Source organism: Pinus tabuliformis, chromosome 6, assembly GCF_031772625.1.
Source record: "Pinus tabuliformis cultivar Carrire ecotype Pingquan chromosome 6, CPIR1, whole genome shotgun sequence".
Classification (NCBI taxonomy): Eukaryota; Viridiplantae; Streptophyta; class Pinopsida; order Pinales; family Pinaceae; genus Pinus; species Pinus tabuliformis.
This window is the reverse complement of record NC_142292.1, coordinates 1,815,618,459-1,815,762,637: the sequence shown is the minus strand read 5'-3', so window position 1 is coordinate 1,815,762,637 and position 144,179 is coordinate 1,815,618,459. Positions and strand designations below refer to the sequence as shown.

Sequence of the window (144,179 nt, the reverse complement as noted above, 5' to 3'; positions counted from 1 at the left end):
GACAACGAAGGGGTGAAAATAATGAAGACAATATCAGGACTAGCTCCTAGGAACCCAGGAAGGAAAAGAGGTAGGAAAAAATAGAATGAGCTATTGATAGAGTGTGGAAAACTCATGATCGATTCAGGTAAGATGAAAGACCTAACCAGTTACTCATTTACAAATCTTTCTTAATGAAGCTCACAACATGGAATATTAGGGGTCTAGGGAGTAAAATGAAACAAGGGAATCTTAGCAATAGAATGAAGGAGGAAAAACCAGATATGATTTTTATCCAGGAAAAAAAACATTCAGTAGAAAAAATAAGAGAAATACACAACAAATGGCTAACTAAATATGAATATCTAGAAGTTAAAGCAGAAAAAATAGCAGGAGGAATTCTCTCACTTTGGAAGCCTCAGAAATTAGGAATCGTAGATGCTATTATCAGTGGTGATTCAACCTTTGGGGGACAAGGAAGTTTATTTAATCACAAATATTTATGGTCCACAGAAGTCTGAAGACAAACTAAGACTTTTTACTTCACTAGAGGATCTAAGATACAAAAATTCGGGCATCCCCTGAATTTTGGGAGGGGACTTTAATATGATAAGGTCCCTGTCAGAAATAAAAAGGTGGAACTAGATCAATAGGTAGAGACTCCATAGCATTTCAGAATTTTATAAACAATATGAGGCTAGTAGACACAGAGACAAGTAATGGCATCTTTACCTGGAATAAAAAAAGGGGAGGAGAGTCATAGGTGGCCTCAAAACTAGACAAATTTATTATCTCAGAGGACCTTATCCTAACAGGCTTTGACTTGTCAGTGATGATACTCCCTTTTGGCAGCTCAGATCATTGGCTTGTTCAACTTGAAGCCCTTTATAGGAACTCCAAGAAACAGACCTTTCAGGTTTGAAAACATTTGGCTTACCAATCTGGACTTTATCAGCAATATTGAAAAATGGTGGATAGAGGATATGCAAGTTCAGGGCACTAAAATGTTCCTCCTTCATAAAATATTCAAACATATCAAAATCAAGCTTAAATATTGGAATAAGAATGAGTTTGGAAACATTTTGAAGAAAAAAAAGTGGCAGAATGGAAGCTACATGAAATTAACCAGATCCTCATTACAGAAGACTTCAATGGGGGAAGAAGCAACAAGCTGACTACCATCAACAGGAATGGAAAGAATTATGCAAGCAAGAGGAAATATTCTGGAAATAGAAATCAAGGGTACAATGGTTAAAAGAAGGAGAAAGTAACACAAGGTTTTTTCACAAATCTACCATGGATCGCAGGTCTCATAACAGAATATCAAAAATCAAAGATTCTTAAGGAAATCAACTCAAAACTCCCACAGAAATAGAATTTGAGCTAGTTCAACATTTCCATGGCATAGCAGAGTAACCTCTCTTAGACAGATCACAATTCATGAATGACTTTACAAAGCACATTCCTAAGCTTGTGACAAGAGAAGACACTTATAATCTAAATAGGCCTGTGAATGAAGAGGAGATCAGCGAAGTCATCAAAGAAATGCAAAATGGGAAGGCACCAGGTCTGGATGCTTTTAATGTTGACTTCTTTAAAACATGTCGGGGAATAATCAAGTAGGATATCCTCAATGTGGTGGAGGACTCTAGGAAAAATAGAACTGTTTTGAAGGCGCTCAATACCTCTTTCATATCCTTAATTCCAAAACAGGATAATGCTATGATACTAGATAGATTTAGACCAATAACATTATGTAATGTGGTGTACAAAGTAATTCCAAAATAATAGCCAACATGCTTAAACCCCTTCTTACAACTCTTGTATCTAAGGAACAAACGATTCAGCTTCCCCTTGGGCCCAAATTTGGAAATAGAAATATGCAAACAATTTCCAAGACAGGGATCACATTAGAATGTCTGGGATCATCAAAGGCTCCCACATTTGGAGCAAAGCTTGGGAGAATAGAGCCATTGTTCAGAAATACAGTTTCTGGGAAATTACAGATGGAAACCTTGCATGGTTTTAGGAGTATAAGTGGCAACAGGAACCCAAATTGTTAAGAGAAGAATTTGCAAATCTCAAGAACGATACTGACAACAAAAGGTTACTCAGAGTAAATGACTTCTGGGATCAAGAAAAAATCGAAGGAAAATGGAGGATATGGAAGAACCTGGTATACAATGATGACTCCCCCTTGAAGGCACAGGCAGAAGCTCTAACAACTATCCTAGAATAGAGAAAGATTCTGATATCAGCAGATTCAGACCAACTGAGATGGGGCAATAACAATGAAGGCACGTTTAACCTCAAAGAGGTCAAGTGCATAGCCCCTGAGCTTGACTTTCAAAACCCTAATTGGGTATGGAAGGACCTATGGCAGAACCAAAGATGGATGAAGATCAAACTGTTCATGTGGTTAGTGCAACATAAAAAAATTCTAACCTAGGAAAACCTTAGGAAAAGAGGGGTAGCAAGTCCATCTAAATGCCAGCTATGTGAATTACAAGAAGAAACTATGGATCACCTTCCCAACCTCTGCCCTTTCACATCCACATTGTGGAATTTGATTGCTTCAATATTTAAAGAAACAGACAGGGACATGGGTAACATTACTAGCACCTTAAAGAAGTGGAGGAAAAATTTCTCTGATAATGAAATAGTCAACAAAGCTTGGGCTTTAGCTCCAAGCTTTCTAATATGGGATGTCTAGAAAGAACGCAACAACAGAATATTCAAAAACAGGAAAGGTTCTTCCCGGAGCATCATGGCACAGATTTTAAGACAACTCAATGAGATAGTAGGAACCCTCATTAAAAACCCCCCGGAGATCCTACCTAAAGATTCTGATGTGCAGATACTAATACAGTTGGGTCTGCAGTGGCTCACCAAAAAAGTGTAAAAGAAAAAATGCAAATCATATAATTGCTGATAAGGATTTCTGGCAACCTCCCCCTCAAGGTTTTATGAAATGCAATATTGATGGGGCCTTAAAAGGAAACCCGGGCAGGGCTGCTTATGGAGGAGTGATAAGGGATGAAAAGGGTTGTATAAAAATCATCTTTCATAGTAATTTGGGGAAAGCACCAAACAATATGGCAGAGCTCATGGCCCTGGAGTGATGCTTAGAAATCCTGAGGGACGCAAATATTCATAACATTATAGTTGAAGCCGATTCCTAATTGATTATCATTTTGGTTAAGAAAATTTGCTATGGCTCAGCTTCGGAAAAAGTTTCGAGACATTGGAGGCTTCTTCAAGTCTATCAAAGGATTCAATCCCACTTGCAGAACATGAGAACCTTGAGTTTCACTCATGTGCATCGTACAACCAATAAATTACTAGACATCTTAGCTAATGAAGGCGTACTCTATGCTAAAAGAAACAATAAATATAAATGGATAGATATCCCCCATGGTAGATTGAGGGAAGAGTGTCTCAGACAGCCGAATGTAGACAAGGAGCTCTATCAAAGTAGGGGATACTAGTAGGTTGTAGACTTCTGGAAATAGTTGAATTTTAGTCCACATGAAACAACAATTCAGGGAGATAAACAAAAAGAATGGCTGGTCCTTAGGCCAGAATATGTGCCTAGAATTCTACAATCCCAAGGTTCTCGAGTGGGTTTCAATTAAAAACACAAGTATTTACATGAATTTGAATTATACTACAGATCACCTTTTAATTGGCTATGCAGGGAGCTTGGTTAAAGTGCGAGCAAGTAGGAGAAAGAGAAGCAATCTTATCAATTCTGCGTGGCAAAGAGCAAGGTGGTTACCAAGCCAACTAGACCCAAAGTAAACTTTAACAGTATCTTTATCAAGCTTCGGGTCCGAAAGAAGTGTTAAACAGTGAGCAAGTTACTCAAACTAGCGAGAATCGCATGCATCTGGTGGATTTCGGGCGGAATACATGCATAAGGGTTATCAGCCAAAACGGACTCGAAATTTTTATATTGTTGGACACAAATTGTTAATGATGTCAATATGGCAATATTCAAGGAAGGAGATAGAGCCAAAGAAGAGGAGCACACAGAGCCATTGGAGCCAAGAGGAGCCAAGAGGAGCAGAGGTGGTTAAGCGTTGTATGAAGTTGCTGGTGAACGCTAGTGAACGCTGCTGCAGCTGTTGAACACTATTGAAACATTTGGAGAAAATTTGCTGAAACACCAATTTCTCCATTGCTGAAACACCAATATTTTCTGCAGCTGTTGAACACTTGTGAAAAATTTGTCGTTGCACCAATTTCGGCGTTGCTGAAACACCAATTGCGGCATTGTTGAAATACCGATTTATCTGCGACGACATTATATTTTCAGCACATCAATCGAAGGTAAACATGACGAAGCTAAAGTGAATGGAGGAGAGAAGGCAGAAGGTCGAGAGAGTATTAAGGAAGCCGAAGCTCAAGCAAGCGAGGAGGAAGCCAAAGAGCCATTGAGTAAGCGAAAATGAATGGACAAAGGCATGAGAATATACAAAATAGTAAAAACAGAGAACTGTTGTTGTTGTTAGTGTGGTGAAGAACCAGAGTGTGAGGTAGTAGAAGCAACAGAGGTTGTAGAGGCAGTAGAAGCAGCAGAGGTAGGAGAGGAGGAGTGAGACAATCTCAGCTGAATAGTGTACAACAGCATACCTGTTTATACCAAGGTTGGGTTGGAGCCTCAGAACTGAAAAGGACTGAAGTCATTGGGGGTAGGTGCTCTTAAGTGCAGAACCACTGCAAAATAGAGTTGGTGCTCTAGAGGTTGGAGCCTCACTGAAGTCCAAGTTGGATCTTGGAAAGTATTGACAATCAGATTTATAATTATATTGTATTTATTTTATTTCACTGTCTTGAGTTTTAATAAAACCATTAATTTCAATTGTTTATTTCTGTGTTCTGTGTATACATACACATATCTATATATGTTGTTGGAAATCACTAGAACAATTAAAAAATAAATAATTAAATAATAAGAAATACTGATTCAGCCCCCTCTTAGTATTTCCAACAATTGGTATCAAAGAAGGCTTCTTCATACTAGCCTAACAGCTTGAAGAAGGATCCTCAACCATGATGATAAATCACGAAGCATCAGGAAGACCTCCTTTGTTCGATGGCACTAACTTTGGTTTCTAGAAGAAAAGAATGACCTACTACTTAATGTCCCTTGGACCCGAAGTCTGGCATTTTGTTCTAAATGAATACAAAACGACTACCACTCTTCCAATAGACCAAGACGAGAGGAAAGCCTACATCGCAAATGCAAAGGCCATGAACTCCATCACTTGTGGAATCACTGATTCTGAGTTTACAAAAATCATGCACTGTACATCTGCCAAAGAAATGTGGGAGAAGCTATTCAGCTTGTATGATGGAGACTCAAAAGTAAAAAAGGCAAAGCTTCAAACTCACTGAAGACAATTTGAAAGTTTGAGGATGGAAGGTGAAGAAGACATTGCAGCATACCTCCTCCTAGTAGCTGAAGTGGTAAATTCCCTGAAAGGATTGGATGAAAAATTTGAAGAAAGTACCATTGTTCAAAAGGTATTAAGGTCTCTTACAGACAGATTTGACTCCAAATAAGCACTATAGAAGAAGCAAAGGATCTAGATACCCTCAAAATGGATGAACTCCATGGAATTCTCACTGCCTATGAAATGAGGAAAGGTGGCCCGAGCTCCAAAGATGCAGCATTCAAGGCCTCAAAGTCAAAGAAGGAGAAGAAAGGAATGACTGTAGTGATGAGTCTGATGTGGAATCTGAATTGGCTCAATTTGTACGAAAGCTTAAGAGAGGATGTAAGCTTAAAGGCAAGTATCCTCTTATCTGTTTTAAATGTGGTCAAATAGGTCATTATGCAGCAAAATGTCCTCATAAACATGATAGTGATGATGAAGGAAATTCTAAAAGAATGACACATAAAAAGAAAGGGTTCAATAAGAAAAACTTCTTCTCCAAGCAAGATGAGTCTAATGAGGATGAGTTTATGGTCATCAAAAAGAAATCAGATGAGGGAAGTGATCATGATGAAAGCCAAGAAGCATTATTCATGGCACTCGTAGATGATGATGACTCAGGGCTGGAAGGAAATGTAGATGAACTGTTAATAAGCACCATTGAAGAAAATGAGAAACTACGGAACAAAATCATTTCTCTCAAAGTGGAAAACGAGGAAATAAGAAGGAGAGAAGACCTCTTGGAAGCAAAGCTTAAAGAAAAAGAAGAGACTTGTGAAGAACGCGAGGCTGAAATAGTGTCTCTGAGAAAGGAGTTGGAGCAAATTAAAAAGGGTTGTAAAAGCTCTCAAATACTTGAGAGTATTTTGAAAAATCAAAAACCTCAACATGAAAAGTCTAGAATAGGTTTCATATATGATTTTGTGCTATGCATATCACATTAAAAAAATTAAATTAAAACAAATTATAAAATATATCAAAGAAAATATCATTTTTATTATATCTATATAACTATATGTATTATAAAAATTTTAATAAAATAAAAAGTATATATATATAAATAGATAGATAGATAGATAGAGATGTTAAATTTATATGTAATAAAAATAATATTTCTAAGATTTATCATATATCTATTTTATATGATATATACTTTATATGTAATATAAAGTGTTGACATTTAATGAATTTATGGAAAATATGAAGAACAGCGGCGAGAGGATGGGCCACTTGGCCGATGGCGCCCCTCCCCATACCACCATGAATCGATCTCTTGACAGATTGCATGATGGATTTAATGTAGGCTCGAAACGAGAAAGAGCTATTAACTTCTCAGAAATGGATTCCCCTCGGCTCATTGTCTCTCCCTCTCCCCTGCTCCACTGTAATTTCCCACTCCAAGCTTATGAGCCCAGCTCCCGCACAGTTACTGGGCGTCGCTATTGGTTAACTTGCTGCATCGATTTTGGAAATGGGCATCACCATTCCCATTCCAATTTTTACCATTTAACCATCACTCAACCTGACTCTGCTCCCCTTTTCAATCCCACTGTCATTGTTCCCTCTAAACACTTAGCTAGAAATTCTGAAATGGTGTGACATCAAATGAGAAGTCAAATAGGAGGAACTCAGGGAGGTAGTTCCCATCGTCAGACTGAGCCAAATCCTGAGCAAGTTGCCTCCTCTCCTTCCCCTGAACTGTATCACCCCCAGAGCCATGATTTGGGAAGATATCCCAGTACTCATAGCGAACGGGGTCATGCTCTGTCTCCTGGTGCAAGTCACAGAGATTTTGTGGTTCACTCAGTTAGTTTTCCTTTCCCCCTCATCCCGCTACCCACTCAACCTAATTTAGATTTCATGGCACCCTGAACAGGCCAGTAATTACTACTGCAATCACCATCCCTTTCACCTAAGACAATGAGCAGCTTGCTACCTAGGAGGATAATTCTGAAGTGCGGCAAGAGGAGGTTCCCAATTGCAGAAATGGCAGAGACACAGGAAAGAATTTGTTGGACGAAGGTAATTTTTCTCTGCATGGCAAGAGCATTGGTGGTAGTCAGCAGGCTGAGGGTGGTAGCTCTGGTGCCACGCGCTCCCCAGGTGGAACCGGAAATGAAAGGTTTGCTCCGATGGTGGCGGCTGGCAGCCATGGCAACGTCCATCCAGCTGATGGGCCACATGGTGGAGGAAGTGGGCCACACGGCAGAGCGTCGATGCTGGAGGAAAATGAATGGGTGTGTCCAATTGTTGAGGAACCCATCCCAGACGAATTCGAATGATTTGACGTGGTTGCCAGGTGTCTTCTGTCTGGTCTTTTTTGTTATGTTAGTTCTATTGGAAACTGTCTGGATCTTTTTGTCATGGTAAAACTTCACTGGTTTTTGTTGTTTCTAGGCTTAAGGACTGATATCCCATCTGGTTTTTGTCTCTGCAGACTGGTTTCCCCAATAGTGGGGCAGTCTAGATATAATCTGAAACACTATGTTATAGTCTGCTGAGGCTTGGTCCTCTCTGTACATTTTTGTTTTATATTAATAGATTAAACTAACTTAGAAAAAGAAATATAAAGTGTTGAGGGGTAAAATTTATAAATGTGTAATATTTCTCAAGTTATATACTAAAAAGGAGGGGATCAAATTTCTAAGTGTAAACATTTCTTAAGTTATATACTCAAGAAGAGGTTTACATCATTAGTGATTTTATTTCCTTTCATACTTGGTTTATTTATAATTAAAATGGATTTTTGTTGGTTTGGAAATTAATTTAGATCCATTTTAATCCTAGATATATGAAACTTGAAAAAGAATCAAATATCTTGTCAAAATATTTTCTCAAATTTTACACCCAAAAAATTATTTATACTTTCACAAATATCACTTTAAATGTCTAATAAATTTAACTTTAAAATAAATATAAATTAAATATATAGCTTTTCAATTTAAATCTTTAAACAAATACTCTTTTTTATTACAACTCTCTTTTTTTTCTCTCTTTGATAATAATATAATATCTCCTAAAAATATTAAAAACTTCATTATTTATAATTTTATTTTTAATAATATATATATATATATATATATATATATATATATATATATATATATATATATATATATATATATATATATATATATATATATATATATATATATATATATATATATATATATATATATATTCTTTACTATTAAAAATATTATAATAAACTAATAAACATTATATTTTTAATGTATAAAAAATAAAAATAAAACTCCAATCCGGAAAAAGTATAAACCTCTTAAAATTTATATACCCACTAGCAGGGAAAAAGCATTTATTTATCCTTTTATTCCTCTAACCAAGTCATTACAGTAAACATCGTTTCCCTCTGATCCCCTCCATGGAAACCCTTAGCTTCTGCAGTTAATTTGTTGCCATGCGCCCTCTGTTGCACCTAAATCTGCCTTAGGCTGAAGGAAGGAAAAATTCAGGGTAACCACAAACCACGCTCAGTCTGGTAGCTAGCCCTACCAGAATAGGAGAGGGCTCTCTCCGAGTCACGCTCAGCGAATAAGTAAATGGAATGGTCTGAGATGACTAATAGCGAAATATTGATCTTAGGCTAGTAAGTAAATATGGTTACAAGAAGCAATTTTTTATGAATGACTGAGTTTTTGGGATGGTATGGGACCAATGGACAGCAATGAGCAGAGAATTTAATACAAAGGCATAGATTACTTCGTGAGGCAAGACATGTGGAAAGTCTAGCAATTTAGTTTGAAACAATGAGGAATGGAGGAATTGCTTAGGAGGGTTGTTACACAAAATATTGTCACCATGACTATTTGCAGTCAGTATGGGTCTATCATCATTCATACTGTCCTCGTAAGCAAGTCTCAAACCTCAGCTCTTCATGTCAAGCTTTGAAGATGAGAGAAAGACCTTAAAAATCAATAAAGCTCTGGTTCCACACTTTCTCTCACTGTTGCCTGTGGTCCCGCACCCCCTGTTCATGTTACCTACGGACCTGCCCACTTTGTCTCTAAAGGAGTGGGTGCGAACCCCTGTGAAAGTCAAAAAGGCGCAAGTTTATTCTTAAAAACTCACTCTGGGTTAATTCTAGATGATTCTAGAAGGAATCTTGACGTGGATGGTTCGCTCCTAGGTGGTTCATGCATATCAAAAGTGAAGGAGCTAATCCCTTGATGAGAGGAGCTTATCTGTTTGAAGGAGGGCTTTATCCCTTTGAAGGTGGACCTAGTAATTTCCCTCCATTGCACTATAAATTAAGGCATTAGGTTGGTTGCTAGGGAGGTTAGAAGCTGAACATTTTTGAGGGTAAATGTTGTTGGAATTGAGACTTCCTAGTTAAGCTTGAGAGGAGAGATCACATACCTTTTGGCTTCATTGGGAAGAGAGTGAAATTTGTCAAAGTAGAGGAGACTTCTTGCTGGACCCTGGGAGGAGCTTGTACTACATCAAGGCATAAGGTTGTAAAGTTCTTCTTTGATTTAAGTTAATACAATCAGATTCATTTTTCTCAACAAATTGTCTTATGTGATTTGCTTCATGAATTCCTTGATCATCATGATAAGTATGTTTTATTATATTGGCTTTTCAGGTGCTATTTAATTTGTGTGCTTGTTTGTGTTTGCAGATTCTCTACAAGGGAGCTCATTTGGATCAACGGAGCGAGGCTTCCGAAAACTTGCATTGGACGCAAGGTAGGCCTAAATCACTTGTTTGCCTTTATTTATAAATTGCATATTTAGAGAAAGATAGAATTTGTTTGGTTTTCTTGTCGCTAGATATCATTAGATACTAGGGAGGTCGGTCTTATCCGCAAGAACGACTTATCCGGCCGACAAGATGGCGACTCCACTGGGGACTTGAATTTTGATTTGCTTTTACTTTGACTTGAGAAACTGTGTTTTTGTTTTTTTTTTTGGCTTGATGTGTGTGGGATTGGGTAGGTTTAGTAGATCTTGAATTATTTTTTGTTTTTCATACTTTTGGGAGAGGACCGCACCCTCTGCTTGTAACACAGTGCAGACCTATCCGCACTTTTGCTTTACACACAGAGAGGTCCCGCACCTGTGTGAATTGCGGGCTTGCGGGCCCTGTCAAAATTTTGAAAAACTTAAGATTTTCTCTTTCAGTCAGCTTAGGATTTGTTTAGGTGCTTTTAGCCTCTGCCCAGATCTGCACATGACTTGTCAAGAACTTTTCTTAGGTTAATTCCATTTGCATTAGGGTTTTAGGTGAAATTCCTAGAAGTTTTGGTTGTCGGGCTTGGTTTTCATTTTGATCTTGTAGTAGCTCAGAGCTTAGAAGCCTTAGAAGCCTCAGATCACCTTGGTTTTTACTGGCCTTCTTATGAGTCTGATCATTTGCAAAATCTGCCTTTGTTGAGGAATCCATCTTGTGTTTCTCTTTGCGAAACTTCGAAAGGACTTGTGTTAAAAGTTTTGGATTTCATTTTTAGAAAAGAAGACAAAAATTGGTTGTTTTTTTGACTGATTTGTTATCCTGGACAAATTAGTCCTTAGTTTTCTTATAGCTAAGTAAAACATCCTTGAAAAGACATCTTGTAAGCTTTTACTTCAAATAGTTTTAGAATTTATAGATCTCAAGATTAGATTTTTCCATAGTTTTGAGTGTTTTATAAAAATAAAAAAAAATCTCTTTTGGAAAAAGTTTGTTTTAGTAGTATTTGAGTGTTTGAAAAGAAAGGGAAATTTTCATGAGCATAACTAGTTGTCTTGTTTTTGAGTGTATTGGAAAATACAAAAAGCTCTTCTTTTGATTTGTTTGCTAAGGAAAGATTTGTTTTTGTAAGCATTTTCATTCTCAACTCTTTCCTAGCTAGAAATTCATTGAAGGGAAAAGATTCCTTATCATCTTAAGTACATTTTTTAGTGATTTGGAGTCGAGTCTTCACACCATAAGTTTCATCTTCGCACCTTTTGACTTAAGAAAAAACCAATAAAAATAATGCTTAAAGTAAAATCTATCTAGTAATCCTTTATTTCTAGGGCTCTATATCACCAACATAGCTTAGGCTAGTATCTTGGAGTAGGGAGTAATTAACTCTCCAAGATAGTAAAACAATCAAGTGGCTGTATCTTGCGGTAGGAGATAAAATCCAATTGTTACATCTATGCTCTGGGAAAGCTCCTCTTAAAGGAGAAGCACGAGATCATATCTGAACCAGTGTGGGAATCAATCCTTCCTCATTGGGAATGATAGAAGATATTCACGTATTAGAAACGGTAAACCTTGGATTAACCATTGTTGAGGAGCCTGGGGTCACTTGTTGGTAAACCTTGGATTATGTCAAGGAGCCTTCAAGGGGATTGAGCTTGTTACTCTGCCCTTGCATGCGTATCGGATCGTAGACTGTTCCCCCAGGTATATTTGTTTCCGTTGATAACCTTAGTGACCATATTCTATAGGATTCTTTCCTAAGGTGATGGTGGAGAGAAGATCCCACTGTACATGGAGCAGATGTCGGCTAGACTCACTTGGATTTTCTGGGGGGTTCTCTTAACTTGAGATGGTTTAGTGGAGATACTTGTGCCAGTATATTCATTAAGCAAGTTGTCGGGGTAACTGTTCCAACTGCCATTTCTGTATTGAATTCTGTGACGTTGGATTTCATCACCAACTAGTGTTTTCAGTACGAAAAGTTACTGTTTGTGTGTGGTTTGATCTCCTAGATTCTTTAGGCGTGTGATTCAAAATTGTTTGTTCCTTTAGAGGCTTTAGGTGGTTTTCATTGAGATTTTTCTTTGTTTGCGTGTGATGTAGTTAAAATATTTAATCGTGGCTGAATTACCGAGGAAGTCCCATAGACTTCGGGGCCAACCTCCTGAGTTTTCACCGAGCCAGCCTGGAGGGCTACGAGCGCTTGTAACTCCTAGAGACAGTAGAGTTGGGTCACCTGAAGAAGGAGAGTCTTCATTAGTTGTATACCCTGATTATCAAGCTCTAGTAACATATTATAATCTGCAATCTATTTCATTTTCCGAAATTACTAGTAGTTTTTCATCTACTAGTGATTTAGGTGAGGAACCTGAAATATCTGAACCTGAAACTGAATTTGCCACTACTCCAACATCGGGATTTGCCTCTCCAACTTCTAGTGGTCCTGGTTCATCCAGGGTAGAAAAAGTAATTACCCAAAATCTTCCTTCTGGACTTATAGCTATCGAAGAACTTGCTACTCCGGAAGAAGGTATCCCTATCCCTGAAAATCAATCAGCTATAGAACTTAGGGAGTGTGAATCGATCTTTTACAATCCACCTAGGAGCAACGCTTGGTATCTTTTATTGACCAATTTTTTGGAAAACGCGGGACTAAGTTTTTCACCACCTCGCATTCCTTTTCACCCAACACCTAGAGGTTATTATCCTCCGTTAAATATGTCAAGACAGTCGTCCATGTTTTCTTAATCTCCATAAACCCTTTTGTACGGCGGTCCTTCTGTTCCCTCTAGGTATCAGTCACTTACTGGTACTTTTTCGGGAGCATCTCCTCAACCTATTGAACAAGGGTTATTAATTGGTAATAACGGAACTAAGCCGTTGAGTGTAGAAGATATTCTTATGATGTCAGGTACTATTCCTAACCCGCAACCTCAAGGTGGCCAATTACTGCCTGGGGGGCAGCTTCAAAGTCCTCAATTATCGCCTGGGGGGAAACCTCAAGGTACCCAATTTCCACCTAGGGGGCAACCTCAAGGACAGTACATACCTATGGGAGAGTACGTTCCTCAAGGTCAACCCAGACTCAGTATGTACCTCAAGGTCAACCCCAGTATCAATATGTACATGAAGGTCAACCCCAGTATCAGTATGTGCCTCAAGGTTATCAACCTCAACGTCAGTATGCAACCCAAGGTTTCCAAACACCTTCCGGTCAATCATTTGTCCAAGGAGCTGGAAATGTACCTTTGAATTATCAACCCTACCCTCAACCCGGTTATCGTCCTCAACATTCTCAACCTGCTATGGGTCCGTACCCCGGAATGAACTTAGTTTGGGATCTATCTCAATCTCAACAGATCTTGCAACCGAATGTGTAGTTGTCATCTCAATCTGGACAACCCTTGGTTTCTGGTCACCCCAGCAACCTGTCCAGTCTACTATTCAAACTTCTGCACCTTCTGTAGTCTCTCAGCCTGGGCCTAGTACGCCTCGTAATCCACCTCAAACGACTACTGCAACTGCTGCAACATCTGTTCAATCTACCCCACCTACTTTCGGAGTATCGATAGCTCTGGTTTCTACTGTTCCTGTATCAACTCCTCAGACATCTTTACCTCAGTCTGGATCCACAATTCAGACCTCAGTTCAAATGCCTATAGGACAACCTGGCCCAAGTACGGTTGTCACAAGTCAACCTCAATTTACTTATCAACTGTACCAGGGACAGTACCAATTCGGTCCTGCTGTGCAATAGCCAGTCTATCAGTATCAACCGTACCCTAGATATACATATCAGCAACCTCAACAACCCCAGTACGGTCTGGTTAATCCTGGTTTTCTAGGAGGATATAATATCCCAAATGCAATTCCAATTCCTAGTTATCTTGGATATCCTCCTCCTGGGGCTGGTCTCATGACCCAGGGTTTTAGGGACCCTAATCGTTAGTTACCATTCATTGCAACTTTGGACTTGCCTGACTTGTCGCGCCTTATGAACGATCCATTTAACTATCTTCTGTTTTAGCTACCAATGCCGAATAAGTTGCCTAGTGATATTCCTAAGTTTGAAGGCAAATCAGGAGAGGACCCGTCGAACCATGTGATGACTTATCACCTCTGGTGTGTGTCTAACTCCATTTTAGATGATTCAATATGTTTAACACTTTTCCAGCACACTCTAATTTGTCTTGCGGCCAAGTGGTACATTGAGTTACCGCGAGCCACTTTTTATAACTTTAGTCAGTTAGCTACTTCGTTTTTAACTAATTTTCAGTTGCCAGTTAGATATGACAATGGCACAGAATTATTAGCTTCATTAAAGCAGTCAACGTCCACTTACATTTCAGACCATATTCATGAATGGAGAGGTCTACGACGTTTAGTGAAGGTTTTTATTCCGGATCAGATCTTAGCTGAATGGTTTGTCAAATCTTTATTACCGAAGATCACTGAGGATGTAGCTAAGGCAGGAGTCGTTACTGAGGAGAAAGTAATTGCTCAAGCTCAGTACCTTGACTTAGTTTATACGCAGTCAGGTACGTTACACGAGAAAATCCCTGAGCTTCTGAAACAAAATCAAATAACTGCAGCTCCTTCAGGGTCTCATGCCACTGATGGTATGATTGGTACGGTTAATACCAAGAGTAAGAAGAAGTCTTCAAAGAATTCTTCTCCTATCATAACTTTACCAGATTCCTGACAGGAGATTCTTCCTTGGAAATTTCCACCAATATTCATGTTGTAGAGTCATCTACATCCAAATCAAAATCTAGTGGTAAGAAGAAAGGGAAGAAGAAAAATAAAACAGATAAAAATTCGAAAGAGAAACGAGAAAAAACGGAATCAGCTGATGAGAAACGCCAAACCTCGTTATCCTTGTCTCATTTGTGATGAAGAGCATTTTACAAGAGACTGCCCTCATCACGCAGAGGTTGCGAAAATCGTCAAAGGTTCCCAAACGCCTGCTATTTTGAAGGATCATTTTCCTAGTCAAGATAGTAAGATGATAGGTTCTTCCTCAAATGCCTCTGAAGAACCCATAATGATGATGTCCCATGTTAGGATTGTGACTCGATCGCAAGATTATGGAAGTAAAAGTCCTGTTGATGGTAAGGAAGCAGAATCTTCTCATTCGAACCCATCAACTTCAACTCCCGGTTCCGATCCACTACAGATCGAGAAACCTAACCCAGACTTAGTAATCAAACCGCCCGCCAAGGGTATACTTCGAAAGTCAGCTTTCAATCCACATGCGAGAGTGGCTCAGAACTATAACATTGTTGAAGATTTGGCTATTTCACCTTCAGCAATGTCGGCTTTGGAAGTGCTGTAATCATGTCCAGCACAACGTAATTTGCTATTGTCGACTATAGGAGTTGTAGATGTTCAGGACTTGAACCTTATAATTTTCGATCTAGAAAATAGTACACTGCGATTACCTCATCAAATGGCTTTCCAGATTCCAGTGTTAGTAAAAAATAGACCTTGTTATAGGACTGTGATTGATGAGGGAGCCTCAACGTGTATTATGTCGATCCAGTGTTGGAGATCGCTTGGTTCTCCTACGCTTAATCAATCCCTGACGATTCTAAAGGTCTTTGATGGCTGTGGGTTCCATCCTTTTGGCATTATACAGGATTTGCCTATAGAGGTTGAAGGAAAAACTGTTAATGTAGATGTGGAGGTGGTTGATGCCCCTCTAGATTACAACCTTCTCTTGGGTCGTATTTGGTCTTACACTATGACAGCTATTGTTTCATCGGTCTTTCGGCTTATAAAGTTCCCTCATAATGGAAAGATCATAACTATAGACCAGCTGACTTTATTTTCATCCGACCTAGCCTCTTCTGAAAGTATTCAGCATGTCGGGAAAACAACTATCCCGTATAAGGATGTTGGAGTAGGACTAGTTAAAGATTCTGGTTTACAAGGAACCTTTCATTTTCCTCCTATCAACGCATCATCTTCTACTTCAACCATTCATATGATTTTGTCAGACACTATTGTTTATGATGATCCTTGGATCGTACCCTCCGAATTTGAGATAGATTCATTTGGTGATGTTATGCCTTTGAGTCCATATGAAATTGCGTATCAGGCTGTGCAGTCGTTTTCTGACCCTTCTTCAACCAAAATTGACTTAATGAATGTGGTCCATGAGGAATCATTTTCAACATCAAACTCAGATTCAACGACGTTTTCCGAACTTGTCCACACTGATGAGCAAATTCGTGAAATCCTATGTGTTGATGATTTACCATGGGAAGATCTTCATCATAAATCTTCGTTTTTACCTGAGATTGATGGCTTTGAAAATGATTTTTCAACTATTTTTACGACTGAATATGTCAAGGAACCTCAGAATCCAATGAAAAATCCTGATTCTGAGTTAAATTTGGGAAACATTTCTCGAACCATTCCTATTGATATTTCGGTTCAGCCTGGAATTCTTGAAAACATTCATATAGGTGCCTCTTGTATGGAAAATGAAACTCAAACATATAAGGCCCTATTTCAAGAATTCCGTGACGTGTTTGCCTGGTCATATGAGGAAATGCCAGGAATTGACCCAGCTGTTGTTCATGAAATCAAAACTTACCCGAATGTTAAACCCGTCCGGCAACGTTTGCGTCAGATCCACCCGCGAAAAGCTGCAGCCATTAAAGGAGAAGTTGAAAAATTACTCAAAGCAAGTTTCATTTATCCAATTCTGTTAACGGATTGGGTATCGAATATTGTTCCTGTTAACAAAAAGCAAGGGACAATAAGAATATGTATCGATTATAGGGATATTAATTGAGCCTGTCCAAAAGACAATTACCCAACTCCCTATATCGATCAAATTATTGATGATTGTGCCGGCAGTGAAATATTCTCCTTCATGGATGGCTTTTCCGGATACACTCAAATAAATATTCTACCTGCTGATCAACCAAAAACGGCTTTCATTTGTCCATGGGGGACATTTTCTTATTGCAAATTACCTTTTGGGCTTAAGAACGTTGGGGCAACTTTTCAAAGAGCCATGTCTTACGCGTTTCATGACATCAAGCACATTGTGCAACCCTATCTCGATGATTTACCTGCACATTCATTACATCGAGCTAATCATGTCATCCATTTACGAGCAATCTTTATGAGGTGTAGGCATTATCAAATTAGGTTGAATCCACACAAGTGTGTTTTCTGCATAGAAATGGGTCGGTTACTAGGGTTTGTTGTTTTGAAAGTGACATTTGAGTCGATCCCTCGAAGGTTGAAGCTATTGTCAAATTGCCTCCTCCTTCGAGTCTTCGCCAACTCCAAAGTTTGCAAGGGAAAGCAAACTTTTTACGTCGATTCATTCCTAACTACGTCAAGATCACAAAGGGTTTTACCCGGTTGTTGAAATAGAATACTCCATTCTTTTGGGATGAGATAGTTGATAAATCTTTTGATGCACTAAAACACGCGTTGACCCATGCACTGTTATTGCATCCTCCCAACTACAACCAGGACTACTTCTTATATCTCGCCACCTCCCATTCCACCATCGGAATGGTGTTAGTTCAGGAAGATGAATTCGGTAGTGAACATGTCATATATTACCTTAGTCGAACTTTAAATCCAACTGAGCTAAAATATTCACATGTGGAGAAATTGGCATTGGCAGCTGTTCAAGTTGTCTAACGTTTTCGTCATTACATTTTACTATGAAAAACTACAGTAATTTCTGATTGCAACCCTATGGTCTATATTTTGACCAAACAATTTCTATGGGGCAAGTACTCGAAATGGATTGTGATCCTGCAGGAGTTCGACTTGGAATTTGAAAAGTCTAAGTCAAAGAAATCTTTAGTTTTTGCGGAGTTGATGTGTGACTTCCCACGTACTGACATGGAAACTGTGGCAGAGGAGCCCATTGCGAACGAATCCTTATTTCTAATCATCACTTTAGATCCATGGTATGGGGATATCATAATTTTTCTCCAAACCCAATCCTTTCGGCCAGAAATTTCAAGATCAGAGCGTCGAAAAATACGATTCTAGTCCCAACAATTCAAAATTATTGGAGATACACTATCATTGTGGGGCGGACTCCGTTTTCCAACGTTGTTTAACTCATGAGGAAGCTAAAAGGGTTCTAAATGTCTGTCACTCTGGAGCGTGTGGCGGTCATATGTCTGGGTTTGCCACAGCACAAAAGATATTGCGCGTTGACTATTTCTGGCCGTCTTTATTTAAATATTGTATTAACGCGGCCTGAAAATGCCACAACTGCCAAATTTTTGATCGAAAGATGCGTGCTCCACCTGCTCCTCTCCACCCTATAATTGCCGTCAGACCTTTTGCGAAATGGGGTATCGATTTTATTACATGTAACCCTCACTCGACCGGGGGGCATGCGTATATCATCCTTGCGGTAGATTATTTTACCAAGTGGGCCGAGGCGATGCCTACATTTGAGGCAGATGGCAAAACTGCTGTGATTTTCATGTTCAATCATATAATTGCTAGGTTTTGTGTTCCACAAGCGATTATCACTGATCATGGGTATCATTTTCAAAACATTATGATGACTACACTTACAGACCAACTTGGCTTGCGTCATGATAGTTCAACTCCATATTATCCACAGGCTAATGGTCTGGTTGAAGCCATCAACAAAGTTCTAGTCATCATGATCCGACGAATCATTGAGATTCATAGGTCGAATTGGCATAACATGCTATTTTCAGCGCTTTGGGCGTATCGAACCTCAGTAAAAACATCAACCGGTTTCACTCCTTTCCAACTAGTTTATGGTCTGGAAGCTGTGTTATCCATTGAATGCGAAATCCTGTCATTGAAAATGGCCATCGAATTACTTCCAGCCACTTCCGAAGAGGAAAAACGTTTGTTATACTTGGCTCAGCTACATGAGAATCGACGTGATGCTGCATTAGCAATCGAAACTCATGCCAAACGTATCAAAGCTTAGTATGATCGAAATGTTACCCCTTGAAATTTTTCGGAAGGAGACCTAGTCTTATTGTACGATCAAGCAAATGATAAATTAGGCGCTAGAAAATTCGTACCCATGTGGCATGGTCCTTATGTTGTTAAGCGAAAGCTGGCCAAAGGGGCCTATGAATTGGTAGACTTTGATGGGGTCTCTTTATGTAAACCCAGAAATGGTCTTTACTTGAAGAGGTATTATGCTTAAATCTTGGTGTGGATATTTTTAATTAGGTTTAGTTTTCTTTCTAGCTAGTATGTTTTAGATTAAAAAGTGTGTTTAGCTTAGAGAGTGTTTTTTGTCATTATTCCTGCTTATCTTGATTTTTCTCTTGATATTGCAAATGTCGACGCCTCTCCAAACATACATTGGTTTTGCTGATGGTGCTTTTCGTAATACATGGAACATTTCTTCCACAGCTTGGGTTATCTATTCTCCCTCTGACGAGTTGGTATCTATGCATGGGGTAAGCCTCGGTCAAACAACGAACAACATTGCCGAGTATAGTGCAGTGATTGAGTTATTATATGAATCTATTTCATTTGGGATTCGGAGTTTGATAGTGAGGTTAGATTCTGAACTCGTTGTATTACAGCTTAATAGAGTATATGCCATTAGAAATCCAGTGTTATTGAGATTATTTTTGAGAGTTCGTCTCTTGGAACGTGAATTTGACTATATTGAATATCAACATATTCCAAGATATTTAAATACATTAGTAGACATAATTGCTTCTCGAATGTTAAGTAGACATTTGCAATAATCATACAAGTAAATTTAAAAACATTCCATAACATGTTTTACAAGACAAGCCGGTAATAGTGATATAGTATAGCATAGAAGTGTGTCAAATATACATCGTATTCGATCATAGGTTGAAAAACACCTTATGATTGGCAAAAATGATAGTACAAAAAGCAAAAAGGTCATATGTGTCTACAATAGGCGATCATCCTATCACTGGTGATGATCACGATAAGAAACCACTGTACGAGCCACCTTACAAAGGAACCTCCTCAAAGGTCCTGGGACCCCAATCACATAGCGCTGTAGCCTAAGAGGAATGTCATCTATGCTGGTCTCCGGAATGTCTACTATCAAATGCTCTAGATGGCTCTCCAATTCAGCCAAGGTCTCTGTGGATTCGTCCTGTGGGGCTAGTGCTGCTGCAGCTGGTTGTTTCCTCGCATAGGGCCGGAGAGTGGCTGGTCGCCGTGGACCTACATCTGCATTTAAAACTTTTACTATCAATTTTGGGACGAGATAAAAACAAAAAAAAAATTAAATTAGAAAATGTTGAAAATGATTTTACTTGAGTCATCCCATTGCTCTCCTGGTGGAAGAGCCATGTCTAGGTCACCACGCTAATCTACCCCAGCATAAGGAAAGTCCTAAATAACAAAAATTTGGTTCTCCAACCAATGAAAATACTCAGGAGTGAATTGAATGACTTCTGTCCCCTCCTCAGGATGACGGGCCATAACTGCAACCCAACGCATCAGTTTGGGCTCTCGGGGAAGCCCAGCTCTAACAGTGAGATGATGTGGGACCAACATTGGGACCCTCTCCAGACCAAAGCTCATGACTAAAGCACCATATCCAAAGGTCTTCAGTTGTCTGTTCTTTGCTCTAGTCAGTTGGCCTTTTATATTAGGCAACATAGCATCACACCAGTTGAAGATGGTGCCTCGAAAGCAGTCTACTGCCATCCGCATTTGGGATCCAGTGGCTATATGTAGTGTTGCGCTTCCGCAGAGCCTGGTAACAGTAAACACAATCACTTTCAGTTCAGGAAGGGTTATGGTTTTGATATCTATCCCTTTGTCTCTAGTCTGGTCGTTGCAAAACTGTAGCCGGAGGCTATCGACAGACTGGCCACCTGGCCTGGTCCCGAATAGAGTCAAGTGTTCACCTCTCTTAGGCAAACCATTCAAGAAGTAAATGTCTTCCAGCTCCATTTCGAGCTGGTGACCACCAATGAAGAAGCACTGGTCCTGTATGTTCCACCTGTCTACCAGCCACTGCAAAAGTCCACCCGGCCCTCATGCTAGGTATGGCCCAGAATTTGTATAAGCCGCATGCCTTCAATGCATCAATAGAAGGTTGATGATTTATCGCGGTGAGATCTACATCCTCGTGCTCCCATTCTCACCAATCAAGCATGATGTATACCCTACATTCAACAAGAAGGTGAATTAGAATATCTAAAAGCAAAATTTTTGGGTGAAATTTGAGAAATTTAAGTTTGAAAACCTTTGCTATGGGGACCGCACCCTCTCTGTTAGAGACAATGCATGGGTCCACACTTTGCCTTCATGGCAGGTGTGGACCCTTGACTTTTTTCCTTTTACGAAAAAGTCGGGGTCCGCAGGTTACTGTTATAGACAATTTTGTGCCTTACAGCAACAGGCATGAATTGTCAATAATCCAAGGGATCCAAAGTTCCCTAAACATGATGTTCTTACCCCTAGAGGAACAAGGTCAACAAACCAACAGCTCTCAGATCAGTTCTCCACCTGAAAATACTCAAAAACAAGCAATCCTGAAATCAAAGCAGGTGCTCCACTAGGCTTCTGCGCTGAAACACAACTCCTCCATGGTGTACCTGCATTGCAAAGCAGGTAGAACAAAGGCCACCTGCGTTGAGCGAGTTTGGACATGTGGCACACTGAGTCATTGCTCTGGAATCTTCCAAAAATGACACCTGGATCAGGGATTTCGCCTTGTGATGAGTCAAAGGCTCTATTTCTCCAAGTGGAAGCAAAGTTCTCCAAGTGGACTCAAGAACTGAAGATCAACTGAAGAGAGAGAGGACACAAGGTAGCTACACATCAGTTGCAAGCTGACTCATCCTTTCTCAATTCATCTATATATTGAGCTCTCTCCTATGAGCTCTTGAGGCTGGAATTTTGTGCAAAGTAATGATATGCTGTTGGTTTCACTATAGAGCTATTGGGTGATTGTTTGAGAGAGGTGAAGAGGAGAAATTCTTTCTGCTGGGAGGTGTTGCTGGATTGGAGCCTTCAATGGTTGTAATACTCCCAGAACCTTTACTTCTTCATTAATAAAAGCTATTGAGGTTCTTCTATGTGCTCTTGTTTCAATAATATATTGTGATAATTGCATGTTTGGTTTACACTAATCCTTGAATCAGTTATGATTGCATGCTTCTTGTAGTTTCCTTCTTTGTTATTTTACAGGATCTCATTGTAGTTGGGCCAGTAAAAGAGCAAGGAGCTGGGAGCAAGCAAGCAAAGAGAAGAGTTTGGATTCAACATTAAGTGCAAGGCAACGGTTAGTGCATTTCTTCATTCTCTCTTGCTTTCATAAAGAAGTAAACCTTAAGTAGTTTTCTTTACAGTTGTTGCTGAGGTACTATCACCCTTAGAGTGGGATAGGGTCATCCGAATCGGATACTTTTCCCTACAACAAACTGGCGACTCCACTGGGGATCGTATCCGTTTGATTGTGTTTGTAGTATTTTGCTATTCATTTCCTGAACAAAAGAGTACCAAATCGAAAAGCTTTTGACTATATCAAAAGCGAAGTAGAGGGCAGCTACTCTAGCTCATTTCTGAGCAAGTTCATGATTTGAAGAGCTGATCTACAAAGATCCTTGTAAGCTCTTAGTGATATCTTTTCACCTTCCTTATCATCCCTTTGAGTGTGCTTGACTGATTGCTTTTGATTTGAGCAAAAACTGTGCATTTTTGAGAAAATTATGACCCGGAAACTGTGAAAACGCAACTTTCGTTTTCCAAAGCAGGTAGTACACAGGCTACCTGCTTTGCAACGCAGGTCCCGAAGGGGCTACCTACGCTGAGAGCCAGACTGGCTGTGCAGCACCTGCGTTGGCCCAATTTTGCCTAGTGCTGTTGGGGTTTCCTCCTTTTCTCTTGCCTGTTTTCACTATTGATTTGGCTGCCAGTTACCAGTCTTGCACCTGTTCTGAAACCAATATTACTTGCCATCATTCTGCCTCCGTTATATAATGAAATTGTACCTGTTCTTTGTATTTCTTACTCATTTACAATTTCCCATAACGAAGAGTAAACTAGTCTTGCTTTTGGCCTCTTAGATCTGAACCTGTGTTAGGAATTTTGCTGGTCTAAAGAGTTAGCTTGTTTGCTGTCCATAGCTGATTAGTCTTTTTACTTTCATCATTATGGTTTGATTTCATGTATTTCCAGTGATTAAACAAGTAAATCTTAAGGTGTCTTTTGATTTTGGACAAACTTGTTTGTTTTCGCTTTAAATCGAAATCAAAGTTATATAACAACTTTCTTTTTGTAATACATCAACATTAAGAAAGGGAAAAGAAAATACATGCATTGTGCATTTTGCATTTGAAAAAGTTTGCATGATGATTTAGGGGAAAGTGCATTAGTTTGTACTGTATGAACTGTGTGAAAAGATTTGCCTTTCTTCTCCCTCAGTAGTTAAGATTTTCATCAGTCAAAAAGATTTGAAAAAGCTTGCTTCTCATTTTAGGCTGCATTTAGGAATTTGTCACATACATCTCGTGGTGAACCTTGAAAGGCAAACTTTAAAAAGATCAACTTAAAATATACTGAATGAACCTAACAACGCTTTGAAACATAACGCAAACACATAGAGGTCTAAGCTAGAGACGTGTTCCGGCGTCGTTAAACGTAGTGACTGTCGATCTCGAAGAAGGTGGGTGATTCCTCCTGAGAGTCGGTGGCACTAATACGGACTTGTGCTCCCACGTACCGTCGAGTATATATTGGGAGACCCCTATAGGCATATATCCTTTATCCTTAGGAAGCCGTGTCGACCGCCCTACTGATCGCAATGCAGTGAACACAGCATTCACGAAGATTGACCACACGTACTGTAAAACGTATTCCATGGTTTTGCGAAAAGTTTGGCACACCCTCTGCCTAGATCTCCAGAGCAGTTTCTTTTGGCCTTTTTCAAACTCTATAACTGAAAAAGTCCATCCAAGCATTTGTCACTTCGGGCTCGTTAAAACATCGAAGGAGACTAGAGTCATCTTTAGCTTTTTCTCGACTCTTTAAAACTGAAAAAGCAAGTTGTGTCTAAAGCGTCGTTATAAAATTTATTTTAAGCGGAATAATCATCACCTTTCCCTCTTTGATCTTCGAAGTTAGTCCACCACAAGTGGAAGTTCCTGAAGAATCGCTAAGAAATCTTTTGGATAGACTAGATATGTCTGAACAACCATCGACATCTAGGACTGTGTCGTCCGACACAGCAGCAGCAGAGCCTCCTGCTGCTACTCCAACGATGTTCGCTGGTATACCATCTGTCCCGGCAAATTATCAACAACAAGCCGGAGTCCAATCAGGGACAACGACATGGTTAGTTCCTATTTCTTCATCCAGATTATCATCTGGTATTTCTTATGTTGAAACTCGCCAAATTGATCCATTTGGAGGTCAATCTGGGAAATCAATCCCCTTGAGTTCCGGATTGATACCGTATGGGGGGCAGTATGCCCTTTCATTACCTCCTCCAGGAGGATACCCATACGTGAGTTCACAACAAAGTTCAGGTCAAACTGGAATTACATCCAGCGGTTGGGTACCAATACTGCCTCAGCAACCAGGGGTTGTATATTCAATGCAACCAGTACACCCTGTGTCGAATATTCCCACCATACCTGCTATAATGAATGTGTCGCAAGTCTCAACGACTCAATCACAATCTCAGGGTAGTGCCTCCTTATCTGGAGCGACTCAGGCTCAAACAAGTACTATGACTCCTCATCCTGGTCAATCATCTAGTATTGGTCAACAGCAAATGGTCCAACAACCAGAGCTGGTTCAATCTCAACAACCGCCATTCCAGCAATCATATCAAGGACCTGAGCAACAAGTCTTTGTAAGTAATGGGCAACCATGCTATAATGGTTATGCCCATCAACCTTGTCAAAGTTGTCAGCATTATGCTGGTCTGCAAAGACCCATTGCTCAGGCGATACCATCTTATCCTGGATATGCTTCGCCTAACCTGAACCAACAGTTGCCCTTTGTAGCAACTCTAGAACTACCAGATCTAAACCGGCTGACGAATGATCCAATTGCTTATGCCCCTTGGTGGCCAGCGATTCCGCATAAACTTCCGTCAGACATTCCTAAATTTAATGGAAATCCGGGTGAAGATCCATCGAATCATGTGATGACATTCCATCTATGGTGTTCATCAAACACCCTGAATGATGATTCGATACGTCTTCGCCTCTTTCAGAGGACGTTAACGGGTCCGGCGGCAAAATGGTACATTGAATTGCCTAGAGCTTCGTTCGACAACTTCAGTACCTTAGCCACAACCTTTTTAACCCATTTTCAATTACCGATAAGGTATGAAACAGGAACAGAACTCCTTACCAACTTCAAACAGACGACTGCCACCCATATATCTGATCATATACATGAGTGGCGACGTCGTCGTATGATGGTAAAAACATACGTTCCCGATCAGCTATTAGCTGAATGGTTTATCAAGTCATTACTTCCTGCCATCACGGAAGATGTGGAAAAGGGGGAAGTCGTAACGGAAGAGCAAGTTATCGCTCGTGCGCAATATCTGGACTTAGTTTATACTCAGTCCGGCACGCTCTACGACAAAATACCTGACGCCCCTAGACCGGAATTCTCAATTCCTCCTCCTCCTAAATCAAACAATGACTCTCGCGCCGGCGATGGCGTGACTGGCAAACGCAAAATCTCTAGTCAAAATGCAGATGAGGAACTTCTTGCCTCAGAAGTAAATGCCATGTCGACCGACAAGGGCAAACAACTGAAGCAACCAAGGGGCAAGAAGAAAAGGAAAGGGAAACCCCCGACAGGGTGTCATATATGCGATGAGGATCATTGGACGAAAGATTGTCCACATATAGCTGAAGTTAAGAAACTCTTCAGGAGTTCAAAAACCCCAGCAGTATTGACTGATCCGTTTCCTAATCCAAGACAAAATCTGGTTGCTAATCAAAATGCTTCCCGATCCCAAGTGCTTATGTTGTCTACCTCAAAGCAGCAGAATAATGCTTTGACAAGGAATAAAGATTACAAGAATCCAAAGCAGTTGAACAACAAGGCAAATAAACAACCTAGTAGTTCAACAACAACTTTGACCAAAGTTGTGCCACCCATCGTTCCTGAACAAACGATAAAGTCGCAAAAGGGAGTAGTACACAAATCGACATTTAATCCTCGTGAAAAAATAACACAGGATTATAATATAATAGAGGACCTGGCTCAATCGTCGTCCGCTATGTCGACGCCTGAGGTACAACAAAATTGCCCCTCCCAAGTGCAAGCTTTATTATCAGCTATAGGTGGGATTGGCCCAATGGATTCCAATCTAGTGGCCTTTGATCATAAAGGATATGACCCTCAGTTACCAGCTCAACAAGCTTTCCTTATTCAAGTGAAAGCCCTCAACAAAACTGTTCATCAAACAATTATTGATGAGGGGGCATCTACATGTCTTATGTCGATGAGTTGCTGGAAAAATTTAGGCTCACCACCCTTGTCGAAATCATCAACGACCTTAAAAGCATTTGATGGACGATCATACACTCCATACGGGATTTTAAGTAACTTGCAAGTTGAACTGGGGGGAAAAACAGTAGAAGTTGATGTTGAAGTAATCGACGGAAACGTCGATTACAACATCCTACTGGGAAGGCCTTGGATATATGCCATGGCTGCAGTTGTGTCGACCTACTTCAGGAGGATTGTATTTCCTTTTCAAGGAAAAATTACAATCGTCGACCAACAAACATTTCTTCCCAACAGTTCTCGAGTTATGGGAAGCAGCACAATGGTCCATGAAAGTAATCAATCACTCCAAACTATCGGAGTAGGTCTCCTAAAAGACCCTGCCTTAATGGGTACTTTTGCCCTACCGCCGGCAAGTAATCTGGCGGAAGTAGCCCCAGTGGAAACCTACAATGTGAAATCTTCTATATCTAACGGATTCGGAAGATTCCTAAATATTTTGTCAGCATGGATCATCGCCCTAATGGAAATACTGTAAACACAGTGGGCCCCGAGGACGGTTCTTATCTCATGTCAACCTCGTTAAAAAATGAAACAAGGAGTCATGAGGATAGTTCTTTTACTATGTCAACCTCATTAAAAAATGAAACAAACCCCCTTTCAAAATTCAAAGGTAAACCTTCATTCCAATCACCAAGTTGAATGCAATGAAGCTTGGGGGGCACCCTCCTTTGACATGCGTTATTATGATGCTGGGGGCATGCAAAATAATCGAGCAGTTTTAGCAATGTTCATGCTCGTTAAAAAATAAACGCAAGAATTCGAGCAGTTTTAGCAATGTTCATGCTCGTTAAAAAATAAACATAAGTTGTGAGCAATCTTCCCCTATAGTTCAAGCTCACCCAGAAAAAATGAACCGGTAAATAACCTTGGTAAATGTAACCTTTGACTGCCATATTAAAAGCCATTGGTCGTGTTTATATACCATCACCTCCATCCGTTCATTTGGCCAATCGTTCATCTCCATATGTTTGTTTACTCATTTTGAGGAACAGCTGCTAAGAGTGATTTCACTTAGCCATCCTTGTGACACTGCCGTGATTGGAATATTCCAACTTGTACCTGGAATCTGCTGCTATCCCTGTTTATCACTCGTTCCTCGAAAGACGAGTCTTCTTTGAGCTCTTTTCACTGACTCGTAAAAATATGAAAAGTTTGCCGAGTTTTGGCCTTCCAGCTCGTTAAAGCGACCGGAAGAGCTATCCCTCCTCTAGATTTTAATCTTTTTGGACCTGAGGGATTATTGCACAAAAAGATCGAGCGCTTGTTTTGTTCGGCTCGTTAAAGCAATCGAAAATTCATCCCTTCTGTATTGTTTTATACTTTTTCGGACTTAAGGGATTAGATGACGAAAAAAGAATTTTGGAGTTGACTTTATGTACCTTTTCAGACTCTCTAAAAATGAAAAGGACCGAGTTATCCTTGTCGTTAGACTCGTTAAATTCATTAAATAGCGACAAACTTGTCTTTAGACGAGAACGAGTTTCCCTATCGCTAGGCTCGTTAAAACATAGCGATGGGCTTGCCCGAAGGGCAGGTTATAGAACAAGCATATGTTATCCTCCTCAAGCTTGACAAAAATAAAGAGGTACTGGTCAGCAATGACTGGGGAAAAATTGGGAGAACCTCACAGCTTTAATGGTAGCAAGTCGCTCTTGAACATGACACTTTGTCCTCCGTATCACATCGGGTTGGGTTGTTTCATTCACCGGTCTCATAACCATGGTCCTCGCCACACCATCCACATTTGGGGTAATGCTACCGATCCATCACATCAGTGTCGTTATATGTTCAAGAGATGTTGTTCTGCAAAGAGTCAACCGTGCCCCATCCACTGCCATACATTGTCCTTCATCCATTTCATGACCGCCACCCTGAATCATACATCACAGTTTGTTTTCACCTCATCACAATCATTAGCTCCGTTCCGTGTCACTGATGTGGGATTCATTAAGGCCCTCCTTTGACGGATCGCTCCTTGTCGACATCAGCTCATTATCCAAGGAGTTGATCTAGGAACAACCCCTTCAGTACTTTGAAACTTGCATGCCTCAATGGCAAGTTTCTCACTTCCGGCGACAGGTATACATCAATGACCTTCGACCAGAAGATTTTCCATGGTGGTCGACGCCAAGTCCTTTATTCCCACCATGTGAATTGTACTGCCGTACCTTGAGGGTCATCATCCTTATCGGTGATTCCTCTCGCACTTGTTAACGGTTTACATCATTGACCGGTAATCAAGCGATGTCTTTCCATGTTCGACTTCAAGAAATTCTCACATGGATCGACTTGTACATCGAGTGAAGATCGGAAGAGATTGAAGACCCCGGATCTAGTTTCATCCATCCGGGCTGCGATATATATTCAGGATATTAAGACATTTGATATGTACATCATTGCAGCAGATGATCATCCTTCTCAAAGGATGATAATTTCAGCAGAGAATTATCAGTCTACAATCAGACGATCGTCTGTTCTATGTACCAAAATGTGTTTATAAAGCTGAGCATGGGAATGCCCGCCTCAACTAGATCATGAAAATGTATGAAAAATAATGTATTGTATTGTATCTTATTACAGGACACTTCTTAGCAGATTGAATGAACTTCGGATCCTCTCAATAAAGCATTTCACCCAATAAACGACCTCATACTTTAGGGGGCATCTGTTATAGACAATTTTGTGCCTTACAGCAACAGGCATAAATTGTCAATAATCCAAGGGATCCAAAGTTCCCTAAACATGATGTTCTTACCCCTAGAGGAACAAGGTCAACAAACCAACAGCTCTCAGATCAGTTCTCCACCTGAAAATACTCAAAAACAAGCAATCCTAAAATCAAAGCAGGTGCTCCACTAGGCTTCTGCGCTGAAACACAACTCCTCCATGGTGTACCTGCGTTGCAAAGTAGGTAGAACAAAGGCCACCTGCGTTGAGCGAGTTTGGACATGTGGCACACTGAGTCATTGCTCTGGAATCTTCCAAAAATGACACTTGGATCAGGGATTTCACCTTGTGATGAGTCAAAGGCTCTGTTTCTCCAAGTGGAAGCAAAGTTCTCCAAGTGGACTCAAGAACTGAAGATCAACTGAAGAGAGAGAGGACACAAGGCAGCTACACATCAGTTGCAAGCTGACTCATCCTTTCTCAATTCATCTATGTATTGAGCTCTCTCCTATGAGCTCTTGAGGCTGGAATTTTGTGCAAAGTAATGATATGCTGTTGGTTTCACTATAGAGCTATTGGGTGATTGTTTGAGAGAGGTGAAGAGGAGAAATTCTTTCTGCTGGGAGGTGTTGCTGGATTGGAGCCTTCAATGGTTGTAATACTCCCAGAACCTTTACTTCTTCATTAATAAAAGCTATTGAGGTTCTTCTATGTGCTCTTGTTTCAATAATATATTGTGATAATTGCATGTTTGGTTTACACTAATCCTTGAATCAGTTATGATTGCATGCTTCTTGTAGTTTCCTTCTTTGTTATTTTACAGGATCTCATTGTAGCTGGGCCAGTAAAAGAGCAAGGAGCTGGGAGCAAGCAAGCAAAGAGAAGAGTTTGGATTCGACATTAAGTGCAAGGCAACGGTTAGTGCATTTCTTCATTCTCTCTTGCTTTCAAAAAGAAGTAAACCTTAAGTAGTTTTCTTTACAGTTGTTGCTGAGGTACTATCACCCTTAGAGTGGGATAGGGTCATCCGAATCGGATACTTTTCCCTACAACAGTTACCTGTGCTATCTTGTGGGCCCCCGCGCGTGGGTTTCTAACCTAAAAATTCCTTAAAAAATGAAATCAAAGCCTAAAACCAAATTTGAAACAGATGAAATGAAAGAGTAGGATGATGTAGATTACCTGGAGGAGACGGCGTTCGATTCCAACGGACGGATTTTCCGCAATCTTCATGGGAATTTTCTGACCAAAAGCTCTCTATTCTCACTCTGAAGTCAAACGGTAAAAATGAATTTACAAAAACCCTTTTTATAAGCTTTTTTGAATAAATGAGTTTTTAATTTGTTTATTTTTCACTTTAAAGAGGTAACTTTTGTAGCATTTTTATCTATTTTAAATAGGTATGAGTAATGTTTGAGTTTTTGTGCAGGATAATTGATTTTTCAGGAAAAATTGGTTATTTTTGACAAAAAACATTAGAGTCACCTTTAAGCTCTTTTCTGACTCCTAAAACATGAAAAGATCGACGAGTTTTTTCTTTCTAAAGTTGTTAAAACAGAACTAAAAATACGGTCCACTTACAGCCCTTTTCTGACAGTAAAAACATGAAAAGATTGCCGGATTTTTGTCATTTCAAATTCAATATTAGTTATAAAACGACGTGTCATTGATCACTTTTTTACTTTTCAGATCAGAGGCACTAATTATGAAAAGTACTCCTTGGTCGTAATTATCAAGTGGTTCTCTCAAGTATTATTTTATACTTTTTCGGGCTTGGGAGACACAAATTTACGAAAAAGGACAACCATGGAGTCTTCTTAAGTTTTTCAGACTCTCTAAAATTGAAAAATGCCGAGTTTCTCCTATACTGGACTCATTAAAATTTAACAGTTAAGGACCTACCCAGTTACAAACAGGAACAGACCACTCCTTCTTAGGGTTTGAATCTAAACTAAGTTGGACTCATCCGAAGGATGAGCTTATAATCAAGCAAATGTCATCCTCCTCAAGCTTGTCAAAAATAAAGGGGTACTTGCCAGAAATGGTGGGGGAAAAGAGAGAAAGATGAGTCTGTTTGTCATACTTTGTAACCACTCTTGAACACGACACCTTTATTCACCTGGGTTGGGAAATCCTTTGCTTAACAGTTGATCAAACCATATTGAAAGTCTTCAGCCGGTTTCTGGGTATTAACTTTGGGTCAATTGTCACCAAACCATTTGTTTTGTCATTATGTGTTCAAGAGGTCAGTTCAAATAAATCATTCATCTGCAAAATATCTGTCATCCATCTTGACCATCCCTGAGTCAGTCCTTGCAACAAAATTTCTTCAAACTTGATCTATGATTTCGTGTGGTGGGCTTGCCTACAACAGATCGCTTTCTATCAGCTTCAGCTCATTATCTAGAAACATGATCTAGAAATCGTCAGTACCTTGGTATCTGCATGCCTCAATGACAGGTTTCTCACCTTCGATGATAGGTTGCATCATTGACCTTCGATCAAAGGATTTCGTGACATGTTCGACATCAACACATCTATTCACATCTCATGGATTGTACTGAGTACTTTTAGAGCCATTGACATTACTGGTGGTTTCTCTCACACTTGTTAACAGTTTACATTATTGACTGGTAATCAAGTGGTTTCTACCATGTTCTACTTCAACACATTCATTCATATGGTTAGAATCGTACTATTTTGGGAAGTAGAAATCAAGACCCTGGATCTAGTTTCCACCATCCAGGCTGCGAGGAATTTTGTATTCGTTATATAGTGGACTATTTATAAACAGATGGATGCATCCATACTGTGTCTACATGTGTCTATACTTGTGATGTATTACAAGATCATTCCTATTTCAGAGCAGTAGTTAGTTTTCTAGTCAGTTTTGATCTGAGTATGGGAATGCCTACCTCAGCAATGATATGATCTCATATATATATTTTACATTGAATGTTTTTACAGGTTCCAACCGGGCTCTCCACAAGATGATCCTCAAAATGATAAAGTACTTCACTCTTCTTAGATGATAAATGAAATCCTCATCTACTACAGACTTCGCACTTTAGGGGGCAATCTGTTACACAAAATATTGTCACCATGACTATTTGAAGTCAGTATGGGTCTATCATCATTCATACTGTCCTCCTAAGCAAGTCTCAAACCTCAGCTCTTCATGTCAAGCTTTGAAAATGAGAGAAAGACCTTAAAAATCAATAAAGCTCTAGTTCTACACTTTCTCGTCCCGCACCCCTTGTTCATGTTACTTGCGGACCTGCCCACTCTATCTCTAAAGGAGTGGGTGTGGACCGCCGTGAAAGTAAAAAAGGCACAAGTTTATTCTTAAAAGCTCACTTTGGGTTAATTCTGTATGATTCTAGAAGGAATCTTGACGTGGATGGTTCGCTACTAGGTGGTTCATGCATCTCAAAGTGAAGGAGCTAATCCCTTGATGAGAGGAGCTTATCCCTTTGAAGGAGGGCTTTATCCCTTTGAAGGTGGACCTAGTAACTTCCCTCCATTGCACTATAAATTAAGGCATTGGGCTGGTTGCTAGGGAGGTTAGAAGCTGAACATTTTTTAGGGTAAATGCTGTTGAAATTGAGACATCCTAGTTAAGCTTGAGAGGAGAGATCACATACCTTTTGGCTTCATTGGGAAGAGAGTGAAACTTGTCAAAGTAGAGGAGACTTCTTGCTGGACCTTGGGAGGAGCTTGTACAACATCAAGGCATAAGGTTGTAAAGTTCTTCTTTGATTTAAGTTAATACAATCAGATTCATTTTTCTCAACAAATTGCCTTATGTGATTTGTTTCATGAATTCCTTGATCATCATGATAAGTATGCTTTATTATATTGGCTTTTTAGGTGCTATTTAATTTGTGTGCTTGTTTGTGTTTGTAGATTCTCTACAAGGGAGCTCATTTGGATCAACGGAGTGAGGCTTCCGCAAACTTGCATTGGACCCAAGGTAGGCCTAAATCACCTGTTTGCCTTTATTTATAAATTGCATATTTAGAGAAAGATAGAATTTGTTTGGTTTGCTTGTCGCTAGATATCATTAGATACTAGGGAGGTCAGTCTTGTCCGTAAGAACGACTTATCTGGCTGACAAGGGTGAAAAGGGCATAAGTACATGAATCCTTTTCAACAGAAGAAGAACACTGAACATGAAATTTTCCCACAGGCAGAGCAATAAAAATGAATTCTACCTTATCTAACTTAGAAAATTTCACTAGAAATGAATATGAAATGGACTGTGAAACATTACAAAATACATATGAAACATAAGAGACACATTTGCTACACTCACAACCACATGAATCTCATGAAATAGAGCCGCTGCCTTTCATTAATCCTCTATCAAAATATATAATGAAGAACTGAGTTTCTCTCCCACAGTCTCCCAGAAATTACAAGCCAACCAACCCTTTTAAAATAGTTTGCATACAATATATAGAATGTGCCATGAAGAGATAGAATGCCCAAGGGTTCGGGATTTACTCGAATCATTACAAAATGGAGGTGGAGATCCAACCATTAGCAACAGGTGCAGCGTTACAAACATGACAAATGGCTTGGGTGACTGTTCGCCTTCCTTTACCACTTGGATAGGAGCCAATCTGGAGTGAAAATACTTTAAATACCACCTTAGGTGCTGAAAAATTGAAATGTAGATGAGTGGGCCCACTTGGAGAAGTTGCGGATCGAAATTTCGCGAAACGGAGGTGAAATTGGCCTTTTTCCCTATATGCGCCGCGCCACTTTCTATATGCGCCACGCCATTTTGGAGGCTGGTTCGAGGCACCTGCAGGAGTCAAAAATGTTCCCAAATGTGCTTGCTGGAAAGCTTGGCCTATCTACTTTCCAACCCAAGTGGAATTTCTGAATTTGGTGCTCATTTTCCCCTCCAAATCTTCATTCTCCCAAGACTGCTTCTTGTGTGTCAAAATAGGGGCATAGAGGTCATTTTTTAAGAGTTTTTGACCTCCTAGAGACTCAAATCATGCCAAAATTTCTTGTCCAATCACCAGTAGTCGTGATTTTGCATGATGAATCCAAAAATGCAAACCATTTGTGATTTGGAGCTCCCAATCCTAAGCGTTGTGCCAGTGGCACAGTGCACAGGGAGAAAAAACATGTGTTGTGACCAAAAATTTGCCATGTGACCAAAATTGCCCCAAATTTCTTGAAATTTGGGCTGGAGATCCTCTATGAGGTGCTATGCTGGGCCAAAGAGGCTTTGGCCAATATCTGAAGTTGATCGAGCTCCCTTTGCCTCTTTTGCTTCTTGATTGCCTTCCTCAATTTCGCCTTCAAATTCCTGATTTGGGCCTTGCATACTTTGTTTCGCGCCATGTAGTGGAAAGCCATGTGTCTTAGCAATGCATGGTCCTTGTTAGCCTTGTCCAACAGCCTCTCCAAGTGCATGTTAACTCTCTCGAGGTTGGCCTCCCGATCCTCATTAATCTCTTGCTCCAATGACGTGAGCTCAACTCTTCTCCTTTGTGCAGCTTGGCGATGCTCACGAATATTTTGTAGCTCCATGATCGCTTGTTGATCCTCAAGCTGTTTGTTCCTCAGCTCTAGATATTTCATGTTCCACTTAGCCCTCTCCAAGTCAAGGGACAAGGCTTCGATCTTTGATTGCTGCTCTTGGATGATCTCTTTGAGCTGTGCACTTGTTGGTTCTGTATCTGTATCATCATCATGAAGGAGAACGAATTCGGTCTCTTGTTCACCTGATGGCTCACCTGAAGGCCCCTCATCATGCATTGTCTCCTTACCTCTGTCCTATACTTGTAGTGCTGATGTCGGAAGCGAGGCCCCTTCCACCCCGGGTGAAGATAACACTCGCTTTGCTGCTGCAAACAAATGTGTAGCACCCCTCTGATATGTGATGAAAACTGGCACACTAGCAGTCTCATGGCACTCATACCGACGAGAAGGTTCACCCTCATGCTTAGCCTCTGATAATACCTATGAAGTGCTGAAGAGGTCATGGGAGATGAAATCATCCCAAGTAATGCCCTGCAATCCGAGTTGATGAACCACCAAAATCTTAATAAGAGCAAAGTGATAAACACTGTTAAGTTGCTGCTGAGGGGTCTTATTATGCATGAAGGTGTTCATCCTCTCTATGCTCCTGCAAATGAAAAATGGGATGTTCATCATCCGTACCCTGGTAAAGTGCATGAGCAACCTGATGTGATAGGCATATAGATGAGAGAACCTCCCCTCACAGCTGAAATACCTCATGATCAACCTCATGAGTGGAGCATATTCATCTCTCAAATATCTGAATGGAAAGACTCTTGTGAGTTGCCTCAAGAAAATGGCCTTAATGTAAGGCTCATAATGCTACCGATCAACTTTCTGTTTCTTGTGCCATGGCTCTCCAACATTCGGTATGCCGGTTGCTAATGAGACAGTTTCAGGTGTTAGTGTGAAGGTGACACTGGCCAAGATAGAGTGATCTCTATGTAGGTGAAGCACAAAAAGATGGGCCAACTCATGATGAACTCGAACATTAGCCACTCTTTGACAAAACTCAAAACATGATAGATGCTGGAAACATGACATAGCAAGAGGGCATGCCTGCAATTCTGTGAGGGTGGTTGGCTCATCCCTAACATGTTTGCCACTCTTGTGATGTCTCCTGGGAGCCTGTTCTTCTGAGGATGAATCAATTTGTGTTTCCATCTCATATTCGGATGAATGTTCAGATGCCATGATTGCTGTATGTGTACTGTGCTTGCACTGCCCTTTGATGATGGTGTGAAACTAGGTGTTGTTGTGATATCTGCCACAAAGGGGAACAATGAAAAAAAGGGAGTATTAGGAGGGGAATAATCTGATGGGAATAGGGGTTATGGGGAGAGGTTTTGTTTAGGGATATATAGGAGAGTTTGGAGATTTTGATAGGGTAGGGTTTTGGGATATATATTGACAAATAATAGGAGGGGAAAGAGAAGAGGGTTTGGTAGTGTTTTAGGGTAGGGATAATAGGAAAAATGAGAAAGGGAGGATAGGGAAAAATGGTAGGTGAGGAAAAAATGGTGGGTGAAAATGGAACCTTGGCCTCAATACCACAATTATGCAACCCTAGCAATAATGGCCTTTGGTGTTTTCTTATGGTTTATTTTATGATTTTTGTTGCATTCAAACATAACCATAAACCACCATATCATTTATAAACTTTGATGAACAGGTCATGTCATACAGCCTACCTTTCAATTTGATGGGCTTCACAAGAAATTTGAGGTGATTTGGCACGGTTTTGGCCCTTTGTGGGTGTGCGCCGCACGCCAAATCTAGTGCGCCACGCCCTAGGTGTGCATCGTGCCCATTGAAAACGTGAACTGAGGGGTGGTTCTGTGTGTGTCGCACCCTCTTTGTGCGTCATGCCCCTGTGTATATGTGTTGTGCTCCTGGAAACTGCCTCCAACTCTCTCCAAACACGCACTTTGCCTCTCAAACACTTTGAAATTTCTCCCTATGCACTTGATTTGCACAATGCCTCTGATTTTGGTGAAAACTTGTATATAAAGACTTGGAAGTCATGGGTTAAATTTTTTCTTCTTCAAAAACCCATTTTTCTAATGTTATGTTTTGACACTTTTTCACTGACTTAAAGCAACACTGATTTTCACTTTCCCTTTGAAATTTTAGCTCAAATGATGAAATTTTTGGCACTCTTTGAAGGGATTGCACGACATGACATTTGTCCACGGAAACCATGACTGCATATGAAGAAATTGATTGGCGACCTTTTGAAAATTTTATCATAGATGACACACTGTTTGACTTTTTCTTCAAAATAGATTTTTGAAGAATAGTTGAAATTTGTCCACATGACGATGAAACTCTCTGAATCATAACTTTGTAAGGGCCCCACTCTGGCCTGCATGGCTTCATTGGACATATTTAAAGACCAAATTGATTAATCCCTAGACCTAATGATCGAAAATGACTTTTGTCCATTAAAGGACCAGACCTTGACTGTCATGGACTATGGTGATCATTGACAAAATACCTAAGCCAGCAGGAGCCAGACATGAGGGGAAATGACTAGCATGACCTTTTCCATCATATTATTTCATGCTCCTAGTGGAATGCAGCTGGGTATATGGAGCGAGACTCCTAAAAATGAAATGCATAAAGAGTTTTGATCTTTGACGGAGGGCTGACCAGGCCGACTCTCACATTGGCTCCAATGGGGGATGGTAGCTCCTTGGAGGTGCCAAGAACAACAGATCTTTAGGTGAGCAAACAGTGCCTTTGTCCATTGGGCAATGGAGTCAAAACTCAAGCTAAAATGCATGACTGAAAACCAACACAAACTAACCTATCCAAAATACTGAAAACTGACTCACAAATGACTCATGACTAAACTAAAAACTAACTTGACAAATGACTCATGACTGACTTAACTAAAACAAGTATTTACAAAGATTTTTGAAAAAGGCAGCAGTCCATCAAGATTCCAAATCATGATGACAACCACCTGCATACTGATGAAATATACACAATCATGTATAATGAGCTTTCCAATGTAACCAATCAAGCAGATGCCTCCTTGATTGATTCTCCTGATCAGATCTTCTGGTCAACAACAGATACTGGTCACTGGGCATCCAAAAACATAATTGACCATGATCTCCTTCATCATCGAATACTGCAATAAACACCTTCACTACTGACTGCAACATATTTGCCAATGGATCATGAAAAACATGAATACTTTCCTCCTGCTGAAAGAGCAAGGTGTCTTTCTCCTTTGATCCTAATCTTTCTTCACACTGTACTTCAATAAGAGTATGTCCCTGGTCCTCAAAAAATTCTGAACAATTGGATGAGCAGATTTCCTCTTCAAAGAAAACTTCAAAACATGAGACATATGAGGAAGAATCTGAAATATATGGTAGGTCATCTTCATACGATATGATAGCTAGATTCTCATTACATTCATCAATCATGAGAAAAGAATCTTCAGATGTTTCGTGAAACTCAAGCATGACATTTCTATCATCTACCATAAATTCATCCAGAGGAACTTTTTTACTTGCTTGAGCAATGATCTCACCTTGTTGTTCATGAGCTGACTGGATTACCTCTTCATGAAGACTGTGTTCTGCTGACATGAGAACATTCGGATCCAAAACTCTGTCTTCTTCATCCCAGATGATTTCAGGAGTATAGTTCTCTTTCATGGGACTTAGTACAAGGTTTTCTTCGTCATCACAATCTGAATCTGAATCTGAAATGGGTGACTTGACATTATCACATTCTGGAATTAGAACTGGACTTCCTTGCATGATGTCTTCTTCTCTGGACAGATCTGAACCAACACTTTTTCTTTCATCACTTTCAGCCATATGAAACTCTTCAACCTACTGATCTATTTCATGTAATTCATGTTGACTGTCAAGATGCAAAATTCCTTCATTTTCCACCGTACAAAGATCTTGATTCTGCTGCAACGTTTCCTAAGCATCTTGATGGGACTCCTCTAGTTTCTATTCATGTTGCTGAAATGGATTCTCGTACAAGGCTTCCATGATCTCATCGTCCATAAAATTATCATCCTCATAGTATTTTTCAAGGCTTTCAATAAGAGTAGAAGCATGTTTGCAACAATCATGAACTAGATTTAATGATGGATAAGATTCTTGATATCTTTCAATGAACAGGGCATGAAAATCCTTTAAACAGTAAATACAAGCAGGCAGCAAACTTTCATACCAAGATTGGGCTTCACCTTCCACAGTGGCCAGGAATATCTTCATCAAGCAATCTTCAGGAAAATCAACCTTCAGCTTGCAAATATGCATGTGAAATCGAACTAGATGTAAAGCAGCATCCTTCTTACCATCATCTTTAAACGTAAGCAGATTCCTTGACCAATCTACTTTCGGAATTTTATTTGGAAAACCTGGGATGTGATCTCGGCTCATGGGAGCGTATCTTCTTGCAACCTGCTCCATTTTGAAAATCTCAAAGCTACTGATCTCTTTGCAGTGGTGTCACCATGAAGGATTGATTGTTGGATTCTTCAGTGAATGGAGTTGCCAGGTGAATGATTTTAGCCTTCTTATGTCTGATCGCTATTCACCATCAATAATTAGCTCTGAACTTGAGATATGTACTGGGGCAAAACAATCTTCAAGCAAACTATTTTCGTTCCCCAGTATGGTCGCCACTATGTTAGCACCTAAATCTACTTTAGGCTGAAGGAAGGAAAAATTCAGGGTAACCACAAACCATGCTCAGTCTGGTAGCTAGCCCTACCAGAACAGGAGAGGGCTCTCTCCGAGTCACGCTCAGTGAATAAGTAAACGAAATGGTCTGAGATGACTAACAGTGAGATATTGATCTTAGGCTAGTAAGTAAATATGGATACAAGAAGCAATTTTTTATGAATGACTAAGTTTCTGGGATGGTATGGGACCAACGGACAGCAATGAGCAAAGAATTTAATACAAAGGCACAGATTACTTCGTGAGGCAAGACAGGCGGAAAGTATAGCAATTTAGTTTGAAATAACACAGAATGGAGGAATTGCTTAGGAGGGTGAAAAGGGCATAAGTACATGAATCCTTTTCAACAGAAGAAGAACACTGAACATGAAATTTTCCCACAGGTAGAGCAATAAAAATGAATTCTACCTTATCTAACTAAGAAAATTTCACTGGAAATGAATATGAAATGGATTGTGAAACATTAAGAAATACATATGAAACATAAGAGACACATTTGCTACACTCACAACCACATGAATCTCATGAAACAGAGCCACTGCCTTTCATTAATCCTCTGTCAAAACATACAATGAAGAACTGAGTTTCTCTCCCACAGTCTCCCAGAAACTACAAGCCAACCAACCCTTTGCAAATAGTTTGCATACAATATATAGAATTTGCCATGAAGAGATAGAACGCCCAAGGGTTGGGGAGTTACTCGAATCATTACAAAATGGAGGTGGAAAGCCAACCATTAGCTACAGGTGCAGCGTTACAAACATGACAAATGGCTTGGGTGAATGTTCACCTCCCTTTGCCACTTGGATAGGAGCCAATATGGAGTGAAAATAATTTAAATGCTACCTTAGGTGCTGAAAAGTGAAATGTAGATGGGCAGGCCCACTTGGAGAAGTCGCGAATCGAAATTTCGTGAAACAGAGGTGAAATTGGCCTTTTTCCCTATATGCTTCGCGCCACTTTCTATATGCGTTGTGCCACTTTGGAGGCTACTTTGAGGCACCTGTAGGAGTCCAAGATGTACCCAAGTGTGCTTGTTGGAAAGCCTGGCCTATCTACTTTCCAACCGAAGTGGAATTTCTGAATTTGGTGCTCATTTGCCCCTCCAAATCTTCTTTCTCCCAAGACTGCTTCTTGTGTGTCAAAATAGGGGCAGAGAGGTCATTTTTTGAGTGTTTTTGACCTCATGGAGACTCAAATCATGCCCAAATTTCCTTTCCAAGCACCAGTAGTCGTGATTTTGCATGATGAATCTAAAAATGCAAACCATTTGTGATTTGGAGCTCCCAATCCTAAGCGCTGCGCCACTGGGAGAAAAAACCTGTGTTGTGACCAAAAATTTGCCATGTGACCAAAATTGCCCCAAATTTCTTGAAATTTGGGCTGGAGATCCTCTATGAGGTGTTATTCTGGTCCAAAAAGGCTTCGGCCAATATCTGAAGTCGATCGAGCTCCCTTTTCCTCTTTTTCTTCTTGATTACCTTCCTCAATTTCTCCTTCAAATTCCGGATTCGGGCCTTGCATACTTTGTTTTGCGCCATGTAGTGGAAATCCATGTGTCTCAGCAATGCATGGTCCTTGTCAGCCTTGTCCAGCAGCCTCTCCAAGTGCATGTTAATTCTCTCGAGGTTGGCCTCTCGATCCTCATTAATCTCTTGCTCCAATGATGTGAGCTCAACTATTCTCCTTTGTGTAGCTTGGCGATGCTCACGAATGTTTTGTAGCTCCATGATTGCTTGCTGATCCTCAAGCTGTTTGTTCCTCTGCTCCAGATATTTCATGTTCCACTTAGCCCTCTCCAAGTCAAGGGATAAGGCTTCGATCTTTGATTGCTGCTCCTGGATGATCTCTTTGAGCTGTGCACTTGTTGGTTTTGTATCTGTATCATCATCATGAAGGAGAACGAGTTTGGTCTCTCATTCACCTGATGGCTCACCTGAAGGCCCCTCATCATGCATTGGCTCCTTACCTCTATCCTCTACCTGTAGTGCTGATGTAGGAAGTGAGGCCCCTTCCACCCTGGGTGGAGATAACACTCACTTTGCTGCTGCAAACAAATGTCTAGCACCCCTCTGATATGTGATGAAAACCGGCACACTAGCAGTCTCATGGTGCTCATACCGACGAGAAGGTTCACCCCCATGCTTAACCTCTAATAATACCTGTGAAGTGCTGAGGAGGTCATGGGAGATGAAATCATCCCAAGTAATGCCCTGCAATCCCAACTGATGAACCACCAAAATCTTAATAAGAGCAAAGTGATAAACACTGTTAAGTTGCTGCTGAGGGGTCTTATGCTGCATGAAGGTGTTCATCCTCTTTATGTTCATGCAAATGAAAAATGCGATGTTCATCATCCGTACCCTGGTAAAGTGCATGAGCAACCTGATGTGATAGGCATATAGACAAGAGAACCTCCCCTCACAGCTGAAATACTTCATGATCAACCTCATGAGTGGAGCATATTCATCTCTCAAATATCTGAATGGAAAGACTCTTGTGAGCTCCCTCAAGCAATTGGCCTTAATGTAAGTCTCATAATGCTGCAGATCAACTTTTTGTTTCTTATGCCATGGCTCTCCAAAATTTGGTATGCTGGTTGCTATTGAGACAGTTTCAGGTGTCAGTGTGAAGGTGACACCGGCCAAGATAGAGTGATCTCCATGTAGGTGAAGCACAAAAAGACGAGAAAACTCATGATGAACTCGAACATTAGCCACTCTTTGACAAAACTCAACACACGATAGATGCTGGAAACATGACATAGCAAGAGGGCATGCCTGCAATTCTGTGAGGGTGGTTGGCTCATCCCTAACATGTTTGCCACTCTTGTGATGTATCCTGGGAGCCTGTTCTTCTGAGGATGAATCACTTTGTGTTTCCATCTCATATTTGGATGAATGTTCAGATGCCATGACTGCTGTATGTGTATTGTGCTTGGACTGCCCTTTGATGATGGTGTGAAACTAGGTGTTGTTGTGATATCTGCCACCAAGGGGAACAATGAAAAAAAGGGAGTATTAGGAGGGGAATAATCTGATGGGAATAGGGGTTATGGGGAGAGGTTTTGTTTAGGGATATATAAGAGGGTTTGGGGATTTTGATAGGGTAGGGTTTTAGGGTTTATATTGACAAATAAGAGGAGGGGAAAGAGAAGAGGGTTTGGTAGTGTTTTAGGGTCGGGATAATAGGAAAAATGAGAAAGGGAGGATAGGGAAAAATGGTAGGTGAGGGAAAAATGGTGGGTGAAAATGGAACCTTGGCCTCAATACCACAATTATGCAACCCTAGCAATAATGGCCTTTGGTGTTTTCTTGTGGTTGATTTTATGAGTTTTTTTGCATTCAAACATAGCCATAAACCACCATATCATTTATAAACTTTGATGAACAAGTCATGTCATAGGGCCTACCTTTATATTTGATGGGCTTCACAAGAAATTTGAGGTGATTTGGCATGGTTTTGGCCCTTTGTGGGTGTGCGTCGTGCCCATTGAAAACTTGAACTGAGGGGTGGCTCTGTGTGCGCTGGGCCCTCTGTGTGCGCCGAGCCCCTGTGTATATGCGCCACGCTCCTGGAAACTGCCTCCAACTCTCTCCAAACACGCAATTTGCCTCTCAAACACTTTGCAATTTCTCCCTATGCACTTGATTTGCACAATGCCTCTGATTTTGGTGAAAACTTGTATATAAAGACTTGGAAGTCATGGGTTAAATTTTTGCTTCTTCAAAAACCCATTTTTCTAATGTTATGTTTTGACACTTTTTCGCTGACTTAAAGAAACACTGATTTTCACTTTCCCTTTGAAATTTTAGCTCAAATGATGAAATTTTTGGCACTCTTTGTAGGGATTGCACGACAGGACATTTGGCCACGGAAACCATGACTACATCTGAAGAAATCAATTGGTGACCTTTTGAAAATTTTATCATAGATGACACACTGTTTGACTTTTTCTTCAAAACAGAGTTTTGAAGAACAGTCGAAATTTGTCCACTTGACAGTGAAACTCTCTGAAACATAACTTTGTAAGGGCCCCATTATGGCCTGCATGGCTTTACTGGACATATTTAAAGACCAAATTGATTAATCCCTAGACCTAATGATCGAAAATGACTTTTGTCCATTAAAGGACCAGACCTTGACTGTCATGGACTTTGGTGATCATTGACAAAAGACCTAAGCCAGCAGGAGCCAGACATGAGGGGAAATGACTAGAATGACCTTTTCCGTCAGATTATGGCCTGCTCCTAGTGGAATGCAGCTGGGTATAAGGAGTGGGACTCCTAAAAATGAAATGCATAAAGAGTTTTGATCTCTGACGAAGGGCTGACCAGACCGACTCTAACACCCTCCACTCTACGAAAACTCCAATTGATGTAATAGATTTCATCTAATCTTAGCAACTAAAACATGTGGCTTCCCACTAAACCTTTTCTATTCATCCCATTCTCAATCGGTATTGCGTTCGAATCTGAACAAGTGGAGTGGAGTTGGTGTGCCTTTTCCTCTGTGTTATATCCATCAAAGATGATGTAGATGTTAGGGTTTCCAACTCCAATGGGGTTGGTTAAGCAGAAAGAAGCCGATCTCTCTCTAGCAAGTCCTTTCACTCTCACAGTTACGGCTCCAACTCACCTAGCCAGGTCCATGAGGCTAGTCTAATGCGACGATAAGGGCAAGTTTAGAATGGACGCTAAGGCTGTCGCCACTCTGTAGCTCATGAAAGGGCCTCCCTGTGTTGTTTTTGTCTATGACCGGGCGCGTCAAGGGAATAAATTCATTTTAAATCAGGTTGGATGTCAAAATATTTTGTGGAAGATCTTTGTGTCTTTGCTGGAAAATACGTAATAATATCTTTCATTAAATTTGAAAAATAATAGTGAGCTTACTGTGAGATACCCTACAAAGAAATAACAAGCTATGGTGTAGAAGCTAGGGCATTTGAGATCATGTAGTTGATGCAAGCCAAAAACCAAAAATCTTTTATGATTTAATGCCCGAATGTAGAGCCACCGTGGCTGTGAACATTATCTCTTCAAAGGGGTGTGAAACCTTCGAGGAACTCCTTTATGTCCCGCTCCAACTTACTTCCCGGGGATTAACCCATTTCAGCAACAACCCAGTAAACAAGGTAAATGAAACCGTATGCCTATCCAACCACTATGTATTGTTCCAAAAATATTCAGGAGATGTGTTCCTCTGTCGATCTTGTTTCGAAGTAATAAAAGGAAGGAAATTTCGATAAAGTTCATCCTATCCAACCACTGTGTATTGTTGTGAAAATATTCCAGGGATGTGTTGCTCTATCAATTTTTTTCAAAGTAATAAAAGAAATGAAATTTCGATCAAGTTCAACCTATATTTTGCTTGAAATCATGCACACAACCATTGAAGGAAATTTATCTGCCCATCTATAACTTACGGGAGGTCCGTGTAAATTCCAGAGTGATAAGGTGGCATTGGGATAATAGAGAGTGCTAATGAACCTGGCATATCGAGATGGTCAATTCCCTAATGAAAGTTGGTGTTGCCCATATAACCATACCGGCAAGACTAGCTGTATCACTTGGGTACATTCAGTAATCAAAAGTGTCCTATGAAGGGTATGAAGGGCAAGACCAGACCTTGAAGTGTGAAATTCAATAAGAAAAGGTGGTGTGTTCTCTTAAAGGTATTGGCCCAAAAAAAGGGTAAATTCACTAGTGAAACATGGCCTATGAAGGATAAGAACCATAGGACCTATTAGGCCTACCGCCATTGGAAATGAGAATGGATGCTTCATTGACCATTTCACTTAGCAAACAATTGGGAAATTTGAGAGTGCAAAGGTGGCCTGGTCAAGAACCTAGAGCACTTATTATCCACATGGTAAATTCACGAGTGAAAGGGTGGCATATAAAGGAGGAGGGAATGGTCAATTCTTGGATATCATGTGATGGTGCACTTCAATCTGTTTTGCCCCCCACCCAATAAATACTTAGGACTACTTTGCCTTCCTTCTCGTCTGGTGGTAAGTACTTTCCTTCTAACTAATGGTCTATTAGAGAGGAAGTGAGAAGGAAAAATGGTGGGTGGAAGGAAGTTTGGGCATCTTATATATATTTTAGCAATTGACAATAGTGTTTGATATACATAATAATAAGGGTCGAGGTTCCACAGGACACTAGGCTTTTATTTTCATTATACGACCATTTAGGGCACTTGTCACTCTCCTTTAGGGTCGTAACTTATAGGTAACTCCCCTTTACGGTCATCTAGCTATAAATAATCGCTCTTCTAGGAACCACACTTCTCAAGTTCTTCTTCAGTTTCAAATAATGGAACTTATAACTAGAATTAGTCTTAGTATTCTTTTTCAACAAATAAAATGGGATGAAATATAATAAGGTTTAGCCTTCAATTATTTCACTAAGTATATTACACAATTCCAGAATTATATCTATTTCCCCCTTTTGGTATAATGACAACTCGTTTTGATCAGGTTAGAGTCGGGATTTGACTAATCAATGGGCTCGTAGTATTCTCCATCTAGTAATGCCATACTAAGCCATGATAGGTGTCATTATGGCTACTAATAGATAATGGGATTACTATATACACAACCACAATTCACCAAGCAAGATGAAAACTTCTTCTAATTCAATGTTGAAGTGAAGGATTATTATCATTGATAGGTTTCATTTCTTAGAGCCAGTTGGAATTTGTGGGAGTACTTTTCTTTGGTGGCATTCTTATAGTGAGGGAAATCTAATTCTAAAATAACCAATAGAATTGACATATATATATATGACAGTTTAGTCCTATAATATTCATATCCTTAGCTTATACTAATGGATGGTGTGATTGCCTAATATAGCTTATCCATATTGTCAAGGTTACAAGTTTCTTTCACTATGTACAAGATTGTGAATACAAGTTGTGGGTTTTGAAGATCATTGATTATAAAGACTAATGTAAATAATATATCTGATAATGGTAAAACAATAGGGCATGATTGAACTAAGTGTATTGAGCTTGAACTAGACAGTCATTCATCTTCATAAGGGCACTGATCCATTTACTCAGCGGGCTGAATTAGCTTTCCGGATAGATATGTCTGTTTGGGTAGGGGCAGGCATTACCAACGAGATGAAATAAGATTCTATTTTGTGGGATTTGAAAAGGAATGATAACTGCAAATGCTATTGGCCAGAAGGAGTGGCTAGGAGGGAGGTGAGGTGTAGCACTAGCATGAAGTGTTAGCACCCATTCCACAAACTCCAACATCAGAACTAGTCTTATATAGTCGTTATAGAGAGAGAATCAATATTAGATTGAAATGAAATCCTAGATAGAACCTTCTATTTCTTATGCACTAATGTTAAGATATAGTTGTTAGTTAGTTGTTGGAATTGCAAATATTGGGACTCAAGATTGAACTAACTGCTAATTCAAAATCATATTTCTTCTCATTTCAAGGGACTTAGGCACTACTACTATCATATCTTCTACGTATTGCATCTTTACGTTTCAGTTTTCCATTGTAAGTAATATGACTAAATATGAAATTATATAAACCAAGTCCTTGGGGAAACACATTCCAGCAAAACAAATATGCACAAAAAAACTAAATTGAACCTTCAAGCGATGCACAGAATATACATAACACACAAACCAGACAAACTTCTTCAAGATTCCACACTAGACCTCTCGATGCTCTGAGTGAGCTACTAAGGTAATTTTTGACTTCTTGCCTTGAGGTAATTATGGTTTTTTCCCATGGATGGGAGCCCTCTCTACCACCTGGACAAAATCGTCCTTATAGCCCCCTACTCATGGATGATTGACTTTATTTGAATTTATCATCTGGATCGCTTTTACCAATTTTTGACTTCTTGCCTTGACTGTGTCAAGCAATATGCTAGTGTCCTGCATTATGAATAGTGATGGATTCATAATATTTACACATGTGAATAAAACTACCTTTCAAATAGGCTTATCTTCAACATTATGAATAGTGATGGATTCGTAATATTTACACGCGTGAATAAAAATACCTTTCAAACAGGCTTTGCTCTAGCTCTTGTTTCAGGTTTCGTGCTTGAACTCTCACTGAATGATATGGAATAAGATTTATAGGTATTTGTAATAAGTTTCGGTTTCTCTTTTCTTAAATATATAATTCTTAATAAAAACCTCATAATTTTGATACTGTAACAGAGTTCTTAAAAAATTCCCTCACCACTTAGTTCAGATTTTCTCAATTGACCTCTTTAAACTAAATGTTCTGTGAGCCCTTTTGTTCATTGAAACTATTCAATTTCTTTTCGCATTTAGAATAAAATATTTTTTATTATTTTATTTTTTAATTACATAAGAAATTATAAAAATGTATAAATTTTGAAAGATAGAATATTATTATTATTATTATATCAAATATAGTTATTTAACAATCCCAATCATAAATACATCTTCTGTAAAGATCAAATGGAGAGAGTAAGTATGTAAGCTATCCTAAACCAAAATGCCAAACACAGCTAAATCGTAAAGCTCATAAAATAAGCCCATTTTCTAGGTATTTTCCTTCCCTCCCTCCTTGGATGCGAAACTGGATTTTGCCAGGAGATATTGTAACACTACTTTTATCATCTGATTTTCACGTTTCAGAAGAGTTCAATCTGCTTTTGAATTGTCAATCTTTCAATCTTTCTTACATCAGTCTGGGTTACTTCTTTAGTGAACATAAGTTTTGTCTATATGACCACCATGGTCATTACCATTATTGGAATGGTGTTGCCTTTCATTAGCACCTAATTGATCCCCTGAAGCCCTAAACATGCTCATATCTAGTATCTCCTCATTGCTCCTCATTTCTAACCAAAATCCCAAACTTACATGTACAACAATGAGAAGCAATGAGGAGATAATAGATATGAGTAGGTTTAGGGCTTCACGGGATCAATTATGTGCTAATGCAAGGGAATACCAGTCCAATAATGGTAATGACCATGGTGGCAATATAGACAAAATGTATGTTCACTAAAGAAGTAACCCAGAGTGATGTAAGCAAGATTGAAATATTTATGATTCCAGAGCAAATTGAACTCTTTTGAAACGTGCAAATTAGATGATAAAAATATTATTACAATATCTGCTGGCAAAATCGAGTTCCACATCCAAGTAGGGAGGGAAGGAAAATAACTGGAAAATGGGCTTATTTTATGAGCTTTATGATTTAGTTGTGTTTGGAATTTTGGTTTAAGATAGCCTACATACTTACTCTTTCCACTTGATCTTTACAGAAGATGTATTTATGATTGGGATTGTTAAATAGTTATACTTGATATAATAATAATAATAATATTCTATTTTTCAAAAGTTATAGATGTTTATAGCTTTTTATGTAATTAAAAAATAAAATAATAAAAAATATTTTATTCTAAAAATTAAAATAAATTGAATAGTTTCAATGAACAAAAGGACTCACAAAGTTTTCAATTTAAAGAGGTCAACTGAGAAAAACTGAACTAAGTGGTAAGGGAATTTTTTAAGAACTCTGTTACAGTATCAAAGTCATTAAGATTTTTGTTAAGAATTGTATATTTAAGAAAAGTGAACCTGACACTTATTACAAATACATGTAGATCTTATTCCAGATTGTTTAGTGACAGCTCAACAATGAAACCCGAAACGAGAGCCAGAGCAAAGCCTATTTGAAAGGAAGTTTTATTCACATGTGTAAATATTATGAATCCATCACTATTCATGTGTTGAAGATAATATTTATATTGAACATTTTTTACAAGATACTTCTGAATCCATCACATAATGTTTTTGCGTTGACGTTTTAGAGCCAACTAGTTTCGTTCAAGTGTTTTGATGATGAGCTATAGTTGCTAGCTCAAAACATAGACTCTAAAACATTATGTGATGAATTCAGAGTATCATATTAAAAAAAAAATATCTAGATGGTAAGGTAAATCTTCGGTGTAGTTTGAGCCCCACTTTGTTATATTTGGAAACGTAGACACGAAAACATTATGTGAAGAATCCGAAGTATAATATTAAGAAAAAGACTATTTATATGGTAAAGAAAATCCTCATTGTAGTTTGGGTCCCATTTTTTTCTCAATATTAAGTATCAATTTATTTTTGGAAATATTTCATGCCTGCCTCTTTCCTAGTCCCATTTTTTTTCTCAATATTAAGTATCATGGAAATGTTTTTTGTCTTCCTCTTTTCACATGGAAGCCATCCCAGTTTAAGGGATCTGATTCTTTTCCTTTCACTGAGGAAATTTTATTAGTGAAATCTTTGTAGGGTCTCTTTTCTTTTTTAAAATTTCAGTATGGTCAGACTTTTCATATATTCTTCAAATTATATTTTCCAGGCACTCGACCAAAAGGAAGAAGGAACCTATCCAACATGGTCATAGAAGCTCTGTGTGCAGAGCAATAAACAAGATGACTAAGAGTGAATGTATGATGGAATTATTAAGCTATGCAAAGTTGGTCCATTCAGAGACTAGTAGATTGTTCTTCCAAACTCATTGTCAAGTTCATTTCTGTGCAAATGCCCCACTTTCCCATAAACGATTGCAAAAGGTCATACTGTGGCACATATAATCAGTCATGTACAGTTTGGATCTCTCTCTCACTGGAGCTCAATGTATCATGTCTTCTTGCATGGTTGGCACCTTTACCTCTTATCTTGTCAAGGGTGAGGGCTTGGTTGTGGCAAGCAATTTTTGTCAACTGTTAAACTGTCAAACTAGTTTACCAAATATTGTAAAATTTTCCACCTCTTTAGTCTTAACAAGGAAAAATACTAATTGTCAAGGAAAATTCATAATAGAAGTGCTAGACCACAGGGCTGAGCATCTAGAAGCATACTAACTCTCCCTTTCCTTTTTGTATGGCCTGATAAAACAAAGGTTTGTTTCGACGTTAAAAACAAAATAAAACAAAGAAATCATGCTTGAGTTACCCATCCATGACTTTTGTGTGTCTTTAGAAATTTTTTGTTGATGGATGTGGCCTACACTATCTGCAAACATGATCCACACTTTCCACATCTCTGTTTGGACATAAAAGGCAAAGACATCAAATTTTGAGTTTAGAACGCTTCTCTACTTGCTTCTTACTAGGCCTATAGGGTTTAAGGGGTTTGGTTGCTACTTAAAATGGTTTAAGTTACCTTTTTATCTAAGTAAATTCATTTTGTTTTTATTTGTTTTGTTCAGGTACCTATCTTTAATTTTGAATATATTGGTCAGGTCAAAATGGAAAATATGTGGGTTCATAGTAAGATTAGGAGTTGTACATCGTGATATGGACAAGAATTTCTTAGCATTATCCCTTTTCAGTTTTTTCCCCATACTAAAGCTAAAATGAGTCTAAAAGCAGAAACCTGAATCCTTTTAAAGAGATCCATTCTTGAAGTGAAAGTTATTGTCAAGTTCCTAACTGATTTCTTTTTGTTGTAATACTGATACCTAAGGAAAAAATAACTAATTCTAGCTTAGAAAATGCTTCCAATAATACATATTGAGTATGATTTTCCATGGCTTTGATAAGCTTTAGAAACTCTTACTATTGACTACTGAAATACCCTTTCTCTATGCAACATTCTTTTGATACCTAGCTTGTGAAGCGACCAGAATTTCATTTTCCTTGAGTTTTATAGTTAAGGTCAATCCCTTTGTAGACTTTGGTTGTGGAGGATGTGGACATCTCACAATTTGAAAGTCCTGTTGTTTCATATCCATAGATATGGCAAAGTGATAAGATCCTGGACCAGAAGAAAGTTATCCTTGTCCACGACCCATTCTTCAATTGCATTATTTCTAGGCAGGAGTTGAGGATGATGTTCTTAGATAACAAGACTTCCTTGAGGTGGATGGTAAAAATCTTCCATAAAATGATACCCAAACATTAGAAACCTAAAACACTGCATCTATCACCCGCATACACAATGTCATCAAGCTTAGCTAGGTTAAGCTAAAAATATGTTTTCCTTATATGTTTTCCACTCAAGGAAGGGACTTGTTGCCCAACAAACCTCCTTGTTCTAATTGAAATTATCCAACATTTATAGTGGTAAAGAAATTGTTAGAAGGATGGACCAGTAGTTAGATGGTTTCCATATTTCTTTGAAGGACCAATTTTCAGATCTTGGTGTTTTCATATTGGATCTCAAAGATGGTGTTAGCTAGCTTCAGATTCGAGGATAGACTTTATGGTGCCTCATTTTTTTGTTATAGAATCTAAGGGTTATTCTCTTATTAAAAGACTGATATCTAGGATATCGTGCCTTCACCAATAGATTTGTAGTGGTTGGCAGTGCAGACGAGGACAAAAGTTAAGTCCAAGTGGATGATCTTCGACGCCATAAAGGATCATTTGATCCCTCTAAGTTTTAGGCACTAGTGGGCCTCTAGCAAAGTGAGAACATAAATAGGAAGGTTATATTGTGAAACAATCTTAGATCCATGGAGATGACCTAATAAGGGCAAAGGTAAAGGATCTAGCAAGGGTAAGGGAAAAAGTGAGGAGTCAACCTCATAGTTAGGAAAGGACTTGAGTAAAAACAACTGCTTCATTCCTCATAAGCATGGTCATTATGCATCACAATGTCTAGAATCTAGATTAGAAGAAGGGTAAGTGGAAGAAACAACAAAAGTAGGTAGTAGCATCTATAGAAACTTAGTTGGATAAGTTTGTTGGCAAGTTTGAGAAGGATTTCACGATGGCATCTTGCCTTTCTATCAACAAAATTATTAGGAAAGTGTGGCATGTGAATATGGGGCTTCTCATCATATGGCACCAACTTTACAATTATTTTGTAGTTTAACAAAGCGAGACTAAGTCGTATAACATGAGCCTGGTGATGCCAAATACCTAGTAGCAAGAGTAGGTACTATTCTCTTCCACATTGACTTAGGTTTTAGATGTTGATGATGTTTTTCTTTTCCATTAGTGCAAAAGGAGCCACCAAAAATAAAGGATCTTCATGCTTATATTAGGGATTTTTTCTTTTCTTCCTTGAACCTTTGTGTTAAAGGTAGGCAAGTATTGTATATAAGGTGTCCTCTATGACATTTAGCTAGTGCTTCACATTCTACTGTGTTTCTAGGTCAAATGATCAATAAAACATTTTGATCATTATATGTGTATGATATGTATGGATTGTAAAATGAATGTTTAAACATGTCTCTTTATAATGCTTTAGCATGAAGTATTGCATATCAAAATTCTTGCCAGTTTCATCTTAAACTTGCCCCATTTACCTCAATAAAAATTACTTTGGATGCATGCTCAAGAGTACACAGTTAAGACCATGTTGCCATTGTCTGTGACCTTTTTCATATGTCTTAACATGACACCAAATCATGTATGCCAAAAGTACTAATATAAAACTAGCCTTTTCTATACCAACGATTTCATCTTACTATACAAGTTAGAGAGTATGGGTTTGATCTACGTGAGGCCTACATTCAGCCTTTGATCCTGAAACTGATCTCGCTTGGCTCAAATTGTTGGCTCTTATACCATAAACCACCCTCCAAACTCAATCTTGGATTTTGTCGGTGCATCAGATTACAAACCTAACTCAAACTCAATTACAAATCTTATTATTTCCTAAAAGGTAAGTTAAGAATTATATTTATTGTCTTATTTTATATTATTTTTTATATGTGAGGATTTCCAGAATCCCAGTGCTAAATTTTTTTTGGTTCATGAAAAAACTATCCTGTGCTTGTTCTATGTGATTGTTTATATTTTTCGAAATTGTGTCCATGCACAAGCTCTCCTGTGGTGTATTTTATAATTTTTCCTGTGAGACAGGTACTAAAGAGTTGTGTGTGCACTGTAGGCTATGCTCTTATTCGTTGCAATTAAGTATCTATTTTGGTAAAAAATGAGAAGCATAGTTTTCATTTGTCAAATTTTGAATTTGAGAGACTGAATCTTCTATAGAAATATGAACTGTCTTTCTTCATATAATTTTTGAATTTTCTGCTAAAACATGCTATTTTGTGCTTTACCTAAATTAGGGGTAGAAATAGTGTTTGTGTCATTTGTTTTTATTTTAGGTTCATGAAAGAGTACGCATCATTTTTTTTAATCTTAGGATCATGAAAGAGTAATTTTGTCCTGAACGTTTTAGATATTTATTTGCTGGATCGATCAAAAGCCTCCAACATTACAATTTATACAATGTAATTTTAACTACATATAAGTCTATTTTAAGATCCATTCTATGGCTTAAGGTACCTACCTACATAGTAGGGAAGATATTAGGACTGAAGAGTAAAATATAATCCATTTCTAATGGACTGCATGCACAAGTGACCTACCTATTTTTGGCTGGATTTTGAGATCGCAAAACTAATGGTTCACTTCGTGCTCATTAGGTCCTCATCATTTTACTATGGTTTCGAAGGTCCTTGCATGTGGCTTATAAATATTTGATATCATGGTTTGTCTTATTTTAGTTTTTCTCATAATTGTCGTGGTGACCCTAGGTTCTCCAAAAAGGATGCAACAAAGTTGTAGGAGAGAGGGGTCTTCCTGCCCAATCATCTATATCTTACCTGAGGTATAAGGTAAGATTATCCCAACCCTCCTAACGGTATTCTTGGCCACCCGGACACTCCAGAAGGAAGCAACAAAGTTGAAGGAAAGAGGGTTTTGGTTGTGTGCTTGTCTGAAAGGTCTTAACTAAGATAAAGGGTAACATTGTGCCAAACCTTGTAATGAAGGTAAGATACCTCACGTGCTTGGTTTTGAATAAGTTTTGTGACCTTTTCATCAAAGGTCTGCCCTTATAAACTTAAGATAAGTAAATTGTCATTGATCTATTAACTGAGTATAGAAATATGTTTGTCTTATTTTGAAAGAATGTTGGTTCTGATCGATAAACTATTGCTGGAGAAACATGATGAAATAATTTTTCTATAACCATTGTGCTTTGCTAATTGATATCAATTTTATGATGCTTGTCTCTATTTTAACGACCCAACTATGTTCGGACAAACATTTTGACAGAACCCTTAGTTTGACAAACTTGGTATTTACTGGTAGAGTTTTATCTAGGAATATATTGTTCCTTGTTTGTAGGCATATACTGTTGAGTTGGAAGCTGAAGTAATAGAACTCAAAGAAGAGAACACGAAATTGTGAAAAAAAAGGTATTGTGGACAAACCTATAATTGATATAAAGATCCACAAGATGCATTGTTTTTTTCAGGCAATGGTTGTTTTATTATCATAAAATATATGTTCCAATTATTAATGGATATTTTTGTCTAAAAAAATAGACAGAAATGGCTGAACTGCTAAAAAAAATAGGTATACGAACCTAGAAATCTAAGGTTGCCATGTACTTCAATGAATATCTATCTATGCACACCATTTGAATGTGGGGATTAATATTATTGTCATATCATGTTACAATAATCTAGATAGCAGTTTTGAGAGGGGTGTAACATGGCCTTGAACTTTTTTTGTTTACCCATGAACCCATTCATCACCATTTTTCCTTAATTTCAATTAGTTTTTATATATTCCACTAAGATGTTTGGAGAGGAAAGAAGCTTTAGCACTGTGTTTGTTAAATGTGATTGGTATGTGTTGATTTGATTCTTTTAATTCTTGGTTGGTTCATATATTTTAATTTAAATTTATTATTATTCACATTCATATATAAAAACCTATTTGTGAGGGTTGAAGACACAAATAATTCATCTTGAGGATACTCGATCTACCAGTGTGGGTGAGTTCACTTCTTTTGGGGTGAATTTAGTATCTATCTATCTATCTATCTATATATATATATATATATATTATCTAGCAAAAGATACACTGAAATTATGAGATTTAAAATCGGTCGAAATTACAAAGTTATTGGCATATTTGTGTTGCAATGGTTTTTATTGTTTTATTATTTTTGGTGTGACTTTAATGTAAATCATGCTAGTGTGTTTTCAACCATTCCATTCAAAAGTATCATTTTCAATTTACTTTGAGATTTGTGACGACTTTTTGAAGTGCTTTTATTAATTTATTTTGAGAGATTTTGATATAATTTCAGTTGTGATTTTAATTTGGATGTATTTTTATTTTAACTATTTAATTCAAAATTGTATTGTAATTATAAATGAAATAAAAATAATCAAAATTGCAAGTTATTGATATTTTATTTTCATTTTAATTGTTTTAATATTTTTTTAACCAAATTGTTTTTAATAGCTATTATTTTTTATTGTGAATCTTTAAAGGGTGCTAGCTCAATGGAAGAGTGCCTGCTTTATAAGCAGGAGGTTCGTGGTTCGATTCCACTATGTCCTAAAATGAATTAATCAATGATATTGTAGCTTATTTTTACTTAAATACTTTTAATATTGATTTATTTCAATGGTGAGCTATTTTTCTAGATTTATTATTTTATATTGTTTCTAAAGAGACAAAAGTGATGTTGTATTATCTAATTTTTTATTGTCTCTATAGAGACAATAGTTAGGATCAAAGACATTGTCTCTTTAAAGACAATGTGTCTTTAATCCCGACTATTGTCTCTAGAGAGACAAAAATTAAATTGTCTTTGGAGAGACAAATGAAATTGTCTCTAGAGAGGCAAAAATGCTTGTGTTATCTACTATCTTTATAGAGACAATATTTTAAGACAATATTTGAGACAATACACAAGTTATCTTTTATCTCAAGTTAAGGCCATTTACCCAAAATATATTGTCTTAAATTGATATGTTTGCGTCTTAATTGTTAGATAATTTGTCTTAAAAATTCACTTTTTATTTTAGTTATTTTAGATTAAAATTTAATATCAATTGAATTGTCTTAAATATTAATTTTAAGACAAAAACAGTTTGAGACAAAAATATTTTAAGACAAAACTTTATATTTAAGACAAAAATATTTTAAGACAAAACTAAGACAAAACTTTATATTTAAGACAAAAATAATTTAACATGAAAACATTTTGAGACAAAAATTTATATTTAAGACAAAAGTAGTTTGAGACAAACATTTAAAGACAAAACTTTATATTTAAGACAAAAGTAGTTTGAGACAAATATTTAAAGACAAAACTTTATATTTAAGATAAAAACAATTTAATACAAAAAGATTTTAAGACAAAAACAATTTAAGACAAAATTATTTTAAGGTAAAACTTTATATTTAAGACAAAAATAATTTGAGACAAAAATATTTTAAGACAAAACTTTATATTCAAGACAATGACCACTTTAGATGAAACCTATTCAATACAATTAACAATTAAGACACAAACATATCAATTTAAGACAATATTATCTAACAACTATAAAATTCACTCTTATAGTGTGCCCTAAGTCTGCCATATTGTAGGCAACTACTGTCTTGTGCCTATACTAAGATTGTTATTTTACTTACCATTCACATTATCTTATATCAAGACAACAATTTGTTGGGCTCTTTGTTTTGTGGGGGTAGTCGACTAAGAAGAATGTGACAACTTATACTGACAAGATTTCTCGGACATCAATTCCTCTACTGTCCCTTTCATATGTGCTGATATGATTAGAGACAACTTGTCTATCATTGCATTCTGCACTGCTACACGGAGGGGGATTTTAAGACAATTTTTAAAGAGAAAATAAATATTTTTTCTTCGAATTTTCAATACGAGGCGCTAGTAAAAAAAAGTAAAGGTAAAGGATTAGGGGTCTGTCTACTAGCATTCACCAAGTGGTTGGTTTAACATGGTTGTGAAGTGATATTCAGCAAAGGAAAAGCATTCATGAGACACATAACCATGGAGCAGGTGAAGCAGGTTGGGTTTCTTGTGAAGAACCTATATAAGCTAGATGTGGAAGACTGTGCTGCATTAAGCACTAAGGCGGAGAAAGTGCAGGTTGCGATGTCGATGAACTTTGGCACAAAATACTTGGTCATTTGCATCATGGTACCTCAAATATTATACAACAAATAACCAATGGCCTCCCTAAAGGAGCACTTAAGTAGTAGGATATATGCAAATGATGTACGTTGCGGAAGTACATAAAATCCACATTCCATGATCGGGACAACAAAGCACATGCAGTCCTAGAAAGGATCCACTATGATGTTTATGGACCTTTCTTGACAACCTACACTGTTAGACACAAATATTTTGTCATTTTTATTGATGAATTCTCATGGAAGTTTTGGATCTTCTTCATGTGGAAGAAAGATGAGACATTCTCCAAGTTCATAAAATTCAAGACACTGGTTGAAAAAGAAGCTAGCGAGAAGGTGAAGGCTTTGTTGCAGCGGCTGCAATGCCCTCCAAAATTCTGTCCCACACTTAAATTTTGGAGCCTACTATGGATATTGTGATTGATCGTTCCTTAGTCACTTATTGGTAAGATGATGATCTCAAGCTCCCCTTTTCGATCTTAAGAGTTGTTCATGCTTTTATCTTTACATAGAATGTGTTATCTTTGGGCATGGGGGTTATCGCTTGTCATACAAAGGAAGGTTTTTTTTTTCTTCAAGGGGAAATCTTTATGAGAATGGGTTGTCCTCACCGCATAGATATGTTTCACACTCATTTCAAACACTCTTACACAAGTGTCAGTTTTATCCTCCCAAAGTGTCATTGGAGCTGCACTTGCCGTAAGCTGCCACAAAGGTTGTTGCATTAAGCGAAGTATGTGTTATATGTTCTAGATGGTCTATGTTGTATAGCTAAGTTTTCAAGTGTGTGATCATAGTCAAGTTTTATCATTGTTCACATCAGTTCCACTGATCCCACACTTAGCTAAATTTCAGAGATTCCTTAGCAACCTAGCCTCATCCAACTGTCCTAAACTGAGAAATTCACATATGTAACCCTCAAGATTTTCCCTTTCTTGTTGGAACTCTGCAATGCACAAAAATCCCAACCTCCCTTAGCATTCAAAACTACGTAGTGGTTTCCTCCAATGTCCTTCCCTCAGACGAAACCCATTGTCTCTAGAAACTGTGCAGTTTTGTCCCTTGACTACCCAGTCTACCTTACATCCTAAAATTATGTAGATGTGTCCTCTGAGGGCCTCATCACATAGCAGTTCCTTTCATCCTAAAACTCTGTAAATGTGTCCTCCCAGGGCCTCATCCTGCAACAGTCACTACCCGTTGAGACTACACAATTATGTCTGTCACGAGCCACAGAGAAAGATGACTTGATAGATGACTCTAAAGGAGTTGAGGAGAAATATAAGCAGACCAAGGAACCCAAGGTATTATAGAATATGAGGACTCATGATGAGTCCATGTGATGCATAACCCTTTGGAGGCTGGGTATGTAAAACAAAGCACATCTTTTGAAATACAGGTCTCTTACTATAGCTTAAAAGTTTTCTTATCATTGTCGTATCATTCTGTCTTCAATGGCATGCATGGTTGCAATAACTGAAAGTAATTCCATGTGTTTCCTATACGTGTCTTTCTCGCTTTCACTTGTTTATTACATAGCCTAGAAGATGAAGAGTATTACCAGTTATTTATTTAAGCTATGGAGGTTGTGACCAACATGATCTTATGACTAACTAGGCACGATGCAAGGAATGGTAAGTGGGTTGAAAGATTTTTGATGATATGTATATAGTCATTACACTCCTTTTCATTACTCATTTGCATTAATCCTTTCTTTGTATCTTGCATGTACCCTCACTGCTTATCAGATTTGACTACCTACTGCCAATAGTCTCTTAGCTCTTTCCTAACAATGTAGGGGAAGGAATTCCCTTCTAAATGATTTCTTCAAGGCTATTCATAGAAAGTATAGAGCTAAGAGAAGGAGATGTGGAATCTCAGTATCAAACTCTTGAAAATACTTTTCGTGTTCAAATCTAACTAAACGATTTAGCTGCCACTCAACAACATTGTCAATCTTGGAAGACTCAAGAAAGATCACATCTCCAGATATTATAAACTTCTTATTAACTTCATCATAGAGATGCTATGATTTGGAGGTATGAGTACCCAAAGAAGATACATTTTTGACTCCTTGCACTGAGTTTTTTGATCTATTCCTCAGGTATGAAGGCATAACAGGAGGAACCAAAAACCCTGAGATGCCTCACTGAAGGAATGTGGCCATACCACATTTCATAGGGAGTCTTGTTTCTAATAGAAAGATATGGACACCTATTCTTTATATACACAACACATAGAACCACATCAACCCAAAACCTCATGAACTTAACATGTGAACTATGCCAAGTTCATAGTGAAAGTAATACATTCCAATGAACTATGTGCTAAAAAATGCAACAAGGAATTCTCAATTTGATTTTTCCTTCATTAAATTAAAAAAATTCGAATTTCCACATAAACAAACAACTTGGATGATGGTAGCTTGTGTGACATGGCTTGTGTCACCTAGTTTACTCAATAGGTTCAAGTTGGAGGAGTTAGAGTTTAGTTCTACATATGCGATTGCTAATTTGTATCAATAAATGTAAATTATCTCAAGTTGTTGTGAGTTAAACTAGTTCTAACTTTTGAAGCAACTAGTGGACGGTCATTTAAGGAGTGGGAATTCAGTAAAATTCAGTGATCATCTAGTTAACTGATCAATCGACCCAAAATAGTTGGGGCATGCAGAGATGTCAAGTTCCCTAAGATTGGTGGAGATTCCAAGGAATTTTTAATTTCTTGTAGCTCACACAGTTGCAAGAACTTACTATAACCATAGTGGAGGAGGTAGCTTGAGTAGGAGCTTCTTGTGAAATTGGAGAGGGAATTATTTTTGGTAGCATTAATAGCCTACCAACAATTTGTTTTGCACCACACTTCAATGTTTTGGGCAGGATTTTTGAGGGTGGATAATTTTTTCTGATGCATTTTGGTCATGTGCGTCGTCACTAAGTATCTTGGGAGGTCTCTAATTGTTCCTTGCATGAACGTCCTCACTAAATATGTTTTGGGATGTTTGTACTAGTTCCTTGCAAATTTCTATTTGTCAAGGCTTAACTACTTATGATCTTAGGTTCTCACTACAATCCAATAGTTTATGGCACTCTCCAAATCACCATTCCTGAAAGGATCCAACAAAACGACTTGAGAGGAAGATGAGAAGGGAACACTCTTATTGGAACTAGCCTAGAACTAGTGGAATTGGTTGGTCCCAATGGTTTTAGAGTTGTACTAGTCTAGTTTGGTGGTTCAGATTGGCTAAGGTTGGTCTTGTATTGAACTGACCTTAAAACACCAAAGTGACTAGTTCTCTACTAAAGTGACCAATTCTGAAGAATGTAGTGCAACATAGCTAATGACCAACAAATAATAATTTTTTAATAAAAAATACTTAAAAGGAAAAAAAATATCTTAACCCTAGGTCCCTACAAAACCTAAACCTAGTAATTAATGGTAATATTTAATTTTTAAAGTAAAAGTAAAAGTTGACATTCTCCTTATCCTTTATTTTTGAAAGGGAAAGATAAGGATAATGTCAAGTTTTACTTAAATTTTTCATATTAACATTAATTCTTTCAGGTTGATTCAGAGTGGTTCCAACTTCATTCAATTTTGAGAAAGTCAAATTTTAGATCCCGTTAAAAGCTTAGTGGTGATTGTTTGAACAACTTCTTTGTAATGAGTCCTAGACTTTGACTTCCAATTTTTCATGTGCATTTATTGCAAAATCATATTCCTCCTAAGATTTCCATCAGAAGTTGATATTTAATCCATTGCAAGCACTTGACCTAGCTTAGGGAACCATGAGCTACCCCTCCCAAGTTGCTCCTCAACATTGAAATTTTCTTTGGAAGTAGGCATTCATTTTATCCATTAGATCATTTTTTCTACTGTGATAGTCCAACAACACCCCTGCCAGCATATGCTTGACAATCCATCTCATCTTTACTGCTACCTTATAAACACTCTTAAATCTTGTGTCTCCAATCTAAAAGAGGAAGAACTAGAAAGGGCCTTCTTGGCCCTATTCTTAACCCACAATATGTTTAGCTTCTCTCTTGTGCTTACACTCTAGTCTTCTCGTAGCTTCAAAATGGTGAATCTTAAACACAGTCTCATGATGTGCATTCAGGGAGGCATAATTCACCCTTGCTTTGAATCAAATTACCCCCCTAGAATTCCCTTTACCTTTACATGAAAGCATATATTTTCCTTGTGGAGGACTATTAAGCTTCCCATCTCTATTTCGCCTCCCTCTCCTACCCTCATGAACCTGATCAGCTAAATTTAATCAATCTCACTGTATATGAGATAAACAATCCATCCAACTAAGTAGATTGAGTTGACACCCTTTTAGAAACTAAATCCATCCCTCCACAATGATATGTCCCTCTCCAACAACATCATCATGTTGTGTTCGAGATCTATCATTCCCACGATCACCATAAATTTCCCAGTCCCTCACTTACATATTTGGTAACATCATCATTCAGATCACTTATAATTTGTTGTATTGTTGCTTATATTATGTTTCCCCTTAATGGAAATATCTCCCTAGTAGGCACAAGTAACCAAATTCAAGTTCCTATTGAACTCTTGTGTTAACATACTTAATTTTCATTTTGATCTACTTGGTTTCAAATTCTAGTATGGTTCGTTTACTGGTTGAGTACTAGCATTCACCAAGTGGTTATTGATGATCATAGTTAGTTTAGAGTGAATGTTGGGCCTTCAAATCCAAGCCCCAAAAATATGCAATTATGATGAAACATTTCAGAGATCATACTTTTCTACAAAGGAATACACTATTTCCATTCATCAAGAAAAGTTATATGAGAAAGAACCAAGTGGTTATGATTTTCAACATTTTCACCTACATTTTCTATCTATCGTTTTCTTATTGAATGAGAAAGTTGTGTTTCTTGGATTTTCAAATTAAAGTTCTACGCTGGTGGTGTTCATCTAGCATTTGGTCTCCTTCTAAAAGCTTTTTTAGTATGTGCAAAACGAGCATTGGTGTAGCTTTTAGTGGTGCAATTTCAAGATATGAAAATTATATGTTGATTTAAGACATGCAATGTTCAATATCTACATGATACCTTTTCTTGACATTCCATTCATAAATTTGAAATTTGAAACAAGTATAAATTTTACTAATTAATTATTATATTGATTATTACAAAATTCAAGACAAAGGAAGAATAATATATAATGTAGGTTTATGTGAATGGAAAATGTTAAGAAAAAGGAATAATTATATAATGATAGGTGGACCATAGGGATTGGATTCCTTAACATCGATGTAATTTATATAAGGAGGGAGAAGAAGGAGAAGATGGCATCAATTTTGCTTGTGTAATTGAGGATACAACATAGTAATGGGTTGATGGCTCATGTGTGACTTGTTTTTGAAATATCTGGAGCAATAAGGTCTATGGCTAGGTGAAGAGTAGAACTTGAAATATTTTTTGCAATAATCAATCTTGAGTGAATAGAATGTCATATCTACATAGACCTTTGTGAGAGAACTCTATTCTAGGTGATGATAGAGTACATAATTTCCTTATTTGAAGTAATTAAATTTTTGTCATGGTATAATTTAATTATAAATATTTTAAATACTATATGTTTACAATCAATTTTATAAAGGGTTATCACATTCTTAATTTTTTGTTGGAATTTTAAATATTGAGATAGAAATTTTTAATGAGAATATAATGACCTCAATTCCTTGTGAATGCTATAAGTATCTGCTATGTATATTTTTTTCAAATCGAATAGAAATATGATCAACTTTGTTTTTGCTAACGAAAAAACACACAAACATATTCTATTATATAAGATTTTTTTTATTGTTAACAAAATTACTATCAACCATGGTTTATTTAGAAAATAACATATATTAAACTATGTAATGAATTATTAAATTGATAACTATTTAATATGGGTTGACTTTTAGTGATGTTTCTATGGATCATCTTATGATGTTGTGGACTATTTAGAAGTCACATCACTAGTAAGTCAAGTTTTCATGTCTCCTTCTCATGTTTATAAAAGATAAAGCAAGGAATGGATGGGAATATTTAATTCATGATACTAAAAATGGGATCATAAATTATCTTACGTTTACACACAATATATTGACGATGTATCCATGTGAGAAGTACTAGAGTAGAGGGATTGGATCAGCCAAGCCTTTTCAATATATGAAAATATTAGGCTTAAATAGTTCATGTGTTGTAATAATGGATGCATTAAAGAGAGACAACCAAATTAACTCAAACTACTAGAATGGGATATTGATTGGTGGAGATTAAGCTGTACCTATTATGGGAGCCTCATATTTAGTATCTCCTTCATCTATATGTTCTCCTTAGGTGATGGAAATTTTTCACAAAACTATTTTGAGAGTTAACATTTTCTAGGTACATAGTCATCATGTTTCATTAATAGAATTATATTTCTTGGAAAAAGAAGTAGCAAAAATCCTATTGGTGTGTTAGGAACATGGTGCAGGATGGGATCGTGAAGCTACAATATGTACCGACAGACGATTAAGTAGTTGATATACTAACAAAGTCTCTTCCTAATATCTTAGAAGCATGTTTGGTTTAGATGATATTGCTGATTTTGTTGATGATGATAAAATTTTGGAAGAGATTTTTTGAGGCCTTGTGTGAGACACATTGCATGGGAGGACATCTTTAAAGTGTCTAAATACCTTCAATATCAAGTCGGCCTACATGAAGAGCCACATCTACCCTTGAAAGATCCTATATATAGAGAGGAACTTGTCCTCCATTAGACACACTCACTCATCTCATTCTATGCGAAGAAGAGGAAGAAGAAAGGTTGAAGAAAGAATGAATGAAGAGGAAGTTGAAGAAATTGAATTTCTTGGGCTAGTTCTCTCTCTTGTGAAAGTCAAAGTTAGGGTTTCTACGCTGGGACTATCTTTGGTTCGATCTTGAAGGAAAGAGAGAAGGAAAGGCAAGTGAAGGTCACTTAGGGCATCTCACTAGCTCTAAGTCTCAAGGAAAGGCAAGTGAAGGGAAGAAAAGGCTATACAAGGGAGATCGATGTCTCTAAGAGGAGCAACAACAGTTGCAATAGTTGCCGGGAGACAAAATTTCGGATCTGCAATAGGAGGTCGAAGTCCTTGCAGTAGGAGGTTGAGTTCATCTTGATCTTGGAGGGTATTTATCTGAGTCACTAGGTCATGGTATTCATTAATTGAATAATCTATAAGAAGAGAAGAGATTTAAGGGTTTTCCCCTCAAGAGGAGGGGTTTTGGCCCTAGCTTGCAACCTATATATTGTGTCATTGTTCTTGTTGTTTTTGTAGTTGTTTGATGTATCTCACAATGTAATAATAAGGAACAAAGCTAATAAGGAAAAAGGTAACACAAACAATTATCAAGTTAAAGAGAATTAACATATTTACTGCCCTATTGAATTCTCAACACCTTTTTCTCTGCTTATCAACTATTGTGGGTTGTTGGCTTGCATTGGGGTGGCCATGGTTAGGGATTCACAATCATTTTGGTTCATATCAAATATTCTCTGAGTTATTCTATGGCAGCTTGATTGGTGGCCATGTGCCATTTTCTTCATGGTTATTTTCAAGGCCGTTAACCTCCTCAAGTGGAGCACTTCCTTTTGTCTTTTGAATGAATAAAATGGGTCCATATTTCCACTTGCTACTTTCTATTTCATGAAATCCTTTTAAATCATGAATTTAATATTCATCTAAGGGTTTAATTGTGTTAACAACCTCATGGTATCTCCTCATGCAAGATTTCTTCCAGATATGAAGAAAAGGTCTCGAACAATATGTACATTGAGAAATGTAGTGCAAGCAAGAACTTGTACATGTTTCAGAAAAGCATAAATAAGACAAGATAGAGAGGTATTGCCCACATTGAACAACTGAGAGAAATAAATGCACAATAAGGATGAACTTACATGTTTTCAATAGGTTGAAAGGAAATTGTACAAAGAATCAATACAATCATATGGACATGTATGGCCATATGGAGCAATACAACAATTGTACAACTTCTGCCTTTCTTTTTTGTGTAGATCATATACCTCATTTTGAGATGATTATGATGACCATGCAATTGTTATTTTAGTAACTTGTAGAGGTTTCCTTGCGGTATGCAAAGCTGATTTTGAGAAGAAATTACTTATGTATCTACAAAACTCTTTTATTCTTCTACTGCTTAAATTTTCAATTATTGTGTACTTGATGCTATGATCTGAAAGTAATTTCTACATTTTATTAAATTTAGAAATTTATCTATTTAACTCGAATCATATGGATAATAGTCACCTAGGGTTGAATTTTTGTAATGTACTTAACCCCAAATACCTCAAAAAGTGAAATATGCATCCAAATATGTGAAAATGTGTCCTTACCGCCACAAATTTCTACTTGAGGGGGAAACACACCTTCAATTACATGGAAGCTCTTCCATTAAGGTTATTTCTCACCCCTTCTTACCTACAACATCCCCCAACCACCTCCTTGAAGAGGGTGTCCAACCTCATGACTCAAGTGGGCCTTTGACCAAACCCATGTGTAACTTAGTGCTACATGGCATGATCTCAAGTTGGGTGTTCATCTTGTAAAGCTCCCTTTTTGCTTAGATCCTTCATCCACATGGTCTTAGGACCTAATTTTAACCTAAGAATAAGGATATCCATCAATGACATGACAAAAGAGAATGTAATACATGTAACCATTCCTCCAACTACATGTAAAACATGCCCGAATGGATCCTCATAGTGAAATGCATCTCTGGAAGAACCTTCATCAAACCTACCATGCACCTTCTATATGCTTGTTCTTCCCTTAGATGATGAAGATTTCTCAAGCTTGATGGATTTCAAATGCAGATAACATCCCAAACTGGTACAACCTCCCCAATAGTGTTTTTTCCTTGCACATCGTAGCATACCTCTAGAAAAAATGAGTGTTTTTGTCCCCCACCTTTAATCATATAACATGGTTTTTTAGTCACCATGTCTCCTCATGTAGTCTAAGGATGTATCATTTACGAGCCTCCAACTCCCATAAATCGTCAACCTGTGCCCATGAAAGAAATCCGACATCGAATAAAGTAATTTATGTGAACCATCTTTGCCTCAATCTCCTCCAGCTCTTTCCGATGTGCAACCATTTTTTCTCACTCCCATCTCTTTAACACCCTTTTGAGGATGTCAAGCTTCAAGGAAACTGCCTCCATCCAAGATAATCCATCATCTACAAATAACTGGGACCATGATTTACGAACTGTCTTGCAAAAATCCTCGTCAGCCAGCAAAGCTTTGTTGAACTTGAAGATCAATCCTTTCCACATCCTATTTCCCTTCCAATGTAAAATGATCGGAGCGTGGTTAAAGGGAGTTGTCAGAGAGACCCAGGATCGCATATACCCCATCATGTCCATGAGATTTGGATGAACTAAAAATCGGCCCAACCTTGTTGCAATGTGTTCGATACCAACCTTGCAGTTCCTCCAAGTCAACACAATGGGCCGTGGACATATATCCACCAGAGAGTTTGTATATATAATTTTTGTTATGCATATCACATTAAAAAATTAAATTAAAACAAATTATAAAATATATCAAAGAAAATATCATTTATATATATATATATATATAACTATATATATATGTATAGTTATATATATATATATATATATATATATATATATATATATATATATATATATATATATATATATATATATATATATATATATAGTGAGATGTTAAATTTATATGTAATATAAATAATATTACAAAGATTTATCATATATCCATTTTAATTCTAAATCCAGAGTGTTGAGGGGTCAAATTTATAAATGTGTAACATTTCTCAAAGATATATACTAAAAAAGAGGAGATCAAATTTCTACGTGTAAACATTTCTTAAGTCATCTTTAGTGGTTTGATTTCTTTTGGTACTTGGTATATTTATAATTAAAATGGATTTGTGTTGGTTTAGAAATTAGCTTAGATCCATTTTCATCCTAGATATATGAAACATTTTCTCAAATTTTACACTCAAAAAATAATTTATAGATTTACAAATATCACTTTAAATGTCTAATAAATTTAACCTTAAAATAAATAAAAATTAAATATACAACTTTTCCATTTAAATCTTTAAACAAATACTCTTTTTTTGTCTCTTTAATAGTAATACAATATTTATATTAAAATCTTCATTATTTCTGATTTTATTTTTAATATAAAAATCTAAATTATAATTATAATTATATAAATATATATATTCTTTATTATTAAAAATATTATAATAAACTAATAAACTTTGTATTTTTAATGTATAAAAAATAAAATAAAATTCCAATGGAAAATGTCCAAACCTCTTAAAATTTATATACCCAGTAGGGAAAAAGCATCGATTTATCTTTTGCTTCCTCTGAGCGCCAAAGTCATGACAGTCAACATCGTTTCTCTCCCATCCCCTCCATGGAAACCCTTCACTTCTGCAATTAATTTTTTTCCGTGCGCCCTCCACTCTATGAAAACTCCAATTCATGCAATCGATTTCATCTAATCTTAGCAACTGAAACATGTGGCTCCCACTGAACCATTTGTATTCATACCATTCTCAAAGATGATGGAGATGTTAGGGTTTCAAATTCAAATGGGTCGATTAAGAAGAAAGAAGCTGATCTCTCTCTAGCAAGTCCTTTAACTTGTTGAAATCTAATTTCAACTGCGCTCCCCAAAACCACCGCAGCAAAACCACAAACCCGTTTGAGGCATATCGGACCGCTCTTTGGTATGGAGTGGTTTCCGTACACAAGGGCCCGATAAAATTTCGAGTTGACGCATGGCTCTCCCCATACGTCAGCCAACGTAATATTTCGGGAGGTAAAGTTCAACCCAAAATTGGCTTCCGAAATTGATCTCCGCCGTCCGATCTGCTCCCATGCTCTCCACCATCGATTGTCCGAAGCTGCATACAAACCAACATTAAAACATTACGTGGAGTAAAAGCCTTTGGGTTGACCGCCGAAAAGAAATTTAATGAATTAATTTTTGTTCGTAGATAGTAGGTGAGATGTCTCAGTTTTAATTGCACGATTGTATGGAGAATTTAAAGAAAGGCATGGTAAGTTTGTTTTCTTTACGCAATGTAATATTTAAAAAAAAAGGAGCTCGTATATTATTTTTTTGTGGTTGACTTTTTGTAATATGTGAGAGCTCGGGGGCAGTGAAAGAGATAGAGAAAATTTGCACAGCAGTGCATGAACGAGAAGAACAGGGGAGTGTAAAAATAGTATGTATGTTTTTGTTGAGTGGTGGTGAAGCTCGCAGCAGTGGAAAAACCAAGGGAGATGCACAGCAGTGCATAGATCACTCTTTTTAATGTATTGGATTTGCATTGAAATGCAAAAAGAAAAGAGCACACAGTTTTTTTTTATATAAGTGAATGTAATGAAATTTTTACTGTGTATGTAAAAAATTTGTTTTACAGCAGTAATGTAAAATGGTTTTTACAGCAGTAAACCCAGCTCAGTAAATTCTCAGGTGAAAACAGAGTTTTGGTTGAATGTTGTTTTTGGTAAATCCCTCTCAGTAAAAGAGGAAGAAATATGTTGTTTCAGGCATTTTTATTTTAAATGAATATCAATCATTTTATGGTGGTGAAATACTCTGTTCCTCAGTAATTTTTTTTAAACTTCCCTGTGCACAAAAGATCCTGGAAAGGTAGAAACAGAGCATTGCCTCTGTGGAGTTTATTTTTTTTGTTTTTGGGATTTTCTCAGAAAAATCCCCAACAGTGGTATCAGAGCAGGTTTAGGCTCTTTGAAGGTGACAAAGAAGCTGAAGGGAGGAGTCTTTGTTGCAGCAGTAGATCTTCTCCAGCAGAGTGAAGGCTCAGTCAAGAAAATATTCAGGTATTTCACAAAGTTTTTTTTGTGTTGCTGAAGAAACAGTCAGTGTTTTAAAATACACAGTCAAGAAATTGAAGCATAGTTGAGGCTGCAAGAATGGCTGGCACAAGCACCAGTAATAGCATGGGTATGCAGCTCCCATTATTTGATGGTAAAAACTATGACTATTGGGCAATAACAATGAAAGCCTTGTTTGCTTCCCAAGACTTATGGGAAATAGTTGAGGAAGGTTTTGAACAACCAGCAGATGAAAATGAGTTTAATGCATTAACTCAAGGAGAGAAGGATCTATTAAAGAGCTGCAAGAAGAAGGATTCAAAAGCCCTTTTCTTCTTGTATCAGGCAGTGCATGGAAGCATGTTTCCAAGGCTAGCAGCAGCTAAGACATCCAATGAAGCATGGCAAACCCTCAAGACAGCCTATCAAGGCATGGAGAGAGTGAAGACAGCAAAACTACAATTGCTGAGGAAGGATTTTGAGAATCTGTGCATGAAGGAGTCAGACAACATTGACTCATTCTTCACACATGTAATTGGTTTGGTCACACAGATAAGGACTCATGGAGAAACCCTTGAAGATAGGAGGATTGTGGAGAAAATATTGAGGGTCTTACCCTCAAAGTTTGATGCGATTGTCACCACCATTGAAGAGACAAAGGATCTCTCAAAATTTTCAGTTGATGAGCTACATGCATCACTGATAACACATGAGCAGAGGTTGAGTAGAAATGAAAACTCATCTCTAGAGCAAGCCTTTAAGACCCAGATGTCCTTTGGAAGAGGAAGAGGTCAAGGCAGAGGAAACAAAAGAGGAAGAGGCAGAAGCCAGAACAGAGGTGGAAGGAACAGTCCAGCAAATGCACAAGGAAGAGGCAGCAATCCAAATCAGAACCAAGGCCAAGGCAGCAGCCAACAAAGAGGACAACAACATGCTCAAGGACAAAGGTATGAAAAATCCAATGTCCAATGCTATTATTGTAAAAAATATGGGCACTATGCCAGTGAATGTAGGAAGAAGGAGCATGATATAAATAATAGACAAAATGCAAATGTCACTAGAGAAAACAGCAGCCAAAATAATGTGTTGTTAGCTTGTAACATGGCTGAAACAAACAGTGAAGACATATGGTTTTTAGACTCAGGTTGCAGCAACCATATGACAGGAAACTTAGCCCTGTTTTCTGCCCTAGATAAAAATATGAAATCAGAAGTTACACTTGGCACTGATAGTAAAATCTCTGTTATGGGAAAAGGGGAGGTAAAAATATTTACAAAGCAAGGAGAAAGGAAAACCATAGCAGATGTCTACTATGTCCCCGGAATGAGATGTAACCTCTTGAGTATTGGACAGCTTGTCCATAAGGGGTACAATGTTTTCTTTAAAAATGATGTATGCACCATCATGGATATAGCACCCAGCAAAAGATGCATTGCTGAAGTGAAGATGACGAGGAACAGGATGTTCCCTCTTAGAATCAGGGCAGATTTGAAAAACAAAAATGAAATTGCAGCAGTCACCCAAGAGGCTTTCCAAAGCGTGCCAAAGGATGAAAATTGGTTGTGGCACTTGAGATTTGGACATCTCAATTTTGGAGGTCTAAACTTGTTAAGCAGAAAAGGAATGGTAAGAGGATTACCATTGATAGAGAAACCAGACAGCCTATGTGAAGGTTGCATTTTGGGAAAACAACACAGAGAAAGTTTTCCATCAGGCAAAAGCATAAGGGCAAAGGCACCCTTAGAAATCATCCACTCAGATTTATGTGGACCAATGCAAGCTCCATCATTAGCAGGCAGCCAATATTTCCTAACATTCATTGATGACTTTACAAGAAAGACTTGGATATATTTCATTAAAAACAAAAGTGAAGTGTTTGAGAAATTCCAAAACTTCAAGGCATTTGTGGAAAACCAAAGCGGGTTGCATATAAAAGTTTTGAGAACTGATAGAGGAGGTGAGTATATCTCCAAGGAATTCCTAAGATTTTGTAGAGAAAATGGAATTCACAAACAGTTTACAGCAAGGTACACCCCACAGCAAAATGGAGTTGCTGAAAGGAAGAATAGGACCATCATGGATATGGCGAGGAGCATGCTGAAGGCAAAGCATTTGCCAAATGATTATTGGGCTGAAGCTGTAAATTGTGCGGTGTATATTTTGAACAGGTGTCCTACAAAAGCAGTGTTGAACAAAGTGTCGGAAGAGGCATGGAGTGGGAGAAAGCAAGGAGTCACCCACATGAGAGTTTTTGGATGTGTGGCCTATGCACACATACCAGATCAGCTAAGGAGGAAGTTGGACAACAAAGGGGAGAAATGCATCTTCATTGGATACAGTGAGGAATCCAAAGCTTACAGGTTGTATATCCCATCTACCAAGAAGTTTTTCGTCAGCAGAGATGTTCAATTCATTGAGGAGGAAGCTTAGAGAAAACAGTGAATGTCAAAAACTGTTTGTCTCATGATGAAGATGAAGAGGAGGTGGCTGAAATACATCCCCAAACAGCAGTGCCAACACAAGGACAACAAGGGACACCATTGATGATAAATGAGAGTGGTTCTCCAAGCACACCACAAGGAGGAAATACAAGTGCATCTTCAAGCACTTGCACACCAAATGAAAGAGGTAAGAAGTTTAGAAATCTAAGTGATATTTATGATGAAGGAATGAATTCCTTATTTGCCTTGTATTGTCATGTTAATGATCCTATTCATTTCGAAGATGCAATCAAAGATAAGAAATGGATAGAAGCTATGGATGAGGAAATGAATGCCATAGAGAGAAACAAAACATGGGATTTGGTTGAGTTACCAAAAGGCAAAGAAGTCATTGGAGTAAAATGGGTTTACAAGACTAACAGCAATGCTGAAGGCAAGATAGAAGGGCACAAGGCAAGGCTGGTTGTCAAAGGGTACAAGCAGCAGTATGGGAGAGATTATGAGGAGACTTTCGCTCCGGTTGCAAGAATGGAAACCGTGAGAGCAGTGCTGTCCATAGCAGCTCAAAACAAATGGAAAGTCTACCAAATGGACGTGAAGTCAGCATTCCTAAATGGAGTGTTAAAGGAAGAGGTTTACATTGAACAGCCTCTAGGCTATGAGAAGAAAGGTGAAGAGCACAAAGTGTGCAAATTGAAGAAAGCTCTTTATGGGCTGAAGCAAGCGCCAAGAGCATGGTACAGCAGAATAGATTCATATCTATTGGATAATGAATTCGACAAATGTGAAGGAGAACCCACCGTCTACATCAAAGAAAAAGATGGTAAAATTTTAATTGTTGTCTTATATGTTGATGATGTTATTTTCACACGTAATGATGATCAACTCATTGAGAATTTTAAATCAGTCATGAAAGAGGAATTTGAAATGACTGACATGGGTTTCTTGAGATACTTCTTAGGCATAGAAGTAGATCAAAATGAAAAAGGAATTTTTATCTCACAAGCAAGATATGTAAATCAAGTATTGGGCAGATTTAACATGCAAGAATGCAAGGCAACGATCACTCCCACAGTAATGGGATTAAAACTCACCAGAGAGGACAGCAGCAAGGATTTTGATCCTAGTTTGTACAAAAGTATTGTTGGTAGCCTTATGTATTTAACAGCTACTAGGCCTGACATTATGTATGCTGTTAGTTTAATTTCCAGATTTATGGAGAAGCCAAAGGAGGCTCATTGGCAAGCAGCAAAAAGAATTTTGAGGTATGTCAAAGGTACCAAAATGTTTGGAATTTTATATAATGTCTCAGAACATTCAGATTTGATTGATACACTGATAGTGATTGGGCTGGAAGTGTAGATGATCGGAAAAGCACTTCCGGTTATGTTTTTCATATGGGTTCAGGAGCCATTTCATGGGCTTCTAAGAAGCAGTCCATTGTAGCATTGTCTACAACAGAGGCTGAATATGTGGCAGCTACAGCAGCAGCATGTCAAGCAGTGTGGATGAGAAGAATGTTGAGGAGCTTAGGCCAAGAGCAGGCAAAAGCGACAGTGATTTTTTGTGACAATAGCTCAGCTATTGCATTGTCAAAGAATTTAGTGTTTCATAAGAGAACGAAACACATTGATACAAGGTTTCACTACATCAGAGAATTGGTGAACAATGGAGAAATTGTCCTAGAACATTGCAGGACTCAAGAACAGGTTGCGGACATCTTGACAAAGCCATTGGATCAGAAAAGCTTTGAATTTTTGAGAAAGTGTCTGGGTATGACCGAATGCCCAACAGTTGAAATTAAAGGGGAGTGTTGAAATCTAATTTCAACTGCGCTCCCCAAAACCACCGCAGCAAAACCACAAACCCGTTTGAGGCATATCAGACCGCTCTTTGGTACAGAGTGGTTTCCGTACACAAGGGCCCGATAAAATTTCGAGTTGACGCGTGGCTCTCCCCATACGTCAGCCAACGTAATATTTCGGGAGGTAAAGTTCAACCCAAAATTGGCTTCCGAAATTGATCTCCGCCGTCCGATCTGCTCCCATGCTCTCCGCCGTCAATTGTCCGAAGCTGCATACAAACCAACATTAAAACATTACGTGGAGTAAAAGCCTTTGGGTTGACCGCCGAAAAGAAATTTAATGAATTAATTTTTGTTCGTAGATAGTAGGTGAGATGTCTCAGTTTTAATTGCACGAACGTATGGAGAATTTAAAGAAAGGCATGGTAAGTTTGTTTTTTTTACGCAATGTAATATTTAAAAAAAAAGGAGCTCGTATATTATTTTTTTTGGTTGACTTTTTGTAATATGTGAGAGCTCGGGGGCAGCGAAAGAGAATAGAGAAAATTTGCACAGCAGTGCATGAACAAAAAGAACAGGGGAGCGTAAAAATAGTATGTGTGTTTTTGCTGAGTGGTGGTGAAGCTCGCAGCAGTGGAAAAACCAAGGGAGATGCACAGCAGTGCATAGATCACTCTTTTTAATGTATTGGATTTGCATTGAAATGCAAAAAGAAAAGAGCGCACAGTTTTTTTATATAAGTGAATGTAATGAAATTTTTACTGTGTATGTAAAAAATTTGTTTTACAGCAGTAATGTAAAATGGGTTTTACAGCAGTAAACCCAGCTCAGTAAATTCTCAGGTGAAAACAGAGTTTTGGTTGAATGTTGTTTTTGGTAAATCCCTCTCAGTAAAAGAGGAAGAAATATGTTGTTTCAGGCATTTTTATTTTAAATGAATATCAATCATTTTATGGTGGTGAAATACTCTGTTCCTCAGTAAAAAAAATTTAAACTTCCCTGTGCACAAAAGATCCTGGAAAGGTAGAAACAGAGCATTGCCTCTGTGGAGTTTATTTTGTTTGTTTTTGGGATTTTCTCAGAAAAATCCCCAACAGTTTAACTGCCATAATCCCGGATCCAACTGGCCCGGCGAGGCCCCTGAGGCTAGTCTAATGCGATGATAAGGGAAAGTTTAGAATGGTCCCCAAGGCATTCGACACTCTGAAGCTCGTGAGAGGGCCTCTCCGTGTTGTTTCCGTCTGCGGCCGGGCGCGTCAAGGGAAGAGCTTCATTTTAAATCAGGTTGGCAGTCAAAATATTTTGTGGAAGATCTTTGTTTTTTTGCTGGAAAATACATAGTAATATCTTTCATTAAATTTGAAAAATAATAGTATGTTTACTGTGGCATACTCTGTAGAGAAATAACAGGCTATGGTGTAGAAGCTAGGGCATTTGAGATCATGTAGTTGATGCAAGCGAAAAACCAAAACCCCTTTCTGATTTAATACCTCAATGCAAAGCCACAGTTGCTTTGAGCCTTGTCTTTTTAAAGGGGTGTGAAACCTCCGTGGCACTCCTTTATGTCTTGCTCCAACTTACTACTAGGGGATTAACCCACTTCAACAACAAACCAGTAAACAAAATAAATGAAATCGTATGCCTATCCAACCACTGTGTATTGTTCCGAAAATATTCTGGGATGTGTTCCTCTGTCGATCTTGTGTCGAAGTAATAAAAGAAAGGAAATTTCGATCAAGTTCAGCTTATCTTTTGCTCGAAATCATGCACACAAACATTGAAGGAAATTTATCCTGCCCAACTGTAACTTGTGGGGTATAATTTAATTTAGAAAATAAAAGGACCTCCGCGCTACAAGGAAACGCATTCCAGCAACACAAATATGCACAGAAAAACTGAATTGAACCTTCAAGGGATGCACAGAATATACATAACGCACAAACGAGACAAGCTTCTTCAACATTCCACACTGGACCTCTCGATGCTCCGAGTGAGCTACTGAGGTATTTTTATTACCATTTTCACAATAACAGGGAAATTACAATTGTTTTTAGGTGCAGATCCTAAAAATATGGATCTATTCATCAGCTTCACTAAAAAAAGCTAAATTAAGCCTTGTTCTGTTCATTACATTGACTAATAAGAAAAAGACCAGATGCATGAGTTGAAACAAGTTTCAGTCTACCAGATGGTAGAAATTGATAGCAAAACTGGACATACATAGTCTAAACACCTATTTTTTTTACTTTTCTACTGTTCACTTATTGTTCTCCTCATGATGCACATTCAAATATCAATTGGATAATTGGCCAACTAAATTGACTTCCTCCTGGCCTCTGCTTCACTACCCCTCCATTCTTGGCCATGGCCATTAGGGCTTTGTGCCATGGATGGGAGCCCTCTCTACCAGCTGGACAAAATCCTGCTCATAGCCCTCTGCTCATTGATGATTGACCTTATTTGCATTTATCATCTGGTTTGTTTTTACCAAATTTTAACTTCTTGCCTTGATGTCTCAAGCAGTATGCAAGTGTCCTGCATTATGAATAGTGATGGATTCATAATATTTACACGCGCGAATAAAAATTCCTTTCAAACAGGCGTATCTTCAACATTATGAATAGTGATGGATTCATAATATTTACACGCGTGAATAAAACTTCCTTTCAAATAGGCTTTGCTCCAGCTCTCGGGTTTCATTCTTGAACTCTCACCTAGAATAAGACCTACAAGTATTTGTAATAAGTTTCAGGTTTGCTTTTCTTAAATATACAATTCTTAATAAAAATCTCAATGACTTTGATACTGTAATAGAGTTCTTAGAAAATTCTCTCACCACTTAGTTCAATTTTTCTTAGTTGACCTCTTTAAACTGAAAATTTTGTGAGTCCTTTTGTTTGTTGAAACTATTTGATTTCTTTTAGTTTTTAGAATAAAATATTTTTTATTATTTTATTTTTTAATTACATAAGAAATTATAAAAATGTATAAGTTTTGAAAGATAGAATATTATTGTTATTATTAACAATCCCAATCATAAATAGTATTTCTGTAAAAATCAAGTGGAAAGAGTAAGTATGTAGGCTATCTTAAACCAAAATGCCAAACACAGCTAAATCCTAAAGCTCATAAAATAAGCCCATTTTCCAGGTATTTTCCTTCCCTCCCTCCTTGGATGTGGAACTGGATTTTGCCAGCAGATATTGTAACAATATTTTTATCATCTGATTTGCACGTTTCAGAAGAGTACAATTTGCTTTGGTATCGTCAATCTTTCAATCTTGCTTACATCACTCTCGGTTACTTCTTTAGTGAACAAAAGATTTTTCTATATCACTAGCATGGTCATTAGCATTATTGGACTGGTACTGCCTTGGATTAGCATCTAATTGATTCCTCTGAAGCCTTAAACCCACTCATTGCTCCAGTATCTCCTCGTTGCTAACCAAAATCCCAAATTTACATGTACAACAACGAGAAGAAACGAGGACGTACTAGATATGAGCAGGTTTAGGGCTTCAGGGGATCAATTAGGTGCTAATGCAAGGCAGTACCAGTCCAATAATGGTAATGACCATGGTGGAGATATAAACAAAACTTCTGTTCACTAAAGAAGTAATCCAGAGTGATGTAAGCAAGATTGAAAGATTGACGATTCCAAAGCAAATTGAACTCTTCTTAAAAGTGCAAATCAAATGATAAAAATATTGTTACAATATCTGCTCACAAAATCTAGTTCCACATACGAGGAGGGAGGGAAGGAAAATACCTGGAAAATGGGCTTATTTTATGAGCTTTAGGATTCAGTTGTGTTTGGCATTTTAGTTTAAGATAGCCTACATACTTATAATTTCTTATGTAATAAAAAATTAAAAAAATAAAAATATTTTATTTTAAAAACTAAAAGAAATTGAATAGTTTCAACGAACAAAAGGACTCACAAAATGTTCAGTTTAAAGTGGTCAAGTGAGAAAAACTTAACTAAATGGTGAGGGAATTTTTTAAGAACTCTATTATAGTATCAAAGTCATTGAGATTTTTTTTAAGAATTGTATATTTAAGAAAATCAAACCAGAAACTTATTACAAATACCTGTAGATCTTATTCTAGATCGTCTAGTGAGAGCTCAATAACGAAACCCGAAATGAAAGTCGGAGCAAATCCTGTTTGAAAGGCAATTGTATTCACGCGTGTAAATGCTATGAATCCATCACTATTCACACGTTGAAGATAATATATTTTTACATGATACTTCTGAATCCATCACATAATATATTTGAGTTGACGTTTTCTAGCCAGCAAGTGTGGCCCAAGTGTTCTGATAATGAGCTACAATTGCTAGATCGAAACATAGACTCAAAAACATTATGTGATGAATTCAAAGTATAATTAAAAAAACCTATCTACATGATAAGGTAAATCCTGGTATAGTTTGAGTCTCACTTTTTTCCTAATATTAAGTATCAGTTTATATTTGGAAACATAGACACGAAATTATGTGATCAATCCGGAGTATCATATTAAAAAAAACTATCTAGATGGTAACGTAAATCCTGGTTGTAGTTTGAGTCCCAATTTTTTCTCAATATTAAGTATCAATTTATTTTTGGAAATGTTTCATGTCTGCCTCTTTTCTAGTCGCACTTTTTTTCTCAATATTAAGTTTCATGGAAACATTTTATGTATGCCTCTTTTCGTAGAGTCTCTTTTCTTTTTTTAAATTTTATTATGGTCGGACTTTGAATATTTTCATAATCATATGTAATTGCTTACATATGCTTCAAATTACATTTTCCAGGCACTAGATCTTACTCCGACAATTCCCTCTCTAGCCTCAATAAATAAAATATATTAAAATGGATTATATTCTTTCATATATTTTTAACTTCACTCATAACGCAAAAGCATACCTCATTAAATATAAATAATTTTTTTAATTATTAAAATGACTCATCTTAGTCATTAATTATTAATTATTTATACATTAATAATTAAAACGCATTTACATTCCATACAAATAGATATGAAGTTCCAAGCATGGAAGCTCAAAAAAACCCACCATGGACGTAAATATTTATCTTGCCCTTCTCATCCTAACATAACTTGTACAGCTTTCGAAGGACGATACCCTACGCATAACAGAAAAAGTTATCAACACAAGGAAACCTTCGTTGAGGAATTTACTCGCATTAATCTACCCAAATTGCTGGTCTTTCTCTTGCATTTGGGGTGATTTATACGTCTTCATTGTGTTTCAGACTTAACTTGAGGGTGATGGTCCTTGGGACATTGGTCATGCTTTGCTTTGGGTATGAAATTATTCTCATTTCTTCACATATCGACGTGAGGTAATGCTTCCTGAGGAAGATATTCATCTATCCAAATCTCACCCTTAAATGATTCGGATGCGCAAATACTTTGGAGTTCAACACCAGATTTCATATTTTACAAATTTTCTTCTTATTTGCCTTTGGATTACAGCAGTGTTAATTTACGGTTGAAATCTTATGTAAACAGCAGTGTTAATTTACCGTTGTTCTCCTATGTAAATATTAATAATAATATGATCAACTATATGGTGCATCACAAATATTTAAAAATGACTACAAATTCCAAAAATATTTCAAAATGTAGCACAGATATGTAAATCTCAATTTAATGTACTAATGTGGCAGTGCCTGCCCTATTCCTGAACTCTATCCATATAATTCCTCAGTCGCCCTACATCTGAGACCTTCACAGGTTTCACTATAAAGTCTTTTGCGCCTTCGTCCAGACATCTCGTCGGTTTCCAGCCACCACTAATTATATAACCATGTAACAATAACTATAACATTCGAAAACAACAATATATAATGGTCTGAAATTGGCATTTTACCTGCTCAGAACCTATCCAACTTGGTCATAGCAGCTCTGTATGCAGAGCAATAAATAAGATGACTAAGAGTATGAATGTATGATGGAATTCTTAAGCTATGCAAAGTTGGTCCATTCAGAGATCAGTAGACTGTTCTTCCAACCTCGTCGTGAAATTCATTTCTGTGCAAATGCCCCACTTTCCCATAAACAATTGCAAAATGTCATATTGTGATACATATAATCAGTCATTTACGGTTTGGATCTCTCTCTCACATAGAGTTCAATGTATCATGTCTTCTTGCATGGTGGGCACCTTTACCTCTTATCTTGTCAAGGGCGAGGGCTTGGTTGTGGCAAGCAGTTTTTGTCAACTGCTAAACCGTCAAACTAGTTTACCAAGTATTGTAAAATTTTCCACCTAGTTTTTATCAACTGTTAAACTAGTTTAACAAATATTTTAAAGTTTTCCATCTCTTTAGTCTTAACAAGAAAAAATACTAATTGTCAAGGAAAATTCATAGCAGAAGTGCTAGACCATAGGGCTGAGCATCTAGAAGCAAAATAACTCTCCCTTTCCTTTTTGTATGGCCTAATAAACCAAAGGTTTGGTTGTACGTTAAAAACAAAAGCAAACAAAGAAATTAATGCTTGAGTTACCCATCCACGATTTTTGTCTATCTTTAGCAATTTTTGATTGATGGATGTGGCCTATATTGTCTGCAAACATGATCCACACTTTCCACATCTCTATTTGGACATAAAAGGAAAAGACATCAAATTTTGAGTTTAGAACTCTTCTCTACTTGCTTCTTACTAGGCATATAGGGTTTAAGGGGTTTGGTTGCTACTTAAAATGGTTTAAGATACCTTTATTCTTTTTATCTAAGTAAATGCACTTTGTTTTTGTTTGTTTCGTTAGGTGCCTAGGTCAAAATGGAAAATATGTTGGGTTCATAGTCAGATTAGGAGCTGTACATCTTGATATGCACAAGAATTTCTTAGCACTTTCCCTTTTAGGGTTTTTTCCCATGCTAAAGCTAAAAGGAGTCTAAAAGCAGAAACCTGAACCCTTTTAAAGAGAGTCATTCTTGAAGTGAAAAGATATTGTCAAGTTCCTAACTGATTTCTTTCTGTTGTAATACTGATACCTAAGGAAAAAAGAACTAATTCCAGCTCAGAAGATGCTTCCAGTAATACATATTGAGTATGATTTTCCATGGCTTTGATAAGCTTTAACAGCTCTTACTAGTGACTACTGAAATACCCTTTCTCATCTTCTCTTAACATAGTATTAATTTGTCTTCTCCAAATTTGCATTCTTATCTTCCCCAAAACAATATCTCACCTTATGTTATCTGAATTAGGATTCTTATCTTTTATAAATTAACATTCTTATCTTTTTCCTTTCTTAGACTTCTGCTACACCCCCTCCCCCTAGTTGCATCCTTATCTTCCCCAAAATAGTATCTCACCTTATGTTACCTGAATTAGGATTCTTATCTTTTCTAAATTAATGTTCTTAGCTCTTGCCTTGTTATATGTTATCTGAATTAGGATTCTTAAATTTTCTAAATTAATGTTCTTATCTCTTGCCTTTGTTATACTTCTCCCACACCCCCTCCCCCTCACCCCAGGTTCCTTTGACCTTGGATGGTAAGAGAGTGGGGTTTCCTATCTCTTACATGGCCCCTTCCCTCTAGGGTCATACAACCAGATCCCCTCATGGTGCCTGATGACTCCAACAGTGATTCGGTTCCTTGATGCCCCAACTATCAGTCATGAGGATTGAGAGAACTAAACATTATCTCTACCTCCAACTCTCTCACAGTCTCACCACCAAGATTTCCGGATTTCAAGTCTTGGACTCTACCATGGTATAACTGCATCTATAGTATATACCACTGCTATATGTATATATCTTTTGGTTATAGTTAGACCTAGTAGTCTGCTTGGTTGGAAACTTATCATGCTGCAGTATTTTTGCTTTCTTTCTCTTGCTTTTAAGCATTATGGAGGAGTTTCTATGGCACTCCCACATTATAATTCACACTAGACGTATCTTCTTTAGTCCCAGTGGCCTACCTTTTTGGTCATTTATTGGACATTAATAAAAATATCTTATCTTATCCAGGACCATCTTATCTTATCTGTTACTTAAAAGGTTTCAAGTTTCAGAAACTCTAAAAAATATTGAACTCTTGACTAGACAAAGTGGTCTGCCACAGGTTGCAAAGTTTGATCAAGAGCTATGTCTTCAAATGTATCAGGTTTTCAAATCTTTGAAAAATATGGAGCACTTGACTGGACCAATTAGGTTACGGTAGGAAACAAAGTTTGATGGAGTGTTGAATGATTGTAAAGAACATTTCTTTCTTTCTTCTTCCCTCTGAAACACAGAACTAAAAACATCAAAGAATTTATTAGTTTGTGGGAAGATGTAGTAGCTATTTTGATTCTTCAAGACATCTCAAATGATATTGTATCCAAGATGCAAAGACCTCTAACTCTTGGCCAAATTTGAATATTGCAAGTAGTACTTCCCTTTATGCTGAAGGATCCGGTTTCAAAGTATTTAAAGAAAATTAGTACATGCCTCAATGACACACACTATTGGAATGATCAAATGCTCTGGCTGCACATAAATACATTTCCAAAAATCAGTTTGCATGATAAAATTATGTTTCTGGTCAAAGGCTTTGAAAAATCCCTATGTTCTACATTTAACAGCTAGGACAATTTTGTTTATATTTCCCCTCATATTTTCCTCATTCTTCTTGAGAAGTTGTTCTTTCTGGCATCTTCATGTAGACATTTATTGACAAGCCTGTGTCTGCCATGGTCTTTTTTCATCGAATTCATGATAGGGAAACAAGGTGAATTTTTCCATTCCTGGTTGTTTGAATCAGAGAGTCAACCGAGATGTGAAGGAAGCTCTGAAAACATTTATGGTCCATTGAGAGATATAATTAGTAAATTGTTGCTTGATAAACATAGAACAGTCAAAAGATGGATTGAAACTTCGAATATTAACTGCAGAAAATAATTTCCAGAGTTTATATTGCATTTGATCAGTATGCTTTTCTTGACATCGATCAACTTCACGGGAAAACTAACAGATAATGCACAATTATTGCTACAAATCTTCATAGATAGTCAGAGTACAAAGAATTTGGCTTTTAAATTTAGAGAAAGTCTGCTGCAACTGTTGGAGAAGTGCTCTTCCAATCAAAAAGCATAATTAAGCAGAGAATATTTTTCATATGAATGAGTGATACATGATAAGATTATACAGAGCTTCAATTAAGGGAAAGGTTTAATGATATAGACAAACGAAGCCTGGTAAGAAGCAAAGCCACTTCAGGAATGAGAAGAAATTCCTCTTGAGCATCTGAATCAAATTGTTTCTCTTCAACGTCAGCTACAATAACTCTGGTAAGCTTCTTTGGCTTTTAAATTTAGAGAAAGTCTGTTGCAACTGTTGGAGAAGTGCTCTTCCAATCAAAAAGAATAATTAAGCAGAGAATATTTTTCATATGAATCAGTGATACATGATAAGATTATACAGAGCTTCAATTAAGGGAAAGGTTTAATGATATAGACAAACGAAGCCTGGCAAGAAGCAAAGTCACTTCAAGAATGAGAAGAAATTCCTCTTGAGCATCTGAATCAAATTGTTTCTCTTCGACGTCGGCTACAATGACTCTGGTAAGCTTCCAACAACTTAGATTGCATATTTCTATGAGATTCAACAACTTAGTCCATGATCAGTGTGAGAAAGGCATCGATGTTGTAAATAGTTTTTTAGTATACTGATCTGCCATAATAATTAGTCCGTCGATGGTTCATGTAATAATAGCCCTATCTGAGATGAAAATAATGGACTATGTTTATCAGGATTTGGTTCAATTCAGATAAGAGAATGATAGATTTATGTCCCTCTATTCTATTCAGCCTGTAGGGGTAACCTACTATCACATCTTCATATAGGTGTTTCTTCAATCTAGTTGGGCCAAAGCTATGACAATCAAATCTGATTTCTCCTATTTTGAATAAGCCTGGATATGCAAATGTTGCATTATTGATTAGCCTTTCCATGACTGTAAGGGCCTATTTGAGTAGAATCTGTTGGCATAGTCTCATTCTGAATATATTCTATAGGATTCATAAATTCATCTATGTCCATGAAAGCCACCCATTGACATTCTTGGCGAGCTCGCAATGCACAATGGGAGAATCCAGCCTCTTGGGTTTTAATCCATGGCCACATATGTCTACTTACATTGAAAGAACCCAATGATGCTCTCACTTCTATGTTGTCATCACTATTCTTATCATAAAGAAACCATCACTAGACACCTAGATAGCCATGATACATGATCTATTCTCTGAGAAATGGAGCTTGGTTCCAAAGCATTGTGTAAGCATAGAGATGGAGAGGCCTAAGCATCTGCACAGGTTTGGAGCTCATCATGGATGTAACTTCAATCCTAGCTACATATGAAAGTAAACCACTCCTGGATCTCCATACAGAAGCCTCCAACCCTTGAATTTCTTATATTTCTAAGCCATTAGGCTTCTCACATTTGATCACATCTTGAGCAGCCATCAAAACCTTGGTCTTAAAAACCTTGCTACCCAAATTCATGGTGTCCCATTTCTTGAAATCCCTGGCATTAAACAGACCAGTGTCCAAATTGGAACCAAAAACACAGAAAATATTATTAGTATCAGAAATCCTACCTCTTCTCAGGTTCAATCCTTTAACTAACATAATCACGTTGTCTGGTTCTACTACTGCCTCATAAAAAAGCATCCTCTATGAAAAATTATTTGGATACCTAGCTTGTGAAGGGACCAAAATTTCATTTTCCTTGAGTTTTATAGTTAAGGTCAATCCCTGTGTAGACTTTGGTTGTGGAGGATGTGGGCACCTTACAATTTGCAAGTCTTGTTGTTTCATATCCACAGAGATGGAAAAGTGACAAGATCCTTGACCAGAAGAGAGTTATCCTTGTCCACGACTCATTCTTCAATTGCATTATTTCTAGGTAGGAGTTGAGGATGATGTTCTTAGATAACAGTCCTTCCTCGAGGTGGAGGGTAAAAATCTGCCACACAATGAAACCCAAACATCAGAAACCTAAAACACTGCATCTATCACCTGCTTACACAATGCCATCAAGCTTAGCCAACTTAAGCTGAACATATGCTTTCCTTATATGTTTTGCACTCAAGGCAAGGACTTGTTGCCCAACAACCCTCCTTGTTCTGATTGAAATTCTCCAGCATTTATAGTGGTAAAGAAATTGTCAGAAGGATGGACCTGTAGTTATATGGTTTCCATATGACTTTGAAGGACTAATTTTCAGATCTACATGTTTGCATATTGGATCTCAAAGATGGTGTTAGCTAGCTTTAGATTCGAGGATAGACTTTATAGTGCCTCATTTTTTTGTTATAGAAACTAAGGGTTATGCTCTTATTAAAAGACTGATATCTAGGATATCGTGCCTTCACCAATAGATCTACAGTGGTTGGCAGTGTAGATGAGGACAAAAGTTAAGTCCAAGTGGATGATCATGGATGTCATAAAGGATCATTTGATCCCTCTATATATGAGAAGAAAACAATAAAGGATATTTTTTATGCCCTAGTGGGCCTCTAGCAGAGTGAGAACATAAATAGGAAGGTGATATTGTGAAACAATCTTAGATCCATAGAGATGACCTAATCAGACTTAGTCAATAGTTACCTTATGCAGGGCACACAAGTTCATGGTCAACTTTTAATAGTTGTGGAGAAGGTTGTAGATTTAAAGCGAGTGAACATGGCACTAAATGGATTCCTAACTTCATGGGAACCATTTGTCAAAGGTGTTTGTGATCATGAGAACCTTCCTCACATTGAATAAGGGCATTGACGAGAACCTTGTTCTATTTGGTTAGACAAATAATGGCAAAGGTAAAGGACCTAGCAAAGGTAAGGGAAAAAGTGAGGAGTCAACCTCATAGTTAGGAAATGACTTGAGTAAAAATAAGTGCTTAATTCCTCATAATCATGGTCATTATTCATCACAATGTCTAGAATCTAGATTAGAAGAAGGGTAAGTGGAAACAACAACAAAAGTAGGTAGTAGCATATATAGAAACTTAGTTGGATAAGTTTGTTGCCAAGTTTGAGAATGTTTTCTTGATGGTATCTTTCCTTTCTATCAACACAATTATTAGGAATGTGTGGTATGTGAATTTGGGGCTTCTCATCATATGGCACCAACCTGACAATTATTCTCTAGTTTAACAAAGCAAGACTAAGTAGTATAACATGAGCTTGGTGATGCCAAATACCTAGTAGCAAGAGTAGGTACTATTCTCTTCCACCTTGAGTTAGGTTTTAGATGTTGATGATGTTTTGCTTCACCATTAGTGCAAAAGGAGCCACCAAAAATAAAGGATCATCATGCTTATATTAGGGATTTTTTCTTTGCTAACTTTATACAAGGTGTCCTTTATGAAATTTAGCTAGTGCTTCACTTTATACTGTGTTTCTAGGTCAAATGATTAATAAAACATTTTGATCATTATATGCTTATGATATGTATGGATTGTAAAATGAATGAGTGGACATGCCTCTGTACAATGCTTTAGCGGGAAGTTCTACATAGCAACATTCTTTCTAGTTTCATCTAAAACTTGCCCCATTTACCACAATAAACATGATCCTAGATGCATGCTCTAGAGTACACAGTTAAGATTATGTTGCCATTGTCTGAGACCTTTTGCATACTTCTTGACATGAGATCAAATCATTTAATCCAAAAGTACTAATATAAAACTAGCCTTTTCTATACCAGTGATTTCACCTTACTATATAAGTTAGAGAGTATGTGTCTGATCTATGTGAGGCCTACATTTAGCCTTTGATCCTAAAACTAATCTAGCTTGGCCCAAATTGTTGGCTCTGGTACCATAACCTGCCCTTCAAACTCGCTCTTGGATTTTGTCGGTGCATTAGATTACAAACCTAACTCAAACTCAATTACAAACCTTATTATTTCCTAAAAGATAAGTTAAGAATTATATTTATTATCTTATTTTCTATTATTTGTTATGTGCGAGGAGTTTCCAGAATCCCAATACTGAAATTTTTTGGTTCATGAAAAACCTATCCTGCTCTTGTTCTAGGTGATTGTTTATACTTTTTGAAATTGTGTCCATGTGCAAGCTCTCGTGTGATGTATTTTACAATTTTTCATGTGAGACAGGTACTGAAGAGTTGTGTGTACACTATAGGTTATGCTCTGATTCGTTGCAATTGAGTATCTATTTTGGTAAAACATGAGAAGCATAGTTTTCATCTATCAAATTTTGAATTTGAGACACTGAATCTTCTATAGAAATATGAATTGTGTCTTTCTTCATAGAATTTTTTAATTTTCTGCTAAAAAATGCTATTTTGTGCTTTACCTAAATTAGGGGTAAAAATAGTGTTTGTGTCATTTGTTTTAATCTTAGGTTCATGAAAGAGTAAGTATCATTTTTTTTAATCTTAGGATCATGAAAGAGTAATTATGTCCTTAACGTTTTACATTTTTATTTGTTGGATCGATCAAAACCCTCCAACATTACAGTTTATACAATGTACTTTTAACTACATATAAGTCTATGTTAAGATCCATTCTATGGCTTAAGGTACCTACCTACATGGTAGGGAAGATATTAGGATTGAAGAGTAAAGTATAAGCCATTTCTAATGGACTGCATGCACAATTAACTTGCCTATTTTTGGCTGGATTTTGATAACGGGAAACTAATGGTTCACTCTATGCTTGTTAGGTCCTCATCCTTTTACTATGGGTTGGGAGATCCTTTTCTGTGGCTTACAAATCTTTGATATCATGGTTTGTATTCCTTTGATTTTTCTAATAATTGTCCTAGTGACCTTGGGTGCTCCAAAAAGGATGCAACACTATTTTAGGAGAGAGGGGTCTTTATGCGCATTCATCTATGTCTTACCTGAGGTACAAGGTAAGATTATCCCAACCCTCCAAATGGTATTCTTGGTCACTCGGACACTCCAGAAGGAAGCAACAAAGCTGAAGGAAAGAGAGTCCTAGCTATGTGCTTGTCTCAAAGGTCTCAACTGAGCTAGAGGGTAACATTGTGCCAAAGCTTGTAATGAAGGTAAGCTACCTCACGTGCTTAGTTTTGAATAAGTTTTTTCAGCTTGTCCTCAAAGGTCAACCCTTCTAAACTTAAGATAAGTAATATGTCCTTGATCTCTTAACTGAGCATAGGAATCTATTTGTCTTATTTTGTAAAAATGTCAGTTCTGATCGATAAACTATTGTTGGAGAAACATTATGAAAGGATTTTTCTATAACTATTGTGTTTTGCTAATTGATATCAGTTTTGTGATGCTTGTCTCTATTTTAACGACCCAACTATGTTTGGACAAACATTCTGACAGAACCCTTAGTTTCACAAACTTGGTATTTGCTGCTAGATTTTTATCTAGGAATATTAATATTTTAAAACTTTTCCTTGTTTGCAGGCATATATTGTTGAGTTGGAAGCTGAAGTAACAAAACTCAAAGAAGAGATCAAGGAATTGCGAAAAAAAACAGGTATTGTGGACAAACCTATAATTGATATAAAGATCCATAGAATGTACTTTTTTCAGGCAATTGGTTGTTTTATTATCATAAAATCTATGTTCTAATTATTAATGGATATTTTTGTCTAAAAAAATAGGTAGAAATGGCTGAACTACTAAAAAAATAGGTATACAAACCTAGAAATATGGGTTTTCCATCTACTTGGATGAATATCTATCTATGCACACCATTTGAATGTGGGTATTAATATTATTGTCATATCATGTTACAATAATCTAGATAGCAGTTTTGAGAGGGGTGTAACATGGCCTTGAACTTTTGTTGTTTACCCACAAACCCATTCATCACCTTTTTTCCTTAATTTCAATTAGTTTTTATATATTCCACTAGGATGTTTGGAGAGGAAAGAAGCTTTAGCACTGTGTTTGTTAAATGTGATTCGTATCTATTGATTTGATTCTTTTAATTCTTGGTTGGTTCATATATTTAAATTTAAACTTATTATTATTCACATTCATATATAAAAACCTATTTGTGAGGGTTGAGGACAAAAATGGGTGAGTTCACTTCTTTCGGGGTGAATTTAGTATATATCTATATATATATATATATATATATATATATATATATATATATATATATATATATATATATATCTAGCAAAAGATACACAGAAATTATGAGATTTAAAATCTCTCGAAATTGCAAAGTTATTGGCATATTTGTGTTGCAAGGGTTTTTATTGTTTTATTATTTTGGGTCCGACTTTAATGTAAATCTAGCTATTGTGTTTTCAACCATTACATTCAAAAATATCATTTCCAATTTATTGAGATTTGTGACTGCTTTGTAAAGTGCTTTTATTATATTTATTTTGAGATATTTTAATATAATTTTAGTTGTGATTTTAATTTGGATGTATTTTTATTTTAACTATTTAATTCAAAATTGTATTGTAATTATAAATGAAATAAAATTAATCAAAATTGCGAGTTATTGATATTTTATTTTAATTTTAATTGTTTTATTATTTTGTTTAACCAAATTGTTTTTAATAGCTATTATTTTTATTGCCATTTTTATTGTGAATCTTTAAAGGGTGCTAGCTCAATGGAAGAGCGCCTACTTTATAAGTAGGAGGTTGGTGGTTCGATTCCACTGTGTCCTGATATGAATTAACCAATGATATTGTAGCTTATTTTCAATTAAGCACTTTTAATATTGATTTATTTCAATGGCGAGCTATTATTCTAGATTTATTATTTTATATTGTCTCTAAAGAGACAAAAGTGATATTGTATTATCTAAATTTTTATTGTCTCTAGAGAGACAAAAATGAAATTGTCTTTGGAGAGACAAATGAAATTGTCTCTAGAGAGACAAAAATGCTTGTGTTATATATTGTCTTTATAGAGACAATATTTTAAGACAATTTAATTTGAGACACCCGCTTAAAGAGAATATTTGAGACAATACACAAGTTTGTCTCAAGTTAAGACAATTTACCCATAAATTGTCTTAAAACCCCCGTTTGTTTTGTAGTGGGGGCATCTTACCCTACCTCAATATAGGAGCAACCACAAAAACAAGGGAAGACATGTTTCCTTCCACCAGGTAGCCTACATGGAGACCAAGCAATCACACAAAGAGACAAGTATGTGGTAATTTAGTAGCTTTTAGATAAAAACATAGTTGGTTCATGTAGAGTTTAGGGAAGGTACACTCACAGTCGATTTTGTATAAAGATGGAAGGTGGTTGCTCATTATGGGAGGTCATGGGATGATACAGGAAAATAATGTTGAAAGGTGGCCAGAAGGAGATCAACTAATAAGGAGAGAGCACCTTTACATCATTTTAAGTAGCCAACCATAGTGGGAGGTAAAAAAAATGGACCTCTCATATTATTAGAGTTAATCCATGGAACAATTGAGGCTAGGTGGTCTAATCCTAATCCTAAGTAGTGACTATTTTAGACTCTTATATCCTTCTGAGATGCCCTTCGACAAAGAAACCAATACATGTAACTTTGGTTTCTTTCTCTTTCCCCCTTGGAATTAGGCTTCAATCTTAAAATCTCTCATCAATGGTTTTCATTCATTCTAAGGTTTTATAAGCTTCTGTTTTTTTTTCTCCACTAATTGGGTTTAATCATCTTGAGGGGTATATTTATGTCTTAGTATTCCCTCCTTCTCCCTCTCATTGCTTTTGTCTCCAACACCATCCTTGGTCCCCTTCCTTGTTTTGCTACTAGACCTTCCAGTTTCCCCTCCCTTGACCACGTCCTTCTCCCCATTCTCTTTCATCCCAATCCCATGGTTATAATTCTCTCCCCATCTCTGTATTCTATTTGTTGGTTGTCATTCTTCCCTCCTCTTTTCCCATCCTCCCTTTAATTTTTATATATATTTAGAAACAATACATCCAAGTAAAATTTAAAGTAGGAATAAAAATAATTTATCAAAAAACAATTCAATCACTTTAATAAATATTAGTTTACTTATATTAAAATAATAGTTTAATCAATATATTAATTAGCACAACCATATTAATTAAATGGATAGTAATCCCCCATAAATATCAGTGAATACTAAGCATCATTATACCTACTTCATAATCCATGTCATGTTTTTCAAATTAAAAAATCATAAAAGCTAACTAAATTGTGACTTTATTATTATTATTATTATTATTATTATTATTATAATAATAATAAATTAATATATAAATAGTATCAATCTGCGTTAAAACACTTGCTTCATGATGTATCTCACATTTCTAAAATTAAAAAACATCATAAAAGCTAACTAAATTATGACTTTATTATTATTATTATTATTATTATAAAATAATTAATATATAAGTTAAACATATATACATTTAAAACAATATGGAACAAAATTTTTAACCATGGAGATTTACCTCCATTTTACTATGAAGATTCTTAATTTGTAAATAGGCTTTGTTACAATACCATAGCTTATCAATACTACAAGCCCAAAAAACCATAAGTCACTTCAAATAATAGTTTTTCATATAACTTTTTTTTAATTAATAAATTTAATTTAAAAGGAAAAAACAAATAAATGAACATAACTACTTTGGAGATAATAACTACTTTGGAGATAAATCTGAAATTTTGAGTTGTACCTAATATTATGAATATTGTACAGTATTTACTGGAAGTTAAATCCATGTCATAAAACACACCAATAATTATTAAACACATGAAACTCCAAAAGAGACACATATATAAACATAAATGCACGAAATATGAATTATGATAAAATTTCAAAATCTCAATATCATCCTAACAAATCAATTTTAAAACCAACCTCGATATGCCTTAGTTCTGGATCTATCAAGCGCCAAGAGGGATCAAATCTCTTGAGGTGCAAACCTCTTTTTTTTAGGCCAAAACTCGAGGAAAGCTTTGCACCTCGAGATATTTGATCCCTCACGAAGCTTGATAGATCTAGGGTTAAGATGGATCTAGGTTGGTTTCAGTTGTGTGTGGCCAAGGAAAGTCTATTGAAGATATGATTGATTTTATGAATAATATGTAAATACATCTAATATTAATATAATCATTTTAAATATGTTAAATATGTCTGAGATTAATCTGGTCATTTTAATTTTAAATTTGCTTAGTTACCCGAGTTTGATGAAATGATAAATATTGTTAATAATCTTAATGATGAAAAATGATGAAATAAAAATTTTGAATGCAAAGTGACAATGTAATATTGTTGAATGATAGAAACTATGAAATAAGAATGTAGTCAATTACAAATAGTCTTCATTGTGATCAATCTCAAATTATTTTCTTCTACTATTCTTATTGTCAGCCTTGTTAGTTTTTCCATCTTTTCATATCGATTATATTGAAAGGACAATTAAAATCATAAACCATTTAGATATTTAGCACAAGCTGTTGTAGTAAACACCATACCTTGTCTCTCTTGCTCTCCAATATTAATAGGTTGAATTACTATAGCACAAAAATCAATGTACATTGCCAATAATTTTGTATGCTTACAATGAAATCAATGCACATTGTTAATCCAATTTGTGTACCATCATGCATATAATTACATCAAATGAGAAATCAACATCTACCCCGAAATCAATGCATATAGTGCAAGAAATCAAATAAGATTGGAAAAATACTATTACATTGAAATTAGTGCATCTAATGCAAACATCCAAATATGAATAAACATCAACATCTACAATCAAATCAATGCATCTAGTGCAAGTAAGAAAATATGATTAGAAACCAACATCTAGACTAAAATCAATGCATTTAGTGCAAACAATCAAATAGGATTAGAAATCACCATCTACACTGAAATCAATGCTAATAAAATATGATTAGAAATCATCTACATTTAAATCAATTCATCTAGTGCAAGAAATAAAATATCATTAGAAATCAAGATCTACATTGAAATTAATGGATCTAGTGCAAGCAATCAAATAAGATTAGAAATAACCATCTACATTGAAATCAATGCATTTAGTCCAAGAAATCAAATAGGATTGTAAATAATCCACATTGAAATAAATTCATCTAGTGCAAGCAATAAAATATCATTAGAAATCAACATCTACACTAAAATCAATGCATATAGTGCAGACAATCAAATAGGATTAGAAATCACCCTCTACATTGAAATCAATGCATCTAGTGCAATAAATATTCTCCCCTCTCTCCCCCGTCCATCTATATCTATATCTCCCTCCATCTCTCCTTTGTCTCTCTATATAACTTTCTTCTTACCTTCCTCTCTTCTCCCCTCCAACTTCATAGTTTTTTCCCTCCCTCCCTCTAATCTCTCACATCTTGTCTCTTCCTTCCTCTCTCTCTCTCTCTCTCTCCAAATATGTTATTATATCCATCCCTCTCTTTTTCTCTCTCCTTCTCTACCCCCTTCTCTCCATCTATACTTCTGTATCTCTTTATATCGCCCCCAAACATACACACTCTCTCTCTATATCTCCTTTTTCACTCCCTCTCTCATTCCACTTCTCACTCTTTATGTATTTCTTCTTCCCTCACTCTCTCCCCCTCCAACTCCATCTCTCTATCCCTCCCTCTCTCCTCCTCTCTCCCTCCATTTCTCCTCCTCAAGTCCTCTCTCTCATCATTCCTCTCTCACTTTATCTCCTACTTCCCTCTCTCTTCCCCATCTCTCTCTCTCTCTCTCTCTCTCTCTCTCTCTCGCTCTGCCCTCCAATCCTCTTTCTCTCTCTCTATCTCTCACACTTTTCCCTACAAGCCTTTCTCTCTCTCTTTCTATCTCTCTCTCTTCCCAACTATGTTACTATATCCCTCCCTCTCTCCTTCTCTATCCTTCTCTCCCCCCTTCTCTCCATCTCTCCTTCTTCGTCTCTTTATCTCACCCCTATACATACACACACTCTCTCCATCTCTCCCTTGTCACTCCCTCACTCTCTCCACTTCTCACTCTCTATGTCTTTCTTCTTCCCTCCCTCTCTCCCCCTCCAACTCCATCTTTCTATTCCTCCCTCCCTCCTCATCTCTCTCAAGTCATTTCTCTTTCCTTTCCTCTTTCCCTTTCTCTCCTACATCCCTCTCTCTTCCACAATCTCTCTCTCTCCAATCCTCTCACTATATCCCTCCCTCTCTCCTTCTCTCTCCTTTGTCCATCTTTAGGTCTCCCTCTCTTAGCCCTCTCTACCTCTCTCACTCCTCTCCCTCTCTCCCTCTTCATTCATCATATCCCGTCTTCTTCAGCTTGTCTCCATCTCTCCCTTGTCAGTCTACCTATCTCTCCATCTCTACCACTTTGTTGGGTCCCTATAATACTAGTGATTACCCCATTACTATTGTAGTTATACCCCTTATTTATATTATTGTGCCCCCATTCGCCCCATATTGTTATTAAGTGCCCATAGAATCCCTCTATTGTTATTTTTGTGGCTTTATATTATTATTGTTAGGTCGGCTGGATTATATTGTGACTCCTTAGACTCCTATATATAGAAAGGAGGTTTTGTCATTTGAATCATCCAAGAATTGTTCATTTATGTAATGTAAAGGAGGTTGCCTCCTCGAAGAGGCTGAATTCTAAGGCGTGGATCTCTCTTTTCTATCTTTTTGTGAGCTGGTTTCATAACATTTGGTATCAGAGCTTTGGATTCTAGGGTTTCGCTGCTCCAAACAGGTCATCGTGGCTTTTTCGCTATGACTCTTTTTCTGTGACGTTTCAGACGTCGCAAAAAAAAACCATTTGAGAAGAAATCGCACTGAACCTTGGGTCCGAGTTTCAGAGCTTTTCGCGTGATATTTTCGGAGATATGATTTGAGGAAGTTGGTCTTTTTGCAGACTCCTGAATTACACTCAAAACAGGTGACCTGGGGAAAATCGTCATAACTTTCTTTCTGAGCATCGGATTGAGATTTCGTAATAAGGTACAGAAAGAGGACGGACTGTAGTTTTATTTTATATATTTTTCAGAGTCAAAGGTTGAAACAGTGACACATGGCACTTCATACAAGTTCGCTCTACTGAACTAGTCTATAATCAGGTCACTGCGGGAGATTGTGCATAACTCTTTCTTGGAGAATCCAATTTGGATCAGACTAGTGGCATTGGAAAGAGGACATAGAAGGCTACTATAGGTCACAAATTTCAGAATTGGATGATTCGAAATTACAGAGATACATCAGATTCAATATCAGGCTTCTACAAAGAAAAAAAAGGTGTGTAGTTTTTTTTTTAAATTTTTGCATAAGCTTGGTTTGAAGGAATTCAAAGGGCATAGTAAAGCATTATTATCGGTAACTGATGCCCCGAGGAAAAAAAATGCAAACACCTAGTAAGGAACCTGAAAGCTCTAGCATGACTCATGAAGAAGAGGAAGAAATGGTACATGATATATCAAAATTACAAGAACAAGTGCAACAAATGTCACGCTCACAAAAGCTAACAGATGCTAAGATAAATGGCGTGGAATCTAAGATAAAGGGCATGGAAGCTAAGATGGATGATCTGAAGGTAGATTTGAGGACAAATTTGAAGACAGACATGGCAGATTTGAAGACAAATTTGACAAATTTTCTACAAGAAATACTTACTAATGGTGAAAAGGTTGTAAAGGAAACTCATGATGTGAACAAAAGAAATGTTAATCATGATTCCATAGACTCTAATGTTGGATCAAAGACCCACCATATTCCAAAAATCGATATGAGGAAGTTTGATGGCAAGGATCCCGCCACATGGATATTATAGATGGAGCAGTTCTTCGATCTCAATAATGTGCAAAACACACAAAAGGTACGTATGGCAACTTTATATTTGGAACCAAATCAGTTTGTATGGTATCAATGGCTTTGCTCTCGTAAACAATTTATCACTTGGGAAATTTTTACGGAAGAATTGATAGCACATTATGAGGATACAAAAAGCAACACTTTTTTTAGCCAATTGATAAGTCTCAAACAAAAGGGTTCAATAATGGAGCACATTGAGGAGTTCCAAAAATTGAACATAAGGGTAAAAGATATTCCAGAGGAGCATAGGATTGATGTGTTCATAGGGTCTTTAAAGGATAATATCCAACATGATGTTCGACTTTGGGAACCTGATTCATTAGAGAAGGCATTCAGGTTAGCAAGAAAAATGGAAAGCAAAATTATGGCAACCAGGAAGCATACCACTCACAACTATAAAGACGGAAGTGTAGTTGCCCCTAGTCTTCCACAACCTATAAGGTTGACACCACAACAATTGGAAGAAAAAAGAGCAAAAGGGCTTTGTTATAGTTGTGATAGCAAATACACTAAAGGTCATAAGTGTGCTGAGAAGAAACTATTCTACATAGATTGTGAAGAGGAAGAAGAAAAGGAGCAAGAAAGGTCAAAAGAACAGGATATGCTCCAGGAACAAAGCCTAGACGAAGAACAAATAAATCTGACCATATCTTGTAATGCATTGGCGGGAATTACCACTCCTCAAACCATCAAGATAGAAGGACAAATCAAGAAGAAAAGGTAATAGTGTTGATTGATTCAGGAAGCACCCACAATTTTATTCATTGTAGGGTAGCAAAAGAATTGAATTGCTTCCTATCTCCAGCACCAGAGTGTCAAGTGATGATTGCAAATGGAGGAACAATAAATTGCTCTGGAAAGTGCCATAATATCAAGCTATCCATGGGAGAATATGTATTGACTAGCCCAATGCTTTCCATTCCAATGGGAGGTGCTGATGTTGTACTAGGAGTCCAATGGCTACAATCCTTGGGTACAATAGCTTTTAATTTTCAAGAACTTTTCATCAAATTTTCTACGGAAGGAAAGGAAGTTGAATTAAGGGGTATTGCAGGGAAACCAGGAAAGATAATCAGCTCTAATGGTATGACAAAGCTTCTAAAAAAGGAGCAAAGGGGTGTAATTGCACAATTATGTTCGCTAGATGTTTCCACATTAGAATCATCTATTTCTCCAGATCTCCAAAAAGTCCTGGACAATCATTCCAAGGTATTTGAGACTCTCAAAGGTCTCCCACCTATGCGTGATCATGATCATGCTATTCATCTGATTCCAGGAAGTGTTCCTCCAAACATCAGGCCGTACAGATATCCCTATGTCCAAAAAAGTGAAATTGAACGTATGGTTGCAGAAATGCTAGAGGCTGGTATAATTCAACTGAGTCAAAGTTCTTTCTCTGCTCCAGTAGTATTGGTGCACAAGAAAGATGGATCATGGCGCATGTGTCCGGATTATAGGGAGCTCAACAAGCTCACTATTAAAGATAAGTTCCCCATTCCTGTCATTGATGAATTACTGGATGAATTGCATGGATCAGTTTACTTCACCAAGTTGGATCTTCATTCAGGATATCATCAAATCAGAATGAAGATTGAAGACATTCCAAAAACGGCATTTAGAACTCATGAGGGTCATTATGAATTTTTGGTCATGCCTTTTGGCCTTACCAATGCACCTTCAACATTTCAAGGTTTGATGAATTCAATTTTCAAACCATTCCTTAGAAAATTTGTGTTAGTATTTTTTGATGATATACTTATCTACAGCAAGTCTTGGAAGGATCATGTTGAACATGTTGACAGGGTGCTACAACTATTGGAGGAGAAACAATTATATGCCAAAAGATCCAAATGTTTTTTTGGAGTACAGGAGGTGGAATATTTGGGTCATATTGTATCTCATGAAGGAGTTAAGGTAGACCCTAGCAAAATTAAAGCCATTAAGGAATGGAAAATCCCCACATCCATAAAGAATTTGCGAGGATTTCTTGGGTTGACAGGGTATTATCGCAAGTTTGTTAAGAATTATGGGAGAATAGCAGCACCTCTAACGACATTATTGAAGAAAGATGCATTTTCATGGACTCCGGAAGCAACAAAGGCCTTTGGACATCTTAAAGAGGCAATGTGCCAAGCACCGGTCTTAGCTACATCGGACTTCACAAAAACCTTTATTGTGGAATGTGATGCTTCAGGAAATGGAATTGGTGCTGTTCTAATGCAAGATGAAAGACCCATTGCTTTTGAAAGTCGTCCAATCAAGGGAAAGTTTCTAAGAAAAGCTATTTATGAGAAGGAAATGTTGGCAATACTCCATGCACTTAAGAAATGGCGACCCTACCTAATGGGAAGACACTTCAAGGTAAAAACGGATCATGATAGCCTTAAATAATTTTTAGAACAAATATTATCCTCTGAAGAGCAACAAAAGTGGGTAACAAAGATGTTGGGTTATGACTTTGAAATCATCTACAAAAAAGGGAAGCAAAATGTGGTGGTAGATGCACTCTCAAGAAAGGATGAGGATGTGGAAGCATTGTTGTGCGCTATTTCTATCATCCAACCAAATTGGATAAATGAAGCAAGGGAGGAATGGAAGAATGACGAAGAAGTGTGGGCACTTATTCGAAAGCTACAACAAGATTCCAGTACGTCTGATATATTTAGCTGGAAAAATGATTCGTTATGGTACAAAGATCGCTTATACCTCTGTAAGAATTCCCAGCTAAAACAAAAGATTCTTATGGAATTGCACACTTCTCCCTTAGGAGGGCACTCAGGATTTTTAAAAACTTACCACAGGGTTAAGAAGGAATTTTTTTGGGATGGCCTTAAATCAGATATTCAAAAGTTTGTGGCAGAATGTTTGGTTTGCCAACAAAATAAAATTGAAACAATTAAGACACCGGGTCTATTACAACCTTTATCCATTCCAAGCCAACGTTGGGAGGAGGTATCAATGGATTTTATCACGGGTTTACCCAAGTCTGAGGGAAAGAGTGTCATCATGGTGGTAGTTGACAGACTTACCAAGTATGCACACTTTTGTGCATTATCACATCCATTTAGAGCCAGTACAATTTCTACTGCATTTATGGAAACAATTCAAAAGCTACATGGAAACCCAAAGATTATTGTAAGTGACAGAGATCCCATTTTCACTGGAAATTTTTGGACAGAATTATTTTCTCGTCTTGGTACTCAGTTAGCTCATAGCTTTTATACCAAATGTTATGAAAACAACTCACAAAAAGATATAAAAGAGAGATCCACGCCTTAGAATTCAGCCTCTTCGAGGGGGCAACCTCCTTTACATTACATAAATGAACAATTCTTGGATGATTCAAATGACAAAACCTCCTTTCTATATATAGGAGTCTAAGGAGTCACAATATAATCTAGACGACCTAACAATAATAATATAAAGCCACAAAAATAACAATAGAGGGATTCTATGGGCACATTAATAACAATATGGGGGCAATGGGGGCACAACAATGTAAATAAGGGGTATAACTACAATAGTAATGGGGTAATCACTAGTATATTGTTGTGCCCCCATTGCCCCCATATTGTTATTAATGTGCCCATAGAATCCCTTTATTGTTATTTTTGTGGCTTTATATTATTATTGTTAGGTCGGCTGGATTATATTGTGACTCCTTAGACTCCTATATATAGAAAGGAGGTTTTGTCATTTGAATCATCCAAGAATTGTTCATTTATGTAATGTAAAGGAGGTTGCCCCCTCAAAGAGGCTGAATTCTAAGGCGTGGATCTCTCTTTTCTATCTTTTTGTGAGCTAGTTTCATAACATTTGGTATCAGAGCTATGAGCTAACTGAGTACCAAGACAAGAAAATAATTCTGTCTGAAAATTTCCAGTGAAAATGGGATCTCTGTCACTTACAATAATCTTTGGGTTTCCATGTAGCTTTTGAATTGTTTCCATAAATGCAGTAGAAACTGTACTGGCTCTAAATGGATGTGATAATGCACAAAAGTGTGCATACTTGGTAAGTCTGTCAACTACCACCATGCTGACACTCTTTCCCTCAATCTGATGGGCAAACTGAGATAGTAAACAAATGTTTGGAAGGATATCTTGTTGCTTTGTATCTGATAAACAGACACAATGGGTCAAATGGTTGCCTCTGGCTGAATGGTGGTATAACACTTCCTTTCATACATCAACAAAAATGACCCCATTTATGGCACTTTATGGGTATCAACCACCATCCATCACATCATATTTAAGAGAAAATTCTAAGGTTCAGGCAGTGGAACATCACATCGAACATGAACAACAAGTCCTCCAACTCTTAAAGGATAACCTCATGTTCGCACAGAATAGAATGAAACAATAGGCAGATCAACATCGCAGTGAAAGAAGTTTTGATGTAGGTGATTGGGTATTCCTACGGCTACAACCATATAAGCAAATGTCCCTCAAGCAAGCTAAGAAGGATAATAAATTATCACCAAAGTATTATGGTCCATACAAGGTGTTGCAAAAGATTGGTACTATGGCATACAAATTGGAGCTTCCTGCAGCTTCTCGATTGCACCTAGTTTTTCATGTTTCATGCTTAAAGAAGGTTATAGGCGACGAGATCCCTGTTCAAACAATATTGCCAGAACTTGACGAGGAAGGAAAAATTATATTGGAACCGGAAGCAGTTATAGAAACAAGAACTCAACAGCTACGAAATCGATCAATTTCAGAGTACCTTATCAAGTGGAAAAACTTATCCGCTGAAGATTCCACATGGGAGGATGAGAATTTTATGCAGAAATATCCAGAACTACTCAAGCGTTGAGGACAACACTTTTTTGAAGGAGAGGGGCATGTTGGGTCCCTATAATACTAGTGATTACCCCATTACTATTGTAGTTATACCCCTTATTTATATTGTTGTGCCCCCATTGCCCCCATATTGTTATTAAAGTGCCCATAGAATCCCTCTATTGTTATTTTTGTCGCTTTATATTATTATTGTTAGGTCGGCTGGATTATATTGTGACTCCTTAGACTCCTATATATAGAAAGGAGGTTTTTTCATTTGAATCATCCAAGAATTGTTCATTTATGTAATGTAAAGGAGGTTGCCCCCTCGAAGAGGCTGAATTCTAAGGCGTGGATCTCTCTTTTCTATCTTTTTGTGAGCTGGTTTCATAACACACTTTATGTCTTTTTTCTTCCCTCCCATATATATATGGAGATAACATATCTCATGATATATTAATATATAATATAATATAATATATTCAATACGGTATTATTCCAAAGTTAATAAATTTAATAACATTAATATTATAATATATTAATATGAATATTATATCTAATAATAATAATAATATTAATATTTCAATAGTGATATTAGGGTTAATAATGTTTTTTTTCATTGTATTCACAATCATTTGGTCCATGGTATTTGGCCCAAAAGGTTCACCTAAACAAAGCCTCTTTTTTGAGTGTTTCTAAATATAAAGAGGATTATGGAGAAAATATAAAAGGAGGATTTATTTATTTACCATACCTTTGGTTTATTTATATTGTTGACACCTAATCATAGGGGTTGGGTGGACAATTGTAATTAGTGTAAATAGATAATAGAGAAAATGAAGAGTCATTAGGAGATGAACTGAATAGTCACTCCCTCTTGTATATAATAATGAACAACTTGAATGAATAATACGATGACATTTGAGGAGTTACCTTCTGGTCTGACTTGGTATCAGAGGCAGCGGCATTTTTGGCTTCCCTCTCTTCGTTGTAACTCCTCTCTCATCACTACTTCCTCTCTCTGGCAACTGTTTCCCCTCTCTGGAAACTATTGTAGACATTCAGTTGGTTATGTGAGGCAACTACTCCACAAGCGTAGTTGAGTATCACTCTTTTGGTTTCATAATGTTAAACACTGGTGTGATTAATGAGAATCTGTTATGACTATGTATCAGTGTTCTATTAGGTATTTTTCTCTGTTCATAGATTTATTTATACATTCAGTTAACGTTAAGCGTTAATACTAAGTTTAAGCGCTAAACATTTTCTTAAGAATCTTTATTAAAATATGAATTAAGCATGTGGGTAGTATTCGACAAGTGGTAAGTGGCATCTCACACACCCTAAAGGCTAGAAATGGTATTCCTAAATTTCACGCAATTAACCTGAGGGGTTGACACATAGCACGGGAACACCAATTTTCTCACACACACTCAATTTGTTATGCATCATGCAAGATTTCACGCAATATTATGTGATAGCCATTGGATCAAGTGGGATTGATCGATGGTGGAGATTGGCCAAGCTAGTTGGTTAGCAGGTGACGCGATAATTGTTCGATTAGATGTGTCAAATCTAATGGTGATCACTTCAGAAGATGCATATGATTTAATTTAAATTTCAGATGCGATGTGGTTATTGAAAGGAGTTTAAGGTTCAGAGTGATCGGGCCATCCATTTAATGGGTGATCAGATGCATATTGCTTCTGAAAGTGTGCGCATGTTAATGTTAGAAATGGACATGATAAGGTTATGAATTGGGGCTTTAATTCCTTTTGGTTCCATTATGAGATTATGTGACAGTCGTTCAATTTCACGAGTCACATTGACGGTGGAGATCGTCCAGGTTAGTTGGTAAGCGGACGACGTGATATCTGTTGGATCTAGAGAAGTGAGATCAATGGCGCGGATTGAAGCACTTGATAAAAGGAGAAGTAAGTGAGGGACCGAAAATAATTGGCCAAATAAGCAGGACCCTCAAGGGGAAAATCCATGTACAAAACCGGATTTAAGCCCAGCTAATTAGTTACAAAGTTAACCAATAGTCGAATTACACACTACCACCTCATTTTCGTCAACCTCCTAAGTCATTTCTAGAATGCACTCATTGATATCTATTGTGGGAGTGGTTCTCACCAAGAAGGAGAACTATTCTGAATGGTTGTGGAAAATCAAACACACTCTCATTTATAATGAGCTGCGGAAAGGAGTGTGTGTTGGAGATGGAGACAAAGAGCCAGAATAGCCTACCTCAGAAAAGAAATTCACCATTTTGGAAAATAAGAACAAAAAGGCTTATGCATTGATTGTAGCATCAATAAATTAAGAGGTGAGTCACCATATTTCACCATTTTCAAATGTTTTCGAAGCCTTACAAAAATTGAAGGAACTCTATGACTCACACTCTGCACTTGAAGTTGTTCAACTCATGATTAAATTTTTCACCCTTGAGTTACAAAATGATGATCCTCTTGCTCTTGCATCAGAAGTAAAATCTATTATGCATGATATAAAAGTCACTAATTTTGAACTGGACATTCCTCTGATATCTTTTCTCAAGGAACATTATCCCACTTACTCAAATTATCTTGAGTCACTACAAGCAAATGGAAACCTCAAAGATATTACGTTTGACTCCCTTGTGAAGAAAATTGTTGAAAGAGAGAAAGATTTTGGGAAGAAAACAACTCCTCGGTCTTTTAAAGAGGCTGTGTGCCTTGCAAATAGAGAAAATAATATTACTCAAGATTCTTTGAGAGGAAGAGGTGGTCAAAGAGGAACAGGAAGAAATTTCAGAGGCAGGGGGGCTAAACACTCTCAAGGAGAAAAGTTAGATTTGCATTGCATACACTGCAAAAGAGATGGACCACATGATGCATCCACATGCAAGTTTCCTTGGGATAGAATTGAGCATGAAAGAAACCAACCCAAAGGTAAAACTAATGACAAAGAGAAAGGTAAAGCACCTGAATCTTCTTACTATGTTGTGGTACACTGTAATATTTGAGTAAATGAATACTTATTTAATGCTTCACTTGCTTCTTGGAAAAATGATTGGTTGCTCGATTCAGGAGCAACTTGCCACATGACTTTTAGAAGATATTTTTTTGAAGAATTTTCTGACAACATTGATGGAGCAATATACTTTGCAGACAAATAAAAACTCAAGCCATCAAGGCATGGTACAATCAAACTTGAATTGCCTAGTCATCTAGACTTTCTTCTGCATCATGTTCTATATCTCCCCCAGAAGAGGGGAAACTTGTTGTCCTTGGTCCACATCTTACCAGCAAGAACATTCCATTCATATGTTTGATGGAAAGCTTGAGGTGAGAAAATCATGAGATCACTTACTTGTCATGACAGGGATAGAAGAAGAAAGGCTTCTCAAGCTGCAGGGTACCTATGCTCGTGCACAAAATTTCTCATACAATTCTCAGTATGAAGAAGGTACATTTCCATCAAGTTTATTATGGCATGCTAGATTTGGACACTTGAACTATGACAACCTCCACTTGTTGAAGAATATTGGTGTTAATGGTTTGCCTACAATTCCTAGGAAACTTAAGCAATGTGATGTTTGCATTCTAGGAAAGCATAGCAAACAGTATTTTCATGATTCACATTCAAGAGCACATAGAAAACTTAAACTCATTCATTCATATTTATGTGGTCCAATGCCTATTCCTTCTGCAAATCGAAATAAATATATGATGATATTTATTGATGACTACACCAGAATGTGTTGGGTTTATTTATTGAAGAACAAATGTGATGCTTTTCAAACATTCAAGAACTTTCATACATGGATTGAAAATTATGCACAATCTCATATTGCCTCTATTCGCATTGATAATGGAAAATAATACACTTCAAATGAATTTGAAAACTATATTCACCAACATGCGATCAAACATCAAACAATTGTGCCTTATAATCCCCAACAGAACGAAGTAGCTGAGAGAATGGATAGGACAATCTTAAATATGGTGCACTCCATGATGTTTTTCAAAAATGTAAAAATGATGTTTTGGGCTGATATAGTTCTATGTGCTGTATATATAAAGAATAGATGTCCATCTATTGCTATCAGAAACAAGACTCCTTATGAAATGTGGTATGGGCACATTCTCTCAGTAAAGCATCGCAGAGTCTTTGGTTCCACGTGTTATGCCTTGATACCAAAGGTACATAGAAACAAACTTGGTACAAGAAGTCATGAGTGTATCTTCTTGGGGTATTCAAACACCTCCAGAGCATATTGTCTCTATGATGAAGTCAATAAAAAGTTTTTTGTATTTAGAGATTTAATCTTTCTTGAATCATCCAAAACTGACAATGTTGTTGAGCGACAATGTGATCACTTGGATAGATTCACAAATGCAAAATCATGTCAATAATTTGATAATCAGATTCCACATCTTCAAGGGGGGATTCCTATACTAGATCAACCTGTGGAATATTCTTCTGAAACACTCTCTTCCCTGCATGACGGGTGATACTTTGAGTGATGTGATTGACAGAATTGGTAGAGTCAATCTTGATTCAGTCCCAACTCAATCAACGGAGTAGCCTGGACCATCCCAGAAAGGTCCCCCAAAGTGGCTGACAAAGAAACTTGAAAGTGTTCATCCTGATGAGGTTGGAGAGATAGGAACTATAAATTCAACACGAGAAAATGGAGGTGATGTAGAGGACTCCGATTCACCTATTGATATGGATGTTTCTTATGATTGTGAATTGAATTTGTCTACAAATTTTGAACCAAATTCCTTCAAAGAAGACGCTTCTCATGATGAATGGAAAGAAACAATGCAAAAGGAGTATGATGCCTTGATAAAGAATGGCACTTGGAAGCTGGTTGATCCTACATTATGAACCAAACCAATTGGCTGTAAGTGGGTCTACAAGAACAAGTATAAATCCGATGGCTCACTTGACAAACACAAATATAGGGTTGTGGAAAAAGGTTTTGCATAGAAGAAAGGGGTCGAATATGAGGAGACTTTTGGCCCCACAACAAAATGGGCTATCATCCGAACACTTTTTGCCCTTACAGCTCAAAACAGTTGCAAAGTCCATCAAATGGATGTAAAAAGTGCTTTCTTGAATTGAGATCTAAAAGAGAATGTTTTTATGTCCCAGCCTGAAGGATTTTCTATAAAAGGACATGAACATAAAGTATGCAAACTTGTGAAATCCTTGTATGGCCTCAAACAAGCACCCCTAGCCTGGTATGAAATGCTAACTGAGCATATTTTGAAACTCAATTTCAGACATTATGATCTGATGATGCAACTTTCTTTGTCAAGAAGGTTGGAAAAACAGTTGTATACATAGTGGTATATGTAGATGATATTTTTATGACAGGAACAATGAGAGCTACATTGCATCCATAAATAAGGAATTGAGAAAAGGTTTTGAAATGATTGATTTCGGCTATGTTCATTACTATCTTGGTATTGAAGTAGGTCAACATCTGAAGTCAATATTCTTTCCTCGAAAGAAATACATTGGAGATCTGTTGAATAGGTTTGGCATGACTAAATGCAATCCTCTGACTACTCCAATGGAACAAATCTTAAAGCTCACATCCATTGAAGGAAAATAATTTGAGGATGTAACAAAGTATAGACATCTTGTAGGAAGTCTCAAATACCTAACTACTACAATACCACACATTTCATTTGTTGTTGGAATCCTCTCCAGATTTATGCAAAAGCCTTGTGAGGGAGATTGGTATGCTACCAAAAGATTTCTAAAGTACTTGAAGGGAAATCAAAACTTTGGAATCAAGTATACATAGGTGGGCGACTTCAGCTTGATTGGATAATTTGATTCAGACTTCAATGGAGACAAAGAAACTAGGGTATCTACTTCAGGTTATGCTGTGAGTCTTGGATCAGGAGCTATCTCCTAGAGATCATGCAAACAATCAGTTCCAGCAGATTCCTCAACAGAGGTAGAATATGTGGCAGCAACTGAGGCAACAAAAGAAATTGTGTGGCTCAGGAAAATTCTGGAAGATTTGCAGGTAAAACAATTACAATTGACTCCACTCATGATTGACAATACCTCGGCAATAAAGTTGGAAAAGAACCCAAAGTTTCATGATCGAATGAAGCACATCAATACAAAATATCATCTCATTTGACATCATGTTGAGGCCAAAACAATCCATCTTCGCCATTGTTCCACTAATGAGCAGATTGTAGACATCTTCACCAAAGTGCTTGGAAGAGAAAAGCTTGAAAGATTCAAAATGATGCTTGGACTCACCAACATCCCTTTAGATTAAGGGGGAGAATGTTGACACCTAATCATAGAGATTGGGTGAACAACTGTAATTAGTGTAAATAAATAATAGAGAAAATGAAGAGTCATCGAAGATGAACGGAACAGTCACTCCCTCTTGTATATAGTCACTCCCTCTTGTATATAATAATGAAAATCCTCAATGAATAATATGATTACATTTGAGGAGTCACCTCCTCGTTTGACATATATCTTTATTTATTTACCATACCTCTTTTATATACCATGGTATTTGGCCCATAGACTTGGTATATAATTAGATGTTGATTTCTAATCCTGTTTGCTATATTTTTATTTATTTACCATACCTCTTTATGCCTCTTTTATATTTATTTATTTACCATACATATTTCATAAATATGGGATTGTTCCCATGGTATTAAAATGGTATTTGGCCCATGATATTCACGTAAATCAAAACCTCTTTTTTGAGTTTTCGTAAATATAAAGAAGAGGTTTAGGTATTAAATATAAAAAGAGTTTGTTTATTTACCATACCTCTAGTTTATTTATATTTTTATTTAAATACCATACCTCTGGAGTAAGTATAAAAATAAAAATGTATTATTATGTTTGAAAATTATTTGTATTTACCATACCTCCCTTATTCAGTATTAACCATCCTAATACATTTCTTTTAACAAAATAATTTATCATACACAATTTAATTAACACTTTTAAAACCATGTTATTACAAAACCTCTCTAAAGAAAATTATATTTTCCATACAAAGGAAAAGCCAAGCCAATATGTTTGGTGTAGTTTGAGTAAATGAATTTAGTAGAATAAGTAAAGAATAAAGGTGTGGTAGGTAATGATTTTCCTCCCACAAAAGCCAATATGACATTACTTATTTAGGGAGATGTAGCTTGAATGGATGCATTTAATAGATTAATTAAAGAAAAAAGAGGCGATTAATGTGGAAAGAAGAAAGAAGAAACTCATAACCTCAAGGTGAATTTGTAAAAGGTATTTCTTTTATATGGAAGAACCATGAATGGGTAAAAGGTATTGCTTTTATATGGAAGAAGAGTAAGGTTTAAATTTTTCTTTTCCAATATTAAATCGACTTGGCACCACACCACTACGAAATCCACTATGTTATTGGTCATGTAGGGAGATGCAACTTGAATAGAGCTACCTAATAGATTAATTAAAGAAAAAGGAGATGGTGGTTACATGGATTTCTAGTTAAGGAAAAAAAGCTCTTATGACCACACCACTACGAAATCCACTATGTTATTGGTCATGTAGGGAGATGCAACTTGAATAGAGCTACCTAATAGATTAATTAAAGAAAAAGGAGATGGTGATTACATGGATTTCTAGTTAAGGAAAAAAAGCTCTTATGAGGAAAAAAAAACCATTAAAATAAAAAAAACCGATTTACTTCGGATTTCCCATGCTAAATCAGTAAAGGAAGCATAAAAAGAAAGGAGAAAACTGATTTCCTCATGGTCAATTAGTAAAATATATTATTTTATCTAAAAATATATACTATTTAAACCAATTTCCTCATAGTAAATTAGTAAAAGATATTATTCTATATAAAAATATATACAATTTAAATTATCGTTCTTAGAGATAATCAAAAGCCAAACTGCTAATTTAGGAAAAAAAAGTTGTATCATACTAAAGATGGCATGCCTTACAAAATATATATCATTCAAATTCCAAACAGAATATGAATAATCGCATGCCTTAGGCAAAGATATATACTATGCAGATGGAGGAAAAAAAGAAAAACATCTAAAACCCACTTTCCGATCATATTAATAATTGCATGTTTTTAGTAGATCATGTAGATTAATAATAGTCCTAGATAATCTACCCGTCCAGCACAAAAATTTGATAACAAAAAAATACAAAAAAACATAAAACGCACACCAAGAGTAAGAGAAATTGAAATGAAATCTAGAAATCAATCGAAATCAAACTTAGAAACCAATAGCAGTAATCATTCCTCATAAATACTATTTCACACTTCGCACTATGCCGAAATGCTTCCACACAAATCGAATTCCACACTTCGTTTTTGGTGTCAAGTTTATAGAGATAGAGAGAAGTGAAAAACACTTCGTTTTTGGTGTTAAGTTTATATAGATAGAGAGAAGTGATTTTTCATTACGGCCGGTATTATTTTAGAGTATATTAAATTTTTAGTAAATGTTAAATATTATTTGTTACTTTTATAATTTTACGTGAGATTTATATGTTTATGTTTGCATTTATGTGTAAGTTTATATTTATATTTACGTTTATGTTTACGTTTTTATGTGAGATCTACCCCATACATGTTTATGCTTACCTTTATGTTTACATTTACGTTTATTTTTATGTTTATAATCCTTCCTCATGATTATTATTTTGCACTTGGCACTATGCTGCCGAAATGCTTTCTCACAAATAGGATTCCACACTTTAATTTTGGTGTTGAATGCTTCCTCACAAATAGGATTCCACACTTTAATTTTGGTGTTGACATGATTTTTGGACTGACATTATGCTTACCTTTATGTTTACATTTACGTTTATTTTTATGTTTATAATCCTTCCTCATGATTATTATTTTGCACTTGGCACTATGCTGCGGAAATGCTTTCTCACAAATAGGATTCCACACTTTAATTTTGGTGTTGAATGCTTCCTCACAAATAGGATTCCACACTTTAATTTTGGTGTTGAGTTTATATAGAGAGAGAGACATGATTTTTGGACTGACATTAGTTTAGATTAGATTAAATTTTTAGTTAATGTTAAATATGGTAAATGTTAAACATTAAATGTTTACATTTACATTTACATTTTTACGTGAGATCTATCCCCATACACATTACATGCTTACGTTTATGTTTACATTTACGTTTATGTTTACATTTACACATTTACATTTACATTTACATTTACATTTACATTTACCTTTACGTTTTTACATGAGATCTACCCCATACATGCTTATGTTTACATTTATTACATTTACATTGAACATTTTACGTGAGATCTACCACATACATGCTTACATACATGCTTACGTTTACATTTATTACATTTATGTTTAACGTTTTACCTAAGATATACCCCATACTGGGTTGTAGAAAACCTCTCTGTAATTCAGGAAAGGAAGCCATAAAAATAGGGAAAACCAATTGCAGTAATCCTTCCTCATAAATATTATCTCACACTTCACACTCTGTCGAAACACTTCCTCACAAATACAATTCCACACTTTGTTTTTAGTGTTAAATTTATATAGATAGACATACATGATTTTTCATTAGGGATGACATTAGTTTAAATTAGACTAAGTTTTTAGTAAATGATAAATATGTTAAATGTTAACATTACATGTTTATGTTTACAATTTTATGTGAGATCTATCCCCATAAACATCACATGTTTATGTTTATTTTTATGTTTACATTTATGTTTTTATGTGAGATATACCACTACACATATTTACATTTACATTTACATTTACGATTACATTTACGTTTATCATTTTATGTGATATGTAACACCATATTGGACTATAGATCACCTCTGGTGCAATCATTTTATTTTAAAAATTGATTAAACTTTCGAACAAATCGATTTTAAAATCACTTTATTTTAGAATTTGATTTAACTTTCTAATAAGTTTTCAATTTTTTCAAACATTTTTTCGGGTCCACCCAACGAAAGATTTCTTGAAATCTTAAATTGTAATTATATAACTTATAAAGCTAAAGTGTTTTTGAGGTTTTTCAAAACCGAGATGTTGCATTGTTCATGAAGCAGCCTTGACTTTATCTGTTTGGAGACTTAACAAGAGTATGTTGTTTTGGCTCGAAGACTCGACTTGAACCGTTTATTTTTGGGAATGTGTTTTTTTCCTTCTATAATCAGCTTGCTTGTTGTAATGTATGCTCGCTAGGTCTTCATTTTATGCATTCGTTCCATGAGATTTTTGTGTTCAATTTCTTGGAGGCCTTCTATATGATTATTTTGGTGCCATCCACATCGTCCTAAGCGTATTGTGTGTCTACTGCAATACCATGCCTAAACAAGGAAGTCTACATGGCATCTAGTCCCTGCCTTGAGCAGAGGCTATAACAGATTTAGTTTCTGTAAACCCATTTATTTTGTTTACATACACTACCCGTACTAACGGTAAAGAAAGCACCACAATTGTTTAAGCACCACCAACAACAAGGGCTATGGTACATGAAGGAAGAGAACCAATTTACTACCTACTTTATCATAGCTAATTTACTACCTATTTTATCCCGTAGTACAAGTAGAGGAAGGAGAATCCTAGCTTAGAGCGCACCTTTCCAGATATACCATACCTTCTGGTTTCAAATCCACCAACACTAGAACCAATGACTTAGCTCCGAACCATCAACACGAGTAGGAGTGGATAAAGATGATGCAGTTACAAATCCATGCATTGGAGCAACATGAGTAGCAAGCATCCATTCAAACCTCCCTACTACACTCATCTATTATTTTGTAAAACTAACTAATTTAAGAAAAATTAGTATTGTTTTGAAAATTAAGCATGTATACAGACTAAAAGAAGCTTAAAATTCATGCTTTGAGCCATGCCCTTACATCAAGATTACGAAAAAGGAGTTGGGAGTATTTATGTCAATATTAAAATAAATTTTAAGACAAGGTCCTTAAACAAAATTACAAAAGTAGAGATTTTGGGCCACGAGTCTTATACATAGGCATCTCTAAAATCAACACCCAATTTTTTTGGGTTTCATCCAATCCAAAATTAATTATGTTTGATACATAAATCTCCAAAACACTCTTAATATCTTAATACATTTAAACTGGATACAAAATAAGTACGTGAACGGGGAAGCATCGGTTCCCTCATAAAACTCTTCATATTCATCAACAAGAAGCATTCACATCTCGATGGCATCCCATGGCTGCAAAGGGTGAGTGAACCAAAGAGGTCCCATTTCGAGTGTTTTGTCCTACAAATAGTTGAAATTATAGCAATTTCTATTGAAGTTCTACCAACTCATCCTCAAGATAGTGCATTTTCACTCTTTTTCCACAAATAATTCCATGGCAGTAGTCAAAATTGACATAGTTTAGATCTACTAAAGTTGCAAATGTCTTGCTGGAATTTTGTTATGACGTTGGTCCACTTTGATAGAGGGGATCTACATGGGACTGGTTTCCTTATGCATGCAATAACAACACCTTGCAAGATTCCAATCAAAAGCACTTCATGAAGAGACCTGATATTCTCCCAAGTAAAAAGAACACAATGCCCCGCCACACTAAAATAGAGGAAAACCCCTTTTCTCTCATTGAAACTATCAAACTCCCAACATAAGGAAAGAAACACAGTGATCCCAAAGTCACACCATCAACTAGACTTAGGGGAGGAGAGAAACTAGAAGATAATGGATATTAAAAGGAGGCATAAAAAACCCCAAATGTCTAAATCGCATCGTAAAGAAAAAGTTGGGAAACTGACGAAACTTGAATCAACATAATCCACATCAACATAGAAATATTAGCCTTAGGAGGCCAACATTGAAGGAAAAAACAATGGTACATTGCAAGGGGGATTCATGTCAACCACAAAATCCTACCAAAACCCACATAATACATTCTTCTTCCCAATTAAAACCAAAAGTCCCAAATTAGACAATCTATAGGTGGCAAAGGATATAGAGAGTTCATAGAAACATTAGAGGCCTCAGTGAGCGATAATTTCCATTCTTGTGTAAAAAACCCACATAAATTGTGAAAACATAAATTCAAGGATATACAGATGCCATAAATCAAATTCTGTAGAAATACCAGACACCATACTTCCTAGTATAGGCCCACCAAGAGATCATTGCCATCCTTGTGAAATAAGACCCACATAAATTGTGAAACCATAAATTCAAGGACATATAGATGCCATAAATCAAATCCATGATAACTTGGAGTGGAATTTTACTAAAAAATTGATATGATAGCTCACAGAAGGAATTCTGCAAAAAAAAAATCTCTTGGGTTGCAAAAACCTCTAAATCCTACCTTTTGACTTGATGCCTATCACCTCCTCGATTTGAAGCATGGAAATGCTTCATTGGTTCTTGGCCCATTTGTGCCAATGGATAGTGAAGTACTATAGGTTCATTATTTACTAGGGAAAACCAAACTCCCTCCACATTTTAATGAATGCAACATTAAAACTCCTTCCTCCCTGCAATGAACCATGACCCACTCTTGCACACATAGACATATATGAATCCGAGATGTTCCAAGAAATAATAACTTGCATTGGGAAGAAGACGGTATCGATAATTGACCTTTTGAAGTTAGTTGTAGCACAAGCTAGCTCCCAATTTGACCCTTAGAAAACTAGGGTTAAGTCACAAGATAAGAGAGTAAGTGATTTGATCATTGATCAATAACTATCCCTTCGTTAATCTAATTAATTGATTTTCCATTTCATCCCCTTGAAGTTATTAAGGCAAAAAACATCAAATTATTGATCATCAATGAATCAAGAGATATCAAGGTCTATAAAACTAAAGATGGAATTGAGAAGCTGGTCCTTAGCGTTTTATCCATTTCAAAGGTGGCCTATAATGGAATTTGAGCTCTCAACTATAATAAACCTTTCATTGTTGGTTTCCTAGGCTAGAGAATGACCTTTAAAGACTCCATATGCTTCAACTTGATTATTAAACATTGTCCCCAAAGTCTGAGGGAAGCTAGTTTTTAAATTTCCTCCCATGCTTAAAATAACATGTTAATGAAAATTTTTAATTAATTTTAAAAGATCAAAATGAATTATATGATTATGAATAATATTTTAATATTAAAAATACTAATGGTGGGTGCACATATGGGGCTATTATCGTGTCTTAAGATATGAGTAGCCACAAAAACAAGGGAAGATATGTTGCCTTTCACTAGGTAGCATACAAGGAGACCAAGCCATCACATTAAGAGACAAGTATGTGGTAATCACGAGGGATTCACTCAATGAACCTCTAACCTTTCACATGTATTTGTGAAATATTAAAAAATACCCCGTAAATTGACTATATATTGGAAAATACTCCTAAAATCACATTATTTAACCCCCTACAAATACAAACCCAATAGACATTCCCAATTTAAAATGCCCTATAAATTGACTACATACTCAAAAATACTTCTAAAATCACATTATTTAAACCCTACAAATACAAGTCAAATACACATTCCCAATTTAAAAAATCCATGCTTCCACTAGATATTGTAGGTATCCATTTTTCCATTAACATTTTCTATACCCCTTTATATTTTTTCATTAACTTTTAGCTCCATTTTTATACCTTCCAATATAAAAACCCTTTACCCCTTATATATCCCCCAATATATTATGTCATTTTCTTCTCAATATATATCCCGAAATATGAACCCATTTGGTATGGTATTTCTCCCCCAATGAAGCGCCTTTGGTGGTAATTTAGTAGTTCTTTCATAAAAACAAAGTTGGTTCATGTATAGTTTAGGGAAGGTACACTCACGGTGGATTTTGTATAGAGAAGGAAGGTGGTTGCTCATTATGTGAGGTCATGGGATCGTAGAGGAAAATAATGTAAAAAGGTGGTGAGAAGGAGATCAACTGGTAAGGAGAGAGGGCCTTTACATGATTTAAAGTAGCCAACCATAGCGAGATGTAAACAAAAGTGGATCTCTCAGATTATTGGAGTTAATCCAAGGAAAAATTGAGTCTGGGTGGTCTGATCATAATCCTAAGAAGTGATTTTTTTAGACTCTTCTATCCTTCTCAAATGCCCTCCCACAAAGAAACCAATACATGAGGTTTTGGTTTATTTCTCTTGCCCCTTGGAGTTATGTTTCAATCTCAAAATATATTGTCAATGGTTTTCATTCATTCTCAAGTTTTATATGCTTCTGCCTTTTTCTTGTGTTTCTTCTTCTTGACCCTTAGAATTAAGTTTCAACCTTAAAATCTATTGTCAATGGTTTTCATTCATTCGCAAGTCTTATAGGCTTCTATTTTTTTCTGCCAACATTGGGTTTAATCCTCTTGAGGGGTTTGTTTATGCCTTAGTATTCTCTCTTTGTCACTCTCATTTCTTTCCTCTCCCACCCCATCTCTGGTCCCCTCCCATGTTTCTCTAATGGACCTTCTAGTTTCCCCTCTCTTCTTTGCATCCTTCTCCCCCTTGTCTTTCATCTCCTCACATGGTTATAATTATTTGCCCCTTCCCGTATTCTATTTCTTGACTCTCATTCTATCCTCCTCCTTTGCCTCTATAACACCCCACCTCCCATATCTACCAACTTTAACCAACCTACTCCATGCATGTTATTGATTTTTGTGTTTAACTTCATGGCAACTTTTATATAGTTACTATGGTGCCATCCGCATCATTATGAGCGTATTGCGTCTCTACTACAATACGATGCATAAATAATATATACCATTAAGACCAAAATTGTAATAACACTAAGCGGGTTATAAAATCTACAATAACATACATATTGGAAAAACAATTTAATCAGAAAATGATACAGGTTTATGTTTCATGGGAATGGGAAGAACAATTTACCAAAACATTTTATAATTCACATAATAGTGAAGCTTTTGAAGAAAAGAAAAAATTCATCCAACCCATGGCTATGTATCTTAATTGAAAGCTAGAGAGCGAGGGTATAGCACTTCAATGAGCGTTTGAATTGTAAAAATATATTATTTTCTTTATCAAAATTGTTGAATTTAACAAAGCTCGACAAAGGGGATTATATCTCAAGAACTAAAATTTACAAATAAAATTTAGAAAAAAAAGAGACAATTATACAAAGCCATTTAGTTATAACCCTAACACAGTGACTAATAAAATTATTATTAAATTTCATTGAATGCTAAGATGGCCATTAATGTGAAAAAGACTAGTAACCTGAAGAAAGCCTCCTAAGATGGTCATTAATGTGAAAAAGGTTAGTAACCTGAAAAAATCCTTTCAGAGTACAATAGAAATGTGAACATCAGAAATGTTGAACATCAGGTTACCACTACCATATTTAAGCTCCTTAAATACATTACATGCACATTACTTGTCTTATTTCACTTACTGTATCATTTTTTATTTTATTGTTGAAATTTATAATCTCAGAATTGGAATTCTTGTGAATATATAGTAACTTATAACATCAAATTGGAATTCTTGTTGTATATAGTTGAAAGAATTCTAATTTTCATGTTATAAGTTGCTATCGAACTACTTGAATTAAATAAAATGGCTTGTGGACATGTCTTAATGAATTTAACTAGTTTAATTATATCACTAACACAATATCTAAATTGATTGAATCTATCTTGAAATATCCTGATTGTAATGAGTTGGATATGATATTAAACCCTATAAATTACATTACTTTGATTTTGCTTTGACTTGGGAAGTAAATTGAATATTATATTTTATCCTCACTTATAAGCTAATAGTGATAAGCTTATATGTGAGGATAAAATGTAATTTATAGGGTTTAATATCATATCCAACTCATTACAATCACGATATTTCAAGATAGATTCAATCAATTTAGATATTGTACCAATATATATATGCATGCTAAAGTGAAAGTATTTTGATCAATGTTTATAGGTGGATGATTAGTGATATTTTATCTTCACTTATAAACTAAGGGCGATATATTTAATAATTAATTTTTAAAAAGTTATATTTGATATGTAAATTTAAAAAAAAAAAAAAAAACCTTAAAATTCTATAAATATGAAATTGGATATATATTAAAAAAAATTATCTCACAAAAAATTAAAAAAATATATATATATTTATGTGGAAAAATAATATACTTTAATTTCTACCTTAAATTTACATTAATCAATTTTACATATAAATAAAGTAATTCAAATAAAATATATTTAATTTAACAATAATTGATTAAACCTCAATCTATTAATTGTTAAGATAGATTGTAACATATTTCTCCAATTTTTTCTTTTAACCTTAATAAACTTATAACTTCTTAATTATAAAGCTAATTTCATAATTATTACCAATTTAAGTGATATCTTCATTGTTTCACTATTTTTACTTGGTGCAAAGATAACATTATAGATTATTATTATTTATCATGCTTATTGTAAGTTCTCATTAACTCCCTTGTTTGTTCCATTATTGGCGGGGGCCCTTATGCATTTACATGACTTGTTTTCATTATATTCCTACTCACTTGTAGATACATGTCAGGTTTCTCCCTCAATGTGAACTTATGGTTGTCTTTAGTAATGTTTTAAATAATCTCCTTTCAGATCCTTAGTGCCTAGCATCGATGCCCAAGGCATTTAATGTTTTTGGTTTCATATATTAGCATTTTTCTTCACATATTATCCACTGGATCAGATAATCAAGGGCTCCATTCACATTGATCGCATCAACACGGTGATGTTGACAAACCTCTTTCAAATACTCTAGACTTGGCAGTTGTTTACAAGTATAGCCTTGGGAGTGATTCCACCTTCGGAACAGATACAAAACCCGATTGATAGTCTTCTTGTCTGGGGTTCTAATCTATGCTGTGGATGAGGTGTTGTGTTTATCTATGGTGTGAATGAGGCGTTGAGGTTATCGAAGTAACCCCCTTCCTTCCCACAACACTGGTCCATCTCATTTGGACACTTTCACTCACGAGAGCAAGCTCTATAATAGAAAATCTCACCGCTCTAGGTTACCTTGGTCCACGATGGTTTGGTCACTGCCAAGTAAATTCTGAACCCACAAATCTTTTCTTAGAGTCTTGTTTTCAAGTACAGAGTTGATTGTGTGACCCCTTTTTGATGCAACCATAAGGTTGCTACACCCTCACACCTTTCTAGGACTATTTTCCCCCTTATAAGCCTTTAGAGTTCATGCCCATATATATATATATATATATATATACATACATATATATATATATATATACATATATCTATATATATATATATATATATATATATATATATATATATATATATCAGAAATGTTGTTTTGGTACTTTTTCTTTAAAATCGGGACTATTTAAACTATCGGGAGTCCACAACACTATCGAAAGTGTTAGTTGGGGCTTTAAACCTCTAAACCATGGAGTTACACTTTATAAGATCCATTACACTATCAGGAGCATGTAAATATACGTTTAGCCCTTTAAAACCCCGCTTCCATGCAATATTCAAAAATACATGGAAACAAGGAAATACAAAGAAAAAGCCTGCCATACACATATATCCAGATCTCAAATTTTATAAGCTCACCTCTATAAATATCGGCGATTCCGTCCTCTAGAATATCACCTTCCTATTGTGCACTTCGATCACCAAATCCCGATTGGCTGATCTCCGCCGTCCAATCCCTCTATGATCTAACATTCAGCATTGATCCCCAACATTTAAACTAAAGCGCAGATTCTCCACCATCTATCTGCGTGTATTAGATCCGAAATTCCATATCTATTTCACTCAAAAAATTAACCCAGGGTTTAACCGCCCGATAAACGGATTCCCTGTTCACCTCCTTGCCACGTGTCGAATATTGAATGGAATTTCCCAACTGTCCTTCAATACCACTTATCGTCCTTTCGCTATCTGAAATACCATACACTGTTACAAAACCGCTTCCGCGATCCAACAGTCACAGTTGATTGCAATCCAATGGCTAAGATTTAATCGCGCGATCACAATCGCAACATCCACTTGGTTGACTCCTCCCACTCCAATGCGTTGATCCGATTATTCTTTTGGACCCAATGAGGGAATAAACCACAGTTTATAAAACTTCAAGTCTGGATTTCAGTTTTGATTATGTTTTGCACCCATTTTTAGTGTAATTCATATTTTTAGCTTGCGCGACCTTTAAAACCATGTAAAAGGACTTCGACAACGCAATATGGTGATCTAATGGTCAGGATTAAAATGACATCAACATTGAGGTTTATATAAAAATCACTGACCTCTTTCATTTCTATGATTTATGCGTGAAATACAGAAAAACAAAGGAATAAGCACTCACCTGCATACAAAAGAAACAAACGCATAATGAAGGTTTCTGTAGGCTCAATAATCATTTATAAATGCAACAATATCATTTATCCAATATAAAATGACTACAGAGTCTCGCCTTAGCTGATTACACAAATGAAAGATATCTAATATCAAAATAAAATCCACACACCAAACATACGCTCGCTCTACTCAATCTTGCCTAAATATTTCCTCTCTAGCCCGATTCTACAAATTAGTGGCCTCTATTCCTAATCTGTCTGTAGGCATACAAATCCCTCGCGAATCCTTTCTTTCTGTCTCTCTATCTCGAATGTCTCTTCAAAAAAGAAGGGGAACTACATATCTCTCCTATCTAATAGTTTCCTTCACAATTGAAGGGATAAACTACATATTTTGAAATCAAATCCTATCCTAATATGAAGAATTCTAACTACCTGGCTTCATCTCCAAGCAGGGAGGATCACTTGCCACCTATTTCCCAATTCTGTTCAGAATTAGGCAATAATTAACTACTTACATACTTTGAAATTAATACAATTCAAATAACCAATTCTTCCTCCAAACTTTCATTAGCCAGAACATGTGACCACCCCATCACATTGTTGGCTAGGTCTAGCTACTTGTGCATCAGACTCTGAAGGTTAAAATTAATCATGATCTCCTGATCATGTACTTCTGATCTGTTTCCTTCTGGATCCCATACTTTGTTTGGTAATCTGTCCTTGGTTAGTGTTGTTGTTGTTTGTTTTTCTCCAGGTCTCCATACTTTATGGTACCTTGTTCCATTAGCTATGCTCTCACTATCTACTGTTGTCTCTTCCACATATCTTACTGCTTTTTTCTCCTCATCACAATTTATGTCAGGTTTCCACACTTTAATTTGCAATTTACCATTTCCTTCACCTGTAACGTTCTTTCCAGCCAATCCTCCTTCCTTCTTTTGTCCTCTATTTAGTTTATTGGAATTTTGTTGTATGAGTCTCCACAGCTCATCAATTTCTTTTTCCACTTCAATTCTCAGATGATCAATAATATTCTTCTGTAATTGAATGTCTTCTTACGTAAGAACATCATAATCCATGTGCCAATATTTTTCCATATACATTCCTGAAATGTACAAATACCTTCTCCATTGATTCCATACAATAATTCCAGTTCCTTCTTCTGGTTTCTCGTTCATGGCTTCACCACTTCTCACCTCAATTCCTAGTATACCTGTAATTCCACAAATTTCCTGAAAACTAAGAATTCTTCTTGCTTGCTTGGATACTTGGAATACCTTTTCTTCTAGTAACTTAATTTTTGCACCCTTAAGGATCATGACATCATACTTGTCCGCTTCTGAAATGTCATCTTTAGCCTCTTCTTCATCAATAACTCCCTATAGCATAATAGTAATCTTGTTACCCTTAGCCCTTGAACTCATATCCAGTTCAACAATTCCATACTATAATTTCAACATCATTCCATCCTTCTGAGACATTCTAATCTCATCCTTCGTCACTGCGATCTGATCTTCAGAATCAACTCCTTATTTCAAGCTGACTTCACATTGCCTTGTCTCTGCATATAAATCTTCACTAGAATCAATCAATTCATTGAACACGAATGCTTTACCTTGTTTCCTCATTATGCCAACATTTCTGACAACTTCTTTTCCATATAGTCCTTCTTTACTCTGGCTTTCTTCAAGGTCAATAATCTTCAATAACTGCTTCATATCTACAAAAAAATTTGTATCAATCTTCAGTAGTTGTTCTCCTTTGGCTCCAATCTTTAATAGTTTTCCAATACCTACATAATTCACTACAACTATGTTTAACAACTGCTCTTTCCTCTGCATCACAAGGTTATGTGAATTTTCTTCCTCTAACTTCTAAAAAATCATATCTTTTCTTTTCCCCTCTCTTATGACAACATTAAATAATTGCCTTACTTCAATGTATCCTGTATTTACACACAAAAGATTAGTTTCAAAACTATGCGACACCAAGATCTTCATAAGATTCTCCATTTGGTTTGTATTAGCTTCATTAGTTTTCCTGAGAAAACTCTTTGTTCCATATTCATATGAATGGATCTCTTCCTTTCCAAACATTTCTTTGATCTCAATAATTCCCTACCATCCTTCTTTTGACTTATCCTTTGGATGTCATCTGACTAGACATCTTCCTTCACTTGACTATAATTTCTCTCCTTATTCTTCATATGATTATGAGTAGTCATCTCTTCACCTATTAATATAACAGTTTCCAATAACTGCTTGTCTTCCCTCAAGTTTGCATAACCTGAAAACACACAACAACTTTCAGTTCTCAAAATACAATACCTTCCATCCTCTTTTGAGCTTCAAGCACCAATCTTTCATCATAGATCTTCTGGATTTCAACAGATCCTTCCTTTTGTGACTCCATTCCTTTGAGTCTTTCCTTCTCTAACAAATCAATATGAATTTGTTCAAGTTCCCTGATCTCGTTCATCAGCTTTCCATTCCACCTCTGCTGCAATAGCTTCAACTTGACCCTTCTCTTCATTCTCCATCTATATCTTCGGTCTTCACTTGTATTTCTTTGTACTTCTAGACTAATCTCCTCTTATTCATTCTATTTCTAGTTGATATACTTCTGCAATCTAATGCCTTCCTCAAATGCATCCTCATGTTGCTGATCATCTCTTTTAAATTGCTGGTTTCTTCCATCTTTATCTTGTTGGATTAATTCTTCTGTCTTCTTTATGTCTCTGAGGACATAACTTCCTTGTTATTCCTCATCTTCCATTTCACCTTCAAATAATCTCTGCTCAATTTCTCTGATTTCAACATCATATTTATTAATGTTGTCTTTCGTACATGCAGTCACATCATTAACCAAAGAGTCTAAACATTCACTTAACTCTATAAATGCTAGAGACATTTCATCCTTATCATGCATAGTAACCATTTCCTTTTCTTTATTAGGTTATGAAAGATTCATTTCTCCTTCAGGTTCCTTGAGCAATTTTCTGAGAATTCTAATTCCATGTGAAATCTCCCCAGCGGTTCATCACAACTTCCATCCTCAACTTCATTCTTTTCCTGGAAAACCTCCTAAGTTATCTTGGTTTCTGCACTATCATATTGCAAAGTTCTTTCATCCATTCCATCAGACAAATTCATTTGCTTACCTTCTTGGAATACCACTATGGTATTTTCATTAGACTTCTAGTCCATATCAACTTCCTTTGACTTTCTTACACCAAACAGAATTTCATCTAAGAACACTTTTTGTTGCAATAAATCAACACTTTCTTCCTCTAAAAGGCATTCTCCATCATACTTCACCTTAAGAGATTCATTCTTGTTTGTGACAATTTTACTAGACTGTCCATCATCCTCTGCATATCCTATAAACATACACAAACTATCAGAATTAAAATCAGAAGGCTTCATTGCCTGGTCTGCTTCCCTTGTCATCATATCTTCTAATTCTTATGAATTATGCCAATAGTCCATGAGATCTTCAACTGATCTCCCATTATCCTCTTCACCCAACATTTCACCTTGTTCTGGTCTACGAATGGAAACTTCCATTTCTGCCTCTGCTTCCCTGAGGTTTTCCATCAACCACTTTACCTATTCTTGTTGCAGCCTTTTCTGCAACTTAGGCCACTTCACTCGCTTCCTCTTAAAGATGCAACCTTGTCTTTGGTTCTCTTCTAGCAACATCACTAACACATCGAGTTCTATTCTTATTTCAGCCATTTCCTTGTCAAGCTTTGCTTGACTCATCCATTCCCTATGGATTGTTTGAGCACTCTTCTCCTCCATCTTGTAGCCTTCTTCTGCACCTTCCATATGACTTTCCATAGTCATCTTTTCTTCTCTGTGAGATCCTACACCTGTAACCAATCAACTTCCTTCTAAGTTGATCTTCTCACCAGGCTTCTCTTCTGCCTGGTCTCAAAGACCTCTTTCCTTAGCACTTGCACTAAGCTCTCTTTCTCTCTCTCTCTCTCTAGTTGCTCCACTCACTTCTCTTAAGGACTCCTTTGTTCCTATCTATTCCAAACCTCAACTGGAAGGAGGTTCTGCTACAATCTCCAAGAACTTCCCAAAAGTTCTTCTGCAGTCTTACTACTGTAGTCTTATGCCCAACATTACCATTCATTCAATTGCTACAACCATCACACCTTTGTATCATCAATCTCCATAAGTAAAACATCCTTCTCACAGGAAATTTTCTTCCTTTTTCCCTGCGCTGATACCAAAAATGATGCAACCATAAGGTTGCTACACCCTCACACCTTACCGGGATTATTCTCCCCTTTATAAGCCTTTAAAGTTCATGCCCACACACACACACACACACATATATATATTTATATATATTGGAAATGTTGTTTTGGTACTTTTTCTTTAAAATCGGGACTATTTAAACTATCGGGACTCCACAACACTATCGGAAGTGTTTATTGAGGCTTTAAACCTTTAAACCATGGACTTACACTTTATAAGAGCCATTACACTATCAGGAGCATGTAAATATGTGTTTAGCCATTTAAAACCCTGCTTCCATGCAATATTCAGAAATACATGGGAACAAGGAACTACAAAGAAAAACCCCACCATACACATATATCCGGATCTCAAATTTTATAAGATCACCTCTATAAATATTGGCAGGTCCGTCCTCTGGAATATCACCTTCCTATTGCGCGCTCCGATCACCGAATCTCGATCAGCTAATCTCAGCCATCCAATCCCTCTGCGATCTAATGGTAAAAATTGATCCCGAACATTTAAATTGGCATGCATATTCTCCATCGTTGATCTCCATGTATTAGATCCGACGGTCCATATCTATTTCACCCAAACAATTAACCCGGGGATTCACCGCCCGATAAACAATTTCCCTATTCACCTCCTTGCCACGTGCCGAATATTGAATGGAATCACTCGACTATCCTTTAATACCACTTACCATCCTTCCACTATTCGAAATACCATACATTGTTACAGAACCGCTTTCGCGATCCAATAGTCACGGTTGATCATGATCCAACGGCTAAGAGTTAATCGTGCAATCGCAATCGCAACATCCACTTGGTTGACTCATCCCGCTCTAATGCACCAATCCAATTAGTCTTTCAGACCCGATGAGGGAATAAACCACACTTTATAAAACTTCAAGTTCGAATTTCAGATCCGACTATGTTTTGTGCCAATTTTTAGTGTAATTCAGATTTTTAGCTTATGCGACCAAAACCATGTAAAAAGACTTCAGCGACCCGATATGGTCATCTAACTGTTAGGATTAAAGTGGCATCAACATTGAGGTTTATATAAAAAGCCTAGACTTCTATCATTTCTGTGATTTATGCGTGAAATACAGAAAAATAAAGGAAAAAGCACTTGCCTGCATACAAAAGAAAAGAACGTGCAAGGAGGGTTTTAGCAGGCTCAATAATCATTTATAAACACAACAATATAATTTATCCAATATAAAATGATTACAAAGTCTTTCCTTGGCTGATTACACAAATGAAAGATCTCTGATATCAAAATACAATCCACACACCAAACTTACTCTCGCTTTACTCAATCCTTGCCTAAATCTTTCCTCTCTGGCCTAATTCTACAAATTAATGGCCTCTATTCCTAATCTACCCGTAGGCTTACAAATCCCTCATGAATCCTCTCTTTTTGTCTCTTTGTCTCGAATCTCTCTTTAGAAAATAAAGGGAATTACATATATCTCCTATCTAACAGTTTCCTTCACAATTGAAGGGATAGACTACATATTTAGAAATCAAATCCTATCCTAATCTGAACAATTCTAACTACTTGGCTTGATCTCTATGCAGGAAGGACCACTTGCCACCTATTTCCCAATTCTGTTCAGAATTAGGCAATAATTAACTACTTACATACTTTGAAATTAATACAATTCAAATAACAAATTCTTCCTCCAAACTTTCATTAGCCACACATGTGACCACCCCATCACATTTCTAGCTAGGTCTAGATGCTCCTACATCACTTTTCTATTATGTAAGCACAATAATGGTCTGTTTTGTAGCTCATATTTCATCATTTTTTTATGCAATGGGTCATTCCATGTATATCTCTTTAGGAGTTGTCATTTGGGGAAAATAACCATACCCCAACCCCCTTCCATAATGAAAACAGTTTGCCATGGTCTGGATTTGACTGGTAATTTGTTTTTCTGTGGAAGTAAGTTGGTTGACATCCCTTCTGGTTCCATGTTCACAGTTCTCTAATGACTTTTAAATTTACTTGTTTAATGTAGGGTGGCAAGTGTTACAATTGCCTTGCCAGATAAAAATTACAGGGGAAACCTTATAAACCCTAAACCTTCTTTCTTCTAGAGTTATTTTTTTGGCATGAGATTTTGTAACAGGATTCTTGTTTTGGAAAAATGCAGGTTAGCTTTCAAATCCTGTGAGCGAGGGCTAGGCTTCGAATGACCATTGTTTTCTTCCCTACAATTCTTCCGGGTTCTAATAAAAACCCTCTATATGCTATATGTCACTCAGGTACTTGAGGAGCCAAAATTGAAATATGTAATAGGGTTTAAAGGTTAAGGTTGAATATCATGTGATCATTATGGTTTAGATTCTTTGTAAGAATTATGTTAACAGATTTGGTTTATGGCCACTCGAACTTGACACGCTCGTAAGGGTTAAGGTGTTGTGATCGTTCTAATCTTGATTTTCCAATGTATTTTTAACTCAACCGTTGAATTTTTACGAAGGCATACGCTGGATTTGGTTTGTTTAGTAAACATGTCGATACCGAAAAAAAATGCGCAAGAGATGTAATGGTGAGCATGGCAGAAAGTATAAGTTGCACGACAGGTCCTTAGTAATGCAAAGTAGTTCAGCTTATTTTTAGTGTTCTTGAACTTTCAATCTGAAAAATAAGTTAAAAAATAATAAATACGACAAGCGTTATTAATTTAATATTATCTTATTTTTTATTTAATCGATATTTAGGAGAAAAATCAATTAAACTTTCAAGTGTTTAATAAATTTTTAAAGAAAATATATTTATATAAAGTTGTTCTAACGTTTAAGAAAGGTTAATGAAATTGTGTTTAAATAATTATGAAAAAATGTTTACCTAAAGCTATAATTTGAGTGAGTTTAATAATTAAAGGTATGTGTTTTCTAATTGAAGGATGGTAGAGTATATATATTTTACTATATAAAAGGTCAAAATATTTATATTAATATAAAAATCCATGTTGGGAGACATGATTTTACATCAAAATTACAAAAATGGAGTTAGCAATATTTATATCAATATTAAAATTCATTCTAAGACATGGTCCTTAAATCAAAATTAGAAAAGTTAAAGTTTTTTGGCTAAAGAGTCTTGTAGATAGGCCTTTCTATGATCAACACCTAATATTTTCTGGTTGCATCCAATCCAAAACTAGTTATCTTTGATACATAAAATCTCCAAAACACTCCTAATATCTTAATACATTTAACTGTAGAGAAACTAAGTAGGAGAAGGGGGGAAGCATCAGTTCCCTCGTCAAACTCCTCATATTCATCAGCAAGAAGCATTCAAATCTAGATGGTGAGAGGTTCCATCTGAGTGTGTTGTCCTACAAATAGTTGAAATTACAACAATTGTTATCGAAGTACTACCAACTCATCCTCAAGCCTATGCTTTTTCACTTTATGTTCCATCAATAATAACATGGAAATAGTGAAAGTTGAAACAATTTAGTTGTACTAAAGTTGGAAATGTCTTGTTGCAGTTGTCTTATGACCTCGGTCCACTTCAATGGACGATATTTCCCTGGGACACGTTTCCCCATGCATACAATGACAACACCTTACGAGAGTCCAATCAAAACTACTTCATGAAAGATACCTAATCTTTTCCCAAGTAAAAAGAGCGCAAGTCTCACAACACTGAAATAGAGGAAAGCCCCTTTTCCCTCATTTAAACTATCGAACTCCCAACATAAGGAAAGAACCAATGGAAGCTCAGAATCACACCACCACATAGACTTAGGGGAGGAGAGAAACAAGAAGATAATCGATATTAAAAGGAGGCATAAGAAGACGCGAATGTCCAAATCTTATCCTAAAGAACAAGGTGGGATATTATTGAATCGAAAATCAATAAAATACACATCGAAATAGAAAAATGAGTGTTAGGAGGCAAACATTCAAGGAAAAAATAATGGTACATTGCGAAGGGGATTCATGTCAATCCTGAAATGCTACCAAATGCTACCAAAACATGCATAATACATTCTTCTTCCTAATTAAAACCAAAAATCCCAAATTAGATAATCTCTAGGTGGAAAGGGATACATAGAGTCCATAGAAAAACTAGGAAGTACAATTCCCTCATGGAGGCCTCGCTAAGAGATACTTACCATCCTTGCATAAAAAAACCCACATAAATTATGAAACCATAAATTCAAGGATATACAGATGCCATAAATCAAATTCTATAGAAAAGCTAGACACCACAATTCCCTCGTGGAGGCCCCACCGAGAGATAATTGCCATCCTTGTGAAACAAAACCAACATAAATTGTGAAACCATAGATTCAAGGACATATAGATCCCATAAATCAAAGCCATGCTAACTTGGAGTGGAATTTTACTAACAAGTTAATATGATATCTTACAGAAGGAATTCTAAAAATGAAAAATCTCTTGGGTTGCAAAAAACTCCCACTCATACCTTTTGACTTCATGCATAGACATCACCTCTTGGATTTGAAGCATGAAGAATTGAGAAGAGTGTGCCAACGTTTGATCCATTTCAAAGGTGGCCTATAATGATTTTGGAGTTCCAAACTATAAGAAACCTTTCAATGTTACTTTCCTGGGATAGAGAATGACCTTTAAAGACCCCATATAATTCAACTTGGTTATTAAAGTTGTCCCCAAACACGAAGGGAAGCTAGTTTCGAATTTCCATCCCATGCATGAAATAACAGGTAAATGTAAATTGATAATTAATTATAAAAGATCGAAATAAATAATATGATTATGAATAATATTTTAATATAAAAAATCCTAATGGTGGGTGCACATGTTGCACATTATTGTTTATCATCAACCCCTATGTATAATTCGTTAGATCATGTGGATGTCAATGAACATATCGAATTTTTTGATCGTGTCTATCATGATCCCTTTACTCCTTTCGTTCGATCACGATGTTGATTCATTCACTATTGATATTTCAAAGCCACAAGTCTTTGATGAAGTACCTGTTGATGAAGTGAAAACCCCTCAAGATATCGAGGCACTTCAGGCCGCGCTAATGGTTACGTCAGGTCTTCATTGTATTGAGGTTAGTTCAACTTTCGACTAGGAATGTATTGAAACAACCTAGGCTCCGTATCACTCTCCTATTTTCATTGAAGATTAATCTAGTTTACATATTTCACATTCTCCACTTGTATCACACGACCCTATTTCTCATGAATTTGAGGAATCATAGACAAAGAGCACTCTTACGAAATGCTAGTTGTCTTCATTTTTTATGTTTTCTCATTTGTCATGGTCGAAAGAGTGTATGTGCTTGTCATCCGTGCACAGTGTGTTACGACCCCATGGCACGTCCAAAAAATGGTTTTCGTCCACATTTACTCTTTGGTTTACTATCTACGCATTTAAACACGGAGCGTGTTGATCTTCATCATCTTATATTATTTGTTTTCTGGTTTATATGCTTATCTTTCTTGTTAACTATGACTTCATCAACATGGGGCAACCAATGCGTTAGTGGCTGCATTTGAAATATCACTTTACGTGAGTAGGCCCATGCACTATTTAGCATAGGAGTAGGAGTAGTGTTTTCTTTCTCGTTTTCTTTGCTTTCTTACTTGCTTTTATTGCATCTTTTTCTTTTCTTTCATGTTTTCCTTTCTTTTATTTTTTTCCTTTGCTTGCTTGTTTTGTTTTCTTTCTATGCATCCCTAGGTTTAGCTTCACATGAAAACATGTTTGGCTCTTAAGATAAGCTGGGAAAAAGATAACAGGACTTGTACAACTATGAAAATTTGGTTATTTGTCTATTCCCTCTCTTTATGATGATCTTGCATTCTTCACTTGATGATACCCTGATGGAAAATACGTAATGTTCATAGTGAGGTTTGGTTACACACAACACTTGCACTTTAACTAGTACCGTGTACTCTAATCGATTATTCTATTATTCAGTTAACCCTTGTCAACTTAGTCAAGTAAAGTAATTTGAGGGGGAAAACCTTAACAAGTATGTCAGAGGTATACATAACATACTTCTCTCAAGGGACAACCTCTTCTTCTATCAATAAGTCGGGATCCCTCTTCCGCCTCATGAAAAATAAATAAGTTCATATGAATAGTTCCTTGAAAAAAATTAAAATTAAAAAAAAAAGGCTAAAAGTAGAGAAAGGCTTCCTGTGTAGAGAGGTGATGCAAGTAACTATGTCCTAGTACTGACCAAGATTGTTGACATCACAGTGATGCTTGTGTTTCTACATGACTCAGCTGGGGTACTGTATAGGCCTACTCACAGTGGAGAAACACTAGAGATGAAACTAATACTTTGATAGTTATATTACCTGTGCACCAATATACGCCTCATCCCCAATCGAAACAACTCGTTTGACTTGGCTTGGTATGTGTGCTGACCGACCAAGAGGATGGTAGGGACTACATATTTCAGTCAAGCTAGTGAGGAAGCCATGTCGATCAAGGAATCGAACAGTACTTCCAAAAGTGTTAGACTCGCTTTTCATGAGACAAGATCCATACAGAGAGCTAGAGTTTGACCAGTGGGTTACCAATGTTATAGCAGCTACAACCGCCCTCCAAAATTTTGGCTGGCATGCAAATTTGGGAGCCTACCTTGGATCCTGTGATCGATCGTTTCTTGGTCACTTATTGGTGAGTTGGTGATCTCAAGCCCCCCTTCTTGATCTTAAGAGTGTTTCATCTTTATGTAGGATGTGTCATCTTTGGGCATGGGGACTATCATTTGTCACGTCAAGGGAAGTATGTACTACTTCAAGAGGAAATCTTTATGCGTATGGGTTCTTCTCATTACATACACATGTTTCACACTGACTTCACACAGTCTTGTCACGAAGGTTGTTCCATCAAGAAGAGTATGTTTTATATGTTCTATATGGTCTATGTTGTATCCCCAAGTGTTCAAGGGTGTGATCATAGTCAAGTTTTATCATTGTTAACATTAGCTCCATTGATCCCACACTTAGCTAAATTTTGGATTTCCCTACCAACTTAGCCTCATCCAGCTTTCTAGAACTGCACACTTCGCTTTTGCCACCCTCAATATTTTCCCCTTGCCTGCTAGAAGTGCATAATATGTAGAGACACTAGCCTCCATTTCCATCTAAAACTACATAGTGATTTCCTCCAATGTACTTCCCTCAGCGAGATCCCGCAGTCTCTAGAAACTACGCACTATTGTCCCTTAGTTTCATACATTGCATACGAAAACTACGCAAAGGTGTCCTCCCAGAACCCCATCCCATAGTAGTGTCTTGGATCTCAAAACTGCGCAGTGTTGTCCCAGTTGTCCAGTCTACCTTGCATTCAGAAACTGCATAGATGTCCTCCCAGGACATCATCCTGGTAGTAGTCACTTCCCACTGAAGCTGTGCAGATGTATCTCCCAGTGACTAGAAGGATAGATGACATGCTAGATGACTCTCAAGGAGTTGAGGAGAATGACCAAGGAACTGAGTTATGATAAAAGATCGGGACCACATGAAAACTCTGTCGAATGCATAACCATCTAGAAGGTAAGTATCATAAGAAGAGCTCATCGTTTTGAAATGCATCTCTCTGTGTAGCTTCAAGTATTGTTGATCATCTTCATATCATTCTATATTCAATGACATGCATGGTTGCAAGCACTAAAAGTTAAGCCATGTGTTTTCTCTATATGTCTTGCTCCTTGTTTCTTGTTGGACCAACGATCTTCTTTTGTCATATGGATTGAGTGAAATGCTTGCAATCTTATTCTCTCGATTTTGAAGGTTTGTCTTTGTGTGCACGAGTTGTCTTCACTCTGTGAACATCGGTCTCACTCACACACAAATCTTTAAGCATAATTACGTAAGTGTCGTCACGATCGTCTGAAGGTCTACCTCAAGCATCACACTTATCACTCTTAGCTTTAATACATTTTCACTTAGCACATGTTTAGTCTTATTGGTTTGTGTTGTCTTGTCATCCAGTTATGCTAGTGTGTGATCACAATGTCAAGTTTGCACTGGTTCACTTGCCTCCCACATTTAGCCATTTTCTTGAAAATATCTCCGACCAGACCCCCATTGAGATGCACTGCGTAGTATTAGCCCTTAGTGACCTTACTCTGCTACCCAGAACTGTACAGTGCTTGAGGCTATCCTCCAAGTCAGTTGCACTGCATAATCCTGAAATTGAGCAGCTTGTCTGGCTCCTAGAACTGCGCAAAAATTTCCTCCATGTTGCAAATTTTTAGGCTGCATATTTTTCTTTTTTTCATCGATAATGTGATCCCATGCTATATTACTAAACATATACAAGTGGCTTACATCTGGCCTAACGTTATTCCATGCCTCTTCTAATGTTATATCACTTGGAAGTTTTGTGTGAGTGAAATCTACTATGTAAGTTCTAAACTTGATTACTTTTGTCCAATAATGAAGAATTAATCCCTTGGTTTGAACACACAGATAGCCATTTCCTTTAATGTACAATTCTTTCCTTGAGCAACACCATTTTTCTATCATGTATATGGAACAATATGTTTCATTTAAATTCCATGTGTAATGGAGTAAGTTGTGAATTTATTGTTAAGATATTCTCATCCATTGATTGTTCTTAACCCTTTAGTTTAATGTCTATATTATTTTTCTACAAGGGCCTGGTCATGGGGGCTTCATTGGGGTTGCAATACCACACCACATGTGTCCATATTGGGGGATATATATTGAGGAAAAAATGACATAATAGATTTATCATATAATAGGGGTTAAAGGGTTTTTATATTGGTAGGTATAAAAATATTGAGCTCGAAGTTGATGAAGAAATAAAAAGTGGTATAAAAAATATTAATGAATAAATAGATACCTAAAATATCTAGTGTTATTAGGGTTTCTAAATTGGGAAGTTTTATTCGGTTTGTATTGATAGGGGATTCAATAACATTATTTTTAGAGATATTGTCTAGTATGTAGTCAAATTAAGGGCATTGTTTAGTATGTCACAAATGCACATCATATGTTAGTGCCTCATTGAGTGAAGCCCCATGGGCCTTGTAGGCTGAGAACATGTCAAAAAATTCAATGTTATGTTTTAAGAAATAAATCCAAGTGCATTTAGAGAAGTCATCAATGAATGTTAGGAAGTACTTGAACCCAAAGAAATAATGAGAATAAAGTGTGCCACACAAATCACTATCAACAAGTTATAAAGGGTGTGAGGTGTGCCTAGAGGCATGTTTCACAAAATTATCCAAATGATATTTTCCAAGAGCACAACTAGCACAAATATCATTGCTACAAGGAATAAGAGGAAGAAACATCACCATATTTTAATTACATAGTTGTTGCAATGAGCAATAGTTTAGATGACCAAATATCACTTGCCAAAAATTGTTTAAGTTATTAGTATACATAATGAAAACTGAGGAAAAATATAATGACCCAGAGTTTTCAAACTTGTACAACTCAGTAATATAAAAAACTATTCCAATGAGAACATGATTAGGATATTTTAAATCCTTAATTACAAATTGGTGAGGTGAAATCTTTATTTTTTTACATCAACCTAAATGAGTGATCTAATAAACTAATAGAAGGTCACGAGAAAGTCTAGGAAAGCATAATACGTCATACAAATGAAAAATATCTTCTTGAATTATTCTAAAAATAAATACACTAAGATATCTTAATCATCAACAAAGATTTGTTTCATTAGAGGAAATTTCAGCCTAAAAGTTCCCATGAATTTTCATGTAATTTCCATGTCATAATATGTAAACTAATCAAAATCGTTTAAATTTAAAAAGCGGTACATGTAAATATTTTGGAGCGAAAAGAAGAAAATGATCCGTAAAATAACGTGGATATTCCACTGTAAAGTTCATCAAAATAGATATGATAATATTATATTCAAACTATAAAATTCTACACTATTATAGTTTTCTTATATTTCTAACTTTATAGATTTTACTAGAAGTAGTGCATGCATGCAAATAAAACTTATGCAGAAAATAAAGAAAAGAAACATAAAATCTCACACACACATAAGACATAGGATTTTCTATGGGAAGCCCTTTCAAGAGAAAAACTCAGCTAGAAGGTGAGGTCGCTCCACTATGTTTCTCTATCTAGAAATATGGTTGTGAATACAAAAACGTATGGTGTATGGCAGTGGGCTACTACACTGCATATATCATCTCTATTTTCGCTACCTCCTATCCCTCTTGGTTATTTTTTTACTCATATATGGAATAGATTCACTCAAAAGAATGGAATGTCTCTTCCTCCTAGTGGCCAGGTTATAACACAACTCGAAAACCTACTAGTGTTTAAGTTTGACTACCCTAACTCTTAACCAGAGTTACAATATAGACTCTTCTAGAGTCTTTTACATCATAATCATGTGGCTAGCCAATTTTCCATGAATAATGGGGATTGGTGCAACATCCTCTTGAATTAAAGGTGAAAAAACATGAAAATCAACTTCTCAGTGTCATAACTTTCACATACAAATTTCGATTAGTGCGTTGGAAATATATTTGCGTGTAGAATAGCATGTGATGGAGTGTAGGTAAAGAGACAATTTTTTACCCCCAAAAAAAAATGTTTGATACCTCAAAACTCTCTTGGAAGGTTTCAGACCCTATTTTGTCAAACATGGTCATGCTGGTAAAAATGGTCCCATGAGTTGATTCCTCCAGTTTTTCCACTCTCAAGTCATCGAGATGGATGAAAAACAAAATAATGATCTAATTCAGATAAAAAAACTACTTCTTTTAATTGTATTTTTAGCCTATCTCCTAATCACTTTACTCGAATTTCTAGTGTAGACACTTGTTGAATGCATAATTAAATTCAACCTCCAACAAGTACCCATTATGCATACTTTTGACAAGACCAACATTGATAAAAATTTAAGATACATTAAAAAATAGTGTTCACAAAACTTTTTTAATGTATCCGCATTTTTTATCGTTGTTGGTATTCTAAAAAATATGCACAATGTGTACTTGTTGTAGGTGGAATTTAATTTCACATCCAAAGAGTGTCTACACTTGAAATTTGAGTAAACCTATAAGGAGATAAGCCAAAAATAAAATAAAGGAAAGTCGTTTTCTCTTTTCCCTCTAAAATTCATCTCTTATTTTATTATTTTAACTATTATTTTATTATTTTTCCTTAGGAGGCCACTTTTAGGCTAAAAATTTATCTAATGGGTAGTAAAATCATTAAGAGTAGAAAAATGGATTTATCATTAGTGATATGATTAACTGCTCCAAAATCAATGAGCCAATCATAACAAGACGTAGAGGTCACATTGAAGGAGAAACCAAAAGCGGAAAGTGCATGTGCATGAGAAGAATTGTTAGAAGAAGAATCAAGATTGATGTTGTGCTTCTTCATTTCTACTTCCAAGGCCTCCATATTTTCAAAAACAATGTACTCCACATGTTCATCTTTCTCATAATACTTGCAATGTCTATTATTCTTCTTGCTCTTTGATTTTGGTCCTTTGTCACCATTAAAAGTAGAAGTTGCATGAGATACTTTGGGACCCTTATTTCTCCTATTGTTGCAAGGACAATGTTTCTTTGGAAGTTTAGTTATATTTTTTTTTGGGCCACTAAGGCCTCCTTAAACATACCTATAGTGTTAATCACTCTAATATGCAAGAGCTTGTCTTATTCTCTAATTAGAGAGACAAAAAGATTCAGGAGAGGGTTTTTGATAGACATCCCCCATAGCTTCTTAAGTGGAATTATAAGTTTTAAACCTTTGTATTTAAACATACATATATTATTGAAAAACAATAGAGATAAAAACAATAACATCCACATAATACACAACAATTTACCCTAGAAACCATTAACTAGGAAAACCATCAAATGTTTGAGTCACACCTCTCTTGTTTTCATTTTCTTAAATTGAGTATACATACTATATTATTTACGTAATCCATATCATCCAAAAAACTATTCCATTAATTCAAATTCGGTCACAACCTTAATCCCTCAAGTAAGAATATATTACAATAACTCAAAAAAGAATTGGCAAAAAAAAGACCCAAAAATAGGTTAAAAACAACCCCACCTTTTTTCAATCCAATGAAATAATATATTGCATTCTTAATAGCTACATGATTTATAGTTGAAGGTATGTATGTATTTCTAGGAATGTAATATCTACATCCTTGGTGGGCATGAATTTTAGGGATAATGTATTAGCTTTCCAAAAGTGTTTTATTTTTCAAACTATTTACCACTTCCCACTTCATTTTTATTTATTGTTTGAGAGGTTTTGGGAGTTGAAATGATCTATATGGGTGGGGCCACTACAAGGTTTACCAAAGGCATCATATTCCAATCAAGGGTACAATAGTCCAAGTTTTGAAATTGAAATCACTCTTTGGAAAATTAATATATAATTAGATCAACATCCTATGAACCATATCTTGTACCCTAATGAGTATGAATTCCTCAAATTTATTTTAAAGTTAACCAAAACACAAATTTGATAGGAACCAAGATATAGGTTTGAAAAACCTTTCCAATTTTTGGAAAATAAAATTCCCTTAGGGGAATATAATGTGTTCTTGTGCTAGCTAAGAAAGGATAAGAAAGAAATTTTATCAAGGAATATCAAGGAATTTTTTCTAGATAAAAAAGGATAACTATGAGGTAATATTAGTTGATAAATACTCTAAACATGATGACAAAATAACCAAGGTGTTCTAAAAAATCCCAAGGGGCTCTCAATATTTCCACAACACAGGTCATGCTAATAATTGGAACCAAAAAATTAACTTGGTTAGGCAATGCGTAAGATCAACTTAAGTATAACCCTCCGAAAAAGTTCCTTCATATGGAGCTTGCTTGAGATTGGTTTCACAAGCTACCACCTTTAGAATTTAAAAAAAATAAATTAAATAATCAACATATGCTTCATACAAAGAATCACTAGCTATTGGAATTCCTTAAGGAAAAATTCCCAAAGAGTCTTCTACCTCTACTTCAATCTCACTTATAGATTTGAAACAATTATCCTTGAAGACAAAATATGCATACATGGTGGACAACTCTCATACCCAGTAAGGAGCAACTGTTTACATCGAAAATTCAAACTAATTAAAACTTATAATAATAGCATAGAAATTTTCACCTAAATAATTTTGCCAAAGGAAAGAGTATGTGAAAGGATTCACAATATAGTTAATCTAGGCTTCTAAAAAGGATATAGTAGAATGTGTTGATTTATTTCTATACTAGAAACAACAATCCTTCTTAGCATGAAAAATGTGAAATTCAATTATAAAATTACATGAAATTAAAAATAAAAAAATCAATATCTTCAAGGCCCATAAATCCCATGCGAAAACCATAGAACACTTGGTCAAATACACTACATTAATAAGACAAATTTGTCACTGCTAACTAAAAATTTTATGTTGGTAAAAACTCATATTCAAATTTTACTCAACCAAAATATAGGTCTTCTTATTTTGTAAGTTCAAAAATTAGTTAGTAAAAGTTATACATAAAATATCATATTCAAATTTTATAGAAAATTTATTTAAAATTAAATATAAAACATCAATTTATAAATTTATAAACTAAATAATTTTTTCAATTAATTTATCACATAAAGAAAAAAAATACTTGTAATAGGGTAATTTTTAATTTATACTTTTACAATTACAAAATCTCCTTATATCCTTTCAACTTTAACAACACAGATTTTTACAAAATGCTTCACAAATTAATTTTCCATGACATTTAATACTCATTCCACCGAGAAGCACTCTACATACCAGTATGGGGTAAATTTGTACGCATTAGATGTCATATGTGCAGATGTTAGAATTGTAGCCATTATATGTTAGATGTGTGGGAGTTAAATATGTGAGTATTTTTTAAAGTCGGGATCATAACTATACATATTTTATGTACAAAAATTGACTTGGTAAAAAAACATTAAATAAGAAAATTCTGAAATAAAATAAATAAAAACTAAAAAAAATAATCATTAAAATAAAATTGAGATAATATAGTAAATTTACCGAAGGTTTTTGGGCTCCAGTTTTGTGCAACCGATTGTTTTTCCCATGGCAGTCTTCTCTAATGGTCAAATTACATAAATAAAATAAAATAAAATAATTGAGTAGTCTTTAAGTGCGAACTTTTGGAAAGTTTTCCAATTTATTTTTTTATCTAACTTGTCTAGAACGCTGCATGGATTCATCGAAATCACAAGTCTCAGAGGTAAACTCTTTACAATCAAAGAGTTTTTGGGGGTTTTTAATGGTGTTGAAATCATATATGTAGTCAAAAGCCAATTTAAACAACATAAATCGAGATCTGGTTACATTATTTTTCGCTGGCCAAAAATCCGCCAAAAACTCCAAAAAGTCGCACTTAAAGACCACTCCATAAAAAATTAATAATTAATTATATTAATAAAATGAGTTGTCTTTACTGCGACATTTTTGAACCTTTTTCGGTGGGTTTTTTTGGTCTAATTACTCTAAAATCTGGTAGGAATTTAGAGAAATCACAATTTTGATGGGAAACCCCGGCACAATCCACGTGCGCTAAGGCTTTTTTATGGTGATGAATCCACATATACACTAAAAAACCAGTTTAAACAACACAAATCAAAATTTCATGTCAATTTTTTTCATCAGATTCCCGCACTAAAAAGTTCAAAAAGTTGCACTAAAGACAATTCTTTAATAAAATTGACATAAAATAGTAAATTTTCCAGAGGTTTTCGGGTTCAATTTTTTTGCAACTGATGGTTTTGCCCATGGTATTTTTATTTAATGTTCAAATTACAAAAAATAAATAAAATAAAATAAAATTTAAATAAAATAAAAAATAAAAAATTAATAATTAATAATTAAAATAAAATTGAGATAAAATAGTAAATTTACCAAGGGTTTTTGCACTCCATTTTTTCACAACTCATAGTTTTCCCCATGGTATTCTTCTCTAATGGTCAAAATACATAAAAATAAAAGTAAAATTTAAATAATATTAATAATTAAAATAAAGTTGAGAGAAAATTGTAAATATATGGATGTAGGCTTTTGGGCTCCAAATTTTCACAACTGATCCAGATTTAAACAAGAATGCAACAAATTATAGATATAACCATAAATACAAAGATGAAATGGAAATAATATTTCATTTCATTAATGTAAAATACTAAAGGATGCTTACAAACAGAAATGGAAATAAACCAACTAGGACGATGGCAGCTTATCTCTGAGAAGAGATGTGTCAGCTACATGCATCTGAACTATGTTACAATGAGGCTCGATGGTCTATTTATTTTTGAGAAACAATGGAAAACCCTAAACATCCAAAAACCTAACCCTAGGAGATGAAACACCAAACTGTGGGCCCCATTTGGGTAAATTGGTACATCAACTTCCCGGGGTTGTAACTTTGGCATACAATCTCCGTTTGACATGAAGAATACCTCGCTAAAAGGATCTATCTTAGGACTAAAACTTTTGAGTGAGAAACATCAGTCAATGTGCCATATTGTTCCTGGTTTTCTCAAAAAACGTCATTTAGGGAGTTCACGACCCGAAAAACTACTAAACATAGTAAATTGTGCTACAATTAAGGAAACTGAAAAGTTGAAATAGACAGTTGTGGGGGTCCAAGTGCGATTGGTGGTGACCACCAACATCCACCTGGATCATTCCTCCGCCTTTAGGAAGCAATGGCCCACATTGCGTTGAGTTCCTCCATCTGTTGAACCTGGTCCCTGGTGAGCTGTTCTGCAATCTCTGATGTGTCTAGTAATGGTGGGAAGCATGGTGGAGGGTGGTCCACATTGAATACTTGATGCAAGCGAAGGAATGGGGGAATGTTATCCTCCAAATAATTGTTCCCCACAGCCTTGGTACTGGTGTAAGGACCATGTCAGTTCTCATACTTGTCATTTTTCAGAATGGAGTGGTGATATATCGACCCGTTGGGTAGAGGTGCTCTGGGAGTCAAATCAGATGAATGTTTGACATGACAGTGCAACGGAACCCCTGTGGGTGGGGAGAAGATTTTCTTGTTGCTACTATGTGGAGGAACCCTTTTCAGGGGTCATGGATGTGGCTACGATCTTCCCCTTACTTTGAGAGCGAACCAGACAAAAAATAAATTTCCTAGTCAGGGAGATGATCTTATTGTCTTTCTTAGCAGAGATCAAAGAGGTGGCAGTAGATGGGGCTACCTCCGGTATCCTGTATAATGAATTAGACAAGGAAATAATAACATTGTGAGGCCTTGACTCATACACAGCATGTCACCTCCACAAGTATGGCTAGCCTAATAATACATAACAAACATCTAGAGGTGCAACATCACACAATACCTCGTTTATGAAGGGTTTGATGCTGTAGTGAAGGCAGCACTACTAGCGAACTCAGAGATCTCATCCTTGGTGAAGCCATCTTATGCTATATGGTTGTGGGTGTGGTATGGTCTATAGTCCAAACCACTTCACAACCTCTGCTGAAATGAGGTTCTTTTGGCTGCCACTGTCGACAATGAATTGTAGCAGCGAACCCTCCACCGACATGTAGGAGTGGAAAAGATGCTCCCCCTCCTTTGGATATTCAGGCTCATTCTTCTAGACCTTGGCGGTGGCAATAGTCACACTGGGGTCCGTGTTAATGATCTGCTTCGCTTTGCCATTCCCCTTGTTGGGTTCTGGCTCAGGGTTAGAACATGCATCTGATTCTGAAGCCTTCAACTCAGCCACCAGCCACTGCTTGGTTCGACACTCACTTATGCTATGAGTGGGGCTCTTGTGGAACTCACACCACTTTCTTGTGTCCTTCTTCGACTTTATGGTGTTGTTCTTTTCTTGTAGCTTCGACGGGTTGTCATGGGTTGCACAGTCTTGGCTTTGTCCTTGGTTCTGTGATATGATGAAGCCTTTCCCTCGCTTCGGATTCATAGATCCAAAGTCTCGCTTCTTCTGTTTAAACTTTTGCTCAATTTTGATAGCGTATAGGTATGAATTGCCGAGCGAGGAGATGTTCAGGAACTCCATCTCTTCATGGATGTGCCTATGTAGACAGCCACGGTATTTGGGTACCAAATGTAGCTCAGAATCCTTAATACCCAATTGTGTGCGAAGGGTATGAAAAATGTTTGTGATCTCTAGCACATCTTTGTCCCTTCCCTGTCGTAGCATGGTCCACTTTATCTATTTGTCCTCATAGCTTTTTATAGGGTAGTACTGCTCCTTGATGGCATCTCGGAAGGAATTCCTAGTGGACGTGGCTGAAAATAGTGAGCCCGTGCTTTCATCCTTCTGCTCACAGTAGGTTTCCCAACAGTCCTTGACATGGGGGGCTGCTTTGAGAAGAGTGAAAATAATATTTTCCTGACTGGAAAAATCTTGAACAGAAAAATACCCTTCTAGCAGATTTAACCATTTATCTATGACATCTGCATCTATCTGACCCTCGAGTATGGGGATTTCAAAGTTAACTTGTACCTTAAAGGGTGTGGCCTTTCCAAAGTAGTTGTTGGAAGCCGATGCATCGCCCTTGGATAGCCACTGAAGGATCTGGGCAAAGTTGTCCATCATCGCGTTCCTTTGTTGCTTGAGGGCTTCTTTGAGCAAGATTTTGACAATATCTCCTGCCCCCTCGTCTCTCTTTTCATCCGCCATGGGAGGCCGTTGGGATTTGCAAGGCTGGTCTTGCCAAGGTTCTACCAGAACATGCCTTAACTCCTTATATCTAGACCTCGTTGGGGACATGCAATGAAAAACAGAGAAAAAAAGCAGACTGCTTTGATACCACTAATCCAGATTTAAACATGAATGCAATAAACTACAGATATAACCATAAATATAGAGATTCAATGGAAATAATACTTCATTTCATTAATGTAAAATATTGAAATATACTTACAAACAAAAATGGAAATAAACGAGCTAGGGCGATGGTAGCTTATCTCTGAGAAGAGATGTGTCGGCTACATTCCTCTGAATTGTCATACAATGAGGCTGGAAGGCCTATTTATTGTTTAGAAACAATGAAAAACCCTAAACATCGAGAAACCTAACCCTAGGAGATGAAACGCCAACTGTGGGCCCCGTTTGGGTAAATTGGTACATCAACTTCCTGGGGTCATAACTTTGGCATACGATCTCTGTTTGACGTGCACAATACCTTGTTAGAAAGATCTATCCAAGGACTACAACTTTTGATTGAGCAACATCATTCAATTTCCCAAGTTGCTCTCGGTTTTCCCAAGAAACGTCGTTTAGGGCCTCAAAATGGCTCCGGAAATTCAGGACCAAAAAAAATGCTAAAAATAGTATATTGTGCTACAATTAAGGAAACTGAAAAGTTGAAAGAGACAGTTTTGGGTGTCCAAGTGGGATAGCTGGGTGGCAACCAACATTCACCTGGATCAACAACCCATTATTTTTCTTATGGTATTGTTCTCCAATATGTCTATTTAAAGGTATTGTTTTCTAATTTGATACATTCATTGCAATAAAATATTTTTGTTAGATCAAAATAAGTCCTAATTTCCATAAAAAATATGGTAATCCTGAACAATTTTCAGATCCGATTTAAGAAAACCACTAAATAAAGGCACACTACATGAAGGCTTTATAGTTGTGGATGCATGTCTTCTGGGTAGAAATTGGGAAAAACATTCTTACACACTTAGTTACATAGCCTTTAAAGATTAGGATTTTCAATGTGGTTTTGTACGTTACTCATTTTATTTTTAATGTTTGAAATTATACTCTTTAGTGTGAAGAGAAGAAAAATAGAATATGGTGCATACAGCCCTACATTTTGTTTATATTTCTTGTCTCCACTAAAATTATTAGAGTTGCTCAGTTTAGACTGTGTGAACCGTTGTCTTTAACCTCTGCATGAAAAATCACTCAATTATGTCTCTTCGATTCTCATAGCAACTTAGTTTAGATACAACTGTTATTTAGTTTTATTTAGGATATCAAATAATAACATTAAAAGTAAAATTAAAACAACGATAGTTAATGTCCTCGACTCTTGCAAAGATAGAGGTATATAATTTTATTAGGTTTTACAGTATAACATATGATCTTATTAGGTTTTACTATCTAACAAAAAACTTCAAGTAGATTGCCTTAACTACGGAGCTTATATATATCAAACCAGCCTAGATCCATCTTAACTTTAGTTCTATTAAGTTCCAAGAGGGATAAAATCTCTCGAGGTGCAAACATTTCCTCAAGTTTTTCACTCAAAAACAAGTTTTCACCACGAGAGGTTTGGTCCCTCTCCATGCTTCATAGATCCAGAGCTAATGTGGATCTAGTCTAGATTTCATCACAACAATTAATTTAGCATTCATTACATTAGGATTACACTAGATGATGATTATAAAAGTAAAACCAACAAAATAAAATATATATTGTTAGTTATTATTTTTTATTTACATTTTTGGGTAAATATTTATCTTTGTTAACCATTAATTTTATATTTTTATATTTTGATTATTTGATAGGTGATCAAATAAGTGGTAGAAAAGTTTTGGATGATGATGAAAATTTAGCTAAATATTATTTGTCAACCAATTTTAAATGCATTTTAACTAATAAATATTTTAACATTTTTTATGCATATAATTTTGAAGGAAAATTATTATATATTTTTAATGTACAAATAAATCTAGAATTATTAAAATGAAATTTTTTAGATTACACAACTCAAACTTATAATTTAAAAAAATTATTTAATTTTGGGCAAAATTAAAAATAATAATAATAATAATAATACAAAATTTATCACAAATAAATTTACTTAATCCAAAATAATTATTGGCTAATTTTAGATAAAAAAATAGAAGCTACCCTTTCCATTATTTTAAAGCATTCCAAAATTCCAAGGTTAAGTGAGAATACTCCAAATTGAACTCCAAAGGTGGCCAATTTCCATTTTATTTCAGTGACAATAATCTTTAATGTTTAATTTTACATTAGTGTGTTTGAAACAGGATCAAAGTAAAATTACTTTCAAGGTCATCAATATTTTAAATGTTTTGTAAATTTACAATTAATGTGTTTGTCCCAAAATCCTAGCTTTCCTAGGGTCATTATTTTAACTTGTTTAGATTACATTAAAAAAAAAATTTGTAATAAAATAAATAAAAAACAAATTATTATTAATTAAAATAAAATTGAGATAAAATAGTAAATTTATGGCAAGATTTTGGGCTCCAATTTTTCGCAACCGATGGATTTTTCCATAATATTCTTCTGTAATGGTCAATTTACAGAAATAAATAAATAAATAAAATTAATAATTAATAATTTTAATAAAATTGAGATAAAATACTAAATTTATGGATGGACATTTTTTGGCTTTAGGTTTCCACAACCCATACCTATGGTATTCTTCTCTTATCGTGAAATTACATTAAGAAAAATTAAAATTAAAATTAAAATTAAAATTAATAATTAATAATTAAAATAAAATCGAGATAAAATAGTAAATATACTCATGGAAGTTTTTGTGCTCTAGAATTTCACTATCCATGGTTTTTCGCATGGTTTTATTTTCTAATATAGTTTATTTGGTAATGTGAGACATTCATTGCAATGAAATATTTTTGTTAGATAAAAATAAATCCTTATTTCCACAACAAATATCGTAACTCTAATCAATTTTGATATCCAATTTGGCAAAGAAAACCACTCAACAAAGGCACACTACACAAATAATTTATAGTTGTGGATGGATGTCTTCCACATAAAACTTACGAAAAACTTTCATGCTCACTTTGTTACATAGCCTTCAGATAATAGATTTTCTAGGTTGTTCTATATGTTATTCATTTTATTTGTAAAGTTTGAAATTGTATGGTTGAGTGTGTAGAGAAACCTGAGCATGAAAAAAATATAAAATCTAATGCATGAAGTCCTACATTTTGTTTATATTTTTTTTCTGCATTAAAATTAATGGAGTTGCTCAATTTACACTGTAAAAGATTGTTTTTTAAATTCAACATGAAAAATCACTAGAATATGTCTCTCATATGTTCCTAACAACTTAGTTTAGATACAATTGTTATTGAGTCTTATTTAGCATAACGAATGATAACATTAAAAATAAAATAAAACCAAAATTAGTTAATATCGTGGACGCCTGAAGAGATACATGTATATATTCTTATTGGGTTTTATTGGTATAACAAATGAGCTTATTAGGTTTTATGATCTCAACTTCAAGTAGGCTATCTTAAATATCAAGGTTATACATATGAACCCAGCCTAGATCCATCTTAACTTTGGATCTATTAAGTCCTCAGAGGGATCAAAACTCTCG

General features: G+C 36.3%; 1 pseudogene; it reads right to left on the bottom strand.

Moving 5' to 3' along the window:
* Window positions 1-68,135: 68,135 nt before the first annotated feature.
* LOC149266275 (glycosyltransferase family 92 protein RCOM_0530710-like) lies at window positions 68,136-121,117 on the bottom strand (annotated as a pseudogene).
* Between the last annotated feature and the right edge of the window lie 23,062 nt (window positions 121,118-144,179).